The sequence below is a fragment of the Dipteris shenzhenensis genome, chromosome 3 (assembly GCF_047967505.1).
Source record: "Dipteris shenzhenensis isolate YYH24624 ecotype China chromosome 3, Dip_SZ_1.0, whole genome shotgun sequence".
Lineage (NCBI taxonomy): Eukaryota > Viridiplantae > Streptophyta > Polypodiopsida > Gleicheniales > Dipteridaceae > Dipteris > Dipteris shenzhenensis.
This window is the reverse complement of record NC_141598.1, coordinates 48,483,896-48,628,074: the sequence shown is the minus strand read 5'-3', so window position 1 is coordinate 48,628,074 and position 144,179 is coordinate 48,483,896. Positions and strand designations below refer to the sequence as shown.

The 144,179-nt window shown below is 41.1% G+C and overlaps 1 protein-coding gene across 1 annotated transcript; it reads left to right on the top strand.

Moving 5' to 3' along the window:
* Positions 1 to 53,710: 53,710 nt before the first annotated feature.
* LOC147903926 (uncharacterized) lies at positions 53,711 to 55,188 on the top strand. Its single transcript, XM_087372934.1, has one exon. It carries the CDS (start codon positions 54,188 to 54,190, stop codon positions 55,091 to 55,093), a length of 906 nt encoding a protein of 301 aa, XP_087229060.1. The 5' UTR covers positions 53,711 to 54,187; the 3' UTR covers positions 55,094 to 55,188.
* Positions 55,189 to 144,179: the final 88,991 nt, after the last annotated feature.

Sequence of the window (144,179 nt, the reverse complement as noted above, 5' to 3'; positions counted from 1 at the left end):
TAGGGCCTCCTTTCGAAATTAGCTTGATGATGTCTATATCAATTCTTGGATCAAAGAAACCTTTATCTTTCGATTCCTACTACAGCTTCATTAGGTAGGGGTCAAGCATGTCCCAAAAAACTTGGTAGAATTCCACTGGGAGCCCATCCTCCCCTGGTGTCTTACCTTTACCATTACATGCACTGCTACTTTTAATTCTTCTATTGTGAGGTCTCTATCTAAGTAGAGGCAATCAAAGGTGATGAATTGCTTTATTTTGACCTGCCCGCAAAGTTATCTACCTCTGCGTTTTTCTATTGAGACGATCTCAAAATCTCCAAGTAGTTTCTGGAAGTGGGACAAGAATATTTCCATAATCTCGTCCGAGTCTTACACTATCCTCCTGTCTCTCTGAAGAGCATCTAATGATTCCTTAGTGTGCTTCTTTCGAAGGCTTCTGAACGTATCATCATTAGCTCTATCTCCTTTACTTGCCTACCAATCTCTCGTGTACATTTTGGTTTATCTTGCTTCGATCTCTGTGTCAACTCTTAGATTGTCTCTTGTGCTCCTCGGTTGTGCCTGTCCCTGAGGAGAGTTGTCATCCTCAAGTCCCTTTATCTGTTCTTCTAGAATCTAATGCCTCCTAGGTCTACCTTTGTCTGATCTATGTTTGATAGCCTTCAAGAAGCATCTAGTGCACTTTGTGGTTCTCACCCACTTGTCTGACATACTAGCAGTTCCTCCGAAAGCCTTTTGCCAAATTCTTACAATTTTATTTTGCACATAAGGTAGCTAAAAGAAAAAGGGGTTCACCATGAGCCAAGATCTGATGATCCTCCCTTCACCCTTCTCTAGGGAGATTAAAATTGGTTTATGATTAGAGAAGGGGAGGGACGTCAAAGCGTTGCTTTTATGACAAAGTGCATCATCCAAAATTCTTCTAGAGAAGTAACCTCTATTCAGCCATGCTTTTCTAGGGCTTTTCTGTGTGGAGTTGACCTATTTGACTATTTGACCAAGTGAAAGATGTGTCTTCTGAGGCGTCACTCAAAAACTCTTGCTCCTTGAGGCTATTCAAAGCAGTCAACTCACTCTCCCTCAAGACATTACCTATTCCATTCCATCTATGTCTTCTGCATTCAACCATATTAAAGTCTCTCAAGAGAATAGTATTGTCTTAAAGAATATTACCCCCCAAGAGGAGTGCTCTATCCCTAGCTGAGTTAGGCACATAGATTGAAAATATCTAACAAACTAGGTTGGGGTTATTGGAATCTATCCCTACTCCATTTTGACCAAAGGTGGTCAAGACCACCTACTGCTTGAGACAGGTGCTTGGTGACACCCAAAACTACACCCCCTCTACCCTCTTCGTGTTTAGTACAAAACCACATTCTCTTGTTGTCAATCTAGCTAAGTTGCCATCTTAGCTTTGACCCTCCAATTTTGACTTCTTGAAGAGCTAAGAACTCTGGATTAAGCCCTCTCCATTTTTGAAAATTACTTGTTTGAGGTCATTTGACATTTCTTGAACATTTACACTTAGGAAAGAGAATTTATATTAAGTCTGCATCATTGGGTAGTGCTTTTATTTTGTTTCTTCTTAAAGTTGATCGGACTGACATGAGGCAAGAGTGCAAAGCCTCTCGACATCCTCCTCTTTTCTCTCTCTGTGGTACTTGGGTCTTTGGGTTTATGACTCGAAGCTCCCGATTATTGACTTTGTTTTCTTGCTTGAATAGTTTCTCTCCCTTTCACTAGGGTAAAGGGGGGGTTCTTCCTTCTCCAAAGATGCGTGCTTAGCTTGTTCCAACTGAGCTTCAAAGTCTTGTGTGTTCTCTACAAACTCTTCTTCCTCCTCTAAGCTATCTGCCATCTTTTCCTGAGAGGTCGCACTTGTGATGACATTTTTCTCTTTTCTTACTTCCCTCCACTAAACATTATCCTTTTTGTGTGCCTTACCTTTTGATTCTACTACAGGAACCTCTTCCTCAATAGCTTGCCCAGTCTTGGGGGGGGGGGGGCTAGTTCCTCTGCATTTCTTTTCTACAGCTATTCTTGGAAGGACAGTCCTTGATGAAATGTCCACCTAGCCCACACAGATAGCAAGGAGTTTGGTATAGTCTTGTAGAAGATTTTTTGAATCATTTCTGCTCCATCGCCATCCAAGGCACGAATATCATTAGGAGGCTCAACAGCTAGGTCCATCAAGACACAAGTTTGAGGGCTCCCTCTTGGACTTATGAATCTTTCAATTTCCAAACCCAAAAACTATCCTAGAGATGTAAAAAGGTCCTCTACTTGCAAAAAGAGAGAAAGAGGTAGATCAAGGAACTCCACCCATATTGGGGCTTTGGAGGGAGGCGGCGAGTCAAGGCTAAACGACGGTTCCCATAGTTGGACAGACAAGGGTTGATGTCTAGGTGCCCTTATGGACTACCTCTATTGCCATCTCCGGCTTTTGAAATAGGAAAACTATATACCCATTCTTGAGGAAATGAGACTAGTGACATTGAGAGCTTGCGCAACAGGAAGTTCGTGACCCAGCCTTCTAGAAACACCGATGGTGGATGAGGGCCATGAATGTATCCAACAACCGTACAGGAGCAAAGCCACTTGGTGGTTTTGTTTAGAATACCATTATGGCCCTTCACTGTTAGGAGCTTACCTTTGAAAGTGCCATTATCCATTTAAGCTATGCTGACATAGGTGCAAATTTCCAGGGAGACGTGTGACAAGAAATAATATTTCTAAAAGAGAGAATAAGAGTCTCTTCAGAAATTTGCAACAAGTTGAATCCATACGCTTTTGGCAACAAAAAGGCTAAGTAAAAGAAACAATGTATGACAAAGACAACAACAAGCTCACAAAGGAGAGTAGGAACTGGGAAGAAAATAATAGTAGCAGCAACAACGGTAGCAAGATGCCGCCTCAAAATTCCTAAATCCACCTAAGAAGAGAAATTTTTAAATCCCCTCTAGGCATAGCTTGCCAACAAACTATACAAAGAGGGGGGCATTTATTTTCCATCTCTTTCCCTCTTCTATAGTAGGCATCACGGTTCTAGCGAAACTAGTTTGATTTGCAAGCCAATATTACCAAATAGGTCTTTTGTTGAAAATTTGCACCCTATAAAGAAACCTCAAAGTCTCAAAAGAGGCTAGCCGTTCACTAGTCCGACAATGCAAGTGAGTCTAGGGAGCTGTACATATATAGAAGAATAGTGCAGGAGGTTCAACCAGCTCATAGTCTACCATCATGTCTAATTGGCACCATGGGCCTCCCACAGTACTCTACAAATACTACTCTCCTTGGCCTTTTCATAGATCCACACCAACGACACAGCGGAATAGACGACAAATGCTTCAAACAAATTATTGCACTCTTTCGCCATAGCTCGCCCGGCAAGCTATGTCAGAGGGTGTGTTTAAAAAATAGCTATGTCTGAGGGTGTGTTTAAAAAAGAGTTGCAAAGTGCTAGATGCTACTTACTCAGACGCAGAGCCATTGAACTGGAGTGACTAACCGTTGACCTGCTCACGATGAATAGGCATACCTTTCAACCTACTCACATGACTAAACATCTAATACCCCCACCCAACATAGCTCGCAGACGAGATATGTTGAGAGAGGAGGAAATTTTTAGCTCACGGTACGATTAGAAGCTTGCAAATGTGACTTACGATGGAAAGAACGTCGTTTGGCCGGCAGCAATACATCCCTTTGAATTCGTGTAGTCTTGAAGTTGGAGCGGATTCTCGAAGCCAGCGGCCAGAGAACTGACGAGGGAGCTTCGAGGAGGTAGAGCAGTAGAGGAAGCATTTGGAGCGCCAAACACTTCGTTGACTTTACGGTAGCACCTCGAGAGGCTAGCTGGATGCAATTCTCATAAACCGCTACCAAGAGGAAGACCGTTATGCATTGGGGGAGCGAGGAACATATGAATTTAGCATTGAAGTATATTTCACTAGTGTTGTGAATCCTTTCTTGATTGAGCTACAAGCTCTCGAAAACCGTAGAAGAATGAGGTCTCGTCCGTTTTCAAAAGCACAACAAAATGCAAACACTGCAGATGAGAAGAAGGAACTACCTAACGGTGTCCGAAGCACCATTGGCTTGAGTAAGAAAGGCTGCGACGTCAGGGTGTGGTCCCGCATAGATCCTACCGGCGTTGCTTACGTTGTTGAAGCGGGTAAGCATGCTATTATGAGGCGAACTCGCCTTCCAGCTCGTGATCTGTGGATTCTTGATCCCGGATTGTCGTACCCATCTACGATTCTCAGTCGCATGAAAGAGCCATCATTGTCAATTTGGAGCATATCAAAACCGTTATTATAGTGCAAGAAGTCCGTGGCACCTCGAAAGGTTAGGATGCGGATCGGAGCTGTGCAGAAGGGATGAGAGAAATGAGAACATATTATGAGCTATGAGGGATTTTGAACACAAAAGAAGTAGCAGCAGTGTTTCATGAGGGGAGGCGGAGCTCGGGAGGTGTTGTTGTGGAGGCGGCCATCGGGTGGCAGCAGTGATGATGGTTTGGGTGTTAGAGGCAGCCGAGTGGGGTGGCGATGGATGCCGGTGACATGGCGATGTTGGAGGAGCTCCGACGGAGCTTGGATGGAGCTTAAGCGATGGAATTGGGTTGGCGAGCGGGCGACGACGTCTGCGCGGAGTGGGCACACATCCAATGCAAAGAGCGTCAGAGAAGTAAGAGCGAGGGAGAGATAAGGAGAGAGAGGGAGAGATACGGAGAGCATAAGAGGGAGAGGGAGAGACAAGAGCGTGGAGACAGGGAAGATAAATAGGGAGAGTGAAAGAGTGATAGGGAGATAGGGAGAGCGTAAGAGAGAGCAAGATAGGGAGAGTGTAACAGAGGGTAAGAGATAGCGTGAGTGTAAGAGAGTGTGAGATATAGCATGAGATAAGAGACAGGGGGAGAGCCTGGAGCAAAGAGTGAGGAAGGAAGGGGGAAGAGCGAGCGAGACAGAGAGAGAGAGAGCACAAAAAAGAGGGTTAGGGTTGGTCATTTTTTCCTTTTCCCTCTTTGACTATCCGTGGATAAGCTCCTCCTCCTTTTGTTAGGGAAACTCCTTTTTTGCTATGGAACATATTCGGTTTGTGTTTGGCAACAAGGAATTGTTTGTAGAGGTTGGAGAAGAAACACATACCAAAGTGTGCGAGAGTGTAATAGGCTTGCCATTTTCTTTGATAGTGGGTAGTGTTAAGGTGGCTCACAACATTACTTAGCCAAGCTGCTGTTTTCCTCTTATGATCGGTTGATGTGAAGAGATAACATTTCACAATTCAAAGTGCTTTATTGTAGAGCATTCTTTGTCCTTCCAAGTGCAAGTGGAAGGTGAAAAGGAGGTGGGTCGTGGTAAAAAAAAGATTTATGACTTCGAAGATCATTCAGATCATGAGGTGAAGGATGATTTTGAGAAGTCTAGGTGCCTTGATATCATACATTTGGCAAAAAAGTAGGATGGCATGTTGGATGCTCCGGTTCTACATTTGGAGACTTTGATTAAGGGACTACCAGTATAGAACAAGTTACGAAAGTTAGTGCATGGGATAGGAAACATAGAGCCCATGCAGGAACTTGCGCCTCTCTACGATGGTGATTGTTTTTTTCAATTGCCTCCTATAGATGCAAATACTGGATCTATGAGTGGAATAGAGAAGAGAAAAGATGGTCATTCATGGGTCCGATATAAGACAACAAGTATATCTGGATTCGATGGAGATGTGAGATTATTAATGTGTGGGAGCACATTTGTTTGTGACAATGTAGAATGTAGTTTTTTGAAGTTGAGGTAGAAACATAATATAGTACATTGGAAAGGGAGATTGAATATTCATTACCATGAGCATAGGGTAAAAGGGAACATGGGGGATTTCATTGCTTTCATTGCAAGCAAAGGCCACTATGTGCATTGGAATGTGCATCTAGGATGTATTAGATTATTCCATCTAATGTAAGGTACACAAGGTTTATTGTTCATTTGGGTGGCCATAGTCATGAAGTTCAAATGGGAGAATGCAGTGAGCATGTCAACATTGTGAGAAACTTGGTGGAGGATTACATTGAAAACATCCCTAGAGCAAGACAAAAAGGGTTGAGAAAGAGGTGGCTAGGGATATAATATTGAATATCATAATAGCTGCAGGTGAGAATGCCACAAAATTGATGGACAATGGGAACTTTCATGAGTTGCTATCACATTTGGAGCCCTTGACAAATCAAGGAGGTATGTGGGTCTTTGATCTCCGTGCAACATTTCATTGTAAATGTCACATGACAAACAATTGATAATAGTTTTCTTTATGTAGACTTTGGAGAAGCATAGAGACATTCACAGTGGCTTCAAACCCAGCTTATAATTCAATTGAATATATCCTGAAGATGAAAGCAAAGTGTCAATATGAATACTTCCATGCTTCCCTATCTCCTAGACAACTAATGGATACTACCAATGAGAGATGTTGCATTTTTAAAATGTCTACTACTGGACCGGCATGAGGTGTTGATTTGGTGAGGAGGATACAAAAAGAAGGAGATTTGCACCATTAATGGGTGTGCTTCCATCTTGTGCAAAGGGTGCACATGTGTATGACCCCAGGTATGCAAATTGAGTGTTTTTCATTTCATTTGAATATTAACTATTTGGATGATGTTAAATGACTTTTTGGTGTTCATTATTCAAAGTCTACAGACAATAGCCATTTGTGAAATGAAAGTAGAAGATGCAATAGAACAGATAAAATTTTGGGGACATTAAATATTGTGATGAGAAACCATGGTGTGATGGATGTTTAGTTCTGTGGCTTCATGGCAGATGAGGCCATGGCAAATTGGAATGCAATTCGGACAGTTTATGGAAAAGATCAATGTACACCACTTGTGGGTAGGGAAAGAAGCTGCTTGTTTCATTTTAAAAGTAGTTTAATAAAGCATACCAAACAATGCATAGTGGTAGAACAAAGACGTAGGAATATAGAACTATACGAGTCATGGCAAAATGTAGAGCATGAAGAAGATGCAAAGGAAAAATACAATATTGTCAAAGCCTTCAGGCAAACTATTGCCGCAGATCCCCAATGGTTGCCTGCCTTGGATAGCTAGTTGCCATGGTGGCATGTGAGATATTCTCATTGGGGATCATACATGAATGCGATAAGTATCGACTCTTGCACTACATATCTTGAAGATTTGTAAGATTCGCTTGGTTTGAAAAGAGTTACCATGCAAGTGTTTCTTTGACTAGAGAAGGGGATTTCATTTTATTTTAGAGACCTTGGGAGAAGAGGAGCATGCAAACATGCCTATTGGAAACATATCTGAATCCAAACATGTGAGTTGGTTGGCTGCTATGTCGAACCATGCTCAAATAAGACTACACAAAGATTGTGTTGGTGATTTGGTTGGTTCAATTCTACAAAGCGCCTGCTACGCATCTTACATAAAGGGTAAAGGCATATTGGGATGGGACCAAGAGCTTGTAGAAACTTTTAAGGTGAGGTATATTTGGAGAACCTCATGCAATTCGAGAACGAGGATTTGCAAATACTGTTCATGATGTTGTAGACGAAGCTTTCTTGGGTACCAAAAACAAAGGATTGGATGGGGATGAGATCACTATAGGTGGGAAAAGACCAGTCAAAGAATGGCTTAAGGCTTCTCCAAACGTGTCACATAGACCAGACATTGAGTACATAAACGTGGAAAGGACAACTGAATCAAAGATTGGGCATCCTCAGAGATCTATAGTGCCAAGTACTAGTTTAATTTGTGACGCAAAAGCAGATTCACAAAACATTTTGGGCAATTAGGCACAATCCAAGTGGTAGTAAAGTCATATGCATGGGCACAAGCAATGGCAAGAAAAAGTGAGGGAAGGCTATCACCTTGGGTAAGGAAATGGAGAACATTGTGGCCCCATGTTTCTTTGGAAAGCGGGCTTAGAGTGGGGTGACACAATGCAATTCATGTGGTTTTGTCCTGATGATGTGACTCATACATGGCATCTAAACAAGAACATTGTGAATCCACCCACAGTGCCACTACAACAATGGCCAATTGACAATGGAACTAACATGAGCCAAGAGGAAGTGGATGCATTGAACAAAGGAGGGTGCATGTTGCAGGCCCACAATGTACAGGCCAATTGTTCATGTTCTTGAAATGTGTTTCGACATCAATCAATTTTTCGGTCTTGGGAGAGCATGGTTTTATGAGCTTTCAAATTTGACTTTGCAAGTGTATTGCTTTTGACATTTTCTCCTCTAGTTTGGAAATAATTAATGGGGAGTCACAAAAAACATTAATGAAGTCCTACTATTTGTTGAGCTGAAGAGCTAAAGAGTAAGCAAGGGTAGATTATATTTAGGATGAATGTGTAGCTAGCCACTACCTATATATTTATACGATTGAAAACTCGCAAAAATCATACAAAAAAGACTCGCAAAGTGCAAGGATCTTCCTTGCACTACAACCCCTCCCCCAATCTATATCTAAGTTGCATTAATTCACTCGAATTTTTTTTTCGATGCGAAAAAACGCGAAAAATCACGATTTTCTCGATTTAAAACGAATTTAACGATTTTTTCTAATTTATTCATACGAATAAACTGTTATTTGTACGAATAGATGATGTTATTCGTACGAATAAACGTAGTATAAACTTGCAGCCATTGCTATTTTTGGTATTCATACGAATACATCCACTTGTAACACCTATTTCATTAATTTTGGACTTTTTGTATTGTTTTTGGACGAAGCCTAAAAATCCTTCCCAAATGAAAACTTTACTTTGTGAAAATATCCTTCCCAAATCAAAATTTTACTTTCTAAAAATATTCTTCCCAAATCAAAAGTTCACTTTGTGGCACTATCATATTCACATAAAAATATTGTTTTTTCAATCTATAGTTTTGCACCAACATGCAAGAATTTGAAATAATCCTATATTAGAAATTCTAGCTATATCTAAGTTATTTGTTAATTTAATTATTTTTAATATTTTTCCTTGACGTTTTTCCTTCCCAAATCAAAAGTTCACTTTGTGGCACTATCATATTCACATAAAAATATTGTTTTTTCAATCCATACTTTTGCACCAACATGCAAGAATTTGAAATAATCCTATATTAGAATTTCTAGCTATATCTAAGTTATTTGTTAATTTAATTATTTTTAATATTTCTCCTTGATGTTTTTCGTTGACGTGATAAATTTATAAATCCATGAAAGGAAACTTAAATATTTCATGAAAATAACATTGTCACTCAGCAATATGCACAAAATTTAGCAAAACTTTTAATAAATAGAAAGAAGACATGATGCCATAAGACCCAAGTTTTGTATTGACCAAAGAGGTATAATAGCAATTATAGCTATTATTATATGATTACATTGAGAGACGTTGCTCTCAGCTAGAGTCTTTATATCCAAAATGATATAGATTGAACATATGTTTACAATTTAAATTGTTGCTCTTAAAGAGCCTCAATTCGTGCCATCTGCTCCCCATTGTCTTATTGCTCAATGTCACGACAGTCCCTTGCCAAGTGCCATCTGCATAATTTGACTCCCACTTGTCTTGCCAAGCCTTGTCCCTTGGGTGCATTGACTCCCCATTGTCTTATTGCTCAATGCGATAGTCCCTTGCCAGGTGCCATCTGCATTAACTCCCTATTGTCTTGCCAAGCCTTGACCCTTGAGTGACATCCAGTGCAAAATACAAGTGCCATCTGCATTAACTCCCACAAGTTATCTTGCCAAGCCTTGCCCCTTGGGTGCATTGACTCCCCATTGTCTTATTGCTCAATGTGATAGTCCCTTGCCACGTGCCATCTGCATTAACTCCCTATTGTCTTGGCAAGCCTTGACCCTTGGGTGACATCCAGTGCATATTTTGACTCTCATTTGACATAGGAGGTGATGACTCTGATTATAATTGTCTTGGATTAGCTCCTTGCCTAGTACCCAAATAAAATCCTTCAATGGACTTCAATACAAAGCTTTAATCATGGACATTCTTCATTTGCGATGTCTCCTTCTACTTCCTCCATGGCGAGCATCCTGAAAAATTCATGTATATGCAAAATAGTTTGCTGTGGTATTTTTATTTTTCCTTCTACCTCATATCCCATGTGCTTCTTTGATTTCTTTGCCCTTGAATGCCAAGACACTATGATTGTCTCCGTCGAAACTTGAGAGACCGCTTCATCATTTGGGACCCACTCCTTCATTATACAATTAGTATATAATGTGTTGTTATCCATATTCTCCTTCCTGCCCTTTGGCTCATACCATACCGCTGTAAATGTTGTAGCTCTCCCTTGGTCATCTCTTTGCACATCAACTACTTTTGCAACCCAAAACTTCACATTCTCATATTCATCATCCGATGGCCAAACCACAACAAAACAATCGACCTCTATATCTACTTGTGGCATAAACTCTCTCTTCTTCGGTCCACAATATGGACGTGGGAGTAATGATACAAATTCATTTTCAAAGACTGGAGCTGGGCACAAATCGTTATGAACATTGGCCAAAACATATTGCATTCTTCCTTGACATCCTTTGAGCCTCGCATTCTCTCAAGGTCCTTTATTAAATTTCGTGTCTTGTTAATTACAGTGGTAGTGTGTTCTCTCTAAGTAGGCTTTGAATTAGGATATCTCCGGAGCATTTCCTCTTTGTATGTAATAAATGCTTTTAATCCTTCTATTTCACAATTAGACCTCTCATTAAATTCTTGTATAGGAGCCCATGTTGGATACCTTTCCTTGCTGGGAATTGAAGTTAAGAGACTGTAAGGTTCTTCAGGTTCCCATTTTGTATCATGAGAATACCGTTGCCATTGCATTACGGGTTTTTCATCTTTTAAAAAAAAATGAAAGTAGTGTGGATTGGTATGATCTGTCAATGCATCACCACCCGTTTGTATGAAAGGTAGAATGAAGCTCTTCCAATCATACATTCTTTCGAGCCTCTCACATACTATACTTTCCTTACGACCACAAACTTGCCTGCCACATCTTCTTACCAAGTCATCTATTGTCTCCACATCCTTGCATTTAAGCTCCCTTGAGACTATGCTAAAAACCTGATCGATATCCTCATGTGTATGCCCAACATACAAAAATCCACATTCGACCTCATTGAAGATTCGATGAGCAACTAGCATGGAGCAGAATGCAAACATGAGTACATTCTTATTTTCTCGCCAGCAATTATCAGCTTGTATTCTCAAAGTCGGTGGCAAGTGACCTTTTTCTGCATGTACATTGCGAATTGCCTTCATAATAGATGTTACAACTTGATTGCTATCATGTAGATGTAAGGAATCAATCCATATATCTACAAAGAACTTAATTCCATGCACTAACACTCCACATAGATGTGTCTTTAGAAAGTGCTTTCCTTGTAATTTAGGTGGAGTGGCAACAAAATGAGGCAATGTTGTTGTATTCTGATCCATGCCATCTACAATAAGGCACGTAGTCATCAGGATGCGAAATAGCTTGCTCCTTCCAAAATGCATATTTTTGTCTGGAATGTCGAATAATGTCATGATGAGATTTTCGGTTTTTTTTGTATAATTCCCTTTGATTTGGACATGTTGCACTCTCAATCGCTCGCTTTAAATCATCACAGACATTACACTTTGACATTTTTTGCCTCCTTGGGATTTTAACATATCCAAAGTTCTTCTTCCAAAGAGTATACAAAGTATGAGAAGAAGCTACGGCATCCCCTCTTTGCCTTTGCTTTTCTGCAATAGAGTCAAATACTTCGAGCTTTGTCAAGCCCATTGGAAGGTGCATTTCAATGATTGCGTCACCGTTAGGGAGTTTGGTAGATATATGGGGTTGAGGTAAAGCATTTTCATGTATGAAGTCTTGCAAAATTGCTGCTGCCCTGACAGTTGAGATTCTTGATTTGGACCTTCCTCTATTACCATGAATGCTTTTACCTTTTGTCTTGAACTTAGCCTTTTATTGCCATTCTGAAGAAAGCAAGAGAGACTTGTGAGAAGGTATTCATTTCTTTCACTTCCTCTTCTTTGCCACACATGTCCTCTACATTCCCTGATGTCTGCAAGATCAATGAAGCGCATACATCTTCGCTTGCAACATAGATATCCCAATGCATTTCACATGTTCTCCTCCTTCATTACTCTCTTCTTCTTTGGTTGCTTTTGTGGATCTGCCTGGATTCGCTTTCTCTTCATGCATATGTATGACCGTTTTTGTTCCTCGTGCATGTTTTTATCTGTATTTATGCACTTCTTCTCCTCACATTTGTTTGTAACCAAGCATCCATGATTGGTCGTTGCATCCATGTCCATATCACAATCAAAGTTAAATATTGAATAATCCTCTGTTGATCTCATCCTCATTTTTAACATACTCTTAGGACCATTCGATAAATTCAATATTCTACGAGAGTATTGAGAACCTTGAAACTCTTCCACTCCTGAGAGAACATCACTCATTGGGACATCTTGCATGGCTTTCACAAATCTATAACCTTGATTGACACCAGGTTTGTTAATATGCATGAACTCATCCACACTTGACAAGACATCGCTATTGAAACCTTTTCCCTTCTCACTCTGCAAGAATTCATCCACCCCAGATAAGGCTTCACTTCTAAAATCATTTTGTTTCTCGGAACCAATGAACTCATCCACTCCAGATAAGATGTCACTTCTATAATTGAGTATATTGAAATCATCCACATTTGAAGTGATAGAGCCTGGCACATGGGCACGCTTTTTAGGTCCTTTGATATTGTAGTATACGTTGTCTTTATCATTGAAAACCACGTGCCTCTTTCTCATGTTTAAAAATTGCATGCTCCATCTCATATTCTTGCCTACCTCATAGTAGGGATCACATAAGGATGTTATGTTATCAACCATACCATCATCAGTGACTTTTAGAATCCTCATCTGTGCAAATGATCATTTCTCCACTCGTTCAAATCCCAATACTTCACCTGCTGCTACAGTCTTATTTGCAAATGATCTCATTTGTAAAATGTCCCCTATAGTAAAATCCAAGGTGGTGCACTTTGTATTCTTGATAATGTCTGTTGCATAAGTCTCATCTTTGTCCCATGCTATAAATGATTTTTTGGATGTATTGTAGGGCATAACATCTCCAAGTGTTTCCATATCTCCACATTTCTACTTTAGCTCAACATGTGCGCTAAGAATCTTTGATACAGTAACTGCCACCTTATCTTCGCCAAGTCTTCGAAAGTGGCAAATTGAATTGGGATCACTATCATGGATTGTAGCAAATGCAACTACTTCTCTTTTGCTACATAAAATCACATCCATCCCTGGAATAAAATCTATAGCCATCTCCTTTGTGAGAGTCCTTCGCAAGCAAGTTGCAGTAGAAACAATTACATAAATATTAGTCTCTTTTTAATAATCTACTCATTTATTATAATTTTTAATTAGTACTTAATTTATTGGTGGGAGAAGTTATCCGATCAAGTACTCATCAGATGGACATGCCAAGTTATCCTTTGCATGGTCGATCGAGCATTAAATACTATTTTTGCTCTAGTGTCATGCACATCTGTAAAAAAACATGAGCCTACTAGGTATGTTATCCAATCAAGCACTAATGGGATGCGTGTGCCACTTTGCATGTAAGTCAATTCCACCTAGTTGAGGGTGTGTGCAAAGTATTGTGCCCATCGGATATGCTTTTCATTGTCGATCAAGCATAAAACACCGTTTTTGCCTTAGTGTCATGCACAACCATGAAAAAACACGGTCCTAAGTGTGTTAATCAAACAAGTACTTATTGGATGGGGGCTCCACTTTTCACGCAAGTTTGTTTCAACTAGGTTGAGATGCGTGCAAAGTATTATCACCATCAGATATTCTTTGCATGGTCGATCATGCATTAAACACCATTTTTTCCCTAGTGATATGCACATCCGCAAAAAAACACGCCCTTAGGTGTGTTATCTGATGGGTGTGCCTCTTTGAGAACATTTCAATACCACCTAGGTTGAGGTGTACAAAAAGTGTTGTGCCCATCAGATATGCTTTGCATGGTCGATCAAGCATTAAATACTATTTTTGCTCGTGTCATGCACATCCGTAAAAAAAACACGCTGCTAGGTGTGTTATCCGATCAAGTACTTATGCGATGGGAATGCCACTTTGCATGTAAGTAAATTCCACCTGGTTGAAGGTGTGTGCAAAGTATTGTGCCCATCGGATATGCTTTGCATTGTCGATCAAGCATAAAACACCATTTTTGCCTTAGTGTCATGCACAACCATGAAAAAACACAGTTCCAGGTGTGTTATTCAAACTAGTACTTATCGGATGGGGGATCCAATTTGCACGCAAGTCTGTTTCAACTAGGTTGAGGTGTGTGCAAAGTATTGTCACCATCGGATATGATTTGCATGGTTGATCATGCATTATACACCGTTTTTTCCCTAGTGGTATGCACATCCACAAAAAAACATGCCCTTAGGTATGTTATCTGACCAAGTACTTATCGGATGGGTGTGCCTCTTTGAGAACATTTAAATACCACCTAGATTGAGGTATAGGAAAAGTATTATGCCCATCGGATATGCTTTGTATGGTTGATCAAGCATTAAATACCATTTTTGCCTTAGTGTCATGCACATCCGTAAAAAAACACGCTGCTAGGTGTGTTATCCGATCAAGCACTTATGCGATGGGAATGCCACTTTGCATGTAAGTCAATTCCACCTATTTGAAGGTGTGTGCAAAGTATCATGCCCATCAGATATGCGTTGCATTGTCAATCAAGCATAAAATACTATTTTTGCCTTAGTGTCATGCACAACAATGAAAAAACACGGTCCTAGGTGTGTTATTCAAACTAGTACTTATCGAATGGGGGCTCCAGTTTGCACGCAAGTCTGTTTCAACTAGGTTGAGGTGTGTGCAAAGTATTGTCACCATCGGATATGATTTGCATGGTCGTTCACGCATTATACACCCTTTTTTCCCTAGTGGTATGCACATCCGCAAAAAAACACGCCCTTAGGTATGTTATATGACCAAGTATTTATCGGATGGGTGTGCCTCTTTGACAACATTTTAATACCACCTAGGTTGAGGTATAGGAAAATTATTATGCCCATCGGATATGCTTTGCATGGTCGATCTAGCATTAAATACCATTTTTGCCTTAGTGCCATGCACATCCGTAAAAAAACACACTACTAGGTGTGTTATCCGATCAAGCACTTATGCGATGGGAATGCCACTTTGCATGTAAGTCAATTCCACCTAGTTGAAGGTGAGTGCAAAGTATCGTGCCCATCAGATATGCTTTGCATGGTCGATCGAGCATTAAATACCATTTTTGCCTTAGTGCCATGCACATCCGTAAAAAAACACGCTGCTAGGTGTGTTATCTGATCAAGCACTTATGCGATGGGTGTGCCACTTTGCATGTAAGTCAATTCCACCGAGTTGAAGGTGTGTGCAAAGTATTGTGCACATTGAATATGCTTTGCATTGTCGATCAAGCATAACACACCATTTTTGCCTTAGTGTCATGCACAACCATATAAAAACACAGCCATAGGTGTGTTATTCAAATAAGTACTTATCAGATGGGGGCTCCACTTTGCACGCACGTCCGTTCCAACTACATTGAGGTGCGTGCAAAGTATTGTCACCATCGGATATGATTTGCATGGTCGATGACGCATTATACACCATTTTTGCCCTAATGATATGCACATCCGCAAAAAAACACGCCATTAGGTGTGTTATCTGATCAAGTACTTATCGGATGGGTATGCCTCATTGAGAACATTTCAATACCACCTAGGTTTAGGCATAGGAAAAGTTTTGTGCCCATCGGATATCCTTTGTATGGTCGATCGAGCATTAAATACTATTTTTGCTCTAGTGTCATGCACATCCATCAAAAAACACGCTGCTAGGTATGTTATCCGATCAAGCACTTATGGGATGGGCGTGCCACTTTGCATGTAAGTCTATTCCACCTAGTTAAAGGTGTGTGCAAAGTATCGTGCCCATCGAATATGCTTTGCATGGTCGATCGAGCATTAAATACCATTTTTGCCTTCGTGCCATGCACATCCGTAAAAAAACACGCTGCTAGGTGTGTTATCTGATCAAGCACTTATGCGATGGGCGTGCCACTTTGCATGTAAGTCAATTTCACCTAGTTGAAGGTGTGTGCAAAGTATTGTGCCCATTGGATATGCTTTGCATTGCCGATCAAGCATAACACACCATTTTTGCCTTAGTGTCATGCACAACCATATAAAAACTTGGCCATAGGTGTGTTATTCAAATAAGTACTTATTAGATGAAGGCTCCACTTTGCACGCAAGTCTCTTTTAACTATGTTGAGGTGCGTGCAAAGTTTTGTCACCATCGGATATGATTTGTATGGTCGATCACACATTATACACCATTTTTTTCCTAATGATATGCACATCCACAAAGAAACACGCCATTAGGTGTGTTATCTGACCAAGTACTTATCGGATGGGTGTACATCATTGCGAACATTTCAATACCACCTAAGTTGAGGTGTACAAAAAGTTTTGTGCCCATTGGATATCCTTTGCATGGTCGATCGAGCATTAAATACTATTTTTGCTCTAGTGTCATGCACATCCGTCAAAAAACACGTTGCTAGGTATGTTATCCGATCAAGCACTTATGGGATGGGCGTGCCACTTTGCATGTAAGTTGATTCCACCTAGTTGAAGGTGTGTGCAAAGTATTATGCCCATCGGATATGCTTTGCATTGTCGATCAAGCATAAAACACCGATTTTGCCTTGGTGTCATGCACAACCATGAAAAAACACGGTCCTAGGCATGTTATTAAAATTAGTACTTATCGAATGGGGGCTCCAGTTTGCACGCAAGTCTGTTTCAACTAGGTTGAAGTGTGTGCAAAGTATTGTCACCATCGGATATGATTTGCATCGTCGATCACACATTATATACCGTTTTTTCCCTAGTGGTATGCACATCTGCAAAAAAACACGCCCTTAGGTATGTTATCTGACCAAGTACTTATCGGATGGGTGTGCCTCTTTGACCACATTTTAATGCCACCTAGGTTGAGGTATAGGAAAAGTATTATGCCCATCGGATATGCTTTGCATGGTCGATCGAGCATTAAATACCATTTTTGCCTTAATGCCATGCACATCCGTAAAAAAACACGCTGCTAGGTGTGTTATCCGATCAAGCACTTATGCGATGGGAATGCCACTTTGCATGTAAATCAAATCCACCTAGTTGATGGTGTGTGCAAAGTATCGTGCCCATCGGATATGCTTTGCATGGTCGATCGAGCATTAAATACCATTTTTGCCTTAGTGCCATGCACATCCGTAAAAAAACACGCTGCTAGGTGTGTTATCTGATCAAGCACTTATGCGATGGGTGTGCCACTTTGCATGTAAGTCAATTCCACCTAGTTGAAGGTGTGTGCAAACTTTTGTGCCCATCGGATATGCTTTGCATGGTCGATAGAGCATTAAATACTATTTTTGCTCTAGTGTCATGCACATCCGTCAAAAAACACACTGCTAGGTATGTTATCTGATCAAGCACTTATGGGATGGGCGTGCCACTTTGCATGTAAGTTGATTCCACCTAGTTGAAGGTGTGTGAAAGGTATTGTGCCCATCGGATATGCTTTGCATTGTCGATCAAGCATAAAACACCGTTTTTGCCTTGGTGTGATGCACAACCACGAAAAAACACGGTCCTAGGTGTGTTATTCAAACTAGTACATATCAGATGGGGGCTCTAGTTTGAACACAAGTCCGTTTCAACTAGGTTGAGGTGTGTGCAAAGTATTGTTACCATCGGATATTATTTGCATCGTCGATCATGCATTATACACCGTTTTTTCCCTAGTGGTATGCACATCCACAAAAAAACACGCCCTTAGGTATGTTATCTGACCAAGTACTTATCGGATGGGTGTGCCTCTTTGAGAACATTTCAATAAAACCTAGGTTGAGGTATAGGAAAAGTATTATGCCCATTATGCTTTGCATGGTCGATCGAGCATTAAATACCATTTTTGCCTTTGTGCCATGCACATCCGTAAAAAAACACGCTGCTAGGTGTGTTATCCGATCAAGCACTTATGCGATGGGAATGCCACTTTGCATGTAAGTCAATTACACCTTGTTGAAGGTGTGCGCAAAGTATCGTGCCCATCGGATATGCTTTGCATGGTCGATCGAGCATTAAATACCATTTTTGCCTTAGTGCCATGGACATCCATAAAAAAACACGTTGCTAGGTGTGTTATCTGATCAAGCACTTATGCGATGGGCATGCCACTTTGCATGTAAGTCAATTCCACCTAGTTTAAGGTGTGTGCAAAGTCTTGTGCCCATCGAATATGCTTTGCATTGTTGATCAAGCATAACACACCGTATTTGCCTTAGTGTCATGCAGAATCATATAAAAACACAGCCATAGGTGTGTTATTCAAATAAGTACTTATCAGATGGGGGCTCCACTTTGCACGCAAGTCTGCTTTAACTACGTTGAGGTGTGTGCAAAGTATTGTCACCATCGGATATGATTTGTATGTCGATCACGCATTATACACCATTTTTTCCCTAATGATATGCACATCCGCAAAAAAACACGCCATTAGGTGTGTCATCTGACCAAGTACTTATCGGATGGGTGTACCTCATTGAGAACATTTCAATACCACCTAGGTTGAGGCGTAAAAAAAGTTTTGTGCCCATCGAATATCCTTTGCATGGTCGATCGAGCATTAAATACTATTTTTGCTCGTGTCATGCACATCCGTCAAAAAACACGCTGCTAGGTATGTTATCCGATCAAGCAGTTATGGGATGGGCATGCCACTTTGCATGTAAGTTGATTCTACCTAGTGGAAGGTGTGTGCAAAGTATTGTGCCCATCGGATGTGCTTTGCATTGTCGATCAAGCATAAAACGCCGTGCTTGCCTTAGTGTCATGCACAATCGTCAAAAAACGCAGTCCTAGATGTGTTATTCGACTAAGTACTTATGGGATGGGCACGCCACTTTGCATGTAAGTCAATGATACCTAGGTTGAGATGTGTGCAAAGTAGTGTGATGATCACATATCCGTTGCATTGTCGATTAAGCATAAATCAACATTTTTGCCTTAGTGTCATGGACAACAACCAATAAAAAATATGGTCCTAGGTGTGATATTCTAAAAAGTACTTATTGAATGGGCGTTCCACTTTGCATGGAATACCATACCACCGCTTTTGAGGCACGTGCAAAGTATTGTGCCCATCGGATATGCTTTACATGGTAGATTGAGTATTAAATACTGTTTTTTGCCTTGGTGTCATGTACAATGGTCAAAAAACACGATCGTAGGTGTATTTTTCAAACAAGTACTTATCGGATGGGGATGCCACTTTGCACACAAGTCAATACTGCCTAGATTGAGGAACGTGTAAAGTCTTGTGTCCATTCGATATGCTTTGCATAGTCGATCTCACATGATACACCATTTTGTTCTTAGTGTTATGCATAATCGTCATAAAATACGTTTGGAGGTGTGTTATCCGAACAAGTACTTATGAGATGGGTGCACCACTTTGTATGCAAGTCAATAAGACCTAGGTTGAGGTGTGTACAAAGTTTTGTGCCCATCGAAGAAATGTAGATGCGATAATATTAGAAAATTCTCGGTATGTGTATATGTGTGTGTGTGTGGCAAACAATTTTGACACAAAGTAAACACCTAGTGCACAAATTATGCACTTCATACCTTGAGTAAATAAGCTTGTTGATGAGGATAAATATGCCCTTGAATAAAAGCACAGTTGTTGTATGACCACAATAGGATCGCTTTGACACCTGTGATTTTGCCCATATGTAAGTTTGCAAATAGTATAAAAAATCATATAATAATATATTAATAGTTTGCAAATGTGTATAGCAAGTGAGTAATGGGAAGTGGAAGTGGGAATGAGGAGGGAGGAGTGGAATGGGAGAGGGAAGTAATAAGGGTGTATGATAATAAGTATGAAAAATAGTATAATAATATATTAATAGTTTTCAAATGGCAAGTGAGTAATGGGAAGTGGAAGTGAGAGTGGGGAGGGAAGAATGGAATGGGAGAGGGGAAGGTAATAGGGGAGTAGGATAATAAGGGAGTGAAATGAGTGAGGGAGTTAATAGGGGATGAAAAAGAGGAGGGTGAGATGGGGAAATATGGGATTTTGGGAAATGGGAGGAGTATGGGACGTGGTGGAAATGTGGGATGGGAGTGGTGGCAATGGGGAGGAAGAAGAAATGGATGGATGGGGGGAGGGCTAATGGAAGATTGGGATGAGGGATGGGGGTCCAATGGGAGAGGGGGAGTAATGGGAGCCAATGGGAGAGGGGATAAATGAAAAGCCAATAGGAGAGAGGGGAGGAATGGAAAGCCAATAGGAGAGGAGGAGGAAAACCTAATTTTTCTTATATATAGTCTTCCTTCTTCATTCATTCTCCCCTCATTTCATTCATTGAAGCAAGAAAGCAAGGACGATCAAGGAAGCAAGAAAGGAAGAGCAAGAAAGCAAGAAAGAGCAAACTTACAAACTTTTCCCAGGTACTTGCAAATTTTTTTGATTAATTCTTTATCTAGATTTTTTTTTAAAATTTGAAGAGAGAGGAACTAGAGAGAGAAAGGTTGGGGGAGGAGAAGAAGAGGATGGAGGGGTTGGAGGGAAGGGAGGAGGAAGGGAGAGAGAGGCAGGGGCGGAGTAGGTGGGGGAAAGGAGGAGGGAAGGGGGCCGGGGGGAAGGGGGGGACTAGGACAGTCTCCCCTGGAGGGAGGGAATGGGGGTCGGGGGGGGAAGGGGGGAGGGGGGGGGGCTGGCGGAAGGGGGGAGGGGGGGGGGACTGGCGGGGGGGAAGGGGGGAGGGGGGGGCTAGCGGTGGGGAGGGGGGGGAAGGTGGGAGTGGGCAAGGGGGGGGCGGGGGTAAAGGGGGGGGGAGGGGGAAGCGGGTGGGAGGGGGAAGGGGAGGGAGGGGGAGGGGGAAGGAGGGCTAATGGATGAGGGATGGGGATCCAATGGGAGAGGGGAAGTAATGGGAGCCAATGGGAGAGGGGATGAATGAAAAGCCAATAGGAGAGAGGGGAGGAATGGAAAGCCAATAGGAGAGGAGGAGGAAAACCTAATTTTTCTTATATATAGTCTTCCTTCTTCATTCATTCTCCCCTCATTTCATTCACTGAAGCAAGAAAGCAAGGACGATCAAGAGAGCAAGTAAGGAAGAGCAAGAAAGCAAGAAAGAGCAAACTTACAAACTTTTTCCAGGTACTTGCAAATTTTTTTGATTAATTTTTTTTCTAGTTTTTTTTTTGAAATTTGAAGAGAGAGAAACTAGAGAGAGAAAGGTTCAGGGGAGGAGAAGAAGAGGATGGAGGGACTGGAGGGAAGGGAGGAGGAAGGGAGGCAGAGGGTGGGGCTGAGTAGAGGGAGGAAAGGAGGGGGGGAGAGGGGGACTATGTCTCCCATGGAGGGGGGAAGGAGGGAGGGGGAAGGGGGGGCTGGCGGCCTGGAGGGGGGGAAGGGGGCTGGCGGTGCTGGTGAGGCGGGGAGGGGGGTGGGTGGGGGGGAAGGGGATCAAGAGTTGAGAGGGGGGCGGTTGGCGACCGCAGCCACCAGCTCGAGGGCAGGGAGGGAGGTGGGTGGGGGGGAAGGGGGTGGGAGGAGCTGAGAGGGAGGGGGGGCTGATGGCCGCCGCCGCCAGCTCGGGGGCTGGGAGGGGGGTGGGTGGGGGGGAAGGGGGTGGGAGGGGCTGAGAGGGGGGGGCTCGGTGGTGAGGAGGGGGTTGGGTGGGAGGGGTGAAGGGGGTGGGAGGGGCTGAGAGGGGGGGGCTGGCGGCCACGGCCGCCAGCTCGGGGGTGGGGAGGGGGTGGGTGGGGGGGAAGGGGGTGGGAGGGGTGAAGGGGGTGGGAGGGGTTGAGAGGAGGGGGGGGGCTGGCGGTCACAGCCGCCAGCCCGGGGGAAGGGGGGGTGGGAAAGCGGGGGGAGGGCTGGGGGGGTCCCGAAGGGGGGGCGGAGGGCTGAGAGGGGGGGAAGGGGGTGGGAGGGGTTGAGAGGAGGGGGGGGCTAGCGGCCGCGGCTACCAGCTCGGGGGCAGGGAGGGGGTTGGGTAGGGGGGAAGGGGGTGGGAGGGGTAAAGGAGGTGGGAGGGGTTGAGAGGAGGGGGGGCCGCGGCCGCCAGCCCGGGGGAAGGGGGGGTGGGAAAGGGGGGGAGGGCTGGGGGGGTCGCGAAGGGGGGGGGAGGGCTGAGAGGGGGGGAAGGGGGTGGGAGGGGTTGAGAGGAGGGGGGGTTGGCGGCCGTGACCGCCAGCCCGGGGGAAGGGGGGTGGGGAAGAGGGGGGGTGGGCTAGGGGGGTCTCGAAGGGGGGGGGGAGGGCTGAGAGGGCAGACACGGGGTGGGAGGGGTTGAGAGGAGGGGGAGCTGGTAGCCGCGGCCGCCAACCCAGGGGAAGGGGGGTGTGGGGAAGAGGGGGGGGAGGGCTGGGGGGCTGGGGGGTCGTGAAGGGGGGGTGGGGAAGAGGGGGGGGAGGGTTGAGAGGGGGAGGGGGCTAGCGGCCGCGGTCGCCAGCCTGGGGAGGGGGTGGGAGGGGTTGAGAGGAGGGGAGGGGGCTGGCGGCTGCGAGCTCGAGGGAAGGGGGGGTGGGAAAGGGGGGGTCGCGAAGGAGGGAGAGAGGAGGGCTGAGAGGGGGGCAAGGGGGTGGGAGGGGTTGAGAGGAGGGGGGAGTTGGCAGCCCCGGGGGAAGGGGGGGTGGGGAAGAGGGGGGGGAGGGCTGGGGGGGTCACGAAGGGGGGGTGGGGAAAAGGGGGGTAGGGGGGAAAAAGGGGTAGGGGAGGAAGGGGTTAGGCGACGGGAGAGGGGGAAGGGGAGGGGGGAGCAGGAGGGAAGGGGTCAACGGGGGGGTTTTGGCGGCGGAGGGAGGGAGGGGAGGGGAGGGGAGGGGAGGGCGGGGGTCGAGGGAGGAGTTTTGGCGGTGGAGGGAGGGGAGGGAAGGGGAAGGGAGGGGAGGGAAAGGGGGGAGGGCCGAGTCGAGGGATGGAGGGAGGGAGGGAGGGGAGAGGAAGGAGAGAGAGGAGAGAGAGAGGGAGAGGAGAGGAGGGAGCAGAAGGAGAGAGAGGAGAGAGGAGGATTTGACTTACTATCACGAGCAAGAGAGACAAATAAGATTTGACTTACGAGAAGAATGAAAAGAACTTATGAGCAGAATGAAAAGGACTTACGAGAAGAAAGTATCGAGAAGAATGTTGAAGAAAGTATCAAGAAGAATGTTGAACACAAATTTGAATTCAAAAGGAACGTACGAGAAGAAAGTATAAGAAGAATGTTGAACACAAATTTGAATTCAAATTTATAATGAATTCAAATTTCCCTCTCTTTTTTGAAAATTCAAATTTATGCGTAGGAGGAGTGGGCTAGTTTTAACTCTCTCCTCATTTCATTGAAGCAACCAAGAGCGGAAGAGAAAGGATAAGTGGAGCCTTACTTTTTTCACTTTTTCTAGGTACTTGCATTCTTTTTTATTCATCTTGTAATTCTTTTTCTTTACTTACAATTCTTTTTCAATTAGTTTCTTGTTAAAGTTTTTGAGTTCTATTTCTTAAAATTCATCTCGTAATTCTTTTTCTTTACTTATAATTCTTTTTCAATTAGTTTATTCTTAAAGTTTTTGAGGAGGGTGGTCTTTTAGAAGGCATTACAATTCTTTTTAAATTAGTTGCTTATTTGAGTTTTTGAGTTCTATTTTAATTAGTTTTTTATTTATATTTGAGTTTGTAAATTTGAGAAATGAGAGAATAGGGAGGGAGAGAAAGAGAGAGGAGAGAGGGAAAGAGAGAAATTAAGAAAGAGAAGAGGGGCTCCTTAAATGAGAGAGGAGAGGGAGAGAGATTCACAGAGAGAAGAGGGGCTCCTTAAATGAGAGAGAAGAGTAGGGAGGGAAAGAAAGAGAGAGGAGAGAGGGGGAGAGAGATTAAGAGAGAGAAGAGAGTCTCTTGGGGGCCGTGGCTGCTTTGAGGGAGGGAGAGAGTAGGGAGAGAGAGAGAAAGAGAGAGGGAAAGAGAGAGAGGGAGAGAGAAAGAAAGAGAGAGAGGGAGAGAGAGGGATTAAATTAGTTTCTTATTTGAGTTTTTGAGTTCTATTTTAATTAGTTTTTTATTTATGTTTGAGTTTGTAAATTTGAGAAATGAGAGAATAGGGAGGGAGAGAAAGAGAGAAGAGAGAGGAGAGAGAGAAAGAGAGAAATTAAGAGAGAGAAGAGGGGCTCTTGGTGGCTGTGGCTGCCAAGAGAGAGGGAGAGAGGGAGAGAGAGAGAGAGAGAGAGTTCAGAGAGAGAAGAGGGCTCCTTAAATGAGAGAGAAGAGTAGGGAGGGAAAGAAAGAAAGAGGAGAGAGGGGGAGAGAGATTAAGAGAGAGAAGAGGGTCTCCTGGGGGCCGTGGCTGCTTGAGGGAAGGAGAGAGTAGGGAGAGAGAGGGAGAGAGAGAGAAAGAGAGAGAGGGAGAGAGAGAAAGAGGGAGAGAGGGAAAGAGAGAGAGGGAGAGAGAGAGAGGGAGAGAGAGGGAGAGAGAGAGATGTTTATCAGAATGAAACATGGGGAGAGGAGAGAGGAAAAGAGAGAGAGAGAGAGAGAGAGAGAAGAGAAGAGGGAGACTTAGGGAGAGAGAGAGAGAGAGAGAGAGAGAGAGAGAAAAGAGAGAGAAAGAGAGAGGGAGAGCGAGGGAGGAATGAAACTTCTGTGCTAGAGGGAGGGAGAGGGAGAGAGAGAATAAGTGGGATGAGGATAGAAAGAAAAATACTTAAGAGTTGTCAGAGGAGAGAAAGAGATTAAGAGAGAGAATGAGGTGTCTTGACTATGGCTACAAAGAGATAAATTAGGAGTCGAGAGAGAGAGAGAGAGAGAAAGTAAAGAGAGTTTTATATATTTACATGTTTTATATTATACTTTTAAAAAATTATAAAAGAGTGAATTTATGGTTTGTTTTGAAGGTGAGATAATATTTTTATATATATTCATCTTTTAAATTGAAAAATGTTAACTTTTCTTTAGATACTTGTTCTTCATTTATATCACATGCAGGTTTAGCCTCTACATCACAACCCCTTCTTTTGCATATTTAAGCCTCTTAAACCCCAGCACATTAAAATGAACACAGAAAAAGAAATTATTTATTGCTTTTCTTCGCTTCGACGGTTGGTTTAGCATAGTTTAGCATAAATTAGATTGCCTTAGAGGAGAGACAATTCTCCAAGTTGCCAATCAAAGCCATGCTCAAATTTTTCTAACTAGTTCCTAATCGTTGTCAGTCCCTTTGCTCACATGCGGTTTAACACTCATAACATGCTATTAAATAAGACCTTTTACCATTTACCAAGAAGTTTATCAGTGGGCAGATTGCATGAGCAGATATCAGTGAACAGATTACATATATCAGTGGACAGATTACATGTCATGGGACATATTGGAGCTTGATGATTATTGGTTATTTTTATTGCATTTGTATAAATATTTAAGCTTCTTTATTGTCATAAAAACCCTTGTAAAGCCTTCTATGCTATTTTTTACATTTATTGATATATGAAGCACCTTGTAATAAACCCGACCATCCCGACCATTCACTATTTAACGAGTATCAGTGGGATGCATAAGTGGATATCATGTGGGCTGCATAAGTGGATATCAGTGGAACAGTTTTTAGTGGATAGATTGCATCAGTTGGGTATCAGTGCACAGATATCAATGGATGGACAGATTACATGTCATCACAAAGATTGAAGCTTTATGACTAGAGAGTAAATCAATGGATGGACAGATTACATGTCTTCATGAAGATTGAAGCTTTATCACTAGATGACATTTTACATTACTTGTAAAGCTTTATTGGCTAATTTTTTTACATTTGTACAAATATTTAAGCCTTGTAAAGCCTTTTAGGCTATTTCCCACATTTATTGCCATATGAAGCCTTGTAAAGCCTTTTGGGCTATTTCCCACATTTATTGTATCAAGGGTTGTATATTGTACTTTACTTGTATGTATCTAAATTCTTCATTATCTTTTCTTGTAGGATTATGGAGCAATCAGCTAATGTGATGGCTATCCTAAATGACTCTGAGATCAGAGAATGGGTTTCTGATGTCACTTTGAATTTCAAAGGAAAGGAATATAGCCCCAATGGCTTTTGTAGGTGGACTCAATATCACATGGGCAGAAGAGCTTGGTTTCTTCATCAAAAGGAAAAGAGAATCTTTCTACTTATGTCAAAAAGGGAGTTCAATGGTGTTGAAGATCCATGGGATGCTACTTTCTTCAAAAAAGATATGACTTCAAGCCTTGTGGTAGGCATAATAATACAGCGAAAAGACACCTTTGTGGATATTTTAACAAAGAGTTCAGATCCTGAAGTTGGCGGTATTCATTTTATTGTGTCAAGGAGAGACTCAAAGACCTTTGTGATGCCTCCTCCTCAACCATCAAAGTTTCCAGAGCTGCAAAGTGCATTGGAGACTCTTTCATATACTTGGGAGCAATTTCCTAGTGTGGTGGCAAAAAGGATGCATGCAAAGATAATGTTTGAATACTTTCACGATGCAGAATATGCTCCTCATATTCAAGGATCTTCACATGAAGCAGATCAAAAAGCTCAAACTTCGATGCAGGGACAAGAAGAACAGGCACACTGTCACAAACCTGTAGAACATGAGCGCAAACTTCTAGAGCCATAAATGGTGGATGTAACTAAGGATGATAAAAAACAAGCCTTGAGTGCATGGGAATTAAAAAAAATTGAAGAAGATCTTGAGGTCAATCCACTACAGTTATGCTAGAAGCTCTTGCTAGCAAACCACGACATGAAATGCAAAAGGCTAGTACTGCAAGAGCCACGGTTCCAAGCAGTAAAAAAAGACATCATCCCACTATAGAGAAAGATAATGTGGATGAAAAACGGTCAAAAAAAGAGAAAGATGAAGAAGACTCAGAATCCGAGGCTGAAGATTATCAGGATGAACTCACATCAATCAAAAATCTTAATCTGCGTCTTAATGAAGCAGTTATAGATGATGATGTGGGATATATCTGGGGTCAAAGGACGTGGTTTGTGAATGCCAAATATGTGGAAGTTGTAGCTCTCTTTACTAATAGCCGAAGCCTTGATATATCCTATGTAATGCAAATATACGAGGCTTTGAGAGATGGTAAGAAACCTGTGGCAAGCAATGTGGTCTTGTGCCCAATAATGTTTTGTCCAACCAAAAATAGTTTTCTGGATCAAATAACATTTACAGGGCCTACACATTTCGAGGAAACCTTCAGTCAATTCTTTAAAGACACTCTTAAAAATATTCCACATGAACAAGGCGAAGAGGCACAAGGTGAGAATATGCTAAAGGAAGTAAAGAAGGAATTCCTCCATTGCAGATTCCAGCCCATTGATGGTCAACATTGGGCTTATGCTTGTAATCAGATCACAAGGGAAGCAAAGGAGGGCAAAAGACTCACTCCAGGATAATTTGTAAAGATAAGTTCATTCCATTATTATCCTGCAACAATGTGTATATTCAAGCATGAGATTAAGTATTTGATTGAGTCTGAAAGACTTAATCATTATGTCCATGGAAAGCGTAAGATATCCTCAACATCAGAGGTCTTACAGAAGGCAAGGGTTATATGGACAACATTTGGTTCTCCAAATCCTGATTTGAAGCGAAAGGTCACAAAAGTAGACGCCGACACACTCATAAACTTTTATACTTCTTTGACTACAGTTGTGCCTAGGGGAACTCAAGAGCAAGAAGAAAGTATGACAAGCCTCAAGGTGATGAGGGACAGATATGCCGACTACACTTCTATCATATTTCGTCCTGTTGAAGTGTTCAATGAGATGCTTGAAATGTGCATTGCTTGTGAGCGTGGATAGCTGACTTATGAAGCTCCTTTGTTTATCTCCGGTAAGTCAAAGGTAATGGATAAGAAGGAGTTGACCGCAAGGATGTGGAGGCATGTAAAGTACTTACCTGATAAGTATGCATCCATGGCAGCACAAAAAATTTTAAAGAAAGAATGGTTTTTTGGAAAAAAAGACAAAGACCACTACATGGAAGAATGCATCAATGTACAGGTGAGGCGTGATGCAGTGCATAGTGCCATTAAGTATTTGCTGTCAGAGAAACAAATTCCACTTACTCATTGTAACATTGACTATAATGTGGTGAAGCATATAGCTTCTTTGTCAACACCCAAGTTAAAGCTATGGGCAAACAGGTGGATTAAAAAGGATGAAGATGGGTCAGAAATAGTAACCTCTTATATGAGAAAAGAAATCCCACAACAGGTGGTTGCATATGTGGAAAGATTAATCAGCGAGATAAGGATGACGACAGATATGCACCAAAGCTTTCAATTCAATGTAGAGGTTACGGCAGTGTCTGGAAAGCTTGTGAACTTCAGGGGAGTCTCAGAAGATGACTTCTTCAAGAATGAGTCAGCATGGGATAAGCCACAACTATTCTTTATCAATGAAGTTTCTAGCGATGATATCCATAACTTCATTGATAGAATAGTATATACCACCATTAGCAAAGTGGCGATTTGTAACATTGTAATTTTTGTTGATAAAAAAGACAAAGAAGCCATGCAGGTTACTCTAGAGAGAGCATATTCATCAGATTTGAAGATCTATAGTGGTGTTTATGCAGCAAAGAGAGGCAAGAGAGAATGTGGCATAGCGATTCAAACTCTTGAATCATTCTTTCTGTGTATGCGGAGTCCCAACCCTAATCACTCCTTACAAAAGAACATAAGAGGGAATTCAAATAATTTGAGATTGATGCTAGAAGAGCAAGATATTCCCAAGTCCATACATTATCAAAAAAACAACTATGGAAGTCCTGCAAAAAGTGGGAGTCTCTTGCTTACCATGATGGAGAATTTACTACCGGCAGGTTGGGAGGTCACCTTGTGCAGGATGGGATATTGATTTGAGGATCTCCTAAGAAAAGGCAACTCCACAAATATAATTGCAAATAAGCATTTCATGGCTTATTTCCAGCTTCAAGCAGATCTAACCATAGGCTATGAAAAAGAGATAGACCACAAGGACACCGATGACATGGATGATTACCTTGAAGATCATAATGTCCCAGTTGATGATGATGAAAAGATGGACTTACATGACCCGTTCACAGAGAGGTTGGTGGATGAAGACAAACATGATGATGCCTTCTTTGATAATTATGGCTCGCAGGGTTATGAAAAAAGGCCACTACGACAATACTTAGCAGTATGAACTCTCTATTTCTCAACTAAATACAATTTTTAAAATAAGATTTAAATTTAAAGATAATGAATCTAATCTCTCATATTTGTTTACAGGCAATAGAGGGAAGAAATGGATGAAGTCAATATGGAGGCACTCCCTTCTACTTCAACAATGCAACCACCTCTAAATTTGATTGAAAAATCAAATTTAGCTACATTGGATAAAATGGAGAGCTCATTTGAAGTTAGGATCGTTTTGAAACGAGAACCTCAGTATTTAAGCTTTGGTAGAGAGGAGGTTTCAATCCTCTCCAATCCTTTAAAAGAGGTTAATGACAATGTTATCTTGGCCATTCTCAGGTAACGTTTATTTATTTGTTGCTACTTCAATGAGCTAACATTTGTTTATTTATTCATAGTGTAGTTATATATCAGTTTCCTAGTGCAGAATGCAAATCAATTCTATGAGCTAATGTTTGTTTATTTCTTGGTGCAGTGTAGTTATTTCTCAGCTTCCTAGTGTAGTGCAGCATCATGTCTACATGCTCGATGATCTCCTTTCTTCTATTCTTAGCTCTCCTCAAAAGACTATAGAAGATGTTTGTACCTGGTTAAGCCCTTTGAATTTAGATGGGGTGCGAGTCATCTTAATGCCTTATCATGAGGCATAAGTATCATTTCTAACCTTATTTCTACTATTTCTTTGGTAAGTTTGTGTAAAACAATAATCATTTTTATTCTGGTCGTGTAGCTCACATTGGAGTCTGATCTTCTGGGACCTTGAACTCAACCATTTATGGTTTGTGAATTCAATAGAAGGCTATCATGCCAACTCCCCAAGGTAATTATTCTCTTAATTTTTTTGATACTTTCTTATTTTGTATCTTATGATCATGACATATTAATATATTTAATATGTCATGATGGATAGTGCTGCATATCGGCTAGTATTTGCTGTCTGAACAACCACGGAACAACAAGATTAAGTAGAATTCAAAAGACGTCTGCCAGTGGAGCAAAAAGATGGACACAGCTGTGGGTGGAGAGTTGCCTACAACTGCATGTTGTTTCTTAGAGAGATTTTTTTATTTGGAGTTACCAGTCAAAATGGAATCATATACAGAAGCCGATCTGCTAGCGTTTCAGGCTAAGAGTATTTAGCATCTAATTACTACCATTGGGAAACAACCTGAAAATATGACTACATTGCAGCATGTATAAAGCCTTATCTTTATACTTGTATGCTTATTCCAGCCTTTTATTGGGATGTGTAAATCTCATAACTTTTTTATATTTTCCTCCAAGAGGAGGAGACTAAGTCTAATGAAAGCATGCTATCTTTATACTTTTATGATTATTTAAACCATTATTTTTATTTGGGATGTGTAAATCTCATAACTTGTCTAATGAAAGCATGCTACCTTTATACTTCTATGATTATTTAACCCATTATTTTTATTTGGGATGTGTAAATCTCATAACTTTTTAAAATTTTCCTCCAAGAGGAGGAGAGACTCACTCTAATGAAAGCATGTATGAAACCTTTTTAAATTTTTGCTCCAAGCAAAGGAGAGACTCACTCTAATGAAAGCATGTATGAAACCTTATCTGCTTGTTTAAGCCTTTATTTGGGATGTGTACATTGCATAACTTTTTTATATTTTTATGGCAGAAGGAGGATGTGGAGGACATAGCAAGTGAAGAAGAATACGATGTAGACTACTCTCTCAATAAGATGAGTCATGAAAATATGAATCTATTGGAGCAGATTGGAAGTTCATTCACTGCTATGTTGTTAATTCGACAACCTCCTCATTTTTTTGAATTTGGTGAAGAAGAGATTTCAATCCTCTTGAATCCTAATAATGAGGTTAATGTCAAAGTCATTACAACCATCCTCAGGCTTGATGCAGCCTTTTCCTTCGCTTTATACTTTGCTTATTTTGATTAAACCCAAGAAGCTAATACTTTTTGTTAAATATAGTAATGTTATAGCAAATTTTCCGCAAAATATACAAAGCATTTCATATATGGTTTCTTCTTTGCTTAGCAACAAAGAAGAAACCATAGAGAATGTTTGCAAGTGGTTGAAGCACGTTCCTATGAATGACGCATGAGTTATTTTTACAACATATTATGAGAAGTAAGCATCAAACCCTACTTGTTTTTTCTACTGCATTGCTAGAATTGTCTCAAACACAGTAATTATTCTTTATTGATAATGCAGCTCACATTGGAGTCTGGTAGTCGTGGACATTCTTGCGAAGAAGTGCTTCTTTGCCAACTCAATGACATCCATCCATGGCAATGTGTTGGAGTAAGTATAGACTACACTTGTTGTCACTTCTTGACATGTAGATTGATATGCAATGCACATATTCACTATTGTTATATGTTTTGATGTGCAGATCAGCTCGAAAGTTAGTAGGTGCTATCGACATAGTAATGTGGCAATGTGACTTGGCACAACAAATAGAGTATATAACATGTCAGGTATCACATCAAGAGAATAGCCACATCTATAACTGTGGATGGAGGGTGGGCTACAATTGCTTTTTGGTACTTGGTCAAATTTTTGAGATACAAAATGACACCACACTGTCAACATATATGGATTTGCATCTCTATGCAATTATAACATGTACCATTTGAGCAATCATTGATTGCGAAATGAATGCCATCAAAGAGTCAAAGAGGATAGAAGACCTCAACTCTACAAACATGGCTTCATTGGAAGAATTGGGAAGCTCTTTTAATGTTAGGGTTATGATTCAACATAGACCTCAGTATCTTGAATTTGGGGGAGAGGAGATTTCAATTCTCTCTAGAGCTTCAAATGAGGTCAATAACAACATTATGATGGCCATTCTCAGGTTTGATACAAACTTTTTCTCTGCTTGATAATTCAATATTTTGATTGAATCTAATAAGCTAATATCCATTTATTTGTTGGTGCAGTAGTCTAGTTATCTCACGATTTGGTAGAGTCATACAAAATCATGTGTATATGTTGGATTCCCTCCTTTCTCCTATACTTAGCGATAGCAGAAAGACAATAGCCGATGTTTGTAAATTGTTACAGCCTTTACATTTACATGGCGTGCGAGTCCTATTTATAGCATATCATGAGATGTAAGTATCATGGCAACCTTTATTTTCATCTTATACTGGCAACATTGTGTTAAATAATAATGGTTCTTAATTATTCGTGTAGGGAACATTAGAGTCTGGTGGTTTGGGACCTTGAAGACAACTATTGTTGGTTTGTTAACTCAATTGTAGGCTTTCATGGCTCAGTGCAAACGTAAGTATTCTATTAATCTGTTGTTACTTCTATATTATGTACCTTATGTAATAGACACACTAAGTTTTTTTAATATGTCACGATGAGCAGGTCGATTGAGAAGTTGGTATCTAGTATCAGAGAAACAGGACAGTACAAAGACTCGGTAGACTTCCAAAAGCGTTTAGTAGTAGAGCAGGAAGATGGGCATAGTTGTGGGTGGAGAGTTGCCTACAACTGCATGTTGATTTTCAAAGAAATTTTCTCACTTAAGCTACAGATCTCATCAGAAGACTCTTTGGAGCTCAAATATTCAGAGGAGGATATACAATTGTTTAGGGCTGAAATCATTCGAGACCTAATTGCTGCCATTAGAATACAACGTGCAACTGAAGCAATATCAGAGCTTCCCTTTAAGGAAGAGGAGACTAAGTCTACTATGAAAGCACTGCACACTACAGAAGAAGTAGAGACCCAGTGTACACTTATAGCACCACAGCCTCCATTGGAAGCATCAGAAGAGTTGCCACTGCCTCCGCTTGCATTTAAGGAAGAGGATACAAAGTCTACTAAGCACTACATACTATAGAAGAAGTAGAGACTGAGTGTACATCTACAGCACCACAGCCTCCATTGGAAGCATTAGAAGAGTTGCCACAGTCTCCACTAGAAGCATCACAAGAGTTGTGATGCATGTATGATGTTGTGTTTGTAGTTTTTGTTGATTATACACCAATTTGTGACTTATTACTTAAGTGGCATTTATTGATGATATTTATATAATTTCTTCATGCACACAATTTTATGATATGAATGTGTGATGATGTGATTATTTGGAAATAAATCCTTGTGTGATGAGAATTTTGATATGAATATGTGATGATGTAATATTTATAATATATTTCTTCATGCACACAATTTTATGATATGAATGTGCGATGATGTGATTATTTGGAAATAAATCCTTGTGTGATGAGAATTTTGATATGAATATGTGATGATGTAATATTTGTAATATATTTCTTCATGCACACAATTTTATGATATGAATGTGTGATGATGTGATTATTTGGAAATAAATCCTTGTGTGATGAGAATTTTGATATGAATATGTGATGATGTAATATTTGTAATATATTTCTTCATGCATACAATTTTATGATATGAATGTGTGATGATGTGATTATTTGGAAATAAATCCTTGTGTGATGAGAATTTTGATATGAATATGTGATGATGTAATATTTGTAATCTATTTCTTCATGCACACAATTTTATGATATGAATGTGTGATGATGTGATTATTTGGAAATAAACCCTTGTGTGATGAGAATTTTGATATGAATATGTGATGATGTAATATTTGTAATATATTTCTTCATGCACACAATTTTATGATATGAATGTGTGATGATATGATTATTTGGAAATAAGTCCTTATGTGATGAGAATTTTATTCAGTTGGACAGTCTCCACTCACTTAAAGTAGAGCATTCGCAATGCTTCTCTCACTTTATTCCAACCCTTATCCTTATCATCTCCACTCACTTAAAGTAGAGCATTCAATCTCCACTCGCTTTATTCCAACCCTTATCCTTATCATAGTGAACACATCGTGCCTCTCACTTTATTCCAACCCTTATCCTTTTCATAGTGAACACATCGTGCCTTAGTGCACTTGTATTCTTCCATCATAGTCCTTCCACAAACACTCTCTTATTTCTTACATCCTAGTCCTTCTGAGTAACTTGTATTCTTCTATCCTAGTCCTTCCACAAACACTCTCTTCTTTCATCCATCTTGATAACCAAGTATTCTTCTATCCTAGTTTTTTCCACAAACTCTCTCTTCCTTCATCCATCCTAGTGCTTCTCATTAACTTGTATTCTTCCATCGTAGTCCTTCCGCAGACACTCTCTTCTTTCTTGCATCATAGTCCATCTCCCTTTCTTTATCATCTCCCCACCCATGGATGTCCTTGGCATTGTCGAAGACGTGGAATTAGGAATTAACAATCTCAAAGAATGGATTGCTGACCAACGAGCATAGAGAGAGGCCAGAATTCGACAAGGTTCTCCTTTAACACACATGGAGAGAGAGGAATTTGTTGCACAAAGGCACGCAGAGAGGGAGGAGACTCTCAAGATAGCAGAGAGTGAAAGACTTTTAAGACGTATGATAAAAGCACGACAAGATCTATTAGACTTCTTAAGTAACCTGCGTTATCGCAGCTCTCGTCATGGGCAATTTGATGCGGATGCTGAGAGAACAATAAGAGCCTCTCAGAGAAATTATAAAGAAACAATTTGTGATTGCTTAAATTTCTTCTTTGCATGTAATTATGTTGAGGATACAGCTGTGGAGGCAGTGAAAGATTGGGTTGTTGAGAAGATAAGAGAGACCAATGATGAGATCTTCTAGACTTAAGGTGATTAAGAAGATAAGAGAGACTATATTAAGGTGGTTTTTTGACACCATATGGCTTTGAGTAATATGATCTACTTCTTGTACAAATGTGATGTTAAGATGATGTTAAGAGAGACTGTATTAAGGTGTTTTTTGACACCATATGGCTTTGAGTAATATGATCTACTTCTTTACAAATGTGATGTGCTCTTTTTGAAATGTACTCTAGTTTTCATAACATGTCACACCATTTTTTCTAATTTGATTTTTTAAAATCTTACTTTTTGTCTCTTTTAACAATGTGATGTACTCTATTTTTAATGTACTCTAGCTTTAATAACATCTTGGTCATTTTTTCTAATTTGATTTTTTAAAATCTTCCTTTTTGACTCAATGTTTTGTTTTATAAGAGCCTCTTTTTTTGAAATGTTTTATCCAAAATTATCTCACAAAATGAATTTGGATAGTGCAAGAGTCCAAAATTAATGAAATAGGTGTTTTGTATTCCTTGCCACCTGAGCTACCTGCTTGCCTACCTACCACCTCCTGCTTGCCTACCTGCTACCTCTTGCTTACTTCCATACCTACTAGCTCTCGTCATAGGTACCTTGCTACACCCTTACTTGTGTTATAGTCTTTTATTAGTAATTAATGTTTCTTTTGTTTTGTTTTGTTTAGGACTGGCACTCCTCTCTCTTAGGAGAGTTGTGTGTTGCAGTCTTTTTTAAAAAAATTTAATATTTATTTTGTATTGTATTTAAGTGTGTAGACAGGTTGGCACTCATCTCTCTTGCGAGAGTTGTGTGTTGTAGTCTATTTTTGTTGTGGGTTGCAATTTTAATTATAATATAAATAATTATCTTTTCCCTGAGGCTGGCACTCATCTCTCTTAAGAGAGTTGTGTGTCGCAGTCTCAGTTTGTATAAAAATGTCTATTTGTAGGAACTCTTGGGTTGGCACTCATCTCTCTTAAGAGAGTTGTGTGTTGCAGTCCAAGCTTAATGATGTTTTCATAGATGCTTATTTTGGCACTCATCTCTCCCTTGAGAGTTGTGTGTTACAGTCTAAGTTTAGAGATGTTTTCAAGCACTTAGTCTGGCACTCAACTATCCCTTGATAGTTATGTGTTGCAGTCTAAGTTAGATATCATGTGATGTCATCTTAGACACTTAGTCTGGCAGTCAACTGTAGTTGTGTGTTGCAGCCTAAGTTAGATATCATGCAATGTGTTCTTAGACACTTAGTATGGCACTCAACTGTCCCTTGATAGTTGTGTGTTGCAATTGAAGCCCAGTGTTAGATGGTGAAGTCCACAATTAGGTTATACCTGGGTCATTTTTTGTGTTTAGATTTTCTATAGTTTGTTACATGATTTGAGCTTGAGTTGAGAGGTTATACCTAGGTAATTTCTTAGACTGCTTGCATTGTTAATTGTTACGGCTTAATGAGTTTCTTATTATTGCACCTGGCAATGAATTCTTTTTTGAATTCTGTGTTGCAGCTTACTACATATGAGATGGCTCACGCAGGTGAGAAGAGGAAGTGTTAGCAACCTGATCTCACTAGGTTTCAGAGGAAGGTGCTGAAAAATGAGAATGTACACTTCTTAATGAATGTCGATCAAGACATCATTGAGACAGCTTTCCAAAATGGTGAAAGCGGTCTACAAAATTTGGTGAAGACAATGGCAAAGCGTGGAGGGAGGACCTTGCATGATCGATTTCCAGATGTTTTCACAGTAGAGTCTATAGATCAGTATTTGTACCACTTAGTGATGGAGGGTCGACGATGCCTCGATCAAATAAATCGAGACATAAACTCATGTGACACAAAGTGGGAGGGTCCTGCTGTAGATGCCAGGGTCACATACATTAAGAATGCGTGGCGAGGCTACAAAGGCAAAGGAGCTACCTCGACCTCCCTTCCATCAATGCACCCACCCCCCAAGAATAGCCGCAACCACAAGCATCAATGCACCCACACCTCCAGTCAGATGCTACATTACATCCACCACAACCACAAGCACCAATGCACCCACATCCCCAGTCATATGTCACATTCCACCCAACACAGCCGCAAGCACCACTGTAGCCATGCCACGTGTATGCACCAGTGCATCGACCACAACATGTCTTTCCCCGTATCCCTTTTTTCCAAGATCTTTCATACCTAGAAGAAGTTTCTCCTCCTTTTTCACATCTCCCACCACATGCACGATCACATTTCACCACATCTTTTGTGCCTCCATTTGCGCCTCCTACCGCATGCGCAGACCATTTCCAATTCCTGCATTTTTTCCTGCACCACAAATGCACAAGTAGATACATTCCCATCTCCTTCATTCTCGCCTGCACAAGCACCATGCACATCACATGGCTTGCATGATCATGTAGCAGTGCCAAGACCCATGTGGCCCATACTGCTTCAGCGACACGAGACATCTGATGCCTAGTGCAGCTGTGGGCACAAGCATGAAAGGAATAGCCAACATGTGCAATATTCTTGTCGCTCCCTTTGATCCGCACAAGATTTATGCATGTACGGTGCTAAGGGTTTCTATGCCTATCGATGCATTGAAGGCCAGAGCATTGGAAGAAGCCACATGCTTGGGTGATTTCGTTTATCTGGGCATCATCCGAGCAATAGGTCTAGTCCATGATGATAACCCAATGATACTATTTCCGTTCTGGAATAAAAACATTTGGAAAGATGGATAACCTACCTCGGACATGATGGAAAGCGACCATCTCCGGTGTTTCATAGAGATGATGCAAAAATGCCTGCTAGAGCTCCACAGGTCCATCAGCACATATTTAATATTTTAAGTGCACTAGTTCGCACTATTCATTGCATGCACCAACACAATATCCTACATAATGATTTGCATGCAGAAAACATTATGCTACACTTCTCGGAGTCATTCGAGGAGGTGTATCTGGGCATTTGTGATTGGGGAATGATGACCCCATGCAGCACTAGAAAGCATTATCCCGCATTACTCAGTGATAGCCCCAACACTGTGCGGAGCTCCATTGCTAGGTTTTGTCACATTGCTCCAGAGTGCCTCTGCACCAATCCCCCACCTTTCGATGTTGCACAAGATGTGTACGCCATGTCTCATCACATCCTGAAAATCTTGGACATTTGTGTACCATCGCCAAGTATGGGACCCGTAGAAGCTCTAATCGGGCATCTACAATGATTTGCGGTTCAGGGAAAGTCAGCCGAACCGAATAGACGTCCAAGTACTGCAAATTTTTGTGGGGTTTTTGACATTGCCCCAAGATGTGGTATACAGCTCAGTCCAAACCAAGGACTTAGACCAGCCAATGACTGAGTCTTTCTTAGACGGGATGTAACATGAGTGACCGATCATGGAACTTGTAACATTTTTAGTTTTATATATCATCCAAGTTTGGATCCACTCCATTTTTCAAGTCTGTATATTTACAGTGACATGATAAATGATGCGATAAGTAATGTTTAAATATTGTTTATATAAGTAAATGATGCGATAAAAATGATGATCCAATTGTCAAATATGATACATGATGCAATAATTAATGTTTAAATATTATTTGCATAAGTGAATGTTGCAATAAAAATGATGGTCCAATTTTAAAATATGATAAATGATGCAACAATAAATATTTAAATATTGTTTGTATAGGTTTAATATTGTTTAATTGTTTAACATTGTTTAAATATTTAATATTATTTGTGGTTACAAATTAATTCGATCTTGTTGTCATTTTTTAGGCTAAGCATGAGCATGGAGGGAGAGAACTTAGAGAACATTCTCCCATAGGATCCTCCCCGACTAGAGCAAACCTCTAGTCCAAGAGGGCCCACAAGGTGCTTTTGTGCCTCAAGAGGCTAATTTAGCAGACCAACTAAATCAGGCCGAGGCTCAGGCTATCTTACAAGTGCAAAGAGAGATGTTGGGCAGAGAGGGGCAAGGTATTTTCGCTGTGCTGGTCCAGTGGATGACGATACCATGCAAGGTGACCCGGTCTCTCTTTGACAAATACAGAGACTATGTCCATTAGAGTTCATAAGAAACACCTTGTTTCTTCGTTTAGGAAGTGCTAGGAATAAATATGCATAGCCCAAGTTGTCTGACTTGCAGCACAAAACCCTAGCCCACATCCTTCTCCAACGATTCATAAAGGTGGAAGGAAGCATCCCCAACAACCATCAAATACCCATGTATTTCATTCAATAGGTGTATGTCTACGACGTCTTGCATTAACCTGTGGATTGGAATAACAAGCATCACTTATCGGGAATAGGAAAGGGACGTCCTGCAGAGCGCGAGTGAGCAAGGACAGATAACAAAGAGCCGTGTCTCAGAGACCTCATGTGCTAACTCCTCGGGCACACAGTGATCTTATTGACTTGGCCACATCTACCATACCTCTCCATCAACAAGGTGTTACTGCTGCTGCTGAGGAGTTACAAGATCACATTACATCACAAGCCAAAGAGATCGAGGACCTGCAAGCATGCATACAAATGTTAGAATCTGAGCTTGCACGCTATAGACAATCTTTTGGAGATTTGGATGCAACTGAGGATACCGATATTTTTTATTTTGAGGACCTCACTAATATAGATTCGTAGGATGCAGGACCAAGCACTCAGGGAACGGCAGATGTGGATCATACTACATAATTATGTACATTGTAAACTTCATATATAACTTTATAATACTCTTCTTCTACAATGATGGTTCAAGTGATATAAGTGAGCTAAGTGATTCAAGAGGAATAAGTAATATAAGTAACTTAAGTGATTTAAGTGGACTAAGTGATTTACGTGGACTAAGTGACTTAAGTAGACTAGGTGATTTAAGTGGACTAAGTAATATAAGTAACTTAAGTGACAAGTGATTTAAGTGGACTAAGTGATGTAAGTGATCTAAGTGAACAAACTTGTATAAGTGATTTAAGTGGACTAAGTGATTTAAGTGATCTAAGTGAATTAAGTGGTATAAGTGATTTAAGTGGACTAAGTGATTTAAGTGGTATAAGTGATCTAAGTGGACTAGGTGATTTAAGTGGCTTAAGTGATTTAAGTGGACTAAGTGATTTAAGTGATCTAAGTGAATTAAGTGGTATAAGTGATTTAAGTGGACTAAGTGATTTAAGTGGTATAAGTAATCTAAGTGGACTAGGTGATTTAAGTGACTTAAGTGATTTAAGTGAACTAAGTGATCTAAGTGAACTAAGTGGTATAAGTGATTTAAGTGGTTTTCTATGGATCAGGTGGACTTGTAAAGTTAATGCAGAAATATTAAAATATATCGACGTGAATTAGTGCACATAATAGCTAGATCAACCCTTGAGGCTTGAAAATATAAACTTTGATTGCGCATATTCAATTATTCTTTCCAACTTTCTGATGTTGCCTTGAAAGTGTTTGCAAGTCACAAGGTTGTCTCTAATTATTATGTATACCAAAATCATCCACAATCTCAATAATTACACCACATCGCTTGTAGCCCACAAGGTTCTAGCTTTCAAGTATAAAAGGAGACGAGATAAATACGAGCATATGCACTCTTCCATCGCTTGACATATTCTCCCATCCATCCCCTCTCATACAACATTATATCTGATATAATTAGATTTTCATCCACTGCTTCTATGACCTATCATATTGTTCTATCACTCTATATTGCATTCAACACACGTACAATATCATCTATCTCTTCAACTTCGCTGTTGTCAGTGAGTAGCTCAAGCTCATCTTCCTCTTCACTGAATGCACCCTCATCACTAATTCTGTAGTCAATCGTTGTCTAGCAATTCTCATTACGACTTCACTTGCTGCCCTAGCTGCAACATTAAATCCTTTCGACAATCATAGATTTCCAAAGAAAAATACCAAATCTGTAGCTCTTGATGGCTTTAAGTGATTGCGTCTCTTAGAGTGAATAAAATCATATGCACTCCAATTTCGTATACCTCCAAAAGAGCCTTTGCGATTCGTATACCTCACTCGTTTTGCTGGTAGGCCAGTTTTCCTTGATCTCCCAGAAGTAAGTTTTTACAAACCTCTTGAAAGTTACTTATGACTTTAGGATTATGTGATTGAGCATGCATTTGATATTGTGGATGTACTGCAAATGCAGCTCCATGCAAAGGGGGTGTGCATTTGCTTCCATCTCTTATCAGCCAAATATACCACTTGTTGCTTCTCCCTAGGGACAAAGCACACAAATTCTTTAACTTGTCATATTGCTTCTGACATCTTCCAATATACTTTACCCATAACAAAGGCATCAGCATCAACCATCCTCGATACTGTTACAAATGGCTCTGCACCTTCTTTTATTCTTTCCACATTTTTCCAAAATAGAGATGATTGTACAAGATGCACACATTTAGAGCCTGGCATTGCGTACTACGTCTTTTTCTCTAGCCAATTCACCCATCGTCTATCAGCAAGAGTTTAGACTAAAGTTTGATGCACTTCCAACAATCTAGCAAAACTAGAAAAGAAGTGGCAAATCTAGTTTGACAAAATTGCTTGAGTTGCACACAGAGTGCTCTCTGAATACTGCATGCAAGTATTGATGACTCTTTATAAAACTCACTACGGCGTTAGCATCTTGCAGTACTGGTTATACAAATGGCAATTGTCCAATATCCTTCAATAATAAGTTGAGAGTATGAGTGCCACATTGCACCCATGTCAGAGTGGGATACTTTGCCATGACCATCTCACTTGCGGTCTTGTAATTCGATGCATTATCTGTTACTAATGCAGTAACATTCTCACTGCCACCAAAAACATAGTTCCCTTGGGAGTAATGCACATTACATTTATCAAGGGTTTGGCTTGCTTGCTAGTCCATCCATCAAATGCAAGAGTACACCCATATGTAGGAATAAAGTCCAATATCTTGTTTTTTCAAGCAATCCGCCACAGCTTGTTTGACTCTATCAAGATGATCCATATGAATTTTATTATAATTTGGCAAAATAAATCCTAGTCTAGCACATGATTTCAAGGCAATACAAAACGTATCATCTCTCATGACATTGAATGGTCTACCATTTTTAACAAATGCTTATGTCCATCTTAAGTGCGCTTCATGCACTTGTTGTCGAAGAAATCCATCCTCCATAGACGATTGTTCTCCCTTTTTTCTCTTCTTTACCTGACAGACATTAGTTGCATCAAAACTCACCTGCGACCCACTTGCTAGCATATCTACATCACCTTCATGTATGGATACACTCATCGCATTTATTGGTGCTTCTCCTTCAACTGTCTCATCAACCTTAGTGCTCACATCTTGTTGATTTACACAATTTCTTATTAGGGTCGGATTAATCACTTTCTTCACTTTCTCTTAATATGATTTGCATAACGGAAGAACATCAGACGGAGTGCATGTGCAAGATCCAACGTCACTCCCTATTCCTAGAAAATGTTGCTTGATGCGAGTAGAGACACCTGTGAACTTGTGTCCACAATATTTACACTACAAGAAAGAAACCGAGGCATGTACTTTTCATATCTCCATCACGTATGACCAAATCTTGCTACACACCATTCTTTTGAAGTTGCCAAAAACAAAATGCAAAAAAACTAATTTGAGTATACAATAGAAATATATTGCAATACACATTTTGTAAAAAACAACACATATCCTTTGAAAAGCGCATTCAAGCATGCAATATATTAATTGTCATTCAATCACGCTCTTTTAAAATAATTCACATTCTATTGAAAGAATATTAAATATTCATTCAAAAGAAAGCATAAGAATGAGAATACTCTTCTAATCACTTTTAAAACTTTCAATTCGTACACTTTAAAACTCTTTGTATTCTTTCACATTCTATTGAAATAATATTACATATTCATTCAAAGAAAGTGTGAGAATACAAACACAAAATAAAATCATATTTCTAACATGAGATCTAGGGAACTCAATCAGGAGATCCTAGAACTCCAACATACAAAAATTCTCACAAGAGATCTAAGGAACTCAACAAGCAGATCTTTGAACTCCCACAAACAAATTTCATAATTTCGTAGACATGAAAACAAGCCCATTTCTCACAAGAGATCTAAGGAACTCAACAAGGAGATCCTGGAACTCCCACATACACAAATCCTCACAAGAGATCTAAGGAACTCAACAAGGAGATCCTAGAACTCCCACAAACAAATTTCATAGACACCCTAGAACTCCCACAAACAAGTTTCTAACACATAAATATCTAAAATATTTTTATCCCAAGAGATCGAAGGAACTCAATAAAGAGAACCTAGAACTCCCACAAACAAAAGAACAAAGACCAAAACCAAAATCCTCACAAGAGATTTTAGGAACTCAAAATGAGATCTTAAAGCTCCCTAACAAAAAATCTTCATCTTTTTCGGACCTTCTAGATTGCTTTCATAACCTTGAGGACCTTTCTTCTTCTTTTCCTTTTTTAATCTCTTATGCTCGGCTAGGGAACCAAGTGTGAGATAAGAGACATAGGCAAACATTGAGGTTATATGCAAAAATGTAGGAACGTATTTGTCCTAATACAATTATATTCGTACGAATACTTTATTCGTACAAATAAAAGTTAATCATACGAATATGTGGGGATGATGTGGCGATTTATATAAAAAACGTGACGTGTCACCATTTTTTAAACCGATTTTTTCTTCCATTCGAGCGATTTTCTCGATTTTTACAAATCACAAATTCAAAATTTTCTACTTAGATCTATATGACATTGAGTATTCAACTTTGGAGGTCGAAATGAAAAATATGGTCCATTGAGTGCAAAGAGTTGTGTTTGCGCCTACGCAAGAAACTTTATTGATTACATAAATAATTAGTGTAATTCTTTTCAAAATCATACTTTCTTATTTTCTAAAAGTTCTACAAAAGTTCTTGAAAACCTTTATGAGATGGTTCCAAGCGTCATTTTTACAATGAGAGAGAGAGAGAGATAGGAGGGTTAGGGGGTTCGGGCAGGAGAGAGAGAGAGGGGGGCGGGGAGGGGAGAAGAGAGAGAGAGAGAGAGAGAGAGAGAGAGAGGGGGGGGGGAGTGGAGAAGAGGAGAGAGAGGAGAGCGATAGAATATAATGTGCATTTATTATTTTGTACATGCCCGCCAAAAATTGTACCGAATAAAATGCAGTGGGTAGTGTTGTTACAATTGATAGGGGAGAATTAAATTCTTTTTACCTTAACTAGGTTTCAAATGTAAGGAGTGGTAGAAAGTGGTGGAATCAAATTCCAAGCACGGGTTAGGATGTGTTTGGATACATGGACAATTCAGCAGATTTGGAGTCTTAAATTGGAAAGATACTTATTAGTTCATTGCGAGTTTGCCACCACTGAATTTCGAAATGGGTAAATATTGTTGTTTTTTATCTATATGGTCAACCAAGAATAAACGATTCTTTAAAAGTTGTGATAGTTAAGCTCAAGCTCTATTTATTATTGTGGCTGTTTCTAGAAATATTTCATGAGATGTATCCATGTAGATCAAAGCGACACTACAAGGCATAGGCCATTTTCCGACGAAAATACTGACGCTTTTTACATTAAAATTTTTTTTTTTCATGGGCGCAAAATTCGCTATAAAATTCGCTAAAAGCGTCAGAAAAGAACCGTCGCTATATAGCGACGATGACAAACGTCGCTATATAGCGACACTGTTAATCATCGCTATATAACGACACTGGTAAACATCGCTATATAGCGATGTTTAACAGAACTAAAAAAAAAGGGTTAGTGGGGCTAAATAGGGCTTGCTATGGCCCTATTTAGCCCCACTAATCCTTGCTATGGCCTTGTTTAGCCCCACTAATCCTGTTTAGAGAATAAGAGTTAGAGGAATGAGAGAAGGGGGAAAGAGAGAAGCATAAGCATGAGCATAAGCATGAGCTTATGCTTATGCTTACGCTACTGATGCTTATGCTTCTCTCTTTCCCCCTTCTCTATTTTCTCTAACTCTTATTCTCTATTTCTGCATAAGCATAAGCATGAGCTGAGAAGGGGGAAAGAGAGAAGCATAAGCATGAGCATAAGAGGAAGATGCGCATAAGAATGAGAGAAGGGGGAAAGAGAGAATCATAAGCATAAGCATGAGCTTATGCTTATGCGGAAATAGAGAATAAGAGTTAGAGGAAATAGAGAAGGGGGAAATAGAGAAGCATAAGCATGAGCATAAGCTCATGCTTATGCTTATGCATGAGCTTATGCTGAAATAGAGAATGAGAGAAGGGGGAAACAGAGAAGCATAAGCATGAGCATAAGCTCATGCTCATGCATGAGCATAAGCAAGAGCTTATGCTTATGCTTAAGCATAAGCTTATGCATAAGCAAGAGCTCATGCTTATGCTTAAGCATGAGCTTATGCTTATGCTTATGCTTAAGCATGAGCTTATGCATAAGCATAAGCATAAGCATAAGCTCTTGCTTATGCTCATGCATGAGCATGAGCTTATGCCAGAATAGAGAATGAGAGAAGGGCATGAGCATAAGCATAAGCATGAGCTTATGCTTATGCGGAAATAGAGAATAAGAGAAGGGGGAAATAGAGAAGGGGAAAAGAGAGAAGCATAAGCATGAGCATAAGCATGAGCTTATGCTTATGTTTAAGCATAAGCATAAGCTCAGCTCATGCTTATGCTTATGCATGAGCATGAGCTTATGCTTAAGCATAAGCATAAGCTCAGCTCATGCTTATGCTTATGCATGAGCATAAGCTCAGCTCATGCTTATGCTTATGCATGAGCATGAGCTTATGCGGAAATAGAGAATGAGAGAAGGGGGAAATAGAGAAGGGGGAAAGAGAGAAGCATAAGCATGAGCTTATGCTTATGCTTCTCTCATTCTCTATTTTTGCATAAGCTCATGCTCATGCATGAGCATAAGCATGAGCTTATGCTTATGCATAGAAGGGGGAAATAGAAAAGAGAATAAGAGAAGGGGGAAGAAGGAAAGAGTTTGAGGGGAAGAGAGGGTTCCTACGCCCATCACTGCAGCTAGCGCTTAAGGCGCAAGCTACAAGCCAATGCAAATAACAAAAATAATAAATGGAAAAAAGAGGAAGCACTTACCTGAAATAGTATGTCCTGCTCGGTGTAGTGGACTAGCCCTACAAAAGAGAGAAAACAACCCATTTTTTCAAATAAGATGTTAGAGGAAGGACTAGATTACAAAAGCAACTTCTTGAAAGGAGGAGATTGAGGAGACAAGGAAAGGAGGAGATTGAGGAGACAAGGAGAAAGAGAAGGAAGAGAAATACAGAAAAAAGAGGTGAGTCTTCTTTCTTTCTTGAAATCTCGTTTTTTGTTTCAATCCTTTGAAAACAAGCACGAAAACTAGTTTACAGGTTTAGCAATACAAGAAGAAGCACTCACAAAACTAAAGCTAACAAACAAACAACCTACATTGTTGAAACAAACTCACCTCTTGAAGAACTTCCTTTCAAGAAACCAAAGAGGGAAAAGGGTAGAGAGGGAGTACAAGAGCTAGGAGAAGGGTGAGGAGTGGAAAATAGAGTGGGACGTTGCTTGAAATAGGTGGGAGGTCATCGAAAATAGGTGGGAGGAGATATTGGCTTGCTATCTTGAGAGATTAGAGAATAGTATAGAGAAAACGCCGCGTGACGAGAGTTTCGGGTTTTAATCCACAGCGTCGCTATATAGCGATGCTAAAAACGTCGTTATATAGCGACGTTTTTAATTTTTTCCGTCGCTATATAGCGACACTAAAGAGTTGCTATATAGCGACCTTCAACCCTAAACCCAAACCCTAAAAGTCGCTATATAGCGACCTTTTACCCTAAAAGTCGCTATATAGCGACACTTAACCCTAAGTGTGGCTATATAGCGACTTTTTACCCTAAGTGTCGCTATATAGCGACACTTATACGTTAAAAGTGTCAATTCAAGGCACTTGATCTAAGAAGAGAGGGAAGGAGCTCATGGGTGGCTATTTTTTGGATCTTAATGGATTTCCTTGCATTTTGTGTTGTGACTTTAGAGGTATGCAGATGGAAGGGACGAGTGAATGCTTGTTAGATGATGCGCCAATGCTCGGGAGTGTAGAGTGGCTTACAGAGAGGCTGTATTGTCATTGCACTCATTGCAAGCGAGAAGTATGACATCAACGCTGTATTGTCATGCACCACTTGAGGATGTATGGGGAGGAGCCCAAACCAATACCCACCGTTGGTGGTGCACATGGTGATGGATCATTGAAAAGTCATTGCTATTTGAGTTTGTGATTAATATTGCATGTGTACACGACACAAAATCTTGAGACAAGATGAGGAGGGCGTTGTGCATATACCTTCACACTACCAATGTGGATATGAAGATAGAGATCATGTGGATATGGAGATGCCACTACCAATGCCGGATCCAATTGATCCAGATGGATTTGGAGAAGAAGATGAAGATCAAAATATGAGCCACGAGGAAGATGTGCATAATGACATTATATGGGAGGAAGATGGAGATCACGATATTGAGGAAGAAGGTGACGATCATCAAGAATCACCCGACTTTATTGAAGAAGATAATCAAGTAGTCTATGGTGAACGTACGATGATGATATAAGAGATCAACTCAGTATAGAGTTGGAGATAGACTTGTTTGGCATACTAGACTCGGCTCAGGATGAAGCCAAGTCTCAAACATAGACATGAATATATGAGCTTCAAACTTGATGTACATGCTCTTGTACTTTTATTCTTTCAAAGGATCAAACATGTACATGCTCTCATATTTTTATTCTCTATGAGATCAAACATGTATGAAAATTTAAAAAAATTTGTCATTGGAAAAAACTAACTTTGAAGGCCTATATGAGTAAAAAACATCTCTAGAAAATGTCGTTATAAAATAGTATCTCAGTGTCGCTATATAACGAAGTGCCTAATACGATGAGGCACGAGTGGCAAGAGCACCAAGGGATGGCGGACACCCAGACAGGACGATACAGGGCATGGGCATGAGTGGGGTAAGGGGGTATAAAGAAAGAGAGTGTTAGAGAATGGTGAGGGTTGGAGTTAGTGAATATAGCGACACTTAAAAGTCACTATATAGCAATGTTTATAATCGTCGCTATATAGCGATGTTTGCTTAACGTCGCTATATAGCGATGCTTTACGGGATGCGCTTTTCATACCGACGATTATCGCCCCATGCGCGCTAAACATCGGTACGTAAACGTCGCAATAGGATCCGTGTGTAGTAGTGTGAGCTTCAACCTTGTGCTTAGATCTACTCTCAGAGGGGGAGTCCCATGTAAAAACCCCATAGCGGCGTGTGCAATCAAGGGGTATTAAAAAAATTCCCTACCTATGGATTTTTATAACCTATATACACCCCTTTTGTCAATTTTGAGATTATTAAAGTAATACCTTTGTATGAAAAGTTTCACTTTTTAAATTAAAAACTACTTATCTATGTATATTTTGATAACTCCACAAAAATATAAAACCCCTTCCATTGATCGCACATGCTATAGATTACACATTTCTTAGTGGATCTACTTTGAAGGAGGTCTAGTCTAATTTGAGATGCATCCATGTAGAGCCAAGGGAAGTTTAAACTTGTACTTGGATCTAATTTTAAGGAAGTCTAGTCTAACATGCGTTGTGGGGCTATCCATTTATTGTAGTAGCAATTTAGAGTGTGGGAAGTTTTCCCTTTCTTGCTTTGTCAGCCATTTCTCGTGAATGTTATAGTCTTTTCAAGCCAACTATCCCTTTAATAAAGAGTACCATTTCTTTGCCCCTTTAGAGTAAATAGTACCACCCCATCGTCCTCTTAAGGAACAACAAGTAATTCTTTCAAAAACCAGAGGTGGCCCTCTTAAAGTAAAGATTAGCACCTCTTTGTCCTCTTAAAAAATCAAAGAAGGATTGAGTTAAAACAATGTAGTGTGAATTTTTCTTTGATTGGTCATGAACCTATTCATCTCCTCTACACATCCATTTTTTATATGAAGCTTCATAATTTAAAATACCATTCTTTGATGCAAATTTTTATCACCTTACGTGGATGGCATGCAAAGTTCATGTAATCCATGGACATGAAAGTTTCACATAAAGGAACTAAAATCACCTTAATAGCTAAAATAGACCTAATCACCTCGTTATCATAGAGCTTAGCCAAAAATATAGAGTGTGTGTGACTAACCACCTCTTGATCCCTGATCCTAGAACAAAGTTGAATGTGGATGCATTAGATAGGAGTAAGGCTAGGGATTTGTGTCCCAAACCCAAATCCAAACCTTGATTCCTTGGCTTGTAGAATCCATAATACTTTCGACTAGGAAGTCTTTTCAATGGTGCAAGGATTGTGAAGGGACACCCACTCGATTCTCCAACACCCACTCCCCCCCCCCCCCCCAAACCCTAGAGAAAACACAATATCTAAATGTCCACATTCCTTTCCTACAGCAAGAAAAACCAATAGAATAAAAATTGTAGTATGAGCATAGCAAAGACACAAAAGAGATCGAAGCTTCCACTACAAAATAAATAAGAGAGTGTGTGCATTCATGAGACATTTTGTACATATTTATATTTACAAAAGGGATAACAAAATGAAATTTTACGAAAAAGTAGTAGTTTATGAATATGTAAGGATTATGATAAGATACCTATGTGAGATATGGGTATTTATAATGGTCTCTTAAATGCATATGGGTTTTACATAGTGAATCCCTAGGAAAAAAATTGTAGTCTCATGCCATCTTGTCTTGAAGAAACTTCCTTGAGCTAAGTCATTACATTTGCAACAATGTGGGAATTACGGAGGGCTTGATCAATGCATGTTTTCAATATCTACAAATGAACACAAATTTGCACTTTTGACATGACCTTTGTCACTACTATCATCAAAAAATTAATTGCAAATTATTTTTGTTAAATTTATACTCTTGCAATAACGTTGGAGGCTTCATCAATGTAGAAATATGTTTTTGGTTTCTACAAAGGATTGAAATTTACACTTTTGAGATGAACTTTGTTGTTCTTCTGTTGCCAGAAACTGGGAATTACAGTATGTTTACAAAATACTTCAAAAGTTGTTGTAAATTAGACATTGGGTTTAACATGTACATTTCAATTGTGTATTGTATGGAAAGCCAATGTTCTTGGTCAAACCTTCAAGAAGAGTACATGCCAACTTTGTCTTTGACTAGTCTAGATTTAAAACAAAGGTATATGCCAACTTTGTCTTTGACTAGTCTAGATTTAAAACAAAGGTATATCCACTTCATTTGTGGACATAGAACAATTAGATCCATTCAATTAATTATGTTACAAATGTCAATGCCTAATGTGAATATTCCTTCCCTCAACATATTGAGCTTGGACATTAATAATTATATTCTCTTTGTTGTGGATAAGTTGAGAATAGGATATTTGTATTTTAATCATCATTTGTGTTATCTTGCAATCCGAATATAGCTTCCCCATTTTGCTTGGGTTTTCACTTCAATATCCCTTTTTTGTCTAAGAGGGCATAACAAGAGAACAAAAAGACAAACTCTTTGAACGCTCCTTTTTAAAATCTGAACTTCTTGAAAATTAGGTACTTTCTTGCTACAAATTTCACACCCTACACATATTTAATTTCGAGCAACTCATCTTATTGTAACCATAATGAGATTTTTAAATAGTCAAAGAGACGGGAAACTCTTGAAAGACATGGAAATTAGCATTAAAGAAATCAAAAAATCTTTGGAACACTAAGAAATTAAGAGAGGCATTGATGTTTCCTAAATTCTTCATAGGAGCAAGGCCCTGAAATGCAATTTGATGAAGCCTTAGACACAATTTGTCACAAAGAGAGACTATGATCCATGTTCAAATATGATAAGTAAAATGCTTTGATTGCACCCTAGAACCTCATAAAGCACCAAGCGATCAATCAAAGAAGCGTAGGTTTGTTCAAAACAAAATTGATATATTACAAAGTCAGAACATTGAGCACATGTAACATTGGCTAGGCTAGGCCAATGACGAAGAGTCAAAATTTGTGGTGAGCATGGGTGGGGATGCCATGATAACATTGTCATCACTTTGAGGCTCTTTGATTTTACTTTCTTCTTCAATCTCTATCAAGGTCCGTAAGTAGAGACAATCACTTTGAGGCTATTTGCTTTTACTTTCTTTTTCAATCTCTATCAAGGTCCGCAACTAGAGACAATCACTCCTAATTTCATGTCTTTTGTATGTCTCCTACTTGTGATAGTTTTGCTTTTTGAGACTCTACTCTAGTCATGCAAATATTAATTTGCTTACATGACTTAAGTGTGGGGTTTCAAGTAGGCCATACATCCTTTATCCTATGCATGGTCAAATGTCCATAAGGTCACGTTTCCCCCCTTTTCTTGTAAAATTATTGAATATTAAAGGGGATTTGCCGTTCTTTTTGCTTTTTCTCCAAAATTACTTGCTTGTTTTGTTTGCTTGTTTTCTTTTTTCCTTTTCCTCTAAAATTATTTGCTTTGTTTTCTTTTTTCTTTCAAATGTACTCTTTTTATGCTTTGGCAAGCATAGATTTTCATTTAAAGGCTTATAAAATGGCAATCTCTATCTCTTTGCTACTCTCTCTATGCGTGTGCATGTGCGTGCATGTATGTGTGTGTGTGTGTGTGTATGTGTACGTGTGTGTACTGTGTGAGAGAGAGAGAGAGAGAGATAGATAGATAGATAGATAGAGAGAGAGAGAGAGAGAGAGAGAGAGATGCTTTTAAGAGAAATTTATGGCCATTGAACAATGTCCCATGCTAAAACATTTTTTGCATTTGTATTCTGCACATTAACGATCTTGAAAGATATATTTTGTTGTTTATTACATCTTGCCCCATGGAGTTTTGACATTTCAATGTGTAGGCAAGGATTTTTTAATATTGATGGGGTTGTGAGCATGTTGTATTAAATCCTATAAGAGATTAGCTACTCTACTATGGAGGTTTGAGAGGTGTGTATTATGGGTTGACCAAGCTTTAGGGTGATGTTGGCGGTTTTGTGTTTTTTGCTTGAATGTGTCTTATTAAGCCTCTTTCTTTGTTATTGTTGTGTAATAATGGGGCCCTAGTTCTTAGTCCTTCACATAAGAAGTTGTTATGAATTGTTGTTGATCCACTCACATCATTTTTGGCCCCTCAGTTATTATCATTGCGAAAGTAATGCATCATGGTTCAATTGAAATAAGCCAATTTGGTCTCTCCTTTGTTAACACTTGATTTTTAGCAAAACTCAAGCTTCGTAGGTAAGTCATAAAATGATATAAATGGGTTGTTTACACATATTGAAAAGGAATTAGTATCAAGTGGACATAATGTGGTCAAATCAACTGGTATTGCGAGATTAAGAGCACATAGATGTGTGTTTTTACCATTGGTTAGCATTGAAGCACACGGAGCTAACGTTAGACCAGGAGGGCGCAAGAACGAGAGCAAAGGTTAGAAGAGGGGAGGGACATTTGATCTTGTGGAAACTCGCATAATGAATCCGAAAGGCAACGCAAGGTTGGGAGTGATGTGTGACATGCATGGATGATGCTAGATATGTGGGTAGAGCTCTAAGGGTACTCACCTCACGAAAACCGAGGTCTTATGTCAAGAGAATGGCCAAGTTTTTAAAATTAGCCTTTAAATTTAAAAATAGAAGTACGATTTAAGTCAAATTTTTGCTGAAGCTACATATAATTGACGTTGGTCTTTATCTAAACTAGGCTCTCTCTCTCTCTCTCTCTCTCTCTCTCTCTCTCTCTCTCTCTCTCCCCGCATGTCCCCTTCACAAAGCTCCCAAAATAAAGATTTAAGAAAAGAAAGAGACAACTCAAGAAGTGGCACTAAGGGCTTGCACGTGGCAGCCTCTCTAGCCCCGCTCATTTTTCAATTCTGGAGAAGCTTCGAAGAAGTTTTAGAGAGGTGGCACATGGGTTTGTTGTTGCTTCTAGTTGCAATCACGTTGTGCGACAGCAATGCACGGGTTCCCTAGTAGTTTCAATAAAAAACTTGAACTTCAAAAATTCACAATTAACAAGCAACACATTATTTTAACATAGAATCAATCGAAGATTGTTTGTAATTTTACGAATGAAATTCCCATGACATTTTCAGAGGCGACTGGAACAGTGGAGCTACCCACTGGCGCCTGAGGGGTAAGCTACTTAGGAGTCGTACAAAGGAGTGTAATGGCATTGAGGCAAGAGGAGCGAATGTATGTTGGCGTTGTTGGGTGAGAGGAACGAGAGGGAAAGGATAGACTGAGGGGGAGGGAGAGAGAGAGCGAGCGTAAGGAACAGGTAGGTAGAGGAGGACGGCGGAGCAAAGCAAAAGCTAAGCGATATCAGGAAAGTGGAGGCTTGTGCGGCCATAGAAGCGAGAGGCAAGCAATTAGAAGCTTCCAAAGCTTACACTAATACTCTTTCAATAAAAAGCTTACACTAATACTAATGCGAATTTTTTGTATTATGCGAATTCTCCATGACATAGTTCTTAAGGAAAATGTTTTTGAGGTTATTCCCAAATTCCAACACGTATTCCGTTGACGGAACTTGCCGTAAAAACGGACGGACTCTGTCAATGGACGGCGTCGTCGTCGTCTCCATCTTCTTTCTAAATTCTTTCTTCTTCTTCTTCTTCTTCTTCTTCTTCTTCATCAACGTCTGCCACTATCTCAATCCCCTTCGCCATCGCCATCGCCATCGCCATCGCCCTCTCCGTCGCCCTCTCTTCCTCCTGTCCCATATAGCTTTGTCGCTCCCTTCGGCCTCTCCTTATCCCTTTGCCCCCTGGGTCCCCTTCCCTCCTGATCTTCCCCACCCATTTGCCGCCCTCGCCTTCCCCTCGTTCTCCCCGACCTCCGCCCCATTCCAGCCATCTATGACCCCCTCCCCCCTTTAACCCTTCTCCGATCCCGAAGCCGTAAGCAAAAAGGGAAAATCGAAAGAACTCGGATTGATTATTACAACATCGTCAGTTGCGAGACCCTCTCGAGCTTCCACAGCTGGTGCAGCACGCGCGAATTCATTGCGCCGGAGCCGCTTTGCCGCGAGCCAGAAAAGCTCACGGATTTGAAGGGCTTCGACGTTGCTGGTAGTCTGCGTACCTCCCCTCGAGGACTCGCTCTTATAATTTTTGGTGGCCAAGTCGATGATGAACTCTGGCAGAGAAGGTAGAGCGGATACAGCAGGAAGATTTCGAGCAAATCCTGGACCGATCCATCACTCAGGTACTGCTATTTCCCATCTCTCCCATTCTGGTCCTATCAAGCTCAGTACTGGACCTATGATGGGCTATTCAGGTCCCCTCAAAATTCCGCCCAAAGGCTTTCCGGGACCTTCTATTATTCCCGCGGATGTTGTCGGTAAGAAAAAGCCTCCAGGTTTTGATGCCCAAGAGCCCATGTCTCCAAAGGTGACCTGCCTGGGTCGCGTGAGGATTACGGAGAAGCATTTAAAAGGAAAACGGGAGGTTGCGGACAAGAAACAGCTCGATGTCGACGGGAAGTGCATGTTCATGAGGCCGAAGAAAGAAGTTTTGGATAAGCTAAAACAATCGGCGCAGATTTGGGGCACAAGGTTAGCCACGGAGCAGCAAGTTTCTTTGAAGCGGGGAACTTTAGATCTGGATTTGGGCAGGTTCGGTTCTGCCTGTGGAGTGTTCGCAGCGATTCCTTCCGACGCTACAATCACTCGAAGGGAGCGAGGCGCAATGTTGGCAGCGTCACTGATCCATTTGGTAAGGGAGAACAGCATGCAAAGCAGAGAAGCATTTGCCTCAGAGTACGTGCCACAAGTTCCACCCCCAAATTCACTCCTCTTGATGAGGCGCAGCCGGATTTTCGAACCTCAAAGCGAGCACGCAAAATGTGAAGAACCGGTCTCTGAAAGAGCGTTGCCTGAGATACGAAAGGAAGCCATTATTCAACGTCATGTATCGCTTCCGAAGCCGCCCGCAGAATCGAAAATCTGGAACAGGCGTGGACTCGCTGCACCCTCCGTTCTGGATATCAGGAGGCCTACCAAACTGGAAGTGAAGCAACCCATTACGAGATAGCAAAAATGGAAAACCCTCCGATTCAATTTTTTGTGACAGAGCGATGTGGTTCACGGAATTGGTTTGAATTTGCGCGTGAGTGTCGATATATTGGTGTGGGGAATTTATATGGATTAAAGGCATGTCTCACCGATTAAGCGTAACGCAGCGGTTGATCAAGCGATGAAAATCTGGTGGAGAATGCCGGAAGGGTCGTGTTGTAAATACAGTTTGCGTGTAATATTACGACGATGCATTTTGTTGGTCGGTGTTGTGTAGGATGTGTATTCATGCAGGCACGTCCCTCCTGCATGTCCGTCGGAATTGCTATCCGTGAATTCGCCTAGGTCCTGCCGACCTTTTGTCGTATCAATTGCCTTGTCGACACGAAAACGGGAGGTGCGGTGAACTCCGCCAAAGAACGGGCGCGTAAAAGTTCTGTCGGCCGTCGGGAGCAGCTCGTTGTTGGCATCGATTTGTCACTTGTGCAATTCATTTGGTCTGGACTGATCGACGAGGCGAGTAGGCGATGTTCCAGATATCTCTAAATCTCATCAGTCATGAGGAAGGTGATACGATCGAGGAGCGAGGAGCTGCAGGCGGGACTCGGAGCGCGAGTACGTGGGCGTGATGATGCCCAAAATCCGTCGTAAAGAGCGGCAGATCGAATGTGCAATCTATCTGGTGTGCGTCACTAATATACTGTAGATTCTAGAGGGGTATTTGCGTGCCATCTTTTGTGCTCCTTCGCAAATCCAAGCATCTGCTCGGATCAATCCAAGCATACTATGAAAGATTTTCCCACGAGGCTCCCATGCCCAACACTCGCATAGTATTCAAGATGTTCCCACGAGGCTCTCGTAATAGGAATAGACGAGATGCAACGAGAGAGAAATAGAGAAAGGCCAACGCCTAAAGGCTCCCCTTTACTCGGGCAAAAGAGTCCACTTATGTAGAGATGATCCGCCACAAAGGCTCTCAACCTCTACCAGAAAGATTACATCAAGAAGAGAGAAAACAACTGAACAAGGGAGTGGGATGCCACACTGGTTACTTGCTCAACTAACATGGCCTCCATGCATCGCCACGCTGTCAATCATTCATTGGTCGGCATAAGTTTTAATCTATTGTTAGTGGGAAGTAGAAGCTGCCCATGATGATAGGCACCCCCTTTTGCTTGCCCTTTTTGTGTGGCAAAACACACCTCGCTATGTGGATGCCACAAAGGGAGAGTCTTCTTCCTTAACTTGGGTGAGCACCAGCATGAGATCCTTGGTGACAATTGGCTTCATTGGTGGCTGCCACGACCTCTACCAGTTCATACCAAAAGGTAGAGACGTTTTTCCAAGGTGAAGTTTTGGAGAGAGAAAGATAGAGAGAGAGAGAGAGAGAGAGAGAGAGAGAGAGAGAGAGAGACAGAGAGACTTAATGGAGCTTGACATCGGGATATCCCGTCGAGTGTTCCACTATCAGGCTAGAATCATGAATTTGAGGATGCTAGACTAGAGCTGGAATGAGCTGGAATGCAAGCTCTGAATGCGCAAACAACCCTGGCTCTCTAAAACCGGCCTTCAATAACTAAAAGAGCAGTGATCTTCTTCTACTCAATCATTAACTTGATAAATAGCCACAATGCAAGCTTCAATCAATTCAACCACTTAGCACAACTTAGAAACAAACTTCAACAAGAACAAAGGTCAGGCTAGAATGCCCCTACTCAATACACAGTGCACCCAATGGCCCCAAATGCCTTGGCGCCCCTTACAGTATTTATTTAATGCTTGTGAATGGAAATGCTTTACAGTAGGGGTTCAACCTTGCACTCTTCCTCTCTACAAATCCTCTACCTGTCTTCAAGGCATCTAATCCAAGTGCACCACTAGAATTCCCACTTGCAAGGCATACGTAGGCATCCACTTCTAATCTGACCCAACTGAGAGGCATTCAGGCATCCAAACCACTAGCAAACTGAGCTCAAGGTAGCCTCAAGGCTATCACATGCATCCACACTATCCTTAGGCCTACCACAGGAACACCCTTGCCTCTGGGTGCTTGCTATAACCTGTAGGAGTCCTGAAAGGACTGTAAACAACACGCATGCACTGCAAAAAGTTGCAAACCAAGAAAGAACAAGGAAAAGCAGAATCTGGGACCAATTCCCGTTGCCTGTGGTAAGAGGGGCGAGCTCCTTCCTCATAACTATCCTCTGTCCAGGCTCCCCGCAGGGTGCAGGTGGCTTCCAACAATCAAGATAAGAGAGAAAATGAAGGTAGAGAGCAAAGGGTGAGCAAGAAAGAGCTGTAGAGGTCAAGTAAGCAGATCTACCCCAAAGCCTCGATCCTAGGATCTTATGCCTCAATCTCCGTGCCCCCATAGTCCCTATAGCAGTAGAGAGCCTCGAATCCCGCGCCAAACAATCCATATAGCATGAAAAATGTCTTGAAATTTGTGCCACAGGCCATATAGCCTCTCAAAATGCGTGCTCGCAACCAAGCTTCCTTGAAAAACATGCCAAAGGGGGGGGGGGGCAGCCAGAGCAGCAGCATAAAAAATGCAACCAAAAACACACAGGGAGCTTCTACTTGACGTCCAACCTCCCTGGGAGAGTGAGGGGAGAGAAATGGAAGGTGGGGGAAGGGCATGCGTACACAAGCATGACAAATGGCACCTGCTTCTTGCCATTTTTCCTTTCATTAAAATCCTAACCCCAATACCAAGGACAACGTTGGTTGTCCTTGGGACCAACCTTTAGACCCCTCTTTTAAAGCCTTTGCCTTGGCCCTAGGACCTAATGGTGCACCTAGACTTTGCCCCTAAGAACTTTTAGGAAGCGTGCACTTGCTCTAGCCAATCCCTCACTACACTTAACCATGGTTAACCTTGGATTAACCGTGGGTTGAGTTACAAAGATACTTCACATCACTTTTGACATCCCCGTTGTGACACCCTACATGGGGCATCAACATCACTTGATAGTGGGGTTGGGTGGGTGCCACTAGCAAGCACGGAAAGCCCCTCTTAGAGCACATTCCAATTTTGCTTTCTTGGAAGACTCCCACATAAGATTTGAAGAACCTCCTATTTTAAAGGCTCATAAACGGAGCTTCAAGTATGTAGCTTCCTCTTTAGCGATAAGTCCACTTGTTGCTCCCACACATGACTTTGAAAGCAGAAGGTAATTCTTTTCACACAAATTCACCACTTAATCAATTAGAGAAAGAGAACACAATCACATCACGAAAATGACAGCAGAATGGGTACAATCTCCCCCCCCTAGATAAGTGGCTCACGCTTCCTCATCTAGAGTATTTATGATATTTCATAAAAGCACCAAAGAGCCAAAATTATCCCTCTCATCAAAAAATGAGGGATTTGCTTTACATAGCCATCTTACGGCCCGAAATGAATTATGTCCATAACAAAATATATTGCTCAAACTTGCAATAATAAAACAAATACAAAATTGGCCCATGGCCGTAGATAATGCGCTATGCGACACCTCGTTCGATACCCTCGCACTAACTCCAATTCTCGCTATGAGTTCCATCACCTGTACTCAAGCTACCAATTACATTAGTTATTAACAATCAATAGAACGAATCACCGAATCAACCGATCCCAACATAACCGTGCTCAAAGCACAATAATCAAGCATAATACCAATAACACTAGCGACATTAATATTAACATGGAATCACCCACAATACCGATCATCTAGCATGGAAAAACACAAGCTAGTCAGGCATCCCCAACTCACCACACAAAGTATCCACTAGGACCCCCGCCGCGTCCGGTGCACTCCTACGGAGTACTTTGTCATAGTCACACTCGACTAAAAATAATAATGTCCCAAAGCAAGATATATTATAAATATAATTTTTGTAACATCCCTCTTGCTTGGATTGCAACTGACCTTAGTTGCGTGTTTGATTATAGGAACTAAGGAGCTCTGGAAAAGTTCGAAAGAACCGCTCGGGCATCCACTGAGCATCTTCTCTTGGATGGTTCTTAAATTTGAGCAAGTATTTAGTATAGACATTTCCTTTTTGCGTCGAGGTTTGTTGATGATCAACAATGCATTCGAGTTCTAGAATTTCTTCTTCATCAACAATCAATGGGGCCTCGTCATAGACAGGATGAATAGTTAGAGGTCCTTTGAAGGGCTTTAAGAGGCTGATATGGAAAGCATTATGTATTTTCCAATTATCAGGTAATTCAAGCCTATAAGCTAGATCATTGATTTTCTGAATCACCTTGAATGGTCCATAAAAACGTGGTGACATCTTGATTACTGGCCATTTCTCAACACTCTTCGATCTTCTTTTCTCAATCCGAAGAAGTACATAATCACCTTCTTTACAAAGCATGTGTTTCCGTTTCTTATTAGCTTGTTTTGTGTACTTCTCTTGAGCTATTGCAATCACTTCTCGAACTTCTTTGAGAATATTTTGATAATCATGGGTAAATGCATCTACTGCTTCCACTCTATGGGTCAATCGTGTGACAGGAATAGGTAAAACCTTCCCATAGATAATCTCAAAGGGTGCTCTTTTAGTTGCAGAATGAGGAGTATTATTATAAGCAAACTGTAAGAGATGAATGTATTTGTCCCAAGTCTTTGGTTGACTTCCTACATAAGCTCTTATCATATCCAGAATAGTACTGTTTGTAACTTCAGTTTGTCCATTCGATTCTGGATGAAAAGCTGATGAGAAGTCTAACTTAGTGCCTAGATTATGAAATAATGCAGTCTAGAAGTTACTGCAAAACTTTGAATCTCGATCAGACACTATAATCTTTGGCAAGCCATGATGAACAAAGAAATGCTTGATGAATAAATGTGCAGCTTGCTGAGCTGTTAAAATCTTCTTGCATGGGATGAAATAAGCTTGCTTACTAAAGCGATCTATTATCATCCAAATCATATCATTTTGATTCACTGTAGTAGGAAAACCTGTTATGAAATCCATGGATATTTGTTCCCAAGTTTGCATAGGAATAGGCCAAGGCATAAGCAATCCTGGGGTCTTTCCTTTGTAACTCTTGATCTTCTGACAAGTGATGCATTCGGCTACAAACTTAGCCACATCTTTTCTTATAGTAGGCCAATGGAATTCTCTTGCTATCACTTGTAAAGTGGCAGTCACTCCCCTATGTCCCACATATGGTGGTTGGTGCATTTCCTCCATTATAATTTGTCTAAAGGGTCGAGTGATGCATAATTTCTTTTAATAAAAGAGGTATCCATCAGTGCATGAATAGTCCAACATAGGATTCCAATTGTTATTTTCTAATTTGTTCCATATATCGGAGAGAAGTCCGGATCCCCTTGATAAGAATTCTTCATACCTTCAAAAGGTTGGGTCTCTACAGTAGTGATGTGATTAGTACTTGGCTTTTTGCTAAGAGCATCAGCAACTACATTTTCCTTTCTAGGTTGATATTGAATCATGGGCTGAAAACTCTGCATAAATGATGCCCACTTGATGTGCCTATCGGATATAAGTGGTTGAGTCAACAAATGCTTGATACTTTGCTGATCGGTTTTGATAAGAAAGTCGGATCCCATCAAATAATGTTTCCACGTTCGTAAGGTATGCACAACAGCGGTTGATTCTTTATCATATGTACTATAATTGCATTCTGCTGGTTTTAATTTTCAGCTCTCATATGCTATTGGATGTCCATCTTGCATAAGTACGGCTCCAATTCCATATCCACTAGCATCAGTTACAACTACAAAGAATGGTCTAGAGAAATCGGGTAGTTACAACACAGGAGCTTGTGTGAGAGCTTCTTTCAAAGCTATAAAAGATTTATCTTAACGCTCGGTCCATAAGAAATGCTTAGCTTTTCTAAGAAGGTCTGTCAATGGATGTGCAATGTATGCAAAATTCTTGACAAAATTTCTATAAAAGCTACACAATCCCAAGAATGATCGCAATTCATGTATATCTCGGGGTTTAGGCCATGTGACTATGCACTCCTACAAACACCAAAAAGAGTCCTCTGGACTTTGGGGTCTGTGGCTCTGATACCACTGAAACCGGAAGGTAATTCTTTTCACACAAATTCACCACTTAATCAATTGGAGAAACAGAACACAATCACATCATGAAAACGACAGTAGAATGGGTACAATCTCCCCCCCTAGATGAGTGGCTCACGCTTCCTCATCTAGAGTATTTATGATATTTTATAAAAGCACCAAAGAGCCAAAATTATCCCTCTCATCCAAAAATGAGGGATTTGCTTTACATAGCCATCTTACGGCCCAAAATGAATTATGTCCATAACAAAATATATTGCTCAAACTTGCAATAATAAAACAAATACAAAATTGGCCCATGGGCATATATAATGCGCTATGCGACACCTCGTTCGGTACCCTCGCACTAACTCCAATTCTCGCTATGAGTTCCATCACCTGTACTTAAGCCGCCAATTACATTAGTTATTAACCATTGATTGAACGAATCACCGAATCAACCCGATCCCAACATAACTGCGCTCAAAGCACAATAATCAAGCACAATACCAATAACACTAGCGACATCAGTATTAACATGGAATCACCCACAGTACAGATCATCTAGCATGGCAAAACACAAGCTAGTCAGGCGTCCCCAACTAACCACACAAAGTATCCACTAGGACCCCTGCCGCGTCCGGTGCGCTCCTATGGAGTACTTTGTCATAGTCACACTCGACTAAAAATAATAATGTCCCAAAGCAAGATATATCATAAATATAATTTCTGTAACAGACTTGCAAGAAATTTATGAAGATCTAGCTACCTTGTAACCAAGTTGCTCTTGTTTTTAGTCCGGAAAAGCTCTATAGACCTTGTAGGAAATGCAAGAATTCGCTATCATGGGAGGAGAGAATTGTCACTATCTCTAATATTGGTTGCTTGATGGGACATTTTTCCCACAATCTTGGTGCAATTCGGCCAGCATTGATCTTTCATGGGCATTGGATCCTTGGTACTTGGTTAAATAGAAGTACAATCGCATAAGTCAACATGTTATATCGTGCTAAGCAATCGAGGTGGATTTTTTTTGTAGGTAAAAATCCTCCTCCCTTAGCACCTTCACTCTCATGAAAGTCACTCTCAAGAGGCTTGCCCTCATAAGAAACAATTATCTCTAGAAATTCCCTTTTTCTCCATACCGTAACACTACTCATTTGAATAAGGGGAAAGAGAAATGGATGAAAGTCCAACAAGTACTCATCCACAACAGTGTTTCCCCTTAATGACATAGCCTTGTTAGTTTTTGTGGTGGCTCAGTCCAGCTCACCTATACATAAGACAAAGTCAAGGTAACAGACAATCTTCCTTCCATACCTCCCAAGTTGTGTAACACCTTGAGGTCTCCATGGCTCCATCCTCAGAGGCTCATCTCTCTATTGGATTGTTGGGTATCCACACCCTTGTCACATTGGCACTTCTATTATAGTGAGATCTATCTTCTCACAATAAAGACAAATCTTATCCCTGTGAGTCACATCATCAAGGTTGTATTGGTGGAGACATACTCAATGCTTTCACTCATTCACGAAAGTCATTGACCTATATCTCAATTATATTGTCATGCCAAGTCATTGAAGCCAGGTTGAAGCCTTCTTTGTCACATCATTATCAACTCATTATCAATAACACTTGTAGAAACAAACAACTAGACCAAGGTAACATTCAAATTGTCATCTCTCTCTCTCTCTCTCTAGAATAACACACACAACAATATTCATCAGTTGAATGTTGGGTTTTGGTTTAATAGTTTAATTCAAATCTTCAATTATAAAATTCAAATTTGACATCCCAATATAATTTTTGTGATTAAATGAAGACATAGACACATCAAATAGATTATAAGTTTTTTTAAAAAGGGAATCTTGAATTATATTACTTCTAGCAAATACAACTTGTTCAACTAATAAAGATGAATAAAAAGAATTGAGTGAAGGGGCAAATTAATGTGTGTGTGTGTGTGTGTGCCGCCTTGGAGTCCTATGCAAGAAGTGTGTGAGTGTAGGTGTGCTAGAAGGTTCTAATTTGGTATGTCAGGTTGGTGTGATGAGTGAGTGATCATAGGAGGTGATTGATTGAGATAATCAGGGAGATGATTGTGGATCTGGGATCTACCTACATGGAGGCAGCTGCCTATATATGTAACCACTCTTGGAATAAGGATTTACATTTGTGCCTCATTACTTCTTCCATGGATTCACACGTGGCATGATGGAGAGGAGGTCTTATTGGAGAGCAACAAAGAAAGGGAGAACACCGAAATTGTGGGTGCTAACTCACCCAGAACAAGGTAAGCTCTTATTATATATGTATGGTACAAAGGGGTATATACTAGGCCATTAGCCTTTATCCCAACAACCTCCCACTTAAAGGCCAATGCGCCTTTAAGGGAGAAGATGGGAATCCTAGTGTCATCCGACACCCATCAATACTCTGCAATGTACAAACCACTCTAAGGAAAGACTCTTTCTAAGAAGATCTGTAGGGTTGTCATCTGTGTGAACCTTGACAAGCTAGATGTGCTTGTCCTCAATCACCTTTCTGATGAAGTGATACTTCACATCAATATGCTTTGTCTTCGCATGGAAGACAGGATTCCGTGCCAACTGGATGGCACTCTGACTATCACAGTGCAAAACTGGAACCTCTCATGCAATGCTCAAGTCTCCCATTAGACGAGTAAGCCATATAGCTTCCTTGCATCCCTCAATGGCTGCAACATACTCTATCTCAGTGGTAGACAAAGCCGTACATGGCTGCAAACGAGAGACCCATGAAACTGCACCTCTAGTGAATGAGAAAACATATCTTGTAGTAGAGCTCATGGTGTCTACATTCCCTACAAAATCAGAATCTTCATATCCAACAACAGATGTGTCCTTCCTCCCAAAGAAAATGCAGATGTTCTTCGTACCATTCAAGTATTTCATGATACCTTTCACTGCCTCCCAATGCTTCTTGCCAGGATTTGCCATATATCTACTAACAGCTCCCATTGCAAAAGCAATATATGGACATGTAGCAACCATGGCATACATCAAGCTTCCTACTATGGATGCATAAGGTATCTTTGCCATTTCAGCCTGCCTCTCATCTGACTTTGTCCGCTTGGAGGCTGAGTTTCACATATGGAGGCAACGGAGTACTTATGAAATTCCCCCTGTCCATATTGAAACGCTCAAGTACCTTGCTAATGTACACTTTCTGTGCCAAGTGAAGGAGTTTCTTATTCCTATCCCAAACAATCCTCATGCCAAGTATGTGACTGGCATCACCCAAATCCTTCATGTCAAAGGTCTCATGCAACCTTTTCTAGTAGATTTCCCAGCAATAAGCATGTCATCAACATATAAAATCAAGGTTGCCATTTGATGCCTTCTTTGTGTAGAGGCAATGATCTATCTCACTCCATGTGTACCCTTGGGATCGCATAAATGCATCAAACTTATGGTACCACTCCCTAGGAGCCTGCTTTAGCCCATAAAGACTTTTTTGAAGCTTGCATACCATCCGTTCTTTGCCCTACACAACAAACCCCTCTGGCTGCTACATATAGATGTTCTCATGAAGATCTCCATGTAGAAAAGCTATTTTTACATCCATGAATTTCCTTAAGCTCATTCTCCTCCTACAAGCCATCATTGCTCCAGCCCTTTCAGGTGTGGATTCCCCTAGTTAGGGCACCCTTCCACTTGAGAGGAATTGAAAGATTATGGCCTCTACAATCTGTGCTTACACTCGCCCTATCCCGTGCCATTTTGATGATACAACCTACTGGAGCCACCGTTTCAAAAACGGTTTAAGGTCACTTAGGTGACCCTATGGGCTAACTGTTGGTGAATTTTTAGAGCAAATGGACCAAGGAATGAGGAGAAACTACAGAAAAACCAATCGGGTTTTTCAAGGAGACATGTTTTTGGAGGTGGAGAAGATGTTGCTGCCCCTGGAGGTGTGAAGCTTTTTTTGGTCTAAGATTTGCATTGAGTCTTCTACTCCGAAGGATCATTAATTATGCAGCAAATTCCCTCTAGTTGATGCCTTGTGGTGTGAGGTAGCAATCCTCCAAAGTCACTCTATTTTTGCAAGCATTTCTTGACTATTTTTTTGAAATTAGATGCTACACTACATGCTAAGTTGATGCTTGAGGAGTTAGAATTCAAATCAGAGATTCAAAGATTTCTTTTTCAAATCAGAGAATGCTCTTTGAAGTTTAGTTGATGTTAATTTCTAGACAAAATGCCAAATTCTCAAAATTCTTCAAGTGCCAAGAAGACTACAAAGATGAAGTACAAGGTGAAGAAGACCCCAGTTAAGAGGTTGTGGGAGAAGCCAACTGGTTATGAATATGCCAAACAATTAGGATTTTCAGAATTCTTATCTTGTAATTTGCATCTATACGGTGAAGGCAATTTTTTTGTTCAAAAAGACTGACCTTTTGTAAAGGGATTAGACACTGCCATTAATTTGGTAAGATCTTCCCAAAATGGCTTCCAAACTGAAAATAGATAAGTTTGAAGGAGAGTGGTTTTACACTTGGCAAACAAAACTAAAGTTTATTCTCATGAAAAACAGAATATGGAAGGTAGCAAATGGAAAAGAAACTAAACCTACAACTAGAGAAGGAGAAGCTTCATGGCTTCCAAAAGATGAAAAAGCACTTGGTATAATTGCTCTTGGTTTGAATGATTCCTTTATTCATCACATTGATGGGTGTGAGACTGCTCATGCTGCATGGACTCAATTTGACCATGTGTTTGGAGCACAGGGAAGATGCTCTAAGTTTAGCTTGCTTATCAAGTTCTTTGACTTAAAATTGGATAGAGGGGAGTCCATGTCTTCACATCTAAATTCAATGAAGAGCATTTTGACATAGTTATCTAGCATCAAGTTTAATCTTGATGAAGATATTGTAATTTCCATCTTACTTAGAAGTCTCATTGAGAATATGGCACTATTGTAACCACACTCGCCAATATTCCAGAGATAAGTCTGGTAGAAATTGAAGCATCACTCTTGGAGGAGGAGAGAAAGATCAAGCAAAGAAGTGATTACAAAGAAGGGGCATATTTGGCCAAAAGCAATGGCCAGAAGCAACTTAAGCAACTTCAAGGGAAAGAGCAAAATGAAATGTAACTTTTGTGGCAAACCTAGACACTTTGAAAAGGAATGTTATGCCAAGAAGAGATGTTCATCCAATCTTGTATAGGAAGCAGAAACTAAAGAAGAAGAAGAACCAGGGAATGTCAAAGCTCTCACTACTTAAAACACCCAAGTCGAATCTGACAAGGGTAAGGATCCATATGTTTTCTAAGTTATGTGTGTGTGAGGTCCATAATGGTTCTTTGCCATGGATAGTCCATCCTTAAAAGATTGTTAGTCTTTTGAGATTTTTTCTTGTTGGACTCATTGGGCTTTACATACATAGTAAATGTCCATATCCCAGTTGTAAACCAAGAATCCTAAATAGTGAGTCACAGGTTGGGGCCATCAGTGTTGCCCCATGATGGTGGGCAAGCCATGGAGCATCCCATGTACTACTGCTCAGAGATGAGGTCATCAATTTGTGGGGGGGAATGAAGGGGCAAATTGATGTGTGTGTGTGTGTGTGTGTGCCTATGGTCTTGGAGTCCTATGTAAGAAGTGTGGGAGTGTAGGTGTGCTAGAATGTTCTAGTTAGGTGTGTCAGGTTGGTGTGATAAGTGAGTGATCATAGGAGGTGATTGATTGAGATAATCAGGGAGATGATTGTGGATCTGGGATCTACCTACATGGAGGTAGTTGCCTATATATGTAACCACTCTTGGAATAAAGATTTACATTTGTGCCTCATTGCTTCTTCTATGGATTCACATTGAGAACAGAAAAAAAGCATATCATACATTAGTTATAGATTGAGAGTCTTTGGACTTGCCTTTGAGGTCTCTAATCAAAGCCTTGCCATCTTCAAAGACATCCCACTTCTTTCTTGGCCACCTTCACCTTTGCAAGCTTCGATTTGAGCTTTTGTGAGCTCCTCTACCATCCACACTCGTAATCCTTTCAGCTTATTAAACTGTCTAATAACCTGAGTTCTTTTAGCTTTTGTCATAAAAGTTGGGATTGCATGTGCTCCTTATTGACTAATATTAAACTCCATCTTCCCATTCAACTCCTAGTAAAGCTTGGCTGGTTGTCTCCCAAGACTCTTCATAAGAGTCTTCTACTATGTACGAGTTGTAAAAGTCCGATCCTAAACACTCTTGAGTTGCGTAGTCTTTCAGCTACTCTTTAACTTCCTTTTATAGTCGAGTAGACATTTATTCATATAAGGAGCCCTGTGCCTCTCCTTTGATCTTCTCTTTCATACCTCCCTTGAGCTTCTCCTGCATCTCTTCCATTTGGCTAAACACAACCTTATCATTTAAAGTTGCATTGGGAATTGCCTTTTCTACTTTAGTCTCACTATATTAGTTGAAAAGAATGAATATGTACATATCAACATCATGTATTGATAATATGCATAGCACTAATACAAAGAGTGCTAAAAGGCACAAGGGTTTCCCTCAAGATCAACATCATGAAGTAGGCCTTCCCTCAATATGATGATTATGAGGAATAGAAGGACTAAACATCAAATTCCATCACACCCCTTTAATGGGAACGTGATCTTCCTTTGGGTCGGAGCTTGTCAGTGTTTCTTAAAAATATCTTTCCCAAGTGGTTTGGTGAAGATATCTGCACCATTTCCTATGCTATCACAATGTTGCAATGTGATGTCACCAAGTAACATCCTTTCTCTAATGAACATCTCTCTGACATCAATGTGCTTTGTCTTGGAGTCATATACTAGATTCTTGGCTAATGCTTGAGTTGATTGATTATCACTGTATATTGTTGTTGGCTTTGACTCATCAAAGTAATCTATTTCTAACAATAGTCTTCTGGGCCATATAACCTTATATGCACTTGTTGTGTGAGTGCCTTGTATTGTAATTTTTTTAAAGATAAAGAAACAATCGGTTGCTTGTTGTTGACAACCATGATATAGCAGCTTGACCAAGGAAAAATGCATATCCTTATGTGGATCTCTTAGTCTCATGATCTCCTGCATAGTTGCTATCACAATATCCATGCAACCTTGCTTCCTTTGTATTCTGTTCCAAACTATTTTGTACCTCTAATATACCTCAAGACTCTCTTGGCTACATTTGAGTGAGATTGTTTTGGATTTGCCACATGAACTGTGCATGTGAGCTTACTCAATAACAAATGTTTGGTATTGTAATAGTCACATATATAAGAGATTTGATGAGCTATTGATAGTACTTGTCATGATTGTAAGCCTCTTTGTTAAGTTTCAAACTCTGCTTCATGGGAGTGGCTACAATCTTGCAATCTACCATATGAAACTTCTTTAGGGACTATCCACATATTTCTACTTGTTCATGAAGGTGTTGTCTAAGTCTCTCGATAACTCAATACCAAGACTAAATTGCATAAGTCCAAGACCTTTCATGTCCAACTCTACAGATAAATTTTGTTTTAGCTTGTTGATGAAGCTTTCCTTGCTTCCTGAACACTATTGTGTATAAAGTGGGTAACATTGTGCACAAACAAAAACTAAATGGAATATTCTTTTTTTAAAAGTAAAATTTTGATAGTTTTTTAATCATAATTAAAAATAATATTACACAGTATCACAATAGGGAAAAAAAGCAAAAAAATATCCTAAATTTAACTTTATTTTTCTTAGCAATTTTTAAATGCGTCATAATGTACATAATTTAATAAAACACAATGCATAGTCTTTATGGTTTTAAACTTGGGTGATTTCCTGATATAATGATACTAAAAAAAATATGAACATTAGGAGATTCCCACATAACCAAAAACCGTCTCACTCTACAAATGCATCCTCATTTGTAATAACACCTACTGCTTCATCATAATCAAGGTCATTGTCAAGATTTGATGATGATCTAGAAGTGGATGATCCATCCTCCTCTAGACTATCAACAAGAACATTCTCTTTGTCCCTATGAAGACCTATTGCCCCTTCCATTTGCAACTGCGTGAGTCTAGAGGAGGAGCATGCAACAAGATGTGTCGCATAAGATGGAACTTTCTCAAAGATGATATTTTTTGTGATCAAAATAAACTAAAGTTAGCATAATATAATAAATGTCTCACCTATCTTCATACATAAATTATATAAACTTAAATGTCTCACCTATCTTCATACATAAATGATATAAACTTAAACATCACACCTAGGTTCTTAAACTTGACTAGTGATTGTATCTGATACAAGAAAAGCACTTTTATGAATTAAAAACATTTAAATCGATATTTTCTAACTTTAAATCCTTATATGGCTGGACCAATAGCATGAATTGATCACTTGTTCTTTGCTAATTGATTTGATATCTTACCTGACCTACTTTCGACTTATAAATTGAAAGTTATTGATGTTTGCAACTTGGCAATTTAGCATATTATAATAAATGTCTCACTTATCTTCATACATAAATGATATAAACTTAAATGTCTCACCTATGTTCATACATAAATTATATAAATTTAAACATCACACCTAGGTCCTTAAACTTGACTAGTGATTGTATCTAATACAAGAAAAGCACTTTTATGGGTTAAAACATTTAAATAAATATTTTCTAAACTTTAAATCCTTATATGGCTAAACCAATAGCATGAATTGATGACTTGTTTTTTGCCGATCGATTTGATATTTTACCTGACCTACTTTTGATTTATAAATTGAAAGTTCTGGATGTTTGTAACTTGGCAGTTTTTCAAGCCCCTTCATCAAAATCTGATCCCAAAGATCAGAAGTGCATGCAATCTCATGCCACATCATCACTAGCCTGCATGCAATTCCAATCCCAAGCATCAAAATTTCATGCAAGATCATGCCATGTCATCACCACCTTGCATGCAACTTGCATGCAAGTCTAAAATTTTTCCCAAATGGGCAAAAAAGTTATCTGTGGGATCGAATTTTGATGAAGGGGGCAAGCTTACATGCAATTCCAATCCAGAGATCAAAATTTCACCCAAATGAACAAAATTTTTATACATGGGATTGGATTTTGATGAAGAGCACTTCATCAAAATCTGGTCCCATGTATAACTTTGTCCATTTGGGCAAAATTTGGGTCCCTGAGATTGGAATTGCATGCAAGCTGGCAATAACATGGCATGAGCTTGCACGCAATTTTGATCTCTGAGATCATAATTACATGCAGGCTGGTGATGATGTGGCATGAGCTTGCATGCAATTCCAATCCTTGTGATTGGATTTTGATGAAGGGGAATTGAAAATTTGCCAAATTGCAAACATCCATAACTTTCTATTTGTAAGTCAAAACTAGGTTATGTAACATATCAAATCAATTGGAAAAACATGAGGCATCCTTTCATATTATTGGTTTACCCATCCAATGATTTAAAATTTTATAAAATATTGAAATATCTTTTCTTTGTATTAGATACAATCAGTGGTGAAGTTCAACCACCTCATTGTGGTTGTTATGTTTAATATTTTTAAATGACATAAGATTATTTTCAAGTAAGTTCTTTATTAGCTCTTTTGTTGCAAAAGACAATTAATTATTTTTCAAGTAGGGTCAAAGCTTGAGCATCCCATCATCAGAGGCGAGCGATCACCAAGGCCAGGGATTAGACGCACGTGATGAGGGTCAAGGAGTAGGTGCAACTCATGAGGACCAAGGATCAGGCCAACAAGATGAGGACGAGGACGAGGACGATGATTCGAATGAGGAGTAGAAGTAGTAGTAGCAGTTTGCATATACTTCGCCATGTATGTCATTTTGTATATTGGCTCATTTGAGTGATCACCCTTTTCGGCTGAAAGGTCGAGGGAGCATTTCAGAATCCGAACCACATAACTGTGCAGACATAGACCCCCCAAGATGTGATAAATGTTGTTTTGGGATTCAGATTCGGTTGTACCTGCTATATCCATCCAAGAAGGAGTACACCTCATGCTCTGCCACTTCATCGAGCATAAAATCCATATAGGGCAAGGGAAATGGATCAAGAACTATGGCCGCATTCAGCTTGCAGTAGTCATCGACACAAATCCGCAATTTCTTGTCTTTCTTTGGCACAATGACAATCGAGGAAATCCACTCTAGATTTTCAATTGGTGCAATGAATCTCACCTACAACAAGTGCTCCAATTCTTCACACACTTGCTTGGCCACATGCAGATTCATACGATACCTTTGTATCTTTGTCGGAGTGACATCTAGTTTAAGGTTGACCCAGTGTTGGTAAAACATTGGATCTAGACCCTTCATATACACATAATCCTAGGCGATCATGTCGAAAAATTCCTGCAACAGAGCAATCAATTTGCTGTGGAATTCAGCTGTTAATAAAGTGCTAACCTTGATTGGTTTAGATGTGCCATCGGCTCTGAGATAAACCATATTCAGAGCATCCTCTTGAACTCCCGTGACTTTGCTCATTTGTTCTTCAAATTTCCTCTCCTACTGTAGGAGATCCCATATATCCAATTTTGCTGCTGTTACTTGTTGGGGCTTAGACTCCTCCTTCGAAACAAGGTTGACCGTGTCCACCAGGCAACTTTGATGCATGTAGCTGTCTGTAATGCCTTCCACATCGATGGTGAAGATAGGAACCAACTCCTGATCTGCCTTGAGAAAGGCTTCCTCATTATCCTCCAATCCATCTGCCATGTTCACTGTCTCGGCCAACACAAGTTGGACCGCATCCGCCAATGGTGCCACCACTCCCATTGTGATCCACATTTTCTTCTTTCCTCTCTACATTGAAATGATGTTCTACTCCCAAATTTTCTTGACTTTTGCTTGCTGCAACCAAGGCCTACCCAAAAGGATGCTATACTCTGGTGAAGCAGCTTCCATGTTGAGCACCACAGAGGACACCACGAATGATATGCCTGCCACCTCCAGAACAATTGTCTACAAGATTATGAGTGGTCGAGCCTAGTGTTGATCAACCATGCAGACTAAGAATGGTGCCAACTCCAAAGCCATGCAGCCCATTTCTTGGCAGGTCTTCAAAGTGACAATATTGACCCCCGAACCACCATCTACTAGCACCTGAGTAAAAGTTTGACCTTGTGCCTTTGCAGAAATCACCAAAATTCTCATGTTGGTCAAAGGAACTACCAGAACTGGGCATGAATCAGCTTGACATAGCTCCACCTCTTCTGGTTTAGACTCCGTGTGCAGGGAATGTAACAATTGTCGGTGGAATCCCAAAAATAGATTAAGCAATCTGCCCAATGAAATTTGGATAGGTGCCTCCAAAATGCACTCTAGCCCTGGCTCCATTTGTGGAGAATTTGCCTACATCTTGGCTTGGTTAGCAACCAACAACGGAGTTGCTTCGAGTGCCTTTAGACCATTTCTTGGTAAGTGACATTTGAACTTGGCTTGAGTCTCCACCTTTGATTGAACAACTGGTTCCGCAAACCGCCCCTTACGTACCTCACTAGGCATCGTTACGGACTCTGGCAGAGACATCAATCATGGCTCCTTTGTCACAAACTCATAGACTTGGCATCGCACGTGTTCCTAAGCTGACCAATCTAGCATCTTGTCACCATTCTTGGGAGTTGGTCCTTGCAGCTTGGTACCAACACGGGTGATTATGCTAATCTCCTGGCACACTAGTGGATCATCATCAACAATGTGTACCATCGAAGTGTTAGGCATTTTATCGAATATTTTTTGCTGCTCCGCACGTTGTCGATGCCATTCCTGATCCTCTAGGCATTCATTCTGCCAATGGCCTTCACCCAAGCAAAACAGACAAGTTTTCGGTCGATTTTGGACCATGACCCATGCCTCCACGTCCGTGTTTGCAGCCACCGCCACCTCTGCCTCATTGGAACATCTATTGTTGGGGCTGGAACACTTCCTGGAGATGTAGCGGCATCTTGCTGCTGACCAACCAATCTCTGGCCATGCCCATTGTAATGGCATCCCACCGTATTGTGTGTATTAGTTAAGCAAATTGCACACCAATTTGCATTAAGAGCACACTTGACTGCAGAGTGACCAGGATTGTGGTAGTGAGTACACCATATCGTCAAGCAAATTGGACACCAATTTGCATTAAGAGCACACTCGACTGCGGAGTGACCAGGATTGCGACAGTGAGTACACCATATCCCCTTCAAGACTTTAGGTATAGATCCTTCTTCAGAAGCCACTACCGCACCCTTACCCCCTTTAGAGGCTCTTCGGGTCTCTGTCTCTGTCTCTGCTTCTGAGTTAGAATCCTCCAAATTGGTACCTTCAAATCTTCCATCCGAACTGGTCACATCTGAATCTTCCTCGTAGTCATCTGACTTCTTTGATTTGGACATTTTCTTCTTGGATTTGCTCTTTTTGGATTTGTGGTTTTTGGATGTCCTCCAGTGCAACGATTCCCCTGCTTGCAGTGCTTACCCCATGACCACCATGAGTGTTGTCTATGTCCAATCCACTGTGGCCAATGCTGTCCACAGATCTTGTGATAGCCCTGAAATGAAGTAGTCATTGAGTACCTCCTGAGCAGGGCTTTGAGCCACAGGCACACATTGCAAGAGAATTGAATTTGGATGCATAACATTCCACATCCTAATCACCTTGATCCAAGCTATGCAATCTCTCCAAAGTTTGCAGAATCATTTTTTCTTAATGAAACCGCCTCAAAAATGCATCGTGGGCCGCATCATATGTGGCAAAATGGTTCACTATGTACTCTGCCAACCAGCATGCCGCCTTACTCGATAAGGTTGACTAAAAAACCACCTCTTGTTGGAGTGGTACCACAACTCCCAGATTGTTGATCCCATACACCTTTTCGAACAACCGAACATGTGCATCAAGGCTGTCCGACTTTTTCCTTGAGAACTTGGCATACTTGACATTACTTGGTGAAATCGCAAGAGCTGCCGTAGCCATCACAATGCCTCCAATGTTTGGTGCTCTTCTAGACAGCCTTCCATGATCAAAGAGATTGAGAGAAGTCGCTAAAGCCATGGTTGGAGATGAATATGCACTTAGAAATTGGCGTGCATCAATCGAGACCCATACCTATAGCTTTGGCAGTGATATTGACTATGTAGGTGGACTCTGATGCTGATTGACCCCTCCCGAAGCTTCTTGTGGACTTTCGTTTCCATGCTTAGGATCACTGTTGTGCTGCTGTAGCTGCGTCGTCAGTGTCAAGGGGTCAGGAGGTTCTTTCGAGCGCGTGATCTTGCATGCCTATTGGGAAGATAACAATTGCAAAATGCACTACCACGGCCATCAGATGAAGTTCTTCACTGGAATTTCCGCACTCGCTTGACCATAAGAAGGATGCTGGGGGTCAGATCGCATCCGATGGAGTTCATCTTGAAATCCATGGATGTGCCTCCTCATCGTAGCAATCTCGTCCTGAATCTCCTTTGGAGTGAGTGCAACTATGTGCAAACCTCCATGTGAAGTGCCTCCGCAATGATGGCAAGGAGCGGATGACATGAGCGCTCATTTGCCCAATCGTGAGTTCCTTGCATGATGGTAAGAATGCACATCATGATCGCCAATGTGTAGCATCATAAATATGCGCAGATGCTACGGGAAATAATATGCGTAACATCCACGAGAACAGAATACAGATATAAAGAGAATGGCGGAATGCTGAAGAATACAATATTCCTGAGCAATAGCTTGCACAACACTTGTGTACACAATGACCTTGGAATGCTAGTAATAGCATGCGTACAGAACCATCTCATGGTTAGAGAAGCAGCCGTTGAAAACTACAACCACTTGGAGATCTGAACCGTCAACCCTTGCGGCGGCTAACCTACCCTCGCACACCCCTCTAGGTCATTGCTACTAACCCGCACAGTTATGCAACAACAGCAATAGAGGAAATTTTCATGGAGGAGAAAATCATCGTGTGATGGACATCAAAATCATAGTTATTATGCCAATGCACGTAATACAATGTATCTTATATCTTGACATTACCATGGTGATGGACATCAAAATCATAGTCATTATGCCAATGCTTTAGTACCAAACTTGAATGCCATCTCAGCTCAGCATCTATTGATGCCACATTTTGCAATATGGCACAAAAGATATGGATGTGTCAACATCAAAAGGTTGATGCAGTTGAGAAATCAAATATCGCATTTGGACTTCCTAAACTTTGGCTTCTTGGAAAATTTTGTGAAGCATGTTGCTTCAGTAAACAAAAAAGATCCAACTTTTGGAGAAGCACCGATTGAGCAAGAGGTATACATGTGTATGGGGTTATGCACAGATCGGTAGCATCAATGATCCACTTTACTACTTGACTTTCATAAATGATTATAGTAGATATTGTTGGGTCTATTTTTGAAAAGACAAATCTAAAGTATTTTCCAAATTTCAAGAATTCAAAGCCATGGTACCTACACAAACAGGCAAAAAGATCAAAGTTGTTAGATCACCCAAAGGAGGTGAATACATGTCTACATCATTCGTGAACTTTTCCAATAGTAATCACATTTGAAGATAGTTCACATGTTAGCTACTCCTTAGCAAAATGCAGTAGCTAAAAGGAAGAACGGGAGTTTAGTAGATTATGCTAGAGCAATGTCAGAGAGAAGTACTAACTGAATCAGGATTGGGCAGAGGCAACTCACACTACAAATTACTTGCTTAATCACCTTCTAACCAAACTGATTCAAGGTATGACCCCTTATAAAGCACTCACTAGATGCAAGCCACACATTGGAAATATTTGCATGTCTAGATGCAAACATATTCCCACACACATGATCATCATCGAAAAAAGTTGGCTGTGAAGTCACGTGTATGCATCATGGTTGGGTACAATGAAGAGAGCAAAGCATTCAAGTTGTATAGTCCCATCAACCATTAGGTTAGAATCCCCAAGGATGTAGTGTTTGAATAAAGAATTAGTATGGAAAATAAATTGAAAATTAGATTGGAACTTAAAGAATAAAACAATTTAAAAAGTGAGATTACAAGTAGGAGTAGACTTATACCGTGTGAACAGCCACCTCAGCCCAATCAACCATCACTCCCATTGCCTCTTGCTCAATAAACCATGGTTTTGTTCCTATGCGAAACGTGCATCGTGTCTCTACATCTGTAGGAAGATGACCCATCGCAACTTGTTGTGGATCCAATTTATGAGAGTCAGATAAAGTGCATGTAATATGTGGTAAAACAAATAGAACAATACATTAAATGAGAAGAAGTAGACTTACCATGGTTGCCTCAACCACCAACCATCCGCCTGCACCAAAGTGTGAAGTACCTACGGTGTCCAGCCGTCTCCTCATAGCCCTCATGTGACCCTCGAACATTTCAAGATGGTCCCTATTCTGCTTCTTGAAGAACTTCCAACCAGCTTTGTCTACCCAGCTAGGTTTAGCCATCCCCTTTGCGATGGAAGTATGCAAGGTTGATCTACGATGCTTCAAGACCAAACCCATGTGCTCTCACATATAATTCTCATTAAACTCCCAATTTGGCAAGTGAGGGTATTTTTGTTTTAATTCATCGATGATCGCCTACTTCTTTTGGTCATCTTGATACCGCCAATTTGTAGCAATGCCCCTCTAGAAGTGATGGCTCATCAACTGCCTCATGGTGGCCATCACTGCTTTGCCCTTTCTATCTTCTATTATCTCTCCGGTAGTCATTATTTGATAGGAGAGGTCCTCGACTGGCCTCGACTGGGTAAGGAGGACTAATGGTAGTGGTAGAGTCAGAGCGAGTGGAAGCTGTGTGAGTGCTTTCGGAGTGAGGAGTAGTAGTGGGAGTAGGAGAGGGCAAGGGACCTATGTGATACTATGTCTCAGGACCAAGTGGAGACCTGTAGGAATGTGAGTGTGCTGACTCATCTACATCTCTTGAGTCAGCACAACATAAGCGGCCCCTCCTACTCTTCCTTCCCTTATGATAGGCACACGCAAGTGATGACTCCTTGGTCGAAGGGGCACGAGGGGACAGTTGGACAGTAGGTCCAGCCGTTGGTGTAGGAGAGGGAATTGTTGAGGTCCTCTGAGATAGCAGAGAGAAGAATCTCACTGCCTCCTCATTGGTCATCTGTGCTACAAACTCGTCGGGACTCCTGACAAAGCCATGGGCTGCTAGCAAAGGAGTTCCTCGAGGGGTAACCAGAGTGCTACGTCTGAGAGGAGTAGTCGCAGGGGTAGTCACAGTGCTAGTTCCAAGAGGAGTCATCGCAGGGGTAGTCCCCTGAGGTGTCGCCTGAGAGGAATCAAAGTCCTCTAGAGCATAGAGATCATCATGTCTCCTCCTTCGAGGCTGTCCGTACTCATCGGATGTGCGACGTGATCCCATGTCTAACATAGACACAAACACGGAAAAAAAAAACAAAAAACAAACATAAGCATAGGCATAGGCATAGGCATAGGCAAATACATATGCTTATGATCGAAAGAGGAAAATGAGACATGCTCATGAGAGAAGAAAAAGAGGGAAAAAAGGGGGGGAAAGAGAGAGAAAGGAGGGAAAGAGGAGAAGGAAAGAGGGATTGAAAGAGGGAAAAGAGGGGGGGAAAGAGAGAAGGAAAAGAGGAGATTGAAGGAGGGAAAAGAGGGAGGGAAAGAGAGAGGAAAGGAGTAAAAGAGGAGAAGGAGGAGAAGGAGAAGGAGCATAAGAGAAGGAGACATATGCTTATGCTTATGCATAAGAGGAAGAAGAGGGAAAGGAAACAAAGCATATGCTTATGCTGATGCATGAGCATATAAGCATAAAAGAAAAAGAGAGAAAAAGAGATTGAAAGAGGAGAAGGAGAAGGAGACATATGCTCATGCTTATATAAGCATAATAGAAAAAGGGAGAAAGCTTAAGCATAAAAGAGAAAGAGAGAAAAAGAGATTGAAAGAGGGGAAAGAGGGGGGGAAAGAGAGAGGGAAAGTGGAAAAGAGATTGAAAGAAGGAGACATATGCTCATGCATAAGCATAAGCATAAGCATAAGAGAAGGAGACATATGCTCATGCTTATGCTTATGCATGAGCATAAGAGAAGGAGACATATGCTTATGCATGAAAGAGGGGAAAGAGGGGGGAAAAGAGGGAGGAAAAGAGGAAAAGAGATTCAAAGAGGGGAAAGAGGAAAAGAGGAGAAGGAGAAGGAGACATATGCTCATGCTTATGCATGAGCATATATAAGCATAAAAGAAAAAGAGACAAAGCTTAAGCATAAAAGAGAAAGAGAGAAAAAGAGATTGAAAGACATATGCTCATGCTTATGCATGAGCATAAGGGAAGGAGACATATGCTTATGCTTATCCTTATGCATAAGAGGAGACATATGCTCATGCATAAGCATAAGCATAAGCATAAGAGAAGGAGACATATGCTCATGCTTATGCTTATGCATGAGCATAAGAGAAGGAGAAATATGCTTATGCATGAAAGAGGGGAAAGAGGGGGGAAAAGAGGGAGGAAAAGAGGAAGAAGAGGGAAAGGAAAAGAGATTGAAAGAGAGGAAAGAGGGGAAAGAGGGGGGGAAAGAGAGAAGAAGAGGGAAAGGAAAAGAGATTGGAAGAGGGGAAAGAGCGGGGGAAAGAGAGAAGAAGAGGGAAAGGAAAGGAGATTGGAAGAGGGGGAAAGAGATTGAAAGATTGAAGGAGAAGGAGAAGGAAAGGAGTGAAAAAGAGATTGAAAGAGGGGAAAAAAAGGAGAGGGGAAAAGAGATTGAAAGAGGAAAAAAAGAAGAGAAGGAAAGGAGGGAAAAAGAGATTGAAAGAGGGGGGAAAAGAAAAGGGAAAAGAGATTGAAAGAGGGGAAAAAGAAGAGGGAAAAAGAAGAGAAGGAAGAGGAGAAAAGAGGGAAAGAAGAAGGAAGAGAGGGAAAGAGAGGGGAAGAGAGTGTTCCTACACCCATGATTGCAGCTAGCACTTAAGGTGCTAGTTGCAGGCCAATCCAAATAATAAAAATAACAAAAGGAAAAAAGAGGAAACACTTTCTTACCTAGAATAGTCCCGCTCGGTGTTTTGTGGACTAGCCCTACAAAAGAGAGGAAACATACCATTTTTCAAATAACTAGTTAGAGGAAGGAGGAGTTTAAAGAAACAACTTCTCAAAAGTATTAGATTGAGGACAAAAAGAGAAAGAGAAGGAAGAGAAATACAAAAAAGACTAGAAGAGGTGAGTCTTCTTTCTTTCACAAAATATCGTTTTTTGTCTTCAATCCTTGAAAATCAAGCATGAAAACTAGCACATAGCCTTAGCAAGACAAGAAGAAACATGCTTCAATACTCACAAAACGAAGTCTCATAAAAAATGAATCTACATTGTTCAAAGAGATGATGATGAGGGTATGGTCGACATGATGGATTCTATTTTTAGGGGCACTACATCCCATGTACACATGATGTCAGAGTCTGAGGTCAAAATGTGAGAGTTGCAATCAACACAATTGTATGAGGGTGCTAGGATGTCTAAACTATGTGCTTGTCTCTCAATCTTGAATCTGCAAGTAAAGTATGGGTGGTCGGATGCAAGTGTCTCGGCCTTAATGAGGTTAGCTCTTGCATTAATTTGACTCATTATTTGGATATTGTTTGTTTTCAGAATCATCATGTATGGATTAGTGTACCAAATCATCATTATTCGAAGCCTATGTATGTCTGAATTGTGATAGGTTGCTCTAGAAGATGTTGCCTGCACCAAATACCATGCCCGCATCAAGAGATGAAGCAAAAAAGATGCTAACAACAGTGGGTATGGATTATGATACCATCCATGCTTGCCGTAATGACTGTATTCTCTTTTATCTTGAGCATGGAGATTTGGCTAGTTGTCTGAAATGTGGGGAACAAGGATATAGAGATGACTTGCAGGGTGATCAGATACCGATAAAGGTCTTGAGACACTTGTCTTAGATATCAATGCTCCACTCTTGTGTAACTACACGGGAACCAGCTAACTCTACTTGTAAGCCCCCCATATGAGGAGAAGGCATTTGAGTAGCTCGGTTATCTGGTAGGTCCTGGTTTGGACACCAGATGGGGGCCATGTGTGGCATAATGGCTGGACGGCTTCAGATAGAGTTGGCACACCACCAACTAGGCTACATGCAAGTGCGGAAAGGCATCCCTTGACTGACTGCACTGAGGGTAGACGGAGCATTTCCCAGGGCAACCCACTATCGGGTTTCGGGGATGTTTGGAGCCTCAGATGATCCCGGATGGCTCTGGGCCGAACTGTAGGTTAGTTGCTCTGTTTTGCGCACCAGTTCTATCGTATGGTCGGTGGCCTATTTCCCAGTCGACCGTTTTGGGCAGACTGGGCCAATCACCTAATTGAGCCTAACCGACTACAACTGGTGGCCATATAAGAGCAAGCCCATGAAGTCCATTTTATCACTAGCTACAACAACCTTGATTCCTTAGCATTTAGCCTCTGTCTTCTACTATTTCCAGCATACCATCGAAGCTTCTTTCATAGTAGTGCACGGTTGGGAGGTAGCGCCATCTATTGTATCAGTTCTATAGTAATCAATTTTTTTGATTCTCCATACTATCTTGTTTTCTCTCTTGTGTACGAGATCCTGTTATCTATTGAGCACAGACATATTATTATTTTCTTACATGGTATCAGAGCTTGGACTCTAGCAAGAAGATTTGGTAGTGTGTTTCTGTTTGCGAGTAGATTGTGAGAGATGGCCTAGCCCGCAAGACTATGAATTCCACCATTCGACAAAAGCGAAAAGTTGGACGGCTCTAATTATCCACTCTGGAAGTTCAAGATGAAGACCATCCTAAGTGCATATGAGCTTTGGGACACTGCTACTGGGGTGGATGTGAGGCCAGTTGCGAGATTGGATCCAGCCAATGCAGGACAACAAATAGTACCAACTGCAGATGAGATTCTCGCGTGGACAAGAAGAAATGTAGATGCACTATGTCCTATTGTCTGCAGTGTTAGTGATTCCATCATGGCGTTAATTCAACATGTCACCATAGCGGAGGAGGCATGGATGGTCTTGAAAAATTAGTACGAGACCACGATTTAGAAATTTAGAATCTAGAGACTCAACTCGCAAACGAGAAGTTATTTGAGTCTAAAGCGGCAGAGAAGTTCATGACTAGGGTGAAGAATCTGTGCGATCAGATGATCGCGATTGGCATCACCATCACCAGTGAGAATCTAGCACAAAGGTGCATACAAATTCTCCCACCAAAGTACGACGGTCTTGTTACAGTGCTGAATACACAAAACAGAAATCCGCCCCTCAACTTTGAGGATTTCAGCGCGATGCTTTTGGAGGAGGAGATGCGTCAAAAGACGAGGACTGGAGAAGATTCGGCTTTCTGGACCGGATCAAAGAAAGGTAAGGGTAAGGACTCTGGTAACCCATCTTCTTCTAATGATAAAAAGAGAAAGAAGAAGATCAAGTGCTTTTATTACAACAAGGTAGGGCACAAGTAGAATGAGTACTGAAAGGAGATTGCAGATGAGAAGAACGGAGTAAAGAAAGAGTCCAGCGACAACGCATAGGCAACACCTATAGAGCTGTTTGTAGCAATTGAGGAGATTTGCATGGAGGCAATTCATGTACATGCGGATGAACCTTGGATCATTAACAGTGGTGCATCGTGCCACATGACCAGTCGAAAGGATTGGTATACCTCTCTATAGCCAGTAGGGAATGACATCCTGGTAGCAGTCGACAATGATGCAAAATGTCTAGCAAAAGGAAAAGGTACGATTGCTCTCAAGTCAGATGGAGTTGTAAAATAGTTGTCCGGATGTTCTTTATGTGCTAGATATTAAGAGGAACTTGTTGTCCATTTTTGTGATCACGGATCGGGACCTCAAAGTTCAATTCGATAAGAATGGCGCACAGATCCTGGATCTTCAAGGAAAGGTCGTTGGTAAAGATACACGGCGCAACAACATTAACAAAATCTCATATTTCAGTGCTCGAGTGGATGTGAAGAACACTAAGCTGTGGCATGAGAGGTTTGGTCATCTAAACCTTAGTTCTTTGAAGGAGATGCATAAAAGTGGAATGATTGCAGACCTGCCAAAAATTTCAGATCTGCCCGATGTATGTGAAGCTTGCATGATGGACTTCATGACACTGATACACGACTACAGTAGAAGGATATGGATATACTTCCTGAAGACGAAAGATGAGGCTTTCAATAGGTTCAAGGAATGGCATGTAATGGTCGAGAAAGAATCGGGGAGGAAGGTGAAGACGTTGAGATTAGATAGAGGTGGAGAGTTCACATTGACTGAATTTGAAAGTTACTACAAAATTCATGGGATCAAGAGGCAGAAACCCCCGCCACATACATCACAGCAAAATGGAGTAGCAGAACACAAGATGCACATCATCTATGAAATGGGCCGAAGTATGATGAAAGGGAAAGATTTGCCAAAGACTTTCTAGGCTGAAGCATATGACACTACAGTTTACACCCTCAATCGTACCTACACGAAGGCTATGAATGGGATGACTCCACTACAAGCCTTTTCTGGTAAGAAACCTTCAATTGCACATTTTAGAGTTTTTGGATGTGACTGTTTTGTGCATGTCCCTGATGCTACCAGGACCAAATGGGGACCGAAGAGATGGAAGTGTATATTCTTGGGCTATAATGAAGAGTCGAAGGGTTACCATCTTTATAACCCTGTTACCAAGAAGGTAATTGTAAGTTGTGATGTGGTCTTCTCAGAACATCCGCATCAATTGGAGGAGGATGCTTCCTTGCTAGACAACTAGGACCACGATATCCATCCAATACTGCCACCAACAGTAGACCGAAATCTCCCAATAGTGTTTGGGAGGATTCAAGACAAAGAAGATGAAGAAGAGCCTATAGAACCACAACAGCAATGGCCATTCACGAAGTGGGCGAAGTAGCTTTTGGATGGTAGAGAACCTCCAGCCATTGAGGAGGAACCATCCAAACACTGCCGGTCCAAGAGATTAGAGGAGCAAAGAAGGGTGCAGGAACACATGGTCAACTATGATTTGATGACAGAAGTGATCCGTGCTGATGAACCCAAGTGTCTTGAAGAGGCACAAGGCGATGATAGGTGGATTGAGGCTATGCAGTCAGAGTATGGCTCCATAATCCCGGGGGATTTGTAGGGGGAAACTTATGATACCATGTGAGTGTACAATAGGGGGGGTTTTGAAATGAGGCATAAGCTTATACATTAGGGGTGGGGGCCCTTTTTATGTTTTCCCAATATTGAATTTAAGTTAGGGGGGCCATGCCACATTTAAGAGGGGGGGACATAGTATAGGCTACCTTGGGTAACTAGTCCAAACAAGTCTGGTTTTAAATAGTCATAGGGAAAGTAATCTAAATTTTCTTATTGTGTGATCTAAAGTCTTGAGAAAGAACGTAGATTTAAGGAAAGGGGGAGACATAATAGAATTTTGGTGGTATCTTATTTAAGCTTAAACAGGGGTCTTTTATCATCCTATGTGGATCTTAAAAGGGGTTTTCTTGAAGTTCATGCACGCACGTGATGCCCCCCTTTAATGAAAAGTGAATCCCCTGGGTCCATAATGAAGAACAACACTTGGGACCTTGTGGATCGACCACCAAAACACAAGTAATCAGAAGCAAGTGGGTGTACAAGACCAAGTACAAGTCCGACGGCACGTTGGATAAGCACAAGGCTCGACTCATGGCAAAAGGATTTGCACAAGTACATGGTTTTGATTATCAAGATACTTTTTCTCCCACAGCTCAATTAACCACAATTCGTAATGTTTTCGCTTTAGCTACCTAAGGAAGTTGGCCCGTGTTTCAAATGGATGTGAAATCCACCTTTCCGAATGGAGATCTCAAGGAGGAGATATACATGGAACAACCACTAGGTTTTGAGATCCCCGATTGAGAAGGTAAAGTCTACAAACTAAAGAAGGTACTTTACGGGCTGAAATAGGCCCCACGAGCATGGTACCAGTGAATTGATGCCTACTTTTTGCAAAACGGGTTTAGGAGGAGCCCATCTGATGCAAATTTGTATATCTTCAGAGAAGGAGGCAGGTGTATGATCGTGGTCCTTTATGTGGATGACCTTGTCATAACAGAGAACCATGAAGAGAAGATCTCGCAGACGAAGCATTTTCTAGGAAGAGAGTTTGAAATGGCAGACCTCAGACTGATGCATTTTTGTTTAGGGATTGAAGTTTGGCAAGAGCCGAAATAGATCTTCATTTCACAACTGAAGTATGCTAGAGAGATACTGAAGGCGTTTGGCATGGCTAAGTGCAAGAGAGTTGGTACCCCTATGGAGGTTGACGCGAAGCTCTCAAACGAGGATTCATCACCACTGGTGGATGAAGCAAAGTATAGAAGGCTTGTGGGAAGCTTGATTTACCTGTGCAACACATGGCCAGACATCAATTTTGCGACTGGTTTACTAAGCATGTTTTCCAATAAGCCCCGGGAGAACCATTGGAGGGCAGGGATGAGGGTGCTAAAATACATCAAAGGCACACTTGATTATGGCATCACCTATACCAAGGGAAACATCTTGACCGGATTCTGTGACTTGGATTGGGTAGGAGATGTGGACAGTAGGAGATCAGTGACAAGGTACTGTTTTTCACTTGGATCTGGAGTTGTGTCATGGGTCAGCAAGAAGCAACCCACAGTTGCTCTTTCTTCTACGAAGGCTGAGTACAAATCTGCATGCTTTGCTTCTTGCGAGGCAGTGTGGTTGAGGAGGATTTTGGGGTACATGGGTGTAGTACAGAACAAGCCTACGCAGTTATCATGTGACAATCAGAGTTGCATGGCGATTGCAAAGAACCCGATGTTCCACACTTGCACAAAACACATTGAGATTCAATATCACTTTGTACGTGAGCTCATCATGGATGGAGAGGTCGACTTTGAGTACTGTCCGACTACAAAGAATTCTGCGGACATCTTCACGAAGGTTCTTGGAAGAGACTTGCTAGAGAGGCATCTTCATCGACTTGGCATTGGGCCAAAAAAGTAAGTTTACTTGCAGGTGGACATTGAGGGGGGTGTTAGATATCAATGCTCCACTCTCGTGTAACTAGCAGGAACCAGCTAACTCTACTTATAAGCCCCCCATATGAGGAGAAGGAATTTGAGTAGCTCAGTTATCCGGTAGGTCCTAGTTTGGACACTAGATGGGGACCATGTGTGGCTTGATAGTTGGATGGCTTCAGATAGAGTTGGCACACGAACAACTAGGCTACATGCAAGTGTGGGAAGGCATCCCTTGACTGACCGCACTGAGGGTAGATGGAGCATTTCCTGAGGCAGCCCACTCTCGGGTTGCGGGGACGTTTGGAGCCTCAGATGATCTTGGATTGGAGACTGTAGGTTAGTTGCTCTGTTTTGTGCATCAGTTCTATCGTATGGTCGGTGACCTATTTCGGGACCAACCCCCAGTCGACCATTTTGGGCGGACTGGGTCGGTCACCCAATTTTGCCTAACCGACTATGACTGGTGGCTATATAAGAGCAAGCCCGTGAAGCCCATTTTATCACTGGCTACAACAACCCTGATTCCTTAGCATTCAGCCTTTGTCTTCTACTATTTCTAGCACACCATCGAAGCTTCTTTCACAAGAGTGCACAGTTGGGAGGTAGCGCCATCTATTGTATCAGTTCTACAATAATCAAAATTTTTGATTCTCCATACTATCTTGTTTTCTCTCTTGCATACGAGATCTTGTTATCTGTTGAGCACAAACATATTATTATTTTCTTACAACTTTCCCATCATTGCAAGAATACAGCACATGTTCTGATGCAGATCCATAGCGGAGTTGATGACATGGCATGCATCTCATCGGTCCACTAATGACACATTGAGGATTCCCACAGATTGTGGAAGCACATAGAAAATCAGTGGCCGGACTTTGTGAGGGAACCATGCAACTTACATCTTGGGCTCGCCATGGATGGTGTGAATCCTTTCGAATTACGCTCGACATCTTGGTCAACATGGCCCATAGTCATGGTGAATTACAATATCCCACCATGGCTAACAATAAAAAAGGGACACCTCATGCTTGCACTACTTGTGCCACGGAACTACAAGGAAAAAAATATGGATGTGTGCATGGCACCAATAGGGAAGTATGCGTGCATGCTTCAGGAAAAGTTGTACTCCCGAAAGCAATGTGGATCCTCTCTACGAGGGAGGAGGCAATGGTCAAGGCAGACATTGCCTCTTTTCAAACACCGACAAGGTACATGCATTGCTTGAAAGGAGAATTTTCAAAGGACAATAAGCTTAGTGGGATCAAGTCCCATGATTGGCACAAGGTCTTACAGGTATTCTAAGCTGTAGAATTAGTGTATTGATAATAGTGATGCGTTAGTGTAATTATGATTATGATATATTGTTGACATGACTTCTTTGTTGCTTTCATAGTTCATCCTCCCAATTATAATAAAAGGGTGCTTACAAGAAGATGTTAGAAATGCTATATTCAAGATCAGTGGTATTGTGAGGTATGCTTATTATCAAATTGCATCGATTGCATTTTCTTCAATTTAATCTGAATAATCTGTGGACTGATTATGAAAATATCTTACACGGGCATGTGAAATAGGTGGATATTTCAAAAAGAGATCTCCATATCGAGCATCAAGCAGGCTAGGGTGGAATCCATCTAAGCCATATGCTTGCTTGAGAAGCACTTTCCCTCGAGCATTAGACAATGCAAGTCCACTCACTTCCTAGTGACGATTTTGCATCAACAGGCAATAAGAATGATTTTGTCACTCCCAATATCTTTGTACATAGGCATACGATGCAATTTTTGCGGAAACTTTTCACCGATTTGTAGAATAGTGGTCACACAGCAAAAACAGGGCACCTTTTTGAGTGCCTATGGAAAACTTCTGCCACCAAAACGGGCCCCGAAATGGCCTCGAATCAAAAAAATAATGTCACCGAGTGCTTCGCCTAGTTTCCCATAGCATATACTACCCTCTCACCACACCGCGAAGGGCATCCCAATCTGAGACAGTGCACTCTTGCACTTTCTGGCTGTGCTACCTGTAGAGATTTGCTCCCAAAGGAAAGCAACACTGATCCTCTTACCAAGACACCATGAACTTGGTTTGCTTTTTTGAGCTTCTTACCACGAACCGAGTTCTGATACCATGTGAAGAGAGTGGGAGAGAACTAAGGAGTCTCACTTATAGCTTTCTCACATACACAATGGGGGAATACACACAAAGGTGGATGTTGAAAATAGTTTTCCTCTGTTATGAAAGAAAAAAGAACTCTCTCTTAGTACAAAAGGAATAGATGAACCTTATATGTGGGTTTCAAACCAAACTCAGCTAACCTAGGTGGCATACTAACTGAGCCACTAACTATAATACATAAAGATAGCTATCATCCAACTATTATTCATGGGCGGTGTACCAACTGCATCTACAGCTAACAAGTCGGTGACATAAATGCACAACGGTCACCCTGGCATATCACGAGTGGAGCTCGATATCTCAATAAAAATAATCCAATACAAGTATCCACATGCTAGTTGAGTAGGCCTCTTAATCTCCACACTTCATTAGGCTTTGGTAAAAGCACATGTCTTATCTTCTAATCATTCAAGGTTGATGACACTCCTTTAAAAATAGATGTGTAAATCTCACTCCCCTCTCATCAAGTGCATTTGACTATTTTAAAAATTTTATCCCCCAGCATACTTTTTGCAATAGTAGTTGACAATATATCTTTCATTTGTTTCAGTGGAATGGCATTAGTATTAACATTCTCCTTTTGAAGCTGTAGGATTTTCCTACAACAAGCACCCACAAGAATTTTTGTATGCTCAAATGCTATTATCATCAAGTTATCATTGTCTTTGTGCTACATTCAAAATAGCAAAAGCAAAAGATACCTTGCCTCACTTCTTGAACTCTATGCTTGTTGAGAGATATGGTGCCATGAGCACATGTAGAGCAAAGGTATGGGCAAAGGATAAGCTGCCACATGGCATGGAGGAGATATCCCACATGTGAGCAAGCAAATGGATGTAAGTACCCTCACCTATAAAAGGGAGGTTCATTTGAAGGAATATCAGTCAAGCACTTTGCACTATCTCAAGATTCTCTTTATGAGTCCAAGCTAATCTATCTTGGAACCTAATTGACTTGAGATACATGTCATGAGCACTTTCTTCATCATGTTTCCACATAGGTTCCATCCACCTTAGAATGCTCCATAGATCCTGAGGCACACATGTTTTGTCATGGTATCAGAGCTTAGGTCTAGGTCTTTTAGTTTAGCTCATTAGTAGTTCACTAGGATTGCTTCCATTCCTAGATTAGTTGTAGGTATGTCTTAGGAGCTCATGTTTTTCTCCTAGGTTAGTTTAGTGGTAGATTGAGTACAAATTTCCGTCCCTAGAGAGAGAAATTTTCCGTCCATCCATTTCATGAGAGATTCATTGTGAGCTTAAGTGTTCCTTATTCTGTGAGAGCAAGAGAGTTCCTTGAGTATTTTCTTTGTGAGGATTCATGTGAGAGAGAGTGTTCTTCTTCCTTTGTACTTCGAGTGAGAAAGGAAAGATAGGGAGAGTTCTGTGATATTTCTGAGAGGAAATCTTTTCTTTAGAGATTCCTAAGAGACAAAGCAATGACTGCTCCCTTGATGTAGATATGCCAAAAAGAAGCTCCTGAATGCTCCTGCAGCCACCCAACTCTCCTACTTAGCCCACGCGTCATATCCAGCAACGACGAATATAAGTGCTGCAACACCAAGCTCCAACACAGTCCTGCAACACAGAGCTTGCACAAACAACCCATCGACAAAGCCAAGCATTCGACGACTATAGCACACGATTCAACGCGAGTAGGTAGGACTGCTTGGCGGACTCATAGGTCATGACCAGGGCTATAGCAAACAAGGCCAACTCATGCAGCAACCGAACGATAGACTTCACCGCAACGTAGCCTCAAGTTTGAGCGGATGAGCAGCAGACCTGTGACTCCTTCCAGATCTCGAACACAAAGGTAGCTACAAGCTACTTGTGGGCAGCCAAGCTGCCTAACGATGACAAAGAGAAGCATCACCGAATCAAAATGAAATTACAGAGAAGTTTAAGAGCAACTTGACAGTCGAGGCACCGCAGTCTGAGTCTAGCTATTTGCAAACATCTAGTGGAATTTCTATGAGTACAGCGCATCGCCAACGAGCAGAAACAGCAGTAAGCTATCAAGCAGGCTCTCGACCAAACAGCTCCACGAGCTCCAATGAACCCGACTAGCAAGCGACCTCTCCACCGCGATGCTTCAGATTTCCTGGCTCTCCATCGCATTATCGCCTCAGAGAAGCTGCATATCTATTTTCTCTTTCTTCTCTAAGCTTCCCACTGTGTTGCGCTAGAGAACCTTCGACTCTCATAAGGCTCCTTTCAACGCCATCGCCAGCCAGCCATTCCGTTGACCTCTCGCCGTCGTCGCAGAAGCTTCAAAGAGCTTCTTTCTTCTTTTTCCAAGGTCTCTACCAAAGTGACACGTGGTAGATAAGGCTTTAACTGTGGTTAAGGTCAACCTTGCTTAAGTTTATGATTAGGTGCAGTTAATTAGACCATGGTTAAGTTTTCTTTAACTTGGGTTAACTCAGTCTGGTTAGAAGAGTGCCACATGGCATAGTGCCACCCATGCACAGTCCCTTTGTTAAGCACAGTCTGTATGCAGCATGTGAATCCCTGTGCCACATCATCAAGGCCCCCTCTTCTTCACAAAAGCTTCAACAAAGCGTAACTTTCAATCCAAGAAGAATTTGGACACGCTCTAAAAAGAAAAAGTGATCGTCTTTTCGAGCTCTATGCGCCTGTCATGTCAGAATCATTGTATGCAATTAGACACTGCCAATATTGAAAGAATTCAATTGGTAAGACCTTTGCAACCATTGGAAAAAGCAAAGCATGAATGCAAACATCAATGTAAAAAGCAAGCCGAAAGCACAAGTGCATGAGATGACCATAGCAGGAAACATGGCATCCACACATAAAGCATCAAGGCACATGGAAGAACAAAGCATCATGCATCAAGCAAAGAAGCAAACGAGTCGTCATCAAGCCATGAGCCAAAAGGTGACATCAATGGAATGTATTGAAAAGCAAAAACCTTGCCAACCTTGCCTATTATGTTTTGTAATCAAACCTGACCACCTGAGAGTAGATATGAAAGCACCCAGGGGAGGTATTGACATGTAAAAGCCACACTTGACCACCTTAAGTAGCAATGTATGCACTAAGGGGAGGTGATGGAATGTAACTCACATCTGACCACCTTGCAGTAGCCAAAGGATTATGGCACCAAGGGGAGGTGTTGAGAGATATGGTGCCATGAGCACATGTAGAGCAAAGGTATGGGCAAAGGATAAGCTGCCACATGGCATGGAGGAGATATCCCACATGTGAGCAAGCAAATGGATGTAAGTACCCTCACCTATAAAAGGGAGGTTCATTTGAAGGAATATCAGTCAAGCACTTTGCACTATCTCAAGATTCTCTTTATGAGTCCAAGCTAATCTATCTTGGAACCTAATTGACTTGAGATACATGTCATGAGCACTTTCTTCATCATGTTTCCACATAGGTTCCATCCACCTTAGAATGCTCCATAGATCCTGAGGCACACATGTTTTGTCAATGCTTGCATCCCCCCCACCGTTAGCTTTCAATTTTGCAATGCTATGAATGTTTCTATTTTCAATCTCCGAATGGAGTGGTTTTTGTTATGGATTTCCTCAATTGTCCTTTGCCTTCATGTGTTCTTTGGTCTCATTCTATAGTTTCTCTTTCAATCTAAATCTTTTTGCTATCTATTGCAATTTTAGCTCTATCTCCTATTGGTACAAGCACTTGTACATTTCTATAGCATCAGATTGAGTTGTGAAGCATCCATACAATCCCTTATTGCTATCACCCATGAACTTTAGTAGTGTTGTCAAATTGGAAAATGGAGGAGTAGAGTGTCTGATTGGAGATTTTGGATAGATGGCTCCATTACACCATAAATCAATATGGTGTAAGACTTTTGTCCTCACGTTCTCTCTTTTCATGGCACCTACTTGTGGACCCTTCCCTCATTTTTTCATAGGTGCATCTCTTCTTCGAAACCATGGAGATGGTAGAGTCTCTTCTTGTTGGGTTGTCCTTTTAGTGGCATGTTTGCATGTTGCAAATTTTCTTAGCTTGAGCAATGTTGTCCCATTTCTTCACACCCTCATCAAACATTTTATAAAACAAAGTCTTAGGCAATGAACTTACTACAATAAATCAATGTTAAACGTTCATGTAGATGTTCTAAAACTTAAAAAACTAAGATATTAAAGGTTAATTATGGGATCCTATCATAGAATGCATTGTTGGTCTGGAGCATCGACTATTCTTGTCGCAACACTTGCATGGTAAATTGTTCTCTTCAGTTTGTAAATCTTGTTGTATCATATGCAACTACACCTTCATTTTTCTTTTTAGAAAGCTACCTTTTCATGATGCCAATCTTGCTTGATTTTAGCCATCTAGAACCATGGTTTGCCTAATAGCATTGAATAGGAAATTTATCCATCTTCAAGTTAAGATTGACAAAGATGATTCGAAAAGTAAGACAAAAAATAGTAATGTATAAACCTTTGACAATTCCCAAAGGTTGAGCTCTTCTTTGATGATGTAGGATTTAGACAAAAAAATTTAAGTCATTTATGTAAATACATGTTGATATTTAAAGTGAATTTTTTAGTACTTTATAATCTACATATTTAACTTGAGACATACCCATATTTACTGTTTGTTCCTCTTTCTTGATGTAACTTGGTCTTTATTCCATCAATTAAGTGATTAACTAATCTCAAATAGTGGAATCAATTTCAAAATAAGATCTAAAGTTGTATGCAATTATGCTTTGAACAAGGTACATAATAATTCATCTGAGAGACTAATACATGATTCATTCTTATTTTTTGGTTGATGTACATCCCTATTAATTTCTTGAAATGCTATAAAACTCAGGGATTCCCCAATCTCCTTCTCCTTGCTATCTATTTTCCTTCTCCTTTTGCTATTTTGAATTTTTTTAATTTGTTATAGTACTTCTCTTTGGATCTCAACCACATTTCGCGATGGTGAATACGGAGGGATTCATCCTCACTGGAGTTATTTGTTAAAGATGAAGACATTCTACAAATAAACCCAAAAAATTTGCTCTTATATCAAATATTTAATCTTAAAACTCTGTGGTGCGTCTAAAACCGTATCTAAACTGCATCTATTCTGTGGTGCATGTCTATAGGCGCGTCTAAACCGTGTTGTAGATGTGCAATTAGACACACAATTAGGCGTGCTTATAGATGTGATTTTCAAACCTACTTTTAGCATGCTTTCTTTTTAATCAAAGAAGGACTGAGCATTACATTCCATCACACCCCTTTAATGGGAATGTCCTTCCTCTGCATCAAACCAAGAGCTAGTCGGTGTTTCTCAAATAGTTCTTTACCGAGTGGTTTGGTAAAGATGTCTACAACATTCTCTTTGCTATCACAATGCTGCAGTGTGATGTCACCAAGTAACACTCTTTCTCTTCTGAAGTGCTTTTTGACATCCATGTTGTTGGCTTAGACTCATCAAAGTAATCTATTTTTGACAATAGTCTTCTAAGCCATATAGCCTCATATGCACCTGTAGTGAGTGCTCTATATTCTACTTTAACCGAAGACAAAGAAACAATTGGCTATTTGTTTGACAACCATGATATAGCACCTTGACCAAGGAAAAATGCATATCCCTATGTCGATCTCCTGGTCTCATGATCTCCAGCATAGTCATTGTTGCAGTATCCATGCAACCATGGGTGACTTCCTCTGTATTCTATCCCAAACTATCTTGTACCTCTGATGTATCTCAAGACTCTTTTGGCTGCATTTCAGTGAGACTGTTTTGGATTTGCCATAAACTATGCTAGTGAGCTTACTGCATAACAAATATCTGGCCATGTGATTGTCAGATATATAAGAGATCCGATGAGCTTTCTGTAGTATCTATCATTGACTGTAGGCTTTTCTGAGTCTTTAGTAAGTTTCAAACTTTGTTCCATGGGAGTGGCTGCAATCTTGCAATCTGCCATATGCAACTTCTTCAGGAAACTGTCAACATACTTGAGCTGACTCATGAATGTGCTATTTGAATCTCTCCAGAACTCAATTCCAAGACAATAGTGCATAAGTCCAAGATCTTTCATGTTGAACTCTGCAGATAAGTCTTGTTCCAGTTTTTTGATGAAGCTATCCTTGCTTCCTGTCACAGTCAGATCATCTACGTACAAAAGTGCAATAGTAATGTCTTCCCCTTGAACTTTGTAGTAGAGAGTATGATATGCATTGGACTTCATGTATCCCAAATCAGTAAAATACTTGTCGATTCTACTGTACCAACTTTTGGGTGCTTGTTTTAAGCCATAGAGACTTTTCTTGAGATGGCAAACCTTATTCTCCTTTCCTGGTTCAACATAACCTGTTGGTTGTTGCATGTAGACTTCCTCGTCTAGATAACCATTGAGAAATGCATTCTTGACATCGAGCTGATACACATTCCATCTATTGAGTGTCGCTATTGATATCAAGACCCATATGGAATCCATCTTTGCTACTAGAGCATAAGTCTCATCATAGTCCTGACCATATTGTTGTGCAAAATCCTTTTGCAACTAGTCTAGCTTTGTACCCAATGGATTAGGTCACATATGAGGTCTTGCATTTTCCTATGGGGTTTCCTATGGTGGTGAAGCATGTGCATTTGCACTTGTCAAATGTGGAGGTAGTCTTCCTCGGTAGTTGAGAAAATAACAACAATTTGTGACCATATGTCCTCCATCTTTGTTGGAGATTTGGCAAATGATTTATTCTTTGTTGAATTTTGAGATATGCTAAGAGTTTTTAACTTATCGACTAAATATGATTTTTCTCTACAATCTTTTTCCACAAACTCCTCATTTTATTTCTTCTTTGGCCTCTTCTTTGACTTGTATTTTTTATTTTCTTCTTATTTTTCTTCTCTTTTTCATCATCTAAATCCTCTTTCTCATCTTTATATTATGTCTTCACTATATAATATGACACAATCTCATATTTTTGTCCTTTCTTCTTTTCCTTGTCTTTTAATTTCAACACATTGAACTATTTGTGCAACCTTCAAAAACGATTTTGGTTCAACGTCCCTTGATCTAACGTAATGTTATAGTTATGTGCTTTCTCTTTTAACTTGTCCTTTCATTTGAATGCATTGAACCATTTGCATAGCCTTTGAAAAAGATTTTGGTCCAACATCCTTTGACCTTGGAGTTACATAAGGTCAACATGTCTAAGAAATGTAATTTTAAGTCCTCTACCATATTTGATCAATCCAAAGTAAGGCTTTCTTGAAGCGGACTTTGAACTGGCTTATCAGGTCCTAGATAGCATGTCTCATCATCTTGGTTTGATAATTGTGATTCAGAGGCATCAATGCTTCCAAATGTTTTATCAAAGCATTTATGAAACTTGCATTGAGGATTCATCTCAATATCATGTGTTGATAATGTACATAGCACTAAAACAAAGACTACTAAAAGGAACAAGGGTTAGAATTACTAACCCTAACCCTAACCCTAATTGGATATGTATATATTCTTTACTTTCAACTAATACAACGTACATATAGTTAGTCATATGTGGTGTGCTCTCTAGCTATTCTGTCTCTCCTCATCTTGGCTATTCTCCTCTTTCTCTTCATATTTGTTCATGGTATGAGGGCATGGTTTTACCCTCCACTAATGCACAATGTGTGTGAGAGATTGAGAGTTCTCAAGCTTTCTCTTTGTGAGCTCACTTGCATCGAGAATTTCATCCATTATTTTTGTTTATTGGAGTTCTTCACAACATTTTCCATTGTTACAAAGACTAAGAGTTGTTCATTCCATTCTTCTTTCTTTTATGTGAGCAATACAAAACCATTGAGACTGAAAAATTAGAGAGTTCTTCTTCTCCTACCCTTAGAGATCTGTGAGAGAGTTAGTTGTGACCTTCTCTCTCTCTCTCTCTATATATATATATATATATATATATATATATATATATATGTATGTATGTATGTATGTATGTATGTATCTCTCTCTCTCTCTACACACACACACACACACATAAAGAGAGAGAACCTATATTATTGGATAGATCGTGCTTAAGAGGTACTAGTACTAATGACTACAATAAGATACACAAAGGAAAGCTGACCTACAATGCAAGTGACCTACAATGCACGATATATCCAATAATATAGGTTCTCTCTCTTTATGTGTGTGTGTGTGTGTGTGTATGTATATATATATGTGTATGTATGTATGTATGTATGTATGTATCTCTCTCTCTCTCTACACACACACACATACACACATAAAGAGAGAGAACCTATATTATTGGATAGATCGTGCTTAAGGGGTACTAGTAGTAATGACTACAATAAGATACACAAAGGAAAGCTGACCTACAATGCAAGTGACCTACAATTGACCAGAGCAGACAAGTAGTTCACACTCGACCAAGGACACACAACAATAATCAGAATGAAAATGACTCAAAAAATTTGATGTACCTAATATTGATAGCTAAGAAAATCTCTATGATACTACAACACTCACAACAAGCTTCATACATGAACAACCTGCTCAATGATGGACTCCTAAAGGCTAAGTGATTCACTACAACATCTCCAACAACACATGCATTCAACATGCACAACATGGATGTTGCAGCAACAAAAGAGATCAAACAACACACAAATGACCATAACACAAAGCAACTGGTAGCAAGGACCACTACAAGAAAGTAAGGCATAGATTCACAAGCAACACAAGGCCAATGCCATGACTCGAGCACTAGGCTATAGCAACAAAGGTGACCTAAAAGTAGCAAGTAGTAACCCTACAACATGCAGGGATCAAGACAAGTAGTGATGGCAAGGCATGAGCTAGCAACAAGAAAAGGCATCATCAATGTAATAGATTAAAGAGAGACCATCCTTTGAATGACAATGAAATAGTTGACTTGAGTGTACCGAAATACCAAAGTAGAACTCAACACAATGCCCCAAAGAATGTGGGCTTCATTCCATTATGGTGTATTTATACAAGTTGAAGAGCTTCTCTCTCTGCATGTAGGAATTGTAACACATTCTCTCTCTACATGTAGAACTTGTAACACATTAACTTTCTACATGTAGAAGTTGTATGTAGAAGTTGTAACACATTCTCTTTCTACATGTAGAAGTTGTATGTAGAAGTTGTAACACATTCTCTTTCTAGACATATGCAATGAAAGCATCCATCCTGAGTGTTATAAACTCGGCATGTGTAGACAGGCAAAAGATATTTTTCTCATCTTTAGACAAGTCTTGGCAAATTATGTGCAGTGTTTTAGTCCCAATGGAACGTTCCCAGTTGATTAGGGGTGAGCACAATGAACTTGATTTGGAGTTGCTTCCATTGGATAAGCACGTGTGCGTTGAGGTGATCTTCCACTTGTAGAGTAGCCATAAGCTCTTGGTACACCACTGTTGTGCATTGTATTGGGGCATCATTGATGTTGTCTTCCAATGCCTCATTGCTGTGCACTAGCAATTGGAGTTCAAGCTTGGAGTTTTTGGGAGTGCATCTCATTCATTTTTTCTTTGTATTGATGGTAGATGGTTGTGTATGCCTCCTTAAGCTTTCTCATTTGCAAGGTGACCTTTGCTTGTTGAGGAAGGTCTTCAATGGTATTGGACCATTGGTCCAAGACTTATGCTTGTGAAGTGCTGGCCTCTTGAATGGTAGCAAGTTGATCTTTTAAGATTCTGCATTCCCTTGTAAGTTCATCAATGCTGAAGGCACGTACTGCCAAATATTGTTTCATGTCTTCAAGCTTGTATTTGCAATCTTGGAGCTCTTCTTCTTTGTGAATTAGAGTGAGTCGAGCTTGTGCCACTACCTCCGTCTATTGCACATGTGCAAATGTTAAGGAGTTCTAGTAGGTCCGTAGGATTGCCGTTTCTTCTACTGCCGTAGTCAGTTGTGTTTGACTTTGGTGGACATTGGAGGTCACATCCCTTACTACCTTCTCTTGAGCTTGGAGAGCTTGGTTCATGCACATTGCTTCTACCTTCTTCTCATCTATCTATGCCTGAAGTGCCTTGACCTCTATGGATATTTCTTGGAATTAGTCTTCGATTTTTGATGCAGTCTGCCTTTCCAATTCTCTTCCATATTCTTCCTTGGCCAAGCTAGTGAATAGTTCTGACATTTATATCATTTGGCTAGCTTGATGTTGGAGAATGATAGACGGTGATGAGGTTTGGCAATACTGCTAATTCAAGTGGTGCCCATGTAGCCATCCTAATGATTCTGTATTACATGGGGGAGGTTGTTCCAATGGCATTTCAGTCCCTTGTGTACAATAGTCATACTATTGATCTAGCACTATCTCACCTTGTGGCTCATCGACTGGCATGGTGTCGATGGGCGGTTCGAGTGATGATGTAGTCTCAAGCTCGACGAGTGCTGATCTTTCCTCAGGTTTGGGTGCTAATCATTTCCTTTTCTTGTAGTTCTTTTTTTATGATTATAGCCAATAAGTGTGGAATTTTACATTTTTGGCCTGAAGAACCATCGAGTTTCTTGGTAAAGAAGATGACGAAGTGCTAGACCCAGTCTTGTTTTAGCTTCCTACTCAACAAAACAAATATGTAGAGTGGAAGGGAGCAATTTTTGCCGCACTTAACCCCCAAGATTGTGGATAGGAATTGTGTTGCTTCCTTGAGGCAATGGTCAAGGATTGTGTGAAGCAATATGCCGTCTCTATGGATCAGTGTGTCCTTGGTGAGGAGAGACTATACTTCGATAAACTTTGCATCAGCAAGCCATTTAGGGTATTTGCCACCTTCTTTTGGTAGTGACAAAGCCCTTTAAATGAATGTACTATCGAGGATAATATTGAGTGGGCTCTATTGTACAGTGATTGTACCGTACTTGCCAACCTTTGCATTACTCGAGTAGTAAGAATGGAGAAAGTCCTTGATGTGTGTGGTCAAGGTTGGACTATCCTCCAAGGATTTGAGGCTCTCATGCAAACTGCCTAGACCCCGTTGCTCTAAGTAAGATGTTGCTTACTGGAAAAGAGCATAAGTCGATGTGGGTGGCTAGACAAGTTCCAGTGCGTGGGCCTTGTCAATGGCCGTGTAGGCCGGTTGTGGCTGGGGTGGCATTTGTTCTACTTGGTCATGCACTAAATCTTCTTCGGAGCTATCCTTTGGACCATGAATGCCTGTGGTCTCCATGGTTGAGAGGATGTAGATGGCTACGAACTCTGGAGGGGGTCTCATGGTTGAGGCAGTGGGCTCTTTCTATGCATCCTCTTTAGTGGCAGCATCTTTTTTGAACCAACATCCATGTTCATGTAGTGTACCATTGATCATTAGATTGATTGGCATGCCAGTATGACCTTTCTAAGTGTATGTGTGTGTGAGAGAGAGAGAGAGATCTTATTTTCACATATGCTTTGAGAGTGTGGGATGAAAGTGTGTGGTACAATTATTCATGCAATCATCTATGTGTCTAAGCAAAAGCATGTGAGTGCACATGACCTAGTAGCTAGGTAGGGACTAACTATATGCTTTTTTTTTTCTAGGATTTTCATAGGGTAGCTAGAACTCAGTCATCACTTCTAAGCCCTAGGTAAAATCGATTGATGCTACCTATATGTGCAAAGAACATGTGTAATTCCTCATGAGATCATGCCACTCGTGAGTGAAGTCCATGAAGGCATTGCAAAAGGACACTTCCAAGGGGAAGCCATAGCAAGAAAAGTTCTCCTTGTAGGCTACTAGTGGCCAACACTATGGGCAGATACATATGAATATGTAAAACTCTGTGATGTATGCCAACGGACTATTAAACCACAACACAAAGACTTTGATCCCCTAACACCAATTGTTGCACAAAAACCATTTGAAAAATGGGAGATTTGACTATGGGGGTGAATACATCTAGCATCAAAAGGAACATAGGAATGCTACATCATTGTGGCCACTGATTACTTTAATAAATGGGCTGAAGCTAAAGCAGTCATAAGGCAGATGCCAGAAGCACAGCAAGATTCTTATACGAAAATGTGATCACACAATTTAGATGCCCCATTGAAATTGTGTCGGATAGAGGCACACATTTTGTCAATGAGGTAATCCAAGAACTCTTGTCTGGCTTCATGGTAATCCATAGAAAAAGAACACCCTACTATCCCCAAGGGAATGGATTGGCAGAATCCACCAACAAAATAATATGCATTATCCTCACTAAGGTAGTAGAACCACAGCGTTCTGATTGGGCAGAGAAATTGAATGCAGCCTCACGGGCATATAGAACCACATTCAAGGTTAGTACAGGGAACACACCTTTTCAATTGGTGTACAGCCTTGAAGCTATGGTCCCACTCGAATTTGTAATACCAAGTCTATGCATCATAGTACAGGAATGCATGGGTGACCATGAATCCTTGAAAGAAAGCCTCTATCAGTTGGAAAAGCATACAGAGACAAGACTAGTTGACTACCATGCCATGACAACAGAAAAACACAGAAGAAAGGCATGGTATGATAGAAATCTGAAAGCTAAAGACATCAAAGAAGGCGACTTAGTCCTGTTGTACAATGCCAAAGTACACAAGGGAAAACTAAAGTATCTAGGTCAAGGACCGTACCGAATACGAAAGATGAATCCCATCGGAGCTATGCTGCTAGAAACATAGGATGGAGTCCAATTCAACACAACAATAAATGGGAGCCGATTGAAGTGCTACTAAATCAACACACAAGCCATCCCCGATAAAAACGAAGATTTGGGAAACCAAGTCTTCCTTAGTTAGGATTAGATTGTATCATGAGCACTCACTTGCATATGTACGTCTTTGCACATATAGGTAGCACCAATCGATTATACCTAGGGCTCAAAAGTGATGAATGAGTTCTAGCTACCCTATGAAAATCCCAACAAAAAAGCATATAGTTAGTCCCTACTTATATAGTTAGTCCCTACCTAGCTACTAGGTCACATGCACTCACACGCTTTCGCTTAGACACATAGATGATTGCATGAATAATTGTACCACACACTTTCATTCCACACTCTCAAAGCATATATAAAAAAAACATCTCTCACACACACACACACACACACACAGAAAGGTCATACTGGCATGCCAATCAATCTAACGATCAATGGTACACTAAATGCACATGGATGCAAGTTTAGAAAAGATGTTGCCACTAAAGAGGATGTGCAAAAAGAGCCCACCGCCTCAACCATGAGACCCCCTCCAGAGTTCCTAGTCATCTACATCCTCTCAACCACGGAGACCACAGGCATTCATGGTCCAAAGTGATAACTCCGAAGAAAATTCAGTGCATGACCAAGCAGAACAAATGCCACCCCAGTCACAACGATCCTACACAGCCATTGACAAGGCCCAATCACTGGAACTTGTCTAGCCACCCACATCGACTTATGCTCTTTCCCAGGAAGCAACATCTTACTTAGAGCAATGGGGTCTAGGTAGTTTGCATGAGAGCCTCAAATCCTTGAAGGATAGTCCTACCCTAACCACCTACATCAAGGACTTTCTCCATTCTTACCACTCTAGCAATGCAAAGGATGGCAAGTACGATACAATCACTATATAGTAGAGCCCACTCAACATTATCCTCGATAGTATAGTCATTCAAAGGGCTTTCTCAATGCCAAAACAAGGTGGCAAATACCCTAAATGGCATGCTGATGCAAATTTTATCAAAGTACAGCCTCTCCTCACCAAGGGCACACTAATCCATAGAGATGGCATATTGCTTCTCACAATCCTTGACCATCGCCTCAAGGAAGCAGCACAATTCCTATCCACAATCCTAGGAATTAAGTATGGCAAAGCTCACTCCCTTCCACTCCGCACATTTGTTTTGCTGAGTAGGAAGCTAAAACAAGACTGGGGCCAGCACTTTGTCATCTTCTTTACCAAGAAACTCGATGGTTCTTCAGGCCAAAAATGTAAAATTCCACACTTATTGGCTATAATCATCAAAAAAGAACTACAAGAAAGAGAAATGACTCTGCCCCAATCACCAAAACCAATTGAGGAATTGGATATACCCTTCTCACCAGTATGGGAGCCATCACCAACTTCTCCAACTATCACATTGATAAGTACAGATGCCTTAGCAGAAGGAAGAATATGCAAGAGAATTTGAAAGGCATACTGCATCAAAAATCAAAGACCAATTTCAGGCAATCGCCATAGAGGTCAAGGCACTTTAGGCACAGATAGATGAAAAGGAGGTAGAAGAAGTGTGCATGAACCAAGCTGTCCAAGCTCAAGAGAAGGCGGTAAGGGATGTGACCTCCCCAACCTCCACCAAAGTCAAACACAACTGACTGTGGCAGTAGAAGCAACAGCAATCCTATAGACCTACTATAACTCCTTGACATCTACACATGTGCCACAGACAGAGGTAGTGGCACAAGCTTGACTCACTCTAATTCACAAAGAAGAGGAGCTCCAACATTGCAAAGACAAGCTTGAAGACATGAAACAATCTTTGCCAGTACGTGCCTTCAGCATTGACGAGCTTACAAGAGAATGCAGAATCTTGAAAGACCAACTTGCTACCGTTCAAGAGGCTAGTACTTCGCAAGCACAAGTCTTGGATCAATGGTCCAATACCACTGAAGACATTCCTCAACAGGCAAAGGTCACCTTGCAAATGAGAAAGCTTAAGGAGGCATACACAACCATCTACCATCAATACAAAGAAAAAATGAATGAGATGCACTACCAAAAAATAATCATCTCCAAGCTTGAACTCTAGTTGCTAGTGCACAACAATGAGGCATTGGAAGACAACACCAATGATGCCCCACTACAATGCACAATAGTGGTGTACCAAGAGCTTGTGGCTGCTCTACAAGTGGAAGATCACCTCAATGCATGCGTGCTTATCCAATGGAAGCAACTCCAAATCAGGATCATATCTGCTCATTCAACAATCAACTGGGAATGTTCCATCGGAAATAAAACCCTACACATAATTTGCCAAGACTTGTCTAAAGATGAGAAAAATATCTTCTGCCCACCGTCTACACATGTCGAGTTTATAACACTCAGGACGGATGCTTTCATTGCATATGTATGCCTCATGGGTAGTCCTCCCCTTAGGGTTATTGCAGGTTTGTTGCCATTGCTACAAAGGCCATCTCTATTATTTGCATGGCACGACATAACCGACATCCCACCCATGCAATTGATCATCCCATCACACCAACAAAAAGAAGTGTCGGAAGATGACAAGGCCTATCTCACATCCAACTTCCCATATCTAACCACTCTTTTAGACAACATCATAACCTCTCTTACCCTTGCTGCTACCACCCTCTTAACCTTCCCCGAGCTCCATCCTAACATCTATTCCCTCCATCGTCTCTATGCTCATGCCTCTCACCATTTTCAACTAACCCAACACTCACAAACCTATGAGCCCCTCACACCTAGCTTTTTCCCCTCCCTTGCTAATCCTACCCTTGAGGATTACCAAGCTGCTCAAACCATTTGCCCAGTTCTTCCCCCCCTCCCCTTTGCTCCCCCTTCCACCACTATCACTCTGCCATATTTCTCCCCAATGTCCCCCGATTCTCTGCCGGCCCCATCATCACCTCCGACACTTCTGGTGCTTCCATCAGTAGAAAATGACACAATATTTGATTTTGAATTTCAGGATCCGGATAATCCAATTCGTACGCCCATGCCAAATTCCAATGATGGGTATGATTTTAATGAGATACTACTTTCCAGTAACCCCATCAAGGAATTTTGGAGCAAATATCCTGATATGAAAACTCGAGGTGGATGGTGGACCCTGGACAACTTTCCTACCAACCTTCATCACTGTCAAATTAGTGAAGGTTGGATTAGCAAGTTGGATCCACAACCTGATTGGTGCCATCCCAAGCTCTTTGATGTAATCTTCTTAAAGGAGTACTTATGGGCACGTCCATGTCTCAGAACCCATCCCAAGTTCTATGCAGTTCCATGGTGTAAAAAATGGGAAGCCAACATACACACTTTGGATAAAGATCAAGTCATTAATTGGCCAATGATTGAACCCTACTCTGGTGTAGAATGGAATATCCAAGGCACACTGGTCCGAGCACTTCAGTAGCATGAACAAATAATGCACAGCAACATTGATCGCTTCCTTTGCCAAAGTGCTATATTCTGTAAAATATTGGAATTCATTCTGGAGGTCCCATGTTACCTTGATTCCCATTTGCCTCCACTCAGCTTTAATCCCAATAAAAGGTTTGATGCTCAGATTACAAGCCGGCTCTATCAAAGAGTGATTTTCTTAGAGGCATGCCACATATCTTTGTTCGAGCAAATGATGGATACAGGCTACCTGGAAACTACGCAAAAATTGTATGGTGCTAAGGCTTTACAGCAGGATCGACTGGCATGACACAAGTTCCACAGCCACTGGACTAAAAACGTGGCAACCTAGGTATGTGCTTGCAATCAGCCATAACCCGAGGACGGTTAATAAAATGGATCCGGGAGTATGTTGACTTTATGCCAACATGAACTTATGTAGAAAGAGAATGTGATACAACTTTGTGTTACAACTTCTACATACGACTTCTACATGTAGGAAGAGAATGTGTTACAACTTTGTGTTACAACTTTGTGTTACAACTTCTACATATGACTTCTACATGTAGAAAGAGAATGTGTTACAATTCCTATATGCAGAGAGAGAAGCTCTCCAACTTATATAAATACCCCATAATGGAATGAAGCCTACACTCTTTGGGGCATTGTGTTGAGTCTACTTTGGTATTCCAAGCATTTGTCTCAAGTGTCCATGCTTCCTTGCACTCCATGTCCAAAAGCATGTCCTGACCTTGCAACTCCTCCTCCCCTCTCCTCCAACCTTGCAACCCACCCTCTCCCTCTCCTCCTCCCTCCTCCTCCTCCTCCTCGCTCCTTCTCCTCCTCCTCTCTCCTCCTCCTCCCTCCTCCTCCCTCCTCTCTCTTCTTTCCCTCATGCTCTTACACCTTCTTTCTCTCCCACTCCTATGCTCCCTTAAACTCCTTATAAACCCTACAAACCCCAATGAAGGCGAAAGCCTTCATTACCTCAATCATGATGATACATGTTTCTTTTACACATGCATGCAATTTGTTTGCTTACCACATTTAAGCCTACATCTCTCACCGAAACACGACTCGAGGTCCTAAGCTACACATATACTACAACCGACAACCCCACTATATCTGTAGGTGACAAAAAGCCTCGGAACCCTACATACTAAGAGAACCCAGCTCTTCCTATGAAAGCAGTAGGAAAGAGCCAACAGGGATTGATCTCCACCTACTCGACATGCAGCATCAAAATGCTGGAGGAATCGGGTTGGATCTCCCCTACCATTATATTTGGGAAGTTCCAGTTTTCCCAAGGGGCGTCGGCCTTGATTGTTGTTATTTCTTCAATTGAATAAATTATCAGCCTTTGCGTTGAGGTTGATATCCCCATCATTATCATGACAACATCCAGCCATGTTGGGGCGTGGAGAAGTTAAAGGGAGTGGTTGAATCTCAAGGGGGGATTCGGGGTAGAGGATTGGAGAGGGCGGTGGTTACAATGGATATATATGTAGATGTGGCAAGAGTTGGAGTCAAAGGCATTGGCCGAAACGTAGCTGCATGCAGATTGGGCGAGATTTGCCAAGGTTTTCGCTGCCACAAGTGCGGGTGTGGATGTAGTTTTGTTGGGAGGGTTAGAGTGGTGTTAGTTTGTGTAGGGACCCTCGTGTTTATAATGTGCCTAATATTGTCCTACATGTAGAGAAATGTGCCGATGCAGACAGATCATTAATCAGAGGTCACGGCGTGAAGATATGAGCGAATTTGTACGAAACGAGGCCCACATGCGGGTGCGAATGAGCGAGTGCTAGGGATGTCAAAATGGTATGAAATGGGTTGGAAAAATACCTCATAGCATGGTGTTTCCATGTGTGAAATCTGGGTTCAAACGGGGTTCATTTTGTGTCCCAAATGGATGAGTTACGAGGGGTTAAAGTAGGGGTAAAATGTGTTTTGGTGGGCGGGGGGGGGGGGGGGGGGAGGTTCCTAAGGGTGGTGTGAATGGATTTTAGGTCCAATTGAGGGGTTGGAACCAAGTTATTCTAGCTAGGTTAACTAACCTATATGCTCCCAATTACTGTAACTGGGAGGTTAACCTAACTACATTAAGTAACTATAGTTAGCTAGATGGTTATTAACTAACTGAGGTTAGATTAACCTAACTTACCCAACCTTTGTAAAGATAGTGGGAGAGAAGGAAGGAGTCTCACTTGCAGCTTTCTCACATACACAATGGGGGAATACACACAAAGGTGGAGGCTGAAAACAGTTTTCCTCTTCTTAGTTGTAAAAGCCAAAAGAACTCTAGTACAAAGAAATAGAAGAACCCTATATGTGGGTCTCAAACCAAACTCAGCTAGCTAAGGTGGCATACTAACTGAGCCACGAACTAGAGCACATAAGGATAGCTATCATCCAGCTATTATTCATGGGTGGTGTACCAACCCCATCTGCAGCTAACAAGTCAGTGACATAAATGCACAATGGTCACCTTGGCATATCACGAGTGGAGCTCGATATCTCAACACTCCCCCTTGAGCTCAATCCCAATCCTTGCACACTAAGCAGGTCTCTGATCTTGCGTAGCTTCTCTATGCCCAATGCCTTCATGAATATGTCAGCTACCTAATCCTCTATGCTGACATAAACTAGATCAATAAGACCTAGTAAAACCTTCTCCTGCACATAGCGATAATGCACCTCAATGTGCTTTGTTCTAGCATGATAAACTGGGTTCTTTGCCAAGTATATACTACTCATGTTGTCACAATAAATGACAACTGGCCCATTTGTATACTGATGGATATCATAAAGTAGCTTATGCAACCAAGCTACCTCACATGCAGCCATTGCTACACCCCTATACTCAGCCTCTGTGCTCGACAAGGCAACTATAGGCTATTTCTTGCTACTCCAAGTGACCGGAGCACTCCCAAAAGAGAACACATATCCACTGGTAAATAGTCTATCAAAAATACTACCAGCCCAATCAGCATCAATGTATCCATGCAACTGTATCTAAACCCCAGTCTCATAAAATAGTCCATACTACAATGTGGACTTCACATACCTGAGTATGCGTCTAGCCGCATCCAAATCTAGTTTCGTTGGAGGCTGCATAAACTAACTTACATATCCAATAGCATAGCTCAAATCTAGCCTGGTAGTAGTCATATAAATCAAACTTCCTACTATGCATCTGTACATAGTAGGGTCTTCCAGAAGCTCACCTGCATTTGCGCTCAGCTTCACATTCTGTTCCAAAGGAACTGAAATAGGCTTACAGCCTGTCATCCCATATTTGGACAGCATGTCCAATCCATACTACCTCTGCAAGAGCCGTATCCCACTTGGTGATCTAATCACCTCAATGCCCAAGAAATAACACAGCTCTCCCAAATCCTTCATCTCAAACTTCTGCTTCAATAGCATTTTCACATGAAGGATATCTTCATCACTATCACCTGTGATGATCAAATCATCAATATAAATGACAAGCAGCATAATACCTTTCTCTATTTTTCTCACATAAAGTGAGAAATCTGCCTTGGAAATATGAAAGCCAATAGTGACAAGATGCTGTCCTATCTTGTCAGACCATGCTCTAGGTGCTTGCTTCAAGCCATATAAGGCTTTCTTCAACCTACAAACAAACTCAGGATGAATAGCATGAACATAACCTGGTGGCTGCTCCATAAAGACCTCTTCTTGCAAATCACCATGCAAGAAGGCATTCTTTACATCCATCTAATGTAAAGACCATCCCTTTGATGCAGCCATAGTAATGACTGCTCTTACAGTTGCCATCCTTGCAACCAGACTAAATGTTTCTTCATAATCAATGCCATATGTCTGTGCATACCCCTTGACAACTAATCTTGCCTTGTATCTGTTCATAGAACCATCTGCATTGTGCTTCACCTTATAAACCCACTTAGAGCCAATTGCATTCTTGTCTTTAGGCAAAGGCACCAATTCCCATGTAGCATTTGCTTCCAAGGCATCCATTTCTTCATCCATGCTTTCTCCCATTTTTCTTTTCCCATGGCTTGCTCAAAAGAATGGGTTCTGGTTCCTATATCACTTTGACCATATAGGCATAGTGAATGGCTATAAATCCATCATATTTCAGCATATCCACAGGATACCTAGCTTTGGTAGACCTATGCAAAATAGGCTCACTTCTAGGTGCTCTCAAAACATCCTTGGTCTTCCTTACTCCAGGTGTAACAACAGAACGAATACCCAACTCACCATCAATGCTTTGTTCTGAGCCACTGGATTCACCATCCACATAAGAGTGACCTACATTCACATCAAACATGGGCTAATCTACCTTCTCTTTTCCTTTTCATGATACTTGCATACCACTATTTGCATTGCTTTGAGGAGATTCTCCTGATCTCAAACTGCCTGCTGTCCATGGCGAAGTATGTGAACCACTGCTATAGGACACTATAAGTCCACTAATATTTTGTGATTGATGCTGTGAATTCTATGCAGCATTACCATTTTGTGCATCTACATCATCAATCACATTTACTGGTTTATACCAACTACTCATTTCATCAAAAACAACATCTTTGCTCACTGTAAACTTATGAGTAGAAGGGTTATAGCATCTATACCATTTCTGCTATAGAGAATAACCAATAAAGATGCACTTCTCAACTTTTGGATCCAACTTGGACCTTAACTCCTCTAGCACATGAACATAGGCAATGCAACCAAAAAAATGAGAAATATCTAGTTTCCTACTAGTATACATCTCCTCTAGCATCATGCCATGTATTGATGCAGTGGGAGTCTTGTTCATTATGTAAACTATTGTAGCAACTGCTTCAGCCCAATAATAATTTGGCAGACCTTTTTCTTTTAGCATGGCATGAGATACCTCTCTAATATGCCTGTTTTTCATTTCTGCAAGTACATTTTGCTGTGGGGTATCAATGCATGAATATTGCTGCTTTATGCCATGCTCCTGCAGAAACCTTGCAAACTCATTTGAGAGGTACTCTCCCCCTCCATCTGACCTTAGGCATTTTATTTGCAGGCCTATTTCTTTTTCAATCATAGCTTTAAAAGCTTTGAAATGCCCAAACACTTCAATTTTCTTTTTCTTAAAATACACCCAAACTTTTCTGCTGTAGTCATCAATAAAAGTGACAAAATAATGAGAGCCTCTAATAGATGCAACTTTGGTAGTCCACACATCAAAGTGGATTAATTCCAATGGCTTCTTACTCTCTTGAACATGTCTAGGAAATGGTTTCCTTGCCTGTTTTCCAAATTGATAGCTTCACATACCTTATGCATTTCTGTAACCTTGAATTTAAGCAATCCTGCAACAATATTTTGGGCCTGCATTGATCTAAGTCATTGTATATTAAAATGACCAATGCGTTTATGCCAGATATCAATATCTGCAACTACACCGGTCCCATGTGCAAACATTGTTGCACTCAATTCAGGCATGTTTGCATCCAACGTAAACATCCGGCCCTTCTTCTTTCCTTTTGCTATCAAGCGACCGTTATTTTTCATATCCTTAAGAAAGCATCCATGAGGTTCAAATCTAACCTGCAAGCCTTGCTCAACCATTTGACCAACAAAAACTAGGTTCTTGGTGATATTCCGGATATGAAATACATCAAACACGTATTTCTTTTTCCCATCCTGCATAGACAAAGGAATTTTACCAATCTACACAATAGGATGTGCAATATCATCACCAATCTCCACAAATCTAGGTCTTTCCATTTTCCTTACATCCTACATCCATTCTGCATGACCTGTCCTATGGTTTGATGCACCTGAGTCAACATACCACACATCATTCCTTTCTTCTGCACTTGTCACAGAATTGGTCATGTGCTGCACCATAAACAGATGCTCATTTTTGTCATCACCCTATCTATTAGAAGATGCATAATTGCCTTGCTACAATTTTCCATTCATGATGTCATTCTACTTTTTATAGCAATCTTTAGCCATACGACCCATTTTACCATAGTAGTAGCATTCAACATTGTTATTTGCATTTTGGCCTCTCTGCCATCCACCACGACCTCTTTGGCTCCCCCTGCCTCTAGAGTTACCACGTCCTCCTCCATAAGACTGGTCTTCTTGAGTTCGCTACATATTCTAATTTCTACCATGGCCTCCAGATCGGCTTGCTCTACCTCTGTCTCTATCTCTTCCAGCATTTGAGTAGAAGACAGTTTCTTTTAAAGTTCCTCCTGAAGAAGATGCACCACCATTTCTCTACTCTTCAGAAATTAGAAGAGCAAACAACTCCTCAAAATCAAGAAATTTTTCACGGATGGCAATGGATGTCTGAAACTATGCATAATCCTTTCCTAGACCATTCAAGGTCATAGAAACTAAATCATCATCTTCCACTGGCAACCCAATGGAAGAAAGTGCATCTGCAATTTTCTTCACGTTCATGTGGTAGTCATTGATGCTCATATTTTCTCTCTGCACATTGTGCAACTCCTGCTTGAGCTGCATTTTCCTGGCTTGCATATTTGTGTTGTACATTTTTGCCAAAGTATCCCATGCCTCCTTTGGCGTACTTGCATCCTGAATATGCACAATCATAGAATCTGAAATACTGATAGACAGCCAGTACATAACTTTTTTGGCTCTCTCATGCCATCCTTTAAATTCTTGCATTTCTTGTTGATTGGGAACATTAGGAAGAACTGGTTCTTCTTCATTTCCTGTAATGAGCTTCCAATAGACTTTTCCCATAAGGAAATTCATCATTCTAAACTTCCATGCTTGGAAGTTGTTCTTGTCAAGCTTTTCAGTGACAATCTGTGAAAGAGAATCAGATGCCATTACAGAACACTGTAAAATATTCTATCACTGCAAAAAACACAGGTTTTGCCTCACAAGGGCAAATCTGCAAAACTGACGAAAGTGGTATTTGACCACACAGTCACTTCCTAGTGATGATTTTGCATGAATAGGCAATAAGGATGATTCTGTAACTCCCAATATCTCTGTGCACAGGCATATGATGCCATTTTTACAACTTTTCACTGACCTGTAGAGCAGTGATCGCAGAGCAAAAACAGGGCCTTTTTCTCAGTGCTTGCAGAGAACTTCTGCCTCCAAAACGGGCCTCAAAATGGCCTCGAAAAAGAAAAATAAAGTCACCGAGGGCTTTGGCCACTCCCGCAACATATACTGCCCTCTCGCCACACCACGAAGGGCATCTCAATTTGAGACAATGTGCTCTTGCACTTTTTAGCTGTACTACCTGCAGAGTTTTGCTCCCAAACTCGAAAAACAAAAGCAACACTGGTTCTCTTACCAGGACACCACAAACTTGGTTTGATTTCTTGAGCTCCTTACCATGAACCAGGCTCTGATACCATGTCAAAACAATGGGAGAGAAGGAAGGAGTCTCACTTGCGGCTTTCTCATATACACAATGGGGGAATACATACAAAGATGGAGGCTGAAAACAATTTTCCTCTTCTTAGTTGTAAAAGCCAAAAGAACTCTAGTACAAAGAAATAGAAGAACCCTATATGTGGGTCTCAAACCAAACTCAGCTAACTAAGATAGCATACTAACTGAGCCACGAACTAGAGTACATAAGGATAGCTGTCATCCAACTATTATTCATGGGTGGTGTACCAACCGCATCTGCAGCTAACAAATCGATGACATAAATGCACAACAACCACCCTGGCATATCACGAGTGGAGCTCGATATCTCAACAACCTTATGTCAGTTAACTAACCCAACTAACCTAACCTAACCTAACCTAGGCTAACCAACTAACCTAACCTTAGGTTAGTTTTAGGTTAGGTTTTTTTTTTAATAAACTGTATGGGGGGCTCTTTCGCGATGGCGGAATAGGGGGGGGGTTTACACAGAGGCGAGGGGGCATCCACGGGGGCGGCAAGGTTTACACAGAGGGGAGGGAAGCATGGGGAAGAGGGGAGGGGAGCGAGGGGAAAGGGGAGAGGGGGGCAACAGGCAGGCGAGGCTACAAGGCGGGGTGGCGGGCGATCGACGGGGTGAGGTGGCAGGTGGGGAGTTACAGGTGAGGGAGCAGGGCGGCGAGCAGGCGATGTGGTGGGCGAGCGAGCGGGAGGCAAGGAGTGGGTAGAGCAGCAAGGGGGTTGAGGGGAGAGGAAGAGCTGAGAGGGGGAGGGGGGTGGGAAGTATAGAGAGAGGAGAGAGAGAGAGAGAGAGAGAGAGAGAGAGAGTGACTGAGAGAGGAAAGAGAGAGAGTGAGAGAGAGAAAATAGAGAGACAGAGAGAGAGAGTGAGAAAGAGAGGGGGGAAGGGGGAGACACAGACACAGAGAGAGAGAGAGAGAGAGAGAGAGAGAGAGAGAGAAGAGGGAGGTGGAGGGATAGAGAGAGAAAGAGAGAAGAGGGAGGGGGGATAGAGAGAGAGAGGGAGAAAGAAAGAGAGGTAGAAAGAGAGAGAAAGAAAGAGAGAGGGGGAGGGAAAGAGAGAGAGAGAGAGAGAGAGAGAGAAAGAAAGAAAGAGAGAGGGGGAGGGAAAGAGAGGTAGAAAGAGAGATAAAGGGGGAGGGATAGAGAGAGATGGAGGGGGGGATGGGGGAGGGGGTGATGGAGATGGAGGGGGGAAGGGGGAGAGGGAGATGGAGGGGGGGAGGGGGGAGGGGGTAGTGGAGATGGATGGGGGAGAGGGGGAAGGGGGAGGGGGAGGTGGAGATGGAGGGGGGAAGGGGGGAGGGGCATGGGGGTGGTGGAAATGGGAGGGGGAGGGGGGAGGGGGAGGTGGAGATGGAGGGGGGAGGGGGTGGTGGAGATGGAGGGGGGGAGGGGGAAGGGGGGCAGGGGGAGATAGAGGGGGGAGGGGGAAGGGGGGCAGGGGGAGATAGAGGGGGGAAAGGGGAAGGGCGGGAGGGGGACATGGAGATGGAGATGGAGGGGGAAAAGGGGGAGGGAGGAGGGGTGGTGGAGATGGAGGGGGGAAGGGGGGAGGGGGGTGGGGGTGGTGGAAATGGGAGGGGGAAGGGGGGAGGGGGAGGTGGAGATGGAGGGGGGAAGGGGGGAGGGGGGAAGGGGAAGATGGAGGGGGGAAAGGGGAAGGAGGGTGGGGGGAGAAGGAGATGGAGATGGAGGGGGAAAAGGGGGAGGGAGGGAGGGGTGGTGGAGATGGAGGGGGGAAGTGGGGAGGGGGGTATTCATGTCCACTACCTAGCCTGATTGTTTATCAAGTGGCTTCTATTTAAGAAATAAAGAAAATTTCTTAAGATAGCAACCCAAGGTTGATGCTTGGGGTTGATATGTTTGTTTAGAATTGGGAAAAATTTTACTCTCCTTGCCCTTGAGTGTTATTTTTGTGAAAGTTCGAAGTAGCTTGTTTTATACACATACCTTCATATGTTTACTCTTACTTGAGGTGCTAGTCTCCCCGACAGTGGTGCCAAATGTTGTCTCTTTCCTAGTGCTTTCATAGGGAGAGCTGGGTATTCTCAGTATGCAGGGTTCAGAGGCATTTTGTCACCTACAAATATATTGGGATTGTCGATTGTAGTATATGTGTAGCTTAGGACCTCGAGTCATGTTCCGATAAGAGACGTAGGCTTAAGTGTGCTAAGCAAACAAAGTGAATGCATGTGTAAAAGGAACATGTATCATCATGATTGAAGTAATGAAGGCTTTCGCTTCATTGGGGGTTGCAGGATTTAGGAGAAGGTTCCAAGGTTTAAAGAGGTTCCAGGGTTAGAGGGAGTTCCAAGGGTTAGAAGGAGGTTCCAAGGTTAGAAGGAGGTCCAAGGTTTAGAAGGAGGTTCCAGGGTTAGAAGGAGGATCCAAGGTTTAGGGTAGAGTAGAGGATCCAAGGTTCAGGGTAGAGTACATGGTGGAGAATTCATCTCCCTCATAGATCATGGAGTTTAAGGGTTGAGGAACAAAGGGTTTAGGGGAAGCATAGGAGTGGGAGAGGAAGAACATGTAAGAGCATGGGGGAAAGAAGAGAAACGAGGGAGGAGGAGGAGGCAGAAGAAAGGAGGAGGAGGGAGAGGAGGAGGAGGGAGGAGGAGAAGGTGGGAGGGGGAGTTTAAGGGTTAGAAGGAGGTTCCAGGGTTAGAGGGAGGTTCTAGTGTTTAGAAGGAGGTTCCAAGGTTTAGAAGGAGTTTCCAGGGTTAGAAGGAGTTCCAAGGTTTAGGAGGAGGGAGGAGGAGAAGGGGGGAGGGGGAGTTTAAGGGTTAGAAGGAGGTTCCAAGGTTAGAGGGAGGTTCTAGTGTTTAGAAGGAGGTTCCAAGGTTTAGAAGGAGGTTCCAGGGTTAGAAGGAGTTCCAAGGTTTAGAAGGAGGTTCCAAGGTTTAGAAGAGTTCATGGTGGAGCTCGTCTCCCTCGTAGATCATGGAGTTTAAGGGTTGAGGAACAAAGGGTTTAGGGGGAGCATAGGAGTGCGAGAGGAAGAAGGTGTAAGAGCATGGGGGAAAGAAGAGAGAGGAGGGAGGAGGAGGAGGAGGAGGAGGAGGAGGAGGAGGGAGGAGGAGAGAGGAGAAGGAGGAGGAGGGAGGAGGAGAGAGGAGGAGGAGGAGGAGGAGGAGGAGGAGGAGGGAGAAGGGAGGAGGAGGAAGAGGAGGAGGACGGAGGAGGAGAAGGAGAGGAGGAGGGAGGAGGAGAGGGAGAGGAGGAGGGAGAAGGGAGGAGGAGTTGCAAGGTTGGGACATGATTTTGGACATGGAGTGCAAGGAAGCATGGACACTTGAGACAATTGCTTGGAATACCAAATTAGAACTCAACACAATGCCCCAAAAAGTGTGGGCTTCATTCCATTATGGGGTATTTATAGAAATTGGAGAGCTTCTCTCTCTCCATGTAGGAATTGTAACACATTCTCTCTCTACATGTAGAAGTTGTATGTAGAAGTTGTGACACATACTCTTTCTAGATGTGGAAGTTGTATGTAGAAGTTGTAACACATTCTCTTTCTACATGTAGAAGTCGCATATAGAAGTTGTAACACATTCTCTTTCTACATGTAGAACTCGCATATAGAAGTTGTAACACATTCTCTTTCTACATAAGTCCATGTTGGCACAGAGTCAACACAAAATATGAAGAGGGGAGAGGAGAAGAGTGGAGATGAGGAGAGAGGGCACAGCTAGAGAACACACCACAAATGACTAACTCTATAATAGATCTAGTTGAGAATGTATATATATAAACCCATTTAGGGTTAGGGTAAGGGCATCTAACCCTTTCCTTTATAGTACTCTATTGGGTTAGTTCTATGCACATATGATCACATGATGGTGCTATGCACATATGATCACATGATGTTGAGCATGATCTCTCAACACCTTCCCTCAAGATCAACATCATGAAGTAGGCCTTCCCTCAAGATGATGATTCTAGGGAATCGAAGAAGACTGAAAATGACATTCCATCACACCCCTTTAATGGGAATATCCTTTCTCTACATCAAACCAAGAGCTTGTCGATGTTTCTCAACAATCTGTTTACCGAGTGGTTTTGGTTAAGATGTCTGCAACATTCTATTTGCTATCACAATTCTATAGTATGATGTCACCAAGTAACACTCTTTCTTTGATGAAGTGCTCTCTGACATCAATGTGGTTTGTCGTGGAGTAATATATTGGATTCTTGGCCAATGCTTGAGCTGATTGGTTGTCACAGTATATTGTTGTTGGCTTTGACTCATCAAAGTAATCTATTTTGGACAATAGTCTTCTGAGCCATATAGCCTCACATGCACCTGTCTGAGCCATATAGCCTCACATGCACCTGTAGCGAGTTCTCTATATTCTGCTTCAGTCAAAGATAAAGAAACAGTTGGTTGTTTTTTGGACAACCATGATATAGCACCTTGACCAAGGAAAACTGCATATCCTTCTGTGGATCTCCTAGTCTCTTGATCTTTGGCATAGTCACTGTCACATTATCCATGCAACTGTGGATGACTTCCTCTGTATTCTATTCCAAATTACCTTATAGCTCTGATGTATCTCAATACTCTTTTGGCTGCATTCCAATGAGATTGTTTTGGATTTGCCATAAAATGTGCTAGTGAACTTACTGCATAACAAATATTTGGCCATGTGATAGTCATATATATAAGACATCCAATGAGCTGCTTGTAGTATCTATCATTGACTGTAGGCTTTTTTGAATCTTTTGTAAGTTTCAAACTCGGCTCCTCGGGCCGAGTCACTCATCACATGTAACCCTCTCACGTGAGTTCAACAGATGGGTCTTTAATAATTTCATTACTTATAGATTTATATATACATAAGGATGTAAATTAAGGCCTAAATGTTAAAATACAGAAGGGTAGTGAAAATTACAAAAGTATTAGAACTTGAGTGGTTTATGTCCTGTGATGTAAAAAGGGTTGAAATCCCTACCTTGGACTATTGTGCTGATATGTAATCTTTATAATCTTTCACATTTTTTATATGATGGGAGCATATGTTTAGGTTTGCTAGCTATGGATTATTGGTTTTTAAATCTATGCCCTGTTTAAATTTATGCGGTGATCAAATAATTGATGCTCATATTTTTATGACTAGAGTGACTAGATAGATACTTATGATGACTAATTAGTAGGTGGTTTAGCAAAGTTGCTTTCATTGACGGGTCCCAAAGGTTATATGCTCCTATACGTTATTGCATTTAATAAAATTTCTAATCTCTTTCTAATATATGGCTGTAACACAGTTGGCATGTATTACCAATTAACAATAAATATTTGAGTTATAAAAATAAAGTGTTTTAGGTTCCCTCTAGGTTCCTTATCTCAATTATAAATGTCATGACATTTAATTAATTAGGAAAAAGTAAGTGACATTCAACCTTTCTAATTGTTTGTATATATTTACTTATAGATCTGTATTTTTATATAATTCACACTTTAATTTAGAAGTAGTATCTTTCGCTTTGAGTTCACTTCATCATAGTTATAGATAATTATTTTATTATTTTCACAAACACACATAGTTTGATATCAATTGATAGTAAGATCCCTTCGTGTTAGAGTCTAATAGCTTCTCAATTTCTTATCCCTTGTGGTCCTTGATCTTGCATTTTGTTCGTTTACACTACGTCTACACTAAGGGTTATTTTCCTAGCTAGCTTTAGATATAAATTATATATTTATATAAGCTAATTTCATTTTTATATTGATCTAAGTGCATATAGACACACAGACTTCATTTCATTTCTTTCAGTTAATCTTGTAGCTAATTTTAAAGTCTTGGTTCATTAGAGTTAGAGCGGCCGGTTAGGCTTTAGGAATATCTCGGGTCTTGTGATCTTAGTTTTGATTTCTTATTGGGTGGCCTTTCTAGTTGTTTTAATCTTTCTTTGTATTTATCTAAGTGCATAGGTTTGATTTCTTTTAGTTAAGCTTGTAATGAATATATATTATTATTATTTGTTGTTGAAGAGTAGTGAAATAAGCTTGTCTTGGGCATTTTTGGGTTCTTATATATTTTTTAAATTCTTTTACCATCTATTTATATAAAGTTATATAATTTTATTAGAGGTCCTTTTGTAAAAAAAAGTACATTAAAACAATCCTAGTCTCTTGAAATAGTTCATATAAAAGACCATATGACCTTCTTGTGATAGGTGTGCTTACTTGAGTGGCTCAATCATTAATATCACAGCAACCTTATCATCGACTCTACCAACATAGCCAATTCCTGTGATTAGAAAGAAGTGGATGAACAAAACAAATCTTGGAGGGCCATCATTCTGGGCCTCTTTCTTTGATTAATGGAGGATTAATGATAAGCTTGTAATGATAGCCTTGGGACTGCGCACCTCCTTTGTAGACAGCCATCTTTGTCCAACTGGATTTTGTGGTTCATCTCCATCTTTTACACACTCCTCCTCCATCTTTCTGCCACCCCCCCCACTCCACCACTCCTTCGTCTCCCCTCACTCCACCACTCCTCTGTCTTTTCGCCACCTCCCCTCTGCTGCTGGTGCTACACCACTCCTCCTTCATCTTTCTGCCACCCCCCCTCTATTGTTGGTGCTACACCACTCCTCCTTCATCTTTCTGCCACCCCCCCTTTGTTGCTGATAGCACATAAAATTTAGCTTCTTTGCTATTTGTCTCTCTTACTTTTGGTATACATGCATTGCCTTGTTTACTCTGTGTTTCTCTTAGTCTTTTGGCATTTTCAGCAAGGTTGAAACTTGCATGTTGCCTATTGTTGCAATCTAGTACCTTTCCTTTATGTGTGTAGACTCAAATAACATGTATGATACCTTCTATATCTCTCATATTGCCTCCAAAATGACTCCAAAAGTAGTAATGTATCTCTCACATAAGGACAATTACAATTCCTCTAGGAAAAAAATATAATTACATTATGGGATTTTTATATTTTGAGAAAATTTATAGAGGGGGTGTAAGGAAAATTATGATAAAAGTAGGTTATATAGGGATTTAGAAAAGAAGCCTTGAACGCATGTGATATAGACATATTACACTAAGTGAATCCCCCAAGCTCTGTTCTATGGCAGTGGCTACAATCTTGCAATCTGCCATATGAAACTTCTTCAGGAGACTGTCAACAAATTTGAGCTGACTTATAAAGGTGTTGTTTGAATCTCTCCAAAACTCAATTCCAAGCCAATAGTGCATAAGTCCAAGATCTTTCATGTCGATCTATCCAGATAAGTCTTGTTTCAATTTCTTGATGAAGCTATCCTTGCTTCCGGTCACAATCAAATCATCTATGTACAAAAGTGCAATAGTAATGTCTTCCCCTTGAACTTTGTAGTAGAGAGTATGATTTGCATTGGATTTCATGTATCCTAGAGTTACAAAATACTTGTCAATTCTACTGTACCAACTTTTGGGTACTTGCTTTAAGCCGTAGAGACTTTAATTGAGATGGCAACCCTTATTCTCTTTTTTGGTTCAGCATAACCTGCTGGTTGTTCCATGTAGACTTCCTTGTCTAGGTAACCATTGAGAAATGCATTCTTGATATCGAGCTGGTACACATTCCATCTACTGAGTGTTGCTAGTGATATCAAGAACCATATGGAATCCATCTTTACTACTGGAGCATAAGTCTCATCATAATCTTGACCATATTGCTGTGCAAATCCTTTTCCAACTAGTTTGGCTTTGTATCTTTGAATACTTCCATTTGGCTTGTATTTCACTTTGTATACCCACTTGTTTGCTATGGTCTTCTTTCTTGGTGGAAGGTCGCATAATTCCCAAGTATTATTCTTCTACAAAGCATCCATTTCTTCATTCATAGTAGTTTGACATTCTAGCTTATATACTACATCTTCGAAGTACACTGGCTCTTCTACAGCCATGATGGCAGTCATAAGAGCATAGTTGGTGGTTTTAACCTGAATTGCTTTGCCTTTCTGAGCATATGTCAATCTATACTACAAGGCATAGGCCCTTTTTTGACAAAAATACGGACGTTTTTACACTAAATTTTTTTTTTTAACGAGCGCAAAGGTCATTATTAACATCATTATAAGCCTCGAAAAAGAATGCTTGCTATATAAGCATCGCTATATAGCGACACTAATAAACATCGCTATATAGCAACACTGGTAAACGTCATATATAGCGACGATTAACATAGAGAAAAAAAAGCATTAGTGGGGCTAAACAGGGCCATAGCAAGCCCTGTTTTGCCCCACTAATGTTTTTTTTTGTAATTACCAAAAAGAATTTATTACAAAACTTCCTTGCAAAAATGGTGATACAAAATCACTCGAATGAAATGGTCGAGCAACAAAAGCATATACATGTCGAAGATATACAACATTGTTACAAAATTACCCTTTCGAAAAGGGTGATTCAAAATCGCTCAAATGAGCCGATATACAAAATGATATACATGGCAAAGTATATGCAAACTACTACTACTCATTCGAATCATCGTTCTCCTCCTCGTCCTTGTCTTGCTAGCCTGATCCTTGGCCCTCGTGAGCTACGACTACTCGCTAACCCTCGTGAGCTGTGCCTGAACCCTGGCCCTTATGATCACTCGCCTTCGGTGATGGGACGCTCGAGCTTTGACTCTAAGTTGAAAATTAGATTGAAACTTAAAGAATAAAACAATTTAAAAAGTGAGATTACAAGTAGGAGTAGACTTATACCATGTGAGCAGCCACCTCAGCCCAAGCAATCGTCACTACCATTGCCTCTTGCTCAATAAACCACGGCTTTGTTCCTATGCAAAAAGCACGTTGCATCTCTGCATCTATAGGAAGACGACCCATTGCAACTTGCTGTGGACCCAATTTACGAGAGTTAATAAAGTGCATGTAATATGTAGTAAAACAAATAGAATAATAACACACTATTCAAAATTTTTGGACTTTCTCTCCTGGTTTGGACTTTTTTTTGGAGCATATCCTCTCCACTCAACTTCACTTAGTGAGCTCGAAAATTGGGTTTTTTAGAGCACTAAATGGGTCACTTATATACAAATATGGCCTTATTAAGCTAAAAAGTCAAGTGGTGACTTCTAATATAGAAACATATGGCTCAATGAGCTCTGAGCATAGCCCTTAAAGTTGCCAATTGCTAAAACTTCTCCAGAGCAAGATAACATCTCTACTTTTTTCCCGTCAAAATAAGTTTTCTTAATATCTTGAAAGTATGTCTTTGGAACAATTTTGTCTTGGTCCGAGAGCGTTCTGTGTGCTTGCATATCAATTATGTCACATTGTAAGATATCTCCCAATGTTTCAAAGTCTCCATGTGGATATTTTAAATGTACTTCAGGATTTATAACATTGGTGATTATCTCTACACATCTTCTCTCACCACAACATTGGAAATGACACACATTCATAGGATCAAGACTATGAATTCGTCCAAAAGCCACCACTTCATTCTTCTTATATAACACCACATCCATACCCTCTATTATGGTGAATACATGTTTTATGTACAAAAATAGATTAGTAACTCAAAAAAAGACACAATAAATAATCATTGAGCTTATTATTACTTCATAACTTTTATATCAAAGCTAGCAGAGAAGGCATTAAACCTAAACCCTACATTCTAAACTTTAAATACTTAATACCAAAACATCTTAACCACCGTAAATCCTAAACTTTAAACATTTAATTCCTAAACCCTAAATCCTAAAGTCCTAAACAATAAATCCTAAACCCTAAACCCTAAACTCTAAATCCTAAACCCTAATTCCTAAATCCTAAACCCTAAACCCTAACCCTAAAATACAACCAAAATTCAATGAGTTTTTTTTATTTGTACAACAAGTTGGATATATCCCCCAACCTGTTGCTCAAGCAACAGGTTGGGGGATATATCCAACCTATTGCACAAATTGAAAAAATTACAAAAATCAAGAATTTTCTAGATTTGTGCAACAGATTGGATATACGGTTGGGGGTGCACCCCAAACCTCTTTGCATCCCCAATCTATTGCTTGATCAACAGGTTGGGGGAAATCAAGCAACAAGTTGGGGGATATATCCAACCTGTTCCACAAGTCAAGAATTTTCTTGATTTATGCAACAGGTTGGATTGAGCAACAGGTTGGGGGATATATCCAACCTGTTGCACAAATCAAGAAAATTCTTGACTTGTGGAACAGGTTGGATATTTTGAGTAATAGGTTGGGGGGTATATCAACCTGTTGCACAAATCAAGAAAATTCTTGACTTGTAGAACAAGTTGTATATATCCCCCAACCTATTGCTTGAGCAACAGGTTGGGGGATATATCCAATCTATTGCACAAATCAAGAAAATTATTGATTTGTGTAACAGGTTGGATATCCCCCAACCTGTTGCTCAAACAATAGGTTGGGGGTGCACCCCCAATCATGTTGCACAAATCAAGAAAATTATTGACTTGTGCAATAGGTTGGAGATCCCCCAACCTGTTGCTCAAGCAACAGTCGGGGATGCACCCCTGACTGTATATCCAATCAGTTGCACAAATCAAGAAAATTCTTGATTTTTGTAATTTTTTTGATTTGTACAACAGGTTGGATATATCCCCCAACCTGTTGCTCGAGCAACAAGTTCAACCTATTGCTTAATGTTTTTAATTTGTGCAACAGGTTAAGTAATAGGTTGGGGGATACATCCAACCTGTTGCACAAATTTAAAAATTTATAAAAATGAAGAATTTCCTTGATTTGTGCAATAGATTGGATGTACGATTGGGGGTGCACCCCCAAAGGTTGGGGGATATATCCAACCTGTTCCACAAGTCAAGAATTTTCTTGATTTGTGCAACAGGTTGGATTGAGCAACAAGTTGGGGGATATATCCAACTTGTTGCACAAATCAAGAAAATTCTTGACTTGTGGAACAGGTTGGATATATTCAGTAATAGGTTGGGGGGTATATCAACTTGTTGCACAAATCAAGAAAATTCTTGACTTGTAGAACAAGTTGTATATATCCCCCAACCTATTGCTTGAGCAACAGGTTGGGGAATATATCCAATCTGTTGCACAAATCAAGAAAATTATTGATATGTGCAACATGTTGGGGGATGCACTCCCAACCTCTTACAACAGGTTGGGAGGTATATCCAATTTGTTACACAAATCAAGGAATTTTCTTGATTTGTGCAACAGGTTGGATATATTGTGGGGGTTAAAGGTCACTGTGCCTTCACCCCAGTTATGTACAATACTCAAACACATATATAAATAAATGAAAAAGAAGATTAGGGTGGTTCTGCACCCACCAAACTTGTGTGGCTCTCTCTCTCTCTCTCTCCTTCTTCCGTTCTTGCTTCCGTTGAGAGCACTCTCAACTGGTATCAAAGCCCGGGTGATCTAGCTGAGCGTGTGTGAATGCTTGAAGCTCAGCAGCTCTGTGAGAGGAAGGAGAAGCTCTGTGGGAAGCTTTGTGGGCGACTTTACTTGCATCCGAGTATGCAGAGACCTTGTAGGAACATTTGAAAAAGTCACTTTGGCTTTGCGAAGTGGTTTTGAGAGCCTGTTAAGTGGTTTGAAAGAAAAAGTCGTTTTTTGAGCTTTTCCCTGTTCCGTTTGATGACAGAGACTCCGTATTGACTTGTAGAGGCAACTATTGCTTGCTTTTGGTGTCCACATTACTTCAGGAGCTTGGAAACATCTTCATTCTTGAATCTGGGATCATTTCATTGGATTTTTGACTCACTGTGTCAGTTCCTGCGTTTTTTGCCCGGGTGTTGGAACTCAAGTTTGGAGCAACCATTTGCAGATCTGTCAGTTCCAGTGGACTCAAGAGGTCCTAAAACTTCTATGTTGCTCATCATTCGCACTCCGGTGGAGTTTACAGATAGCTCTGTTTCCAAAAACGTTTTTCAGTCCGTGTGTTGGACCTAGTGATTGAGACCACGGTTTCCAAAACCGTCTGTCCCATTGCGTTCCGGACGCCCAAAAACCCCTACCTATCAATTCTTGCGTGATTCGGTGGAGGATTTTCAGAGTTATAAATCTCTGTGTATTTGATTTCGTCTCTCTGTTATGCATTTTTCATACTAAGGTTTTGAAACCTTAGATTTATGCCACATGGCAGTGGATAAGTGTTGACTCCCATTTCTCACTCATCGGTTGGGATTTTGGAGTTCTAGCAGAAGAGAAATATTTGCAGATTTTCTTGCTGAGTCCGATTATGCAATGGCGCCCATGTTTTGAAGCATCTCAGGTTCTATTTTCAGTAGCGCTCATTACCGTGGGTCTATGATTTCTTGAGCATACCTTATGCAGATCACTCTGGTTGCAGTTTGAGCAGTGTGCTCTCATTCGTGGTGTGCATTTGGTTGCAGTGGATGATTTGTAGGCCATTTGGATGCATTGCGGTCCTTATTGGATGCGCTGATAGGCCCAAATTGCCTTGTGGGATGCTATTTTTTATGGACGCTTTGCACATGGATGCTATTTTATGCTGAGGGACAGCTTTGACACATTGTTGGTGATGCACTGATAGTGCTATGCTCTCTTGGATGAGATATAATTGATGCATATGCCAGTGGACGGTGTTTATGCTTGAGTCATTTGGCACTTATTGGCATTTTCTTTTGGGCCAGATTTGCTCATATGGATGCACAGTATATGCACATGAGTCAGATGCATCTTTTGATGCTTTGAGCTTTGAGTCTTTTGTGATATTTCAGTCTATTGTGGCATACACATTTGGGTGCACCTGGTATTTGGTGTGATTCTCTCTTGCAGGGACTAGCATTTGGGATTTTGTTTCATTTCATCATGGCATCCTCTTCCACGTCTGAAAACGAGTTTTTCAGCATTAAAAAGTTTGATGGGACAAACTTTTCTTTGTGGAAAGAACAAATAAGGGATGTGCTTATTCAAAAGAAGCAGATTAAACCCTTGGCAGGGATTGAAGCTAAGCCTGCAAATATGTCTGAGGATGATTGGAATGAGTTGGATGCATTAGCAAAGTCTACTATTAGACTTCATCTTGCAGAGTCAGTTTATTTCATAGTAGTAAATGAGCAGACTACGGAAGATTTGTGGAAGAAACTGTGTGCCACTTATGAGAAGGAGACTGCCTCTAATAAAGTTTACCTCATGAAGAGGTTGTTTGAGCTACAAATGAAGGAAGGGGTCTCCATTGCTTCTCACTTGAATGAATTCAATATTATTTTCAGCCAGCTTCAGGCTCAGAAAATGAATTTTGATGCGGAGACTAAGGCAATATTTCTCTTATGTTCATTGCCATCCTCATGGGATACCTGCCGTATAGCTATCAGTAACTCTGCACCTGGTGGAGTACTGAAATTTGATGATGTTGTGGGTAGCTTGTTGGCCGAGGAGATTAGACGGAAGTCTATGGATGGCAACAAGCAGGATGCAGCCTTAAATGTGCAAAGGGGTAGATCACAATTCAGGGGGAAGTCCCAAGAAAGAGGGCAGTCTCGTAGCAAATCCATGGCACGGAACATTGAGTGTTACCACTGTGGCAAGAAGGGCCATATAAAAAAGGATTGCTACAAGCTAAAAAGAGAGCAAAAGGATAAGAAAAAGAATGCAAATTGGGGTGCAAATCAAAAGGAAGAGAGTCCAAGGGAGGACAAAGGAAAAGTGAAGATCGAGGAGATCAATGCAGTCACACATGATAGTGACAATGACGTCCTCTTCATGTCTAGTTTATCTACAGAGTTGCTTACCACTTCAGATGATGCATATTCCTAGGATTGGATTTTGGATTCTGGTGCTTCATTCCATGTTACTCCCCATCGGAAATGGTTCTCCACTTATGATAGTGGAAAGATAGGTTGTGTGCATCTTGGAAATGACTATGCATGTGACATAGTGGGAGCAGGTGACATAAAGTTTTCTTTTGCAAATGGGTCTGCATTTGTTTTGAAACATGTGAGACATGTGCCTAAGCTGACCAAGAGTCTTATTTCAGTGGGTCAGCTAGATGATGCTGGTTTTCACACTACTTTTGGCTTTCAGAGTTGGAAAATTCAGAAGGGATCTATGCTTTTGGCCAGGGGTGCCAAGTGTGGGACTTTGTATCCCTTACATGTATCAGGGGTATTTGATCATGTTGTTGCAATAACCGAGCAGCCAAGCACTTCTTTGTGGCATTGCAGGTTGGGGCACATGAGCCAGAATGGAATGAAACTCTTATGCCGTTTGGGTTATGTACCCCATTTGAGTTTCTCTGATTTTGAATTTTGTGAGCATTCTCTATGGGAAGCAGACTAAATCAGCCCATAAAAGAAGGGGAAAGAAAGAGTTTGAAATGCTTGCTTTGGTGCATTTAGACGTATGTGGTCCCATGCCTACACGGTCATTAGGCGGGGCTGAATACTATGTGACATTCATTGATGATGCAACTAGGAAAGTGTGGGCTTATGCTATAGCTCGGAAGAGTGATGTGTTCCAGGTATTTCAGAAATGGCTGGCCTTGGTTGAGAATCAGTCAGGTAGAACGCTTAAATGCCTATGGACTGACAATGGTGGAGAGTATCTCTCTCATGACTTTCAGCATTTCTGTGATACACGTGGGATTAAGAGGGAGCTCACATCCCCTCGTACTCCAGAGCAAAATCCAGTTGCAAAAAAGATGAACCATACCATTCAAGAAAGGTTGCAATGCATGCTTTCCAATGCAAGCTTTCTAGTGGTTTTTGGGCTGAGGCAATGAAGACTGCAGTGCATGTGATCAATAGATCACCTAGTAAGAGTTTGGATGGTGGTATTCCTGAAGAGGCATGGAGTGGCAACAAGCCCTCTTACTCTCATTTGCGTATATTTGGGTGTGAGGCATATGCACATGTGCCAAAAGAGCTTCGAAAGAAGCTAGATCCTAAGTCTAGGAAATGCATCTCTCTAGGTTATGGTGAAAGTGGAGAGATGGGCTATCGTCTCTGGGATCCAGAAGCAAAGAAGATCATACACAGCCATGATGTGGTCTTCAATGAGAAGAAGATGCATAAGGCACCCATGAGGGATGTGGAAATGAGGAGAATCACTTTCCAGGATGTGAATCCACCTGCATATGTTGATAGACAGCAAGCTATCCATGCACCAAATGTGCAAGAAATGGTACAACCAAGTACTCCCACAGGTATACAATCAAGACTAGATGATGGATCATCTATTGGTGGAAATGATGAGCCAAATGTGGCTGATATGCAAGTGGGACAGCAAGCTGAAATGCCCTTGAGAATATCATCTAGAGTGTCTAGACCACCTGATAGGTTTGTTCTAGGGGTAGACTATGTAATGCTTACTGATTGCGGGGAGCCTTCTTGCTACAAAGAGGCTATGATGCGTGAGGATCAACGCAAGTGGGAGTATGCTATGCAATCAGAGATGAGTTCACTTTTGAAGAATAAGACATGGGACTTGGTTTCTTTGCCACATGGAAAGAAAGCATTGCCATGTAAATGGGTCTACAAAATGAAGGTCACAGGTGATGACGTGCCTAGGTACAAGGCCCGTTTGGTTGCTAAAGGGTTCAAGCAAGAGAAGGGTGTGGACTTTGATGAGATATTCTCTCCGGTTGTGAAGATGACCACACTTAGATGCATGCTTGGACTAGTGGCATCAGAGGATATGGAGCTTATGCAGATGGATGTCAAGACAGCTTTCTTGCATGGGGATTTGCATGAGGAAATTTACATGGTGCAGCCGGAAGGCTTTGAAGAAAAGGGCAAAGAGCATTTAGTTTGCAAGCTAAAGAAGAGTCTCTATGGTCTTAAGCAAGCCCCTAGAGAATGGTATCAGAAGTTTGATGCTTTCATTCGGTCCCAGGGTTTTAGAAAGAGTGAAATTGATCACTGCCTCTACACTAAAAGGGCTAAGGATAATAGCCTGATAATCCTGGCACTATATGTGGATGATATGCTATTGGCTAGCAAGAATACTTATGAGCTAGATGCATTAAAGGCCATGTTGCATGAGGCCTTTGATATGAAGGATTTGGGACTTGCAGGTCATATTCTTGGTATGCGCATCACGCATGATCGGAGTAGGAAACTCCTTTGGCTTTCACAAAAAGAGTATGTTACAAAAGTATTGCAGCATTTCAATATGGAGGGGGGGAAGGAAGTGAGTACTCCATTGCCTCCATATGTGAAACTGAGTCATACAGATAGTCCCAAATCAAATGAGGAGAGGGCCATGATGGCCAAGGTTCCTTATGCATCAGCAGTTGGGAGTCTTATGTATGCTATGATAGCTACTAGACCAGACATTGCATTTGCAGTGGGAGTTGTTAGCAGGTATATGGCTAATCCAGGAAAGAGGCATTGGGAGGCAATTAAGTGCATCATGAGGTACATGAAGGGTACCAAGGAGATGTGCATTTGCTTTGGTAAAGGAGACATGCGTGTACTTGGGTACACAGATTCAGACTATGCAGGGCATGTGGATAGTAGGAGATCCACCTTTGGTTATGTGTTCACCTTTGCAGGTGGTGCAGTGTCATGGATGTCTCGTGCACAGAAGTGCGTTGCTTTGTCTACCACAGAGGCTGAGTATGTTGCAGCCACAGAGGGTTGCAAGGAGGCTATATGGCTTGATCGGCTAGTGGGAGATTTGGGGATTCATACAGGTGTACCGACATTGCATAGTGATTCCATGAGTGCTATTCAGCTAGCACGGAATCCGATCTTTCATGCAAAGACCAAACACATTGAGGTCAGGTACCATTTCATCAGAAAGGTACTTGAGGACAAGCGCATAGAGCTTGTCAAGGTTCATACAAATGATAACCCTGCAGATATGCTAACGAAGAGTCTACCTAGTCAGCGGTTTGAGTATTGTCGTGTATTGATGGGCATTGGATAGTATGCTCACTGGTTGTTCTCCCTTAAAGGCACATTGTCCTTTAAGTGGGAGGTTGTGGGGGTTAAAGGTCACTGTGCCTTCACCCCAGTTATGTACAATACTCAAACACATATATAAATAAATGAAAAAGAAGATTAGGGTGGTTCTGCACCCACCAAACTTGTGTGGCTCTCTCTCTCTCTCTCTCCTTCTTCCGTTCTTGCTTCCGTTGAGAGCACTCTCATATATCCCCCAACCTGTTGCTCAATCCAACCTGTTGCACAAATTAAGAAAATTCTTTACTTGTGGAACAAGTTGGATATATCCCCCAACCTGTTGCTCAAGCAATAGATTGGGGGTGCACCCCCAATTGTATATCCAATCTATTGCACAAATCAAGAAAATTCTTGATTTGTGCAATTTTTTGATTTGTGCAACAGGTTGGATACATCCCCCAACCTGTTGCTCAGGTTGGGAGATATATCCAATTGAGAAACAGGTTGGGGGATATATCCAACCTATTGCACAAATCAAAAAAAATCATTAAATTTTGGTTGTATTTTACGGTTAGGGTTTAGGGTTTAGGATTCAAGATTTAGGGCTTAGGGTTAGGGTTTAGGGTTAAGGTTAAGGGTTTAGGGTTTAGGATTTAGGATTTAGGATTTAGAGTTTAGGGTTGATGGTTTAGGATTTAGGGTTTATGAATTAAATGTTTAAAGTTTAGGATTTACAATGGTTAAGATGTTTTGGTATTAATTGTTTAAAGTTTATCCAACCAACCGTATATCCAATCTGTTGCACAAATCAAGAAAATTCTTGATTTGTGTAATTTTCTTGATTTGTGCAATAGGTTGAATATATCCAATACTAGGTACAATCCTTTGCAAAGGCTTTACTTTAAGTAATTATAAGTCTACCTAGTTAAAGTATCCTACTTATTAGGGACAAGCACATAGGCTAAAAGCACACCGATTCATATTTTCTTATATTCATGCTGCATGGTGTATCAGAAGAAATGAAGAAGTATGTGATAAGAAATATTCATAAAAATATGTGTTCCATATCATGGATTCATACCATGGATATCTGGTGGTTGCTAAAGTAGAAAAATGATATGGATTCAATGATACTATAGTTTTGTACAAAGCCTTAAACAAAGTTTAAGGCTTTTGCAAAGTATTACATATTGTAACAAAGATAAGCAAGTATGCTAAACCTCTTCCAGATTCTATGGTTTTAAATACCTACCTTACAAATACATTATCTAATTCTTCATTCTTCGACTAAGTATTATACACATGGAAGAAAAGCATACATGCTAAAAGTACTTGTGTAAATTTTAATATTTTCTTACTTTTTAAATTAATTCAACTCTTTGATTGAATACCTTTTTAAAATTTAAAGGTTATTAGTATATAATATACATAATTTTAGATGTTATGAATGTATAATATTAATAATTTATTTATTTATTGAAATTTATACAATAATTACATTATATTTATATTAGTTTTTAAGTTAATAATGTATATTTTTATTAAAACTAAAATTTAATATCTAGTTAATAGCAAGAAGAATATTGTAGAGATTTTTCATATTAAGAACTACCTTACAAGTACATAATATTGTAGAGATTTTTCATATTAAGAACTACCTTACAAATACATTCAATAATTCTTCATTGTTTTAAGCATAAGTATTATATAAAGCACATATTTTTTTAATTAATGTATTTATATATATATTTATAAAATATTTATATTAATTTATAGATTAACAATATATATTTTTAGCAAAATTATATTTTAATATTAGTTAATAAAATTTTATGATATTATGGAGCAAAAATATTATAAATGGATTTCTTATATTAATAAAGTCAAAGAATCGGATTTGAAAAAAAATTCAAATTTACAAAAACTTGATTCTTAGAAGTTCTTGCGTACACAATAGGTTGGAAATGAACTCACTTCTTACAACATTTTGAAAATTTTGAGAATCCTGCAACAGATTGATGAGAGGAGAGAAGCATGGAGTGTGAAAGAATGAACTTTGAATGAAAGAGAGAATGAAGAACGTTCTACATATAGTGAACCTAAAAGAAATAAAAAAACCTAAAAAACTAAAAAATGCGAGAAAAATGCTTACTTTACCTAAAAGCTACCCATTTCGTATAAAACTCTACTCCTCATTCCCTCTCACAACTTTCCTGGAGCTCCTCCACCACCTTCCCACCCAGGTACTCCCTCCCTCCCTTCCCTTCCCCTCTCCTCCCTCCTCTGCCTTCCCCTCTCCTCCCACTTCCCATCCCCTCTCCTCCCTTCCCACCTCCTCCCGCTTCCCATCCCCTCTCCTCCCGCTTCCTCTCCCCTACCCCCTCCCTCCTTCTGCTTCCCCTTCCCCTCTCCTCCCTTCCCCTCCCCTCCTCCTCTTTTCCCCTGTCCTCTCTCTCCTCCCGCTTGCCCTTCCCCACCCTTCCCCTCTCCTCCCACTTCCCCCTCCCCTCTACTCCCCTCCCCTCCCTTCCTCCCTTTCCCTCTCCTCTTGCTTCCCCCTCCCCTTCCCTCCCCTCCCCTCCTTTCCCCTCTCCTCCCCTCTTCTCTCGCTTCCCTCTCCCCTCCCCTCCCCTCCTTTCCTCCCTCTCCTCCCGCTTCCCCTCCCCTCTTCTCCCGCTTTCCCCTCCGAGCGGTGAGGGGGAGGTGAGGAGTGGGGAGGAGTGGGGCAGGGAGGGGAGGGGAGGGGCAGGGTAGGAAGGGGCGAGAGGGCAGGGGAGAGGAGAACAAAAGAGATAACAATGAATGCCAATGAGAGCTGGAAGGTGAATGCACTCAAGAGAACTGCAAGTGCAATGAAGAGCAAGTAGCAAGCAACTAGTACATGCAAACAATGTCTCAAGAGTTGTAATTCAGATTGCCAATATGTCACCCTTACGACAGTGAGTTGCATGGTGGCTAGGCTAGGACCTCGCATAAAACATCATGTTGCGAACCCTTCTGCCACATGTCCTCATGTGATAGCTCGACCGCCTCCACCTCCACCTAGGAAATCAGTGCCTCATTAGAGATGGGGAATGGGCATTGAAGACTACCATCATGATGGTATGGACAAAGCCAAAACCCATTAACTGGATGTGGAAGTACGCGCCCTTGCAAATCCGTAAGATAAAATGATGTTGACCCGCAATCGTGAAAAACCTAGAATGGACCCAACCATCACAATTTCAACTTCCTCGGCATTTTTCCAAGGTGAGTGTTGAATAGAAGAACCAGTTGCCCATGCTCAAAAGATTTCTTCTTGGATGCCAAATCCACCCTCCGCTTATGCCTGGCTTGAACCTCCAAGGTGAGATAATAGCTCTCTAGCCACAAATCATCCAATTGGTCTAGAACATCTAGCTGGAATACCATAGAGTCCTGCAAAAGATGCATGTCCTCCATCGCAATCCTTAGACTAGGAATAATATGCTTGATCGACATGATTGCTTCCTACCCAAATGTCAATTTAAAAGGAGTCAACCCTGTGGCCACCTTGAATGATGTGCAATACGCCCATAGTGCTGCCAGTAACTTCTCATCCCAATCCGTGCGGTGCTCATTCACCAATAGCGACATGATCCTCTTGAAAGTATGATTGGTAGACTCTGGCAGTCCATTTGCTTGTGGATAATAGGGGGAAGAATTCTTGTGAATCACCATATAAAAAGCATTCATCCGCTTGATGACTTTGTTGACAAAGTAAGTCCCCCTACGCTGACAATCTCAATTGGACACCCGAACCAAATGAACACTGCAGTATAGACACCTTGCGACTGATTTTGCGGTGTTGTCCGGCAAGGCCCAAGCTTCCACCAATTTGGTGCAATAATCAGTGGCTATCAGAGTGTAGCAATTCCTTGTGCATGTAGCTATGGGCTTGAATGGACCCATAAAATCCAGGCCCCATTTTTGAAATGGTTCCAGAGGTAGGATGGGATTGAGTGGCATGTGGTCTCGATTAGTGGGCTATCCCAACCGTTGGCAAAGGACGCAACTTTTTGCAAACCATCGAGCATCCTTTTGTATGGTCGGCCACCATAACCGTGCCTGTAGAGCTTTCTTTGCGGTGACTTCACCCGCAAAATGGCCACCCGAAACCCCACAATGGGCTTCCATTAACACTACTTCCTGTGTATGAGGTGGAACACACCATAATAATGCCTCAGTCAGGTGTCATTGGTACAGTTGTCCCATAACTACTTCAAAGGATCGGCTCCATAATGCCAAGCATTTCCTTTGATCCCAATTCATGTACTTGGGCATGATGCCAATAGATAGGAATGAGAACATCTCATCATACCATTACCATGGTCCTTCTGGGATGACTTCGGCCTCTATTGTGATCGGATCCACCCAAAAAATTGCTGCTAGCTCCACATCAGGGAACTTGTCCTCCACTTCTGTTGGCAGCTCCCCAAACTCCAGGTGGGAAAGATAATTTGCAACTGCATTCTATGAGCTCGGGTAATGAATAGCATCAAAGTCATATTCCTGCAGGAGCAACACTCATCGTGCCAATTGGCTTGTAAGACTTTGCTGCTTCACCAAATATAATAATGCGGAATGATCAACATGCAAAAAAACAGTCGGCCCAACAAATAATGTCGAAATTTCTTGACAGCATAGATCATGCCCAGTCCTTCCTACTCCATGACAGAATAATTAAGGAATATCAAAACTATTGGAGGGATGGAGAAAAGTGAAGATAAGAGGAGATGGCATAGATATCTAAGCAAGTCACATCCGTCCTATCCTATTAGCCACATGTGCCAAAAGCGGTCTTCTAGGTACATGTGAATTTAATTATCTAATCACTGCTTGCATATATTTCGAGACCAAGCCTCCACTAAGTAGAGTTAACCTTCTCTTTTCAACTCTATCTTGAGTTTCAGCTGCCTTCTTACTAGCTTGTGCTATCCATCCTCACTAGCTCCTTCACACAGACCTATCGCAACTCTAACTCCATCCTAAACCATCATGTGGACCTATCTGTCATCAAGAGACACAATCCAAGGTAAGAAATCTATCACCCATCAAGCTCATATTACCTTCATAACTATAAGGGAGTCATTGTGTTCTACTTGTTGTTAAGGTAAAATGGTCTTTCTCTAGCTTTTTCTCAAAGACACTATATGATTTGCTTTTGTTAAGCACAACTCATCTGCATTCTAGAGTATGCTACATCAAAATTAGGAGGATGTTGCATCAAACATATTTGTTAGAGTATGCTACAGACAAATATGCTGTAGAGTAAACTTATTTGTTAGAATATGCTACAAACAAATTTTCTCTAAAACATGATTTCGTCAGTTTCTTCAAATCTCTTCTCCAAATTGCATTTTCAAGAAAATACTACCCTAACTTATTTCTTTGGTATGTTTGGATTTATTTTTAGGAGAAGACAACAATAGAGTATGGCAAGAACAAAAGCAATAGCCAAGAAGAATAGTAAGGGACCTAGAACTGCTACAGCTACATCAAGATCAAAATCCTCAAAGAAGGGAAAGCCTATGCATATGCTAGCAAGGAATAGGAAGAAAAGAGTCAGCCAATGTAGATCTATCTTGGTGGAGCTCAAGAAGGCCCAAAAAGCCATTGGGTATGCAATACCCATGGCACCATTCTTGAGGCTTGTGAGGGCAATATGCATCAACTGGAACTTGGACTTTAGGTGGCAAAGGACTGCACTTCTTCCTCTCCAAGAACCTGTTGAAGAGTGGCTTATAGAGTTTTTTCAAGACACAATGCTGGTAGCAGCACATGCACACAGGGTGACTATAATGAGAAAAGATATCCAAACACTTGTAAGGGTCAGGTGGAGATATGACACAATCCTTAATGCAAAGGATTGGGATGATCTTAAAATGAGAAATATACTATTGATACCTCTAGCCAGGAAACCTAAAGTAGATGTAGTAAAGATGAATACCACTAGTCTATTGATGATGGGTGTTGGGGCAAGACTATCTACATCCTTTATGGGTTTCTCCTTGGCTTGGATTTGTTGAAGGAAAAATTCTCTACCATACAAAGCAATTTGTAATAATTTAGCCACAGTAAGAATTAACCTTCATGTTGTAGAACATCTCTGATGCTTGTAGGACTTTTGAACTCAAGCACTAAGTGGTACTCAACTCTAAGTGAGATGTTCTTTTGTTGAAGCTTCACTTGGCTTGATAGATTGCTGAACCATGGGTGGGTCTGGCTATAAGCAAATTGCAAGTGCTTTCCCCTACAACTCTTCGACCAACTGAGTAGTCAACTCTTTATACTCCAGTCTCCTGCTAAATAATATCTTTGGTCAATGGTGAGTCCCTACTTGGGCTAGATGTTGGGAGGTCTTGAGACCCAAGCTTGAGACCTTGTGACTAGCTATACATTTTCTATCAATTGAGGGATGCTTATCAAAATGACTTCGCATATTGGGTTAACTTCACTTCTTTCTTTATTATTTGTGAGCAACTGAATATCTTTGAATATGCTCTTGCCACAATTTACACTTAGCTTTGACATGGTTTTCATCATATAAGGAGCGTATTTGTAAGAACCTTGATTTTTTACCTTTCTCATTCTTGTCTTTTCCCTTATTCTACGTGAGCCTTCGTGGATGCCCATCCTTAGGATTGGCTTCTTGTCTTACTTGGTTCACATCCACATTGAGATTTTTGTTTTACTAGCATAGTTGGTAATCATCGTGTCTAAACTTGTTGCATATACCATAATGCTTGGTCTTACAAACACTCTTAGTATGGTCTTGCTAGTAATGGTTGTTGCACCACTTCTCATCTTGATTGGGCTTGCCTCAAAAGCCTAATTCTTTCAAGGCCTTCTCAAGATTGGACTTTAGTTTGTCTAGCTTTGATGAGGTTTCTTCTTCATCACTTCTCTCAACCTCCTTCTTTGTCTTTTCCTTAGTAGTTTTGCTATTTTCCAATGCCAATCTTTGATTCAAAAACTTCTTGTATGTCTTGATCAGATTAACAATCTCAGGAGCTGGAGACTAGAGGTCTAGCTGACTGCAACCCATAATCAATAGCACAAAATGACGTATCATCTAATGGCATGCTCAATCGTTTAAGAATGGCCTATATCATCCTTAGTAGGGTTTCTAACGTTATTGAAAAGGACTTAGTTAAGGATACCATGCTTCCTTACCCATGCACAGATTCATCATTTTTAAAACCAACAATCGGTTCTTTTATCATGTGGGACATAAATAGTGTTGTAGGAAGCATATGGATCAAGAAAAACTTATTATCGAAGATCTTATGGCTTGGGTTACATATGTATATGAGATGCTTCAAGCAACACAAAAGAAGAAAGGAAAAGAAAGGGGTATAACGATGCTATTTTATGGAGAAACTATACATGGAATCATGGTACTAAATACATGGAGCATCAAAGGCTTCCTTTCATCTGTAGAAAGCTTCCTATGAGCAAGGGGCTAGGAAAGCAAGTCATGAAAACACATGGATAATACAATGAGCATGGAAACATGTGGATATGACCAAAGCAATTATCTAGGACTATGTGGACAATGCAAAGATTATGCCTCATAGAAATAGGCTAAGATTTGCAATGGGATATCAGTCTTCTTATCCAAATTTTGAAGTAGGGCCATTCGCAAGATGCTTGAGCCTTTTTTGGGAGCTTAATCTCAAGGAATGCGTATGATATGCATCAAATGCAAAAGAACGTCAATAAAAAAACCTTGGAAAGGTGATGTATGAAAACCATCATATCAAAAGTATCTTCCTATGGATCACATACATGCTTCATTTGGTGAGCCTCATATGGAGAAAGCATCTTCAATGATAAAGGCATGGGATTGGTTGGGGGAATGGCATGATCCTAATAAGCTCACACCTCCACATGGCATGGAAAGGCTTTACACCCTTCTATATTAGAAACATTTTGAAAGTCATTCATCTTTTGGATCCTATTCAAAAATGTTTATGAAACCTATGGAAGCTTCTAGTATACTAAAGGTTTTATACATAATTTCCAAGCAATTATAGACTATGAGAAATCAGAATGTATCCTATTAACGTGTGATGGAAATATTTGCAAGGTTGTATTACAAATGTCAATCTCAAAATCTACCAACAAACTAGTAAATCTTTCATGATTTAAAGTGGTTATAATATAACCGCACTTTTTAAGCGGATTGATGACAATGATAATAGCTTTACCGAATGGAAATTTATCTTTAATTTTAGTTACTATTCTTAATGACAATGATAATAGCTTTACCGAATGGAAATTTATCTTTAATTTTAGTTACTATTCTAAAGAGTTATTATAAATTTAGCTAGAGTGCACAAAGTTCAAGAATATAATTTGAAAACTTGCGTGGGGGGAGATCGACATAAACAGGATATCACAACAGCCCTCTCCTTAGCTACCGCATGTTGTATGTCCTCTTGTCAGCAACTTTGTTTAGAGTACTGTTTTACTTTGACATCGAGATATCAACGGGTCGAGCTGTACCATATTGTGAAGCTGTGTTTGGAATAAATGTTGGCAATAATTTTCTACAGTGACAATCTTTCGTAAGCCCAAATCGTTCCTAAGAGTAGAGAGCTGTCTTTCGAAACGGCAAGCAAGGAAATTTGTTGGACTTATATTAAGCGTATTAAAGATGCTGTAGCATTATTTGCAAGAGAAGTAACCTCAAAACCTGTACAATGATCGTCAGAGGCATATCTGCATGGCTTCGTAGGATTACTATACATGAGTTCAGGAACATTGAAGCTGATCTCTTTACGCTACTGAGAGAAGCTTTACGTGAAGCTGCTATACAAAGCTTAGTCAGAGCTTGAACCTCTTGTACTTACAGAGGACATCTAGACGCTTATGCAACGAAGATTTTCTCTGAACCAAGCGCTGCAGCACTTTGGCCAGAGGCATTACTATGGCGCTCGTTGAATTAGTCTTCTGCGGCTGAAGAGGAGCTGACACTCCCATGCTATACAAAGCGTATAAGAGCTTAAACCTCTAGTATTCACAGAGGACATTTAGACATTTATGCAACGAAGATTTCTCTACTTTTGCCAGAGACATTGCTTTGGCGCTCACTGAATTAGTCTTCTTCGGCTGAATCGGAGCTGCTCATGTTACAGTATGAAAACAGACGAGAGACTGAAGGGGCTTCCGAAGAGTAGCTGATGTTCCCACGTGATGACTGTGAAGGAGCTTCCGAAGAGTAGCTGACGCTCCCATGTGATGAAGATTCGCTGCTGAAAGATTGCGACCTGGGCTTGGCCGAGGACAGTAATCTTGAAACTTGCCCGACTATCTTTGCAGCAATGTCTTTTTTCACCTGACCCCGGCACGGCAAGGACCGGCGCTGTGCCTCAGAGCGCAAAGTGTTCTTGTAAATGCGCCTGGAATCCATAGAAACAAATGCAAGTTTGTATGGCAGATAAAAGAGATGGACCTTCAGTAAGAAATGTAGACGAGGGAATCTGGAGCTGGGAACGATGAAACTGATGGGCTCGACCTTGAGGCAAATGATGGAGGATGAAAGGCCTGACGACTCCTAAACGGGCTTAGCAACTGATACTGAAAGGCTCAGACGGCGAGAATTTAAGGGTGGCGACTCGAAAGATCTGTTCCCTGCCGACAGTTCAAAAGGGTGGTGCATCTCAGACCGTCCCAAATAATGTGCGCTGTGCCATTGTGATCACAGCTTTGCACTGTGGCAGCGATGGCGCTGGCCGCAGGGAATCAATATGATAGGTTTGTGGTGAGGTGAGATCAACGATTGGCATATTATGCTGCATAGCCTTACCTCGAGGCTAGCCGAAGCTCAAAAATCGAAGATGCACAGTGCACCTTCCGACTACGAAAAATTTGAAGTGAATTGCATGATGATGATTCGATAGCGCGAGTTTCCACAAATGATCAAGCTAGGCGCAGAGTATAAGTTACGCTATCACCGCTGGAACGCAACGCGGGTCCTGACTCCGCGCGCACTCCCCTCCATCCATCTTGCCATACTCTTGTCTCTAAGTTACGACATGTTGCATCAAAGCTACTATTCTGATCATTTGAAAGCGCTATGATCACATATGTTACATCGACGAAACTGTTCTACAACTCGTGTTCCACACGTTGAACAGATTCGTGCTAAACGCATTGTCTCCTAAAACCTTAAAGCACGGCTTCAAAAGCTTGCCCACATCCGTCCTAAAGGGTCTCAACTCTCAACCTCTTATTCTCATCGTGTTCTGAAAATTCCAACAGATTCGTCGTGTTCTAAAATACTGCGGCCACCGATGAGAAAATCGTGCTTAAGTTTCGAAAATCCTGCGGCTGGTGGCGCTGTTATAAAATGAGCACTACATCAGACTGATCTACGTAGGACAAGAATAAACAGTTTGAGCCACTAATGAGCAATTCTCACGAATATAGCGCGTCTTCCAAACACAATCAACTGAATGAGTTACATAATTTTGCCGAGAAAGAGACATCCTGCGATTCCTGGCATGGATCCACATTCTCCAAAAACAATCCCCCTGGTCTCAGGAGTGTCGCATCATTTAAAGGCCAACAATGCGTGCTTGGAAATCAATGCCAAGTTGATGTTTTATTCGAACAAGGTCTCGATCCCTACCATAGCATGTAGTAGATATAGAAAAAAAACCTAACAAAACAACATACTTTCACTCCTCAATGTATATAACCAACATTCTTTTATTCGCTTTAAAGTTTAGGCTATTGATATGCTTGGATCCTCGTGCTTATGATCCGCACGACATCGATCCCCACACATAATCCAGTCGTCAAAAAGTTATTGTTTGTCACTTGGGGGAAACAAGGCCCTTCTTATGTGTTATGTCTATCATGTCATGAAATTTCATTAGATTGCTCTCAAGACAAAAGAGCGGTGTGAGTTTATTGTATGTCAATGACAAATTTAATTTGCATAAAGGAAAATTTTGTTACATCAACATCGTATCACTTACTTCTTTGTGTATATAGGTACTCCACCATCTTATTTAAAGGTAAAGAGTGTGTACAATGAAGTATTAATGACACATTCAATTTGAATAAAAGAAAACTTTCATACCAATTATTTCTTTATCACACTACAAGGCATAGGCCATTTTCCGACAGAAATACCGATGCTTTTTACATTAAAATTTTCTTTTTCATGGGCGCAAAGGTCGCTATAAAAGTCGCTAAAATCGTCGAAAAAGGAGCATCGCTATATAGCGACACTGGCAAGCGTCGCTATATAGCAACGATGCAAACGTCACTATATAGCGACACTGTTAATCGTCGCTATATAGCAACACTAGTAAACGTCGCTATATAGCGACGATTAACAGAAGTTAAAAAAAAGGGTTAGTGGGGCTAAATAGGGCTTCCTTTTGGCCCTGTCTAGCCCCACTAATCCTTTTTTTTTTTTGTAATTACAAAAGAAAAAGTTTTTTATAACAAAATTTCCCTTGCTTGCAGGGTGATACAAAATTGTTTTTGTGAAATGATGAGTAAAAAATGCATATACATATACAACAGTGTTTGTAACAAAATTACCCTGTGAAAGGGCAATACAAAATTGCTCAAACGAGCGGATATACAAAATGCTACTACCACTACTCATCCGAATCCGAATCATCTTCGTCTTGTTGGCTTGTTCCTTGGTCCTCGACACCTGCATCTTCTCCCTCATCCTCGGCACCTGCGTCCGAACCTTGCCCCTGTTGATCGCTCGCCTCCGATGATGGGATGCTTGAGCTTTGACCCTAAGAGTGAACCATATAAATCGAAAATTAGATTGGAACTTAAATTAAAAAGTGAGATTACAAGTAGGAGTAAACTTATACCGTGCGAGCAGCCACCTCAGCCCAATCGACTGTCGCTCCCATTGCCTCTTGCTCAATGAACCACGGCTTTGTTCCTATCCGAAATGCGCGCCGCGTCTCTGCATCCGTAGGAAGACGACCCATCGCAGCTTGCTGTGGATCCAATTTACGAGAGTTAGAGTTAGCTAAAGTGCATGTAATATGTAAGTAAAACAAATAGAACAATTCATTAAATGGGAAGAAGTAGACTTACCACGGTTGCCTCGAACGCATACCGTCCGCCTGCACCAAAGTGCGAAGTACCTACGACGTCCAACCGTCTCTTTGCAGCCCTCCTCTGACCCTCGAACATTTCGGGATGGTCCCTATGTTGCTTCTTGAAGTACTTCCAATCAGCTTTGTCTGCCCAGCTGGGTTTAGCCAACCCCTTTGTAATGGAAGTATGCAAGGTTGATCTACGATGCTTTAGGACCAAACCCATGCGCTCGAGCATATAATTGTCATTAAACTCCACATTTGGCAGATTAGGGTATCTTTGTTTTAACTCATCGATCACCGCCTGCTTCTTTTGGGCATCTTGATACCGCCAATCGGTATTTATGACGCTCTTGAAGTGATGACTCATCAACCTCCTCATGGCGGCCATCACTGCTTTGCCCTTTTTATCTTCTATTATCTCTCCGGCAGATGTGATTTGATAGGAGAGATCCCCTGATGAGTAAGGGGGACTGACGGTAGCAGAGTCTGAAGGAGTGGAAGCTGTGTGACTGCTTCCGGAGCGAGGAGTAGCAGTGGGAGTAGGAGAGGGAAAGGGACCTGACTGATACTGTGTCTCCAGACCAAGTGGAGACCTAAAGGAGCATGAGTGTGCTGACTCGTCTACATCTCCCGAGTCAGCACAACATGAGCCGCCCGTCCTACTCTTCCTTCCCTTGTGGGAGGCATGCGCAGGTGATGATCCCGCGGTCGAAGGGGCGCGAGGGGATGGCTGGGCAGTACGTCCACCTGTCGGTGTAGGGGAAGGAATTGCGGAGGTCCTCTGAGAGAGCAGAGAGAAGAGTCTCGTTGCCTTCTCATCGCTCATTTGCGCTACAAACTCGTCGGGACTCCCGACAAAGCCATGCGTGGCTAGCAAAGGAGTTCCCCTAGGGGTAGTCGCAGTGCTACGTGGAAGAGGGGTCGGACCAGGGGTAGTCCTCAGGGTAGTCACCTGAGATCGAGGAATCAAAGTCCTCTGGAGCATATAGATCATGAGCTCTCCTCCTGCGAGGCTATCCGTACTCGTCGGATGAGCGACGTGATCCCATGTCTAACATAGACACAAACACGAAAACAGAAAACAAAAAAACAAACATAAGCATTCTCATAGGCATAGGCATAGGCAGAAGAAAGAAGAGGGAAAGGAAAGAAGAGGGAAAGGAAAGAGGAAAAGAAGATGGAAAGGAAAGAAAAGAATGAGAATGAGGAAATAGAGAATGAGAGAAGGGGGAAATAGAGAAGGGGAAAGAGATGAGGGAAAATAGAGAAGGAGAGAAGGGGGAAATGAGAGAAGGGGGAAATAGAGTGGGAAATAGAGAATGAGCTTATGCGGAAATAGAGAATGACCTTATGCTTCTCTCATTCTCTATTTCTGCATAAGCTCACGCATAAGCATGAGCTTATGCAGAAACTTAAGCATAAGCTCATGCTCATGCATGAGCATAAGCATGAGCTTATGCTTATGCTTATGCTTAAGCATAGGCATCGGAAATAGAGAAGGAGCTTATGCGAAAATAGAGAATGAGTTTCCGCATAAGCTTCTCTCATTCTCTATTTCCGCATAAGCTCATGCATAAGCATGAGCTTATGCGGAAACTTGAGCATAAGCTCATGCTCATGCATGAGCATAAGCATGAGCTTATGCTTATGCTTATGCGAAAAGCATAGGCATCGGAAATAGAGAAGGAGCTTATGTGGAAATAGAGAATGAGCTTATGCTTCTCTCATTCTCTATTTCCGCATCAGCTCACGCATAAGCATGAGCTTATGCGGAAACATGAGCATAAGCTCATGCTCACTCATGAGCATAAGCATAAGCTCATGCGGAAGCTCATGCGGAAAAAGAGAAGGAGCTTATGCGGAAACTTAAGCATAAGCTCATGCTCATGCATGAGCATAAGCTCATGCTTATGCTCATGCGAAAAAAGAGAAGGAGCTTATGCATAAAAAGAGAAAGAGCTTATGCGGAAATAGAGAATGAGAGAAGCATAAGCTTCTCTCGTTCTCTATTTCTGCATAAGCTCATGCATAAGCATAGCTTATGCGGAAACTTAAGCATAAGCTCATGCTCATGCATGAGCATAAGCATGAACTTATGCTTATGCTCATGCGGAAAAAAAAGAAGGAGCTTCTGCGGAAAAAGAGAAGGAGCTTATGCATATGCATATGCATAAAAAGAGAAGGAGGAGCTTATGTGGAAAAAGAGAAGGAGCTTATGCGGAAATAGAGAATGAGAGAAGCATAAGCTTCTCTCATTCTCTATTTCCGCATAAGCTCACGCATAAGCTTATGCGGAAACTTAAGCATAAGCTCATGCTCATGTATGAGCATAAGCATGAGCTTATGCTTATGCTTATGCTTATGCTTAAGCATAAGCATAAGCATAAGCTCATGCTTATACTCATGCGGAAAAAGAGAAGGAGCTTATGCGGAAATAGAGAATGAGAGAAGCATAAGCTTCTCTCATTCTCTATTTCCGCATAAGCTCATGCATAAGCATAAGCTTATGCGAAAACTTAAGCATAAGCTCATGCTCATGCATGAGCATAAGCATGAGCTTATGCGAATGAGAGAAGGGGGAATGAGAGAAGCATAAGCATAAGAGAATAAGAGGGAAAGGAAATAGAGAATAAGAGGGAAAGGAAAGAGAGAAGGGAAAAGAGATGAGGGGGAAAGAGAGAAGGGGGAAAGAGAGAATAAGAGAAGAGGGAAAAAAGAGAAGGGGGAAAAAGGAGAAAAAGAGAAGGGGGAAGAAGGAAAGAGTGAGAGGGGAAGAGAGGGTTCCTATGCCCATCACTGCAGCTAGCGCTTAAGGCGCTAGCTGCAGGCCAATGCAAATAACAAAAAAAATAAATGGAAAAAAGAGGAAGCACTTGCCTGAAAAAGTATGTCCCGCTTGGTGTAGTGGACTGGCCCTACAAAAGAGAGAGTATGTCCTGCTCAGTGTAGTGGACTGGCCCTACAAAAGAGAGAAAACAACCCATTTTTTCAAATAAGATGTTAGTGGAAAGAGGAGATTACAAAAGCAACTTCTTGAAGGGAGGAGATTGAGGAGACAAGGAAAGGAGGAGATTGAGGAGACAAGGAGAAAGAGAAGGAAGAGAAATACAGAAAAAAGAGGTGAGTTTTCTTTCTTTCTTGAAATCTCGTTTTTTGTTTCAATCCTTTCAAATCAAGCATGAAAAGTAGTTTATAGGTTTAGCAACACAAGAAGAAACACTCACAAAACTAAAGCTAACAAACAAACAACCTACATTGTTGAAACAAACTCACCTCTTGAAGAACTTTCTTTCAGAAAACCAAAGAGGGAAAAGGATAGAGAGGGAGTACAAGAGGTAGGAGAAGGGTGAGGAGTGGAAAATAGAGTGGGAGGTTGCTTGGAATAGATGGGAGGTCGTCGAAAATAGGTGGGAGGAGATTTTTGGTTGCTTACTTGAGAGATTAGGGAATGGATTGAGCAAAACGCCGCGCGTTTTGGCGTTTTGGGTTTTAACCCACAGCGTGGCTATATAGCAATGCTTATTCGTCACTATAAAGCGACGTTTTTAATTAAAAATGTCGCTATATAGCGACGGAACAGAGCGTCGTTATATAGCAACGCTTACTGTTTATTTTTTTTATATGGCCTCAAGAGAAGCTCAAACATGCTATGCTTATAATTGTCAATATCTCCTCTTCATGCTTATGTTGTGATTTTATAAGTGTAGATGGAAGGGACGAGTGGAAGCTCATCCGATGATGCGCCAACGCCCGGGAACACGAAGTGGCTTACGGAGAGGTTATACTGTCATTGCACTCATTGCAAGCGAGAAGTACGACATCAACGTCCTATTATCATGCGCCACTTGCGGATGTATGGGGAGGAGCTGGAACCAGTACCCCCCGTTTTTATGTTATATTGTTGACATGACTTCATTGTTGCTTTGATAGTTCATCCTTTCAATTACAATAAAAGGGTGCTTACAAGAAGATGTTAGAAATGCTATATTCAAGATCTGTGGTATTGTGAGGTATGCTTACTATCAAATCGCATTATGTATTTTCTTAATGGACATGTGAAATAGGTGGATATCTCAAATATCTTACATATGCATGGACATGTGAAATAGGTGGATATCTCAAAAAGAGATCTCTATATCGAGCATTGAGAAGGCTAGGGTGGAATCCATCGAAGCCATATGCTTGCTTGAGAAGCACTTTCCCTCAAGCATTATGACAACTCAAGTCCACTTGCTTGTGCACATAGTTGATGAGGTGGCTATAGCAGGTACCGTTCATAATCGATGGATGTTTTTTCTCGAGCGGTTTATGAAAACTTTAAAGGGGTTTGTAAGACAAAGAGCAAGACCGGAAGCAAGCATGGCAGAGGGATGGCTTGTGCAAGAGTCATTAGTATATATCACAGAGTTTCTTGCATCCACGGATCCTGATATGC

Excerpts from the sequence above, each read along its gene's own strand:
- LOC147903926 (XM_087372934.1), top strand. The coding sequence starts at position 54,188 with ATGATGAACTCTGGCAGAGAAGGTAGAGCGGATACAGCAGGAAGATTT.